Source organism: Bufo gargarizans, chromosome 4 (genome assembly GCF_014858855.1).
Source record: "Bufo gargarizans isolate SCDJY-AF-19 chromosome 4, ASM1485885v1, whole genome shotgun sequence".
In the NCBI taxonomy this organism is placed as follows: Eukaryota; Metazoa; Chordata; class Amphibia; order Anura; family Bufonidae; genus Bufo; species Bufo gargarizans.
Genome location: NC_058083.1, coordinates 6,833,747 through 6,942,924, shown reverse-complemented (window position 1 = coordinate 6,942,924; position 109,178 = coordinate 6,833,747). Strand labels below are relative to the sequence as shown.

The following is a 109,178-nucleotide window of genomic DNA, read 5'->3' as shown; positions in this document are numbered from 1 at the left end:
AGTAGCCACCTAGTTTGCCCCTATGGTATGTATGCCTTTCTTTAATGGGATAATTTATGCTTCAGAACAAAGGCCATTAAATACCTGTTTGGTGAAAATTTGAATTTGTTTTACATTAATACATTAATATAGTAAGGAGGGCCCTATATAGCAAAATTAGAACAGGGCCCCACACACAAAAACTGGCTAAGCATCTTCGTCTGGAGACTTATTTTAACATTAGTTACAGATGTCTTTGAGATGGAATTGTTCACTTTTATATCACTTGGTTTGTGATATATCTTAATAGAGGAAGGTGGCATCAACCTTTCCTCCCAGCAGCCCCTAGTTCCTTTTTCTGTCTTCAGACTCTCTATAACTTTTTCTAAGTCCATCTAAAAAAAAATATATATAGCAGACAGGGAAGAGGGAGATGCAGCTGCAGTTCCTCTCCCTCTGTGAGGGGGGAGAAAGAGCAGCTGGTACATACAACTGAAAGGGAAAGAAAAGACACCAAAACACAGTTTAGACAAAAAATTCCCCCTAAATGGTAACCGTTAATATTTATAAATAAATTTACATATTTAAAAATTACTCGTTTTTATTTTGTCATTTTTTGTTTAATGTATTACTATTTTATGTTAGATACAGGGGTAAGGGCATATTACAAAAGAGTATGGTTGCCTCAGTTAGTAAGTTTAATACAGCCCAGTGCTCTTTTTGGCAATATATGGCCCCCAAATGGTTTGGCAATAGTGATTGTGGCAATAATGGAAGGTGCTGTTGTGTCACGTGGTCAAGAACCAGCAACGATCAATGGAGGCAGTAGACAATGGCAGCAGTTCTTAGGGTCATGCACGATTGTCTTGCAGCAGTACTGTATCTAATCTATCTGGATATTCAATGGTCAACTGATGCAACCACAGCGCAGGACTGGACGCCACCACTTCAGAAGGTTGTAAATCATGGTGGTCCTGTTTGCGATGGGGACACCAAGGGAATATTGTTCTATATGTTTTCTATTTTTGTAATAAATGTTAACCCCTCGCAGTAATTATGCATGTATCTCTTAATGCACTCGCATACTAGTCAGTGCTCTCAGGGGGTTACGTTGCAGGAGACCTGTTTTTGTAATTTTATACTAAGTCTATCAGAGCATGAACCTATCTTTGGAGACTAAGGATATACATAGTTATGCAATATGAGTGGTGACGACGAGAAGACATTTCCGCCAAGCTGTATACTTTATGCAGCGGCTATATTTTGATACAATAAAGTTCCATGTGTCGGCTGCCATTCTTCACACTGGTCCAAGCTTTTGTGTTTCTAGAAAGGACAAATGTCACCACTATTCACGGGATCGAGACATATCATAAGCTGAAACACACCAAAGAAAAGCCTCGATGCATAAACTGGTTTCTTAATGGCGGTCGATATATACAGGATGTTACTGGCTTTACTTACTATGCTCAACTGATTGTCAAATCTCACTTGTCCTTTACTTGGCTATGTCCTTGGAAGATATGTATTAAAATATCTTTTTTACCTTTGTTTCCGTGCAGTGTCTTCTTTGGAAATATCCATTATTTATGTATAAAGCTTGTGTTATATAATTGTGGCACATGAAGTCCATAGAGCTGTAGCCATGTACCACCAATAATGTACCATATTACAGAAGTATTCTCCCCTATAGGCATATTCTTCTGGGGAGACTATTTCTGTAGGACGGCATCCTGATTAGTCTATGAGAAATATCCATATGAAATTCCATTAAAGGGGTTTTCCAAGTGTTTTTTTACTGGTGATGACCTATCCTCTAGATTGGTCATCTGTATCTTATCGGTGTGGAATCAACACTCAGGACCCCCGCCGTTCAACTGTTTGAGAAGACACCGGCACTTGTAGTAGCGCTGTGGCTTTTCTGCTTACCAAGCACAGCGCCATACACTGTATAGTGTCTGTGCTTGGTATCGCAATCAGGCCCATTCACTTTAATGGGGCCGAGCTGCTCCTAGGCCATGTGACCAATGAATGTGATGTCCTTGGCCTAGGAAAAGCTGGAGAAGGCCACGGTGCTACTGCAAGTGCCGCTGCCTCCTCAAACAGCTGATCAGTGGGGGTCTAGGGTGACCGAACCCCACCGATCAGATATTGATGACTTATCTAGAGGATAAAAAAAACACTTGGAAAATCCATTTAAGGTCCTATAAACTTGTATAGGCGCTATGGAACTTGTACAGAGCCATAATACAGATGTGTACATGCGGGCCAAAATTGTATGGGGTTGCCCCAGAATAACAACTTATCTCAGGATAGGTGATCAGTGATTGATTAGGGGCTGGGACCCCCACTGATAATGGGTTCTCCATTTGCAATGGTCATGCATTGCGGGCTGCCGCTCCAGCGCTGTACTCGGCTATCTCTGACAGTCCCATAGAGACTTAATGGAGCTGCTAAGCATGCCCAACCATCACTCTACCCAAACAGAGTCCCCTGTTTAAGAAGTATCTCTACTTCTTAACCCTTAAGATAAGGTCATGCAGTCTTCTCATACAAATCCATCCCTGGCCATAGACTTCTATTATGATGAAATGAAATACAGAATGCCTCTTATAGGCTTCCATGATGCATGTCATCATAGAATGCCTTTATGGTCCGTGGTAATGGAATCCAATGCGGAATTCTTAGATAACCTGAATGCCTCAAATCACAAGTTTGCTCAACAATATTTGTTACAAATTAATTTGTCATCAATCGCTATAAATCAGGTATACCCAGGCCACTCTGCCTTAGGGCACAGCCACGCGGAGTGGCCGTGCTGTGAGCAGGTTGCCAATTAGCCTGCAGCTGTCTTTCATTTAATAATGAAGACCTCAATGTATAGCCCTTCTTCATTGTTAAAGGCCCCACAGCACCATTAAACAGAGGCTGTTGCTGGTATGGGGTTTTGCTGGTTAGGGACAATATGCATATTATTCCTGTTCTGGCCTGCAATCTCCTGCAGGTTATACACAGAATATTAATCAGCTCTTGAATACCCACTTCTCTAACCCCAGCGCTCTCCTGCCCTACAGGTGAGAGCCATTCTTCTGCCACCTGCTTTTCCTCCCTATTCCACATCATCTAATATCGATGAGAATATGTCATTAGGAACATCCAGCAGCTCTTCCCTCCTGTATCTTGCTGACTTTTCTACAACAAGAAGATTTTGAAGGATGATTTGGAAGAAGTAAACCAGCAAAAGATGAGGTTGGTCATCAAGACCTGGCCCCCCTTGGTGGTGCAGACTGGATGGTATTGGTTGGCATGCTGGCAGTGGAATAATAGAGGCTTCCATTTCATTGATATTGAATTACATATCTTAGTTTACAACTGATGTAGGAATTAGTGATGAGCGGCAGGGGTCATATTCGAATTCGCAATATTTTGCAAATATTTTGTAGAATATTCATAGAATATTCGCAAATTCGAATATTCATTATATTCTACAATTTTTTTACTCGAAAAGTCAGCAAGGTAATGATTGTGTAATATGCTAATTTCCGTAATTCGAATTTTCATAATACAAATTTTTTATTGCAAATTTTTCAACTTACAACTATTAGACAAAGAAGATTATAGCACTATATTAGCTAAATTGCTCTATATTCTTTTTTTTTTATATTCGCTATATTGCTATATATTCTTGTTTTAGAATATAAGTTATAGCAATACAGCGAAAATTCAAAAAAAAATCTAATATAGAGCAATTTAGCTAATATAGTGCTTTAATCTTTGTCTAATAGTTGTAAGTTAAAAAATTTGCAATAAAAAATTCGTATTACGAAAATTCGCATTGCAAAAATTCGTAAACAACACTACTCCTAAAGTCAAATATACTGCAGCCTTCTCATTGGCCCACAAGCTAGAAGCAGGGAGGGATCATGTGTACTGATTTAAAAAAAAGAATTAATATTCAAAATTACGAATATATATCACTATATTCGAAATATTCGCGAATTTTCGAAGTACCTATATTCGCGATAAAAATTCGAAATTCGAATATTCATGATCAACACTAGTAGGAATAAGTAAATGTAGGAATAAAAACAACTGATGCAGAATAAGTCTCCCTGTACTCTTCCTCAACAATATTGTTCTATTATTCTTTTTCAGCAACACTGTCCCTAGCGCATGAGCCCTTTGCTCAGCTCATAGTGAAATGGCGGCGACCGTGAGGGTTTTATAGGGCTGTGACATCACAGGGGATGGCTATCTGCGGATTGGCTAGCTGCACGACATTATGGTTGATCTCACATTCCCTGGCTTTTTTCTTCCACTTTGTAACACGTGCAGTCGCCATTTTAAGAAAAACTGATTTCTTATGAAGAAGTGAAAGAAAATTGAGATTCATTGCGAATCAAAATTTTCCTAAACTTTGGACCAAATTCTGCTTCAAATGCTTTGCTTTGTTCAACACTAGTGGTGATCCACCTCAGTGATTGGCTGAGTCGTCATTTCCTATGTGTTGAGGGGGACCAAGAAGTAGAGACCAGTGAGGACCTTGGAAGCAGTGAGGACTGGCAAGATATCATTTTGTTATGCCTCTATTAAAAAATATTACTGGCCAGACAACCTCTTTAAACGATGCATTTTGGTTGAAGTTACAGTTTAAGGGAATGTGAATCAGAAAATGACCTACAAATTAAATCATGTTTTTATATTAAACATATTTTAAATAATTTTTTGGTGGTTATTTTTAATTTGCCATGCCAATATCTATTTTATTTATTTTTTTAAATCCTGCAATTTGTGCACTGGCCAGTTAGCCTATCAATAGGCGTTGCTTTTTGGTCTTTATAGATGACTTTACTGCAGTCATCTGTTTATAATTAAAGGCAAATTAGAAAAATCTGGTACCGTGTTAGCCAATAGAAAACTAGTTGAGTGCTCTCATTAAGAGAAACAAAATAAGAGTATTGCAGGTTTGATACCTTTTAATGGCTAACAAAAATAGCCCTTACTTCCGGGTCCGCTCCCTCCCCTTAGCAACAGCGGACGTCACAGGTACCTTTTTTCTTATTGGCTGCCGCATGATCTCTCTCCTATGCGCATGGGGGTTCGGCGCATGTGCGGTTGGATATGGAGTACGCCGGGCATTGGCGCGCACTGGGGGTACATTGTGTTTTGTGATTTCACTGCTTGAGAAAGACCAGAGATGGTCAAAACATCACTGCCTGTATGCTTCTGGTTCAAATAAAGTAACCGGATTCTGTTCATTCAACTGGCGAGTTCTATATATTTGTTCTTAGAACGGACCCCCAGCCAGGATCTCTACCCGCGAGCACCATCATCACTATTCTCATTACTAGTATGTTTTTCCCAAATTGGGGTCTGTAGTGCTGCTTACCCTACATTAATCTAACAATAATAGAAGTAATGATGTTACATAGCGAGCTTTCGAGGCATCACCAGTCCCTTCATCAGGCGTACTACAAGAATATATGAAAAAACAACAATATATATATATATATAATACGAACAGAGACATGGGGGAATGAATGGACATTTGAAAAATAACAGAACAACATATCAAAGATCTTGAGAATGAGACCTTTCAAACACATTACTCGATGTGACCCCCTTCAGAAAAAGACCCTGGCCTCTGGTCTGCATGGACCCTTTTCACCTGTAGTCGGTCACTTCCCTTCCTTCCTTGTCCTGGTAGCCAAAGAACTCATTCTCAATATCTTTGATATGTTGTTCTGTTATTTTTCAAATGTCCATTCATTCCCCCATGTCTCTGTTCTTATTATATATATATTGCTTCTTCATATATTCTTGTAGTATGCCTGATAAAGGGACTGGTGATGTCTCAAAAGCTCGCTATGTATGCGTAACATCATTACTTCTATTTTTGTTAGCCATTAAAAGGTATCAAACTCAAAAATACTCTTATTTTGTTTCCCTTAATGAGAGCAGTAAACTAGGCAAATTACAATGACAGATAACACCTATATATATATATATATAAATAACACAGGATCCACCATTCACAATAGGTGATATCACAGCTTATCTACTCCCTCCTGACCTCTGTACAGCTCACAGAGCATGTCTAGAAAACCAATAGAAGTCAATCAGGTGCCCACATGACCTATGTGTTTATGGCCCATAATGGCTGCTTTGAAGCATATGTCTAAATGCTGTTAACAACATCTCAGGCAAGACTGCTGCCTCCACTACTGTTTTTCCTGATGTTTTTGTTTGAAGCAAATAGTTAAGTAATAAATGCCCAATGCTCATCTATCCTTCTTTTAAAGGCCACTAAACCCAGAATCCATACACAAAAAAGAACAACCAACAAAACGTATCTTTGTTACTGTATTTGCTCTTGCCTTTTCATATATGATTACTACAGACCATAAAAATACAATAGAAAAGCGGTGCATGGTTCTCTCAGGCTGCAGCCATGTCTTCTCCACCTTCCCTGTCCCCATCTGATGCTAGTGCACTTGAGCCAGGAAGTTTAGGACGAGGAATCCGGTTTTAGTCTGGATAATTCTTATCTACACAGTGAGCCTGGCCATTTTGTTGGAAGGAATCTCTAAGTAATAGTACAAAATGGATTTGGTGATGGTACCGGCCATAGTACCAATAGTACATACTCATGGTTGCCCTGATATTATGTTTATGGATGTGTGGCCTCCATTACATCTCTGCAGAGGTTTGTATACAGATGTCCCAGACTGCTGAATTCCAAATTTGCCTACTTATGTAGTGATAAATCCTTTCATTTAGCTAGACCAACCTGCCATTCAGGGTTCTGGAAAAGCTGGGTGACAACACTGTAGAGATGCAATAGTGACAACAGATTATGTTGCCCTGGTATCATGTTATAGATTCACACAATATATCAAGGCAGCATTGTGTGTTTTTATTTCAGGACAGAGATTGTTACCCAGCTTTCCCATATGCCGATCGCCAAATCAGCCTATTTATAAATTGGTAAATCCCCAATATTGTAGAATATCCTAGCTGGATTTGCTAGCCATGAGCCTGCAAAATCTTAGTAAGAATCCAAGTGACAAATCGTCCATTCTGTAGCATAGCTAGAGAAATTTATCATTCAGGGTCCTGGGTAACACATCATGTGGAGCTGTAAAAGGGACAGCTAGATGCTAAGGCTACTTTCACACTCGCATTTTGGGAGGATTCGTCATAAATCTGCAAAAACTGATCCATTGCAATAATACAACCGCATGCATCTGTCATGAACGGATTTGTTTGTATTATCTGTAACATAGCCAAGACAGATCCGCCATGAACTCCATTGAAAGTCAATGGGAGATGGATCCGTTTTCTATTGTGCCAGATTGTGTCAGAGAAAACGGATCAGTTTGGCTCAGTTTCGCCAAGCGGATAGCAAAACGTTGCACACAGCATTTTAGTGTCCGCCTCCAGAGCGGAATGGAGACTGAACGGAGGCAAACTGATGTATTTTGAGCGGATCCTTTTCCATTCAGAATGCATTAGGGCAAAACTGATCCGGATATTCATTTTGTGTCTTCTAGTTTCCTGTACACCTTCCGTGACATTATAAACCGCCAAAACCATCTTAAGCATGAATCCGGTTTCAACCTTGATTGACCGCATGCAGGGTCATTCACTGGAGGTAGAAGATCTCCCGAAAACTGTCTCTCAGTTTGAGGTGACCGTTTCTGCTTACGTTCATGGAGTTTGTTCTGAGCCTAAAAGCTCGCTTCCGGATACGTTCTCCGGGGGTAGTGAGAATTTTGTTTGTTTTAGAGAGGCTTGCAAACTCCATTTTCGCCTACTTCCCCATTCCTCTGGTGATGAGGAGCGGAGGGTGGGGATCATCATATCGCTGCTCAGGGATAACGCTCAGTCCTGGGCCTTTTCGCTGCCGGTGGGGGCACGGCCCCTCCGTTCAGTGGATTAATTCTTTTTAGCCCTGGGTCAGATATATGATGATCCGGATCGTATTGCTTTGGCTAGTCCAGACTTTGGCTAGTCTAGACTACGTCTTTTATGCCAGGGTAAACAGTTCGCAGAGATATACTGTTCAGAATTTCGGAGATGGGCAGCTGATACTGGTTGGAATGATGCTGCACTCTGAAGTCAATTTTGCCATGGTCTTTCAGAAGGATTGAAAGATGCATTTGCCTTTCATGAGAGACCTACCTCCTTGGACTCTGCCATGTCTCGGGTCGTTTGTATTGGCGGGCGTCTTAGAGAGAGAGGAGAGATCACTCCTCCCTGTCATACTCAGTCCCTCTAGGAGATTCAGGCAGTTTTTTTAGAGTAATAAAGTAACAAAACGAAAAAAATCCTCTAAAAACGTTCCATCTGTTACTATTGGCAAGGTTGATGCGGAAATTGAAGGTTTTCCATTTGCTTGTAGTTCCCGTTTTGTCCTACCTGCCAGGGTGGCGCTAGAGAGCAAGAACATTTTTTGTGAGATTTTTGTAGATAGTGGAGCAGCTGTCAATCTCATTGATAGTCAATTTGCTATAACTCATGGTTTCCAGGTATGCACTTTGGGAAAGGTTATACCTGTTTTTGTTAGTAATGCTCATGTTGAGGATGTGTCATGTTTCGTCCTTAGCGGGTTGCCTACTCCTCTAGTGTTGGGGTTACCCTGGCTCACCAAACATAACCCCACCATTGATTGGCAAGAGAGGCAAATAAATGGTTGGCGTGACTTTTGCAGAGAGAATTGCCTCACGACATCTGTTTCTGAGGTTTCTACTAAGACTGTACCATCTTTTCTCTCTGAATTTTCGGATGTCTTCTCTGAGAGTGGTGTTCAGGACTTGCCCCCGCACAGGGAGTACGATTGTCCTATTAATCTCACCCCAGGCACCAAGCTGCCTAAATCTCGTTTATACAATCTCTCCCAACCTGAAAGGGTCGGTATGCGTGCTTATATCTCTGAGAGTCTGAGAAAAGGACACATACGACCCTCGAAGCCACCTGTTGCCGCTGTTTTTTTCTTTGTTAAGAAAAAGATGGTTCTTTAAGACCATGTCTGGATTTCAGGGAGCTGAACAGAATCACAATTCGTGACCCTTATCCGCTTCCTCTGATCCCGGACCTGTTTAACCAGATTGTTGGGGCTAAAGTTTTTTCCAAGTTGGATCTAAGAGGGGCATACAACCTGGTCAGGGTCAGAGAAGGAGACGAATGGAAGACGGCCTTCAATACCCCTGAGGGCCATTTTGAGACTTTGGTTATGCCGTTTGGTTTGATAAATGCTCCAGCCGTCTTTCAGCATTTTGTGTACAGCATTTTTTATCATTTAATGGGGAAATTTGTATAAGTGTATCTAGATGACATTTTGATTTTTTTCTCCTGATTTCAAAACTCATAAGGAACACGTCAGGTCTTGCTCATCCTGCGGGAGAATAAATTGTACGCTAAACTGGAAAAATGTGTGTTTGCGGTTCCAGAAATTCAATTTCTGGCGTTTCTTCTCTCCGCTTCTGGTTTTCGCATGGACCCCGAGAAGGTCCGCGCTGTGCTTGAGTGGGAGCTTCCTGAGAATCAGAAGGCGCTGATGCGTTTTTTGGGCTTTGCCAATTATTACAGGAAGTTTATTTTGAATTATTCCTCTGTTGTTAAACCACTCACTGATATGACTAGAAAGGGGGTAGATTTTTCCTCCTGGTCGGTAGAGGCGCGTAAGGCCTTTTCTAATATCAAGGAGAGTTTTGCTTCCGCTCCTATCTTGGTACAACCTGATATTTCTCTACCCGTCATAGTTGAGATTGATGCTTCTGAGGTGGATGTGGGTGCGGTCTTGTCTCAGGGTCCCTCTCCTGCCAAATGGCGACCGTGTGCCTTTTTCTCGAAGAAACTCTCCTCCGCAGAGAGAAATTACGATGTGGGAGATAGGGAGTTGTTGGCCATCAAGTTGGCTTTTGAGGAATGGCGCCATTGGCTAGAGGGAGCCAGACACCCTATTACCGTGCTTACTGACCATAAGAATCTGGCCTACTTGGAGTCAGCCAAGCGTCTGAACCCGAGACAGGCTAGATGGTCTTTGTTCTTTTCTAGGTTTAATTTTGTTGTCACGTTCGGCCCTGGGGTTAAGAATGTGAAGGCGGATGCCCTGCCACGTTGTTTTCCGGGAGGTGGGATTTTTGAAGACCCGGGTCCCATTTTGGCTGAAGGTGTGGTGTTCTCTGCTCTTTATCCTGAATTGGAGGCAGAGGTTCAGGTAGCCCAGTTAGAGGCTCCTGATCTTTGTCCTCCTGAGAGGTTGTTTGTGCCTCTCGTTTTAAGACACAAGATGTTTAAGGAACACCACGATACTGTCCTTGCTGGGCACCCGGGGGCAAGAGCCACAGTGGATCTCATCGCTCGGAGATTCTGGTGGCCGGCACTTCGTAAGTCGGTTGAGGGTTTTGTGGCAGCTTGCGAGACCTGCGCTTGTGCCAAAGTCCCTCATTCACGGCCACCAGGTCCTCTCCTTCCCTTACCCATTCCTTCCCGTCCTTGGACACATCTGTCCATGAACTTCATTACGGACCTGCCTTGTTCCTCGGGGAAGACTGTGATTCTGGTGGTGGTGGACCGTTTTAGCAAAATGGTGCATTTCATCCCTTTTCCTGGCTTGCCCAATGCTAAGACGCTGGCGCAGGCATTTATTGATCACATTGTCAAATTGCACGGTATTCCTTCAGACATAGTCTCTGATAGGGGCACGCAGTTTGTTTCCAGATTCTGGAAGGCTTTCTGTTCTCGCTTGGGGGTTTGGTTGTCATTCTCTTCTGCTTTCCACCCGCAGTCGAATGGTCAGACAGAGCACGTCAATCAGAATCTGGAGACATATCTGCGCTGTTTTGTGGCGGAAAATCAGGAGCATTGGTGTTCTTTTTTGTCCCTTGCTTAGGTTGCTTTAAATAACCGTCGTCAGGAGTCCTCTGATAAGTCACCATTTTTTGGTGCATATGGGTTTCATCCGCAGTTTTGGACATTCTCTGGAGAGGGGTCTTCTGGTTTACCTGATGAGGACAGATTCTCCTTGTCTTTGTCATCTATTTGGCAAAAGATTCAGGATAATCTAAAGAGCATGAGTGAGAGATATAAGTGTGTGGCGGATAAGAGACGTGTGCCTGGTCCAGACCTGAATGTTGGTGATCTGGTGTGGTGGTCTACTAAGAATATCAAATTGAAGGTTCCCTCCTGGAAGTTGAGTCCTAAGTTTATTGGGCCTTACAAAATCTTGTCCGTCATCAAACCTGTTGCCTACCGTCTTGATCTTCCTCAGACTTGGAAGATCCATAATGTTTTTCATAAGTCCTTATTAGAAACCTTATATCCAACCCATTGTACCCTCGTCTTTGCCTCCTCCTCCGATTGTGGTTGATGGTAATCTTGAATTCCAGGTCTCTAGGATTGTGGATTCTCGTGTTGTCCGTGGTTCTCTCCAGTACCTCGTTCATTGGGAGGGTTATTATCCTGAGGAGAGGATGTGGGTCCCAGTGATGGACATTAAGGCCACTCGTCTCATCAGGGCTTTCCATAGGTCCCATCCTGAGAAGGTGGGCTCTGAGTGTCTGGAGTCCACTCGTAGAAGGAGGGGTACTGTCACCACCAGACATCTGAGAAGCTCTGACAGATGTCTTTCAGAACCTCCTCCTTGAGCTTCCTTTTGTTTTGCTTTCATTTTCTCATCTCGTTAGCCTCTCTCAGCTGTCATGTAGTTGCACTGATTGCATCCCTTTAAATCCCTTCCCAGACTGCTTCACTTTGCGGTTTCTATTTCTTCCTGGAGTGTGTGCATGCTGATCCTACTTATGAGTCTTCTACAGATAAGTTTTGTTCATTCATTTGTGTTTTTCTGTTTGCTGGATCCCAGGTGACCCTGACTCCCTCCGTATTAAGTGTAGGGAGCCGGTGGTCGTGTCCCCTCACTATTATAGGGTGTTCAGGCGTTACACAGTCGAGGTACAAGGATATGCGATCATCTACCATTGGGATTTTCGCATAGGCTGAGCAGTCAGGGAGAGTGCCAGGTCTGATGCAGGGCTCTCCCTTTTGTTCCTTAGTTTTGGATCCAGTCAGTCGGATATTTATTTTGTGTCTTCTAGTTTCCTGTACACCTTCCGTGACACTAAGTCTACCTGAATGAATCATTCTCTTCACTCCCGAATAGTGCCATAACTAGGGAGATTTGCCATTCAATGTCCTGTGAAAGCTGGGTTAAAACCATGTAGAACTGTGATAGAGAATGCAGAATACTAAATCTAGATAGATAAATCCCCTCCCCACTAGGGTTGTCACGATACCAAAATTTTGATTCAGTTTCGATACCATAAAAAAGTATTGTAATACTCTATACAATTCAATACCACATAAAAAAAATAAAACACCAAAAAAGCTGTGTGTATTCCATATTTTATGGAACATCCGTCCCATAATAGAACAGTTCTATCCTATTTTTTGGAGGGACAAGGTGACTAAAAATGGCGAAATCGTGCAGTTGTGATTTTTACGGCGTTCATCGCATAGTAAATAATTTCAAATATTTTAATAGTTTACACTTTTTCAGGCATGGTGATATGTAATATGTTTATTTTTTATTGTTTGTAAATTTTATATGTAAAATTGGGAAAGGGAGCGATTACAATTTTTTTTTTTTTTTTTACTTTTTACTATTTACTATTACTATTACTTTTTACTATTTACTATTAGCCCCCTTAGGGGCTAGAAGGGAACCCTTGTCCTATTCACCCTAATATAGCTCGCTCCGAACAGTATTCAAAGTTTTATGCAAATCGACTTTGGATGTTTCATCCAAACTCGATTCGTTCATCCCTACTTAGATTATTTCAATTGTCCTCCTCTAATCGACAATGTTACGATTATTGTAATTTATTCTGTGCAATTTTTTTTTTGCAATTTTTAATGAAATTATAAATATATACTTCTGCATCTATATTCTTAAACACTTATACAATGGGAATACGATCTAAATGGGAAACATATCAGCGTTTTTTAGTCACAGTTAATTTTCTGATTAATAACTTTGGTGTCACGGTCCCTCCCGTGACAGATGTTAGAAGATCGAAGAGACTGATTAGCATTTACTGCGAATCTGCTGCAGGTTTGTGTCTACACTCTATAGCTGAAGGACCTTCAATGACATCATAGTCGTGTGATCTTTTCAGCAGTGGAAGTGTAGGTAGGACCTGTGATGAGGTCACCGTCATGTGACCAGTGCAGAAATAGGCAGCGCTCAGCAGTGGAGACCTGTGATGCCATGGAATGAATGTAAGTGTCAGAGAAATGCTGGGAGATGTGGTTCTCCCCATTATACCTACTCCCTGCTTAGTTGAAGGGAAATATGTTATTTAACTGGGACTGTATGTTAGAGGGCTGAAGGGAGTGGTGTCAGTTACATAGGACTGTATGTTATAGAATATTGGAGGGAGATGACTGGTGTTATTTACATGGGACTGGATATTTTAGAAGACTGGAGGGTAAGGAGTGATGTTATTTATGTGGGACTATGTGTTGGAGGGGGGTAAAGGAGGGGATTTAAGTTATTTACATGGGACTGTATGTTTTAGAGAACTATAAGGAAGATAAGTTATTTACATGGGACTGGAGGGAGAGGACTGGTGTTATTTACATAGGACTGCATGGTATAGAAGACTGAAGAGAGAGGAGTGAAGTTATTTACATGGGACTGCATGGAATAGAAGACTGTAAGGAAGACAGGTTATTTACATGGGACTGTATCATATAGAAGACTGGTGGGAGACGACTGGTGTTATTTACATGGGACTGCATGGTATAGAAGACTAGAGGGAGTAGACAGGCATTATAATTTATAGGGGCACTACAGAGATGATTATAACACCGGGGGCACTGCAGGGAACATTATAAATACTGTGGGCAGTGGTGGAGGGCATTACTACTACTGAGGGCTCTATAGAAGTGCTATATAGATTATAAGAGGTGCCCTATAGGGAAGGCTTATTAGTACTAAGGGCACTGTAGGGAGCCTTATTACCACTGGGGATACTATTTGGGGGTGGTTTCCGCCTGGTAGTGAGCCTGGGGATGTCACTGGCACTAATGGACATGCTTTAGCGTTACCTTAGCCTGTAAAATGGTGCCGATCTGTGTTGGGCCCATGTTCATATATGCCTGAATTATTGAGAAAAAAAAATGAATATTTGAATATATGCAAATGATCCTCCAGGAGCAACGGGGGCGTTACCATTGCACCTAGAGGCTCTACTGTCTCAGCAACTGCCGCTCCCTGTCTACTTTGACAGGGCCTGGCAGTGAAAATGTCATAATTACTATGTGGGGGCATTTAGGGGACTGGGTGTGTATAGTTATGCTTTGGGCAGAGTTAGAGGCGTGACCTAGTATGAAAAGAATATATATACATATTGTAAACATATTCACAAGATGTTTTTTATTTGCACATATATGTTTATATTTGTATGTGTGTTTTTTTTTGTTTGTTTTTTGGGAGGGGCAGGTACATCTTTTGCACTCTTTGCTGCCTGTGTCCGCCTCTGGCGGTGTGGCCAGACTATATTGGTTTTGGAAGTGCTGGTGTGTTGTCCTCTCTGTAGTTCGTGCTCGTCCATCTTAATACTGAAGTTAAGTGTCTCGTTCCTTTGTGTTTTGTTGTTCCTCCCCATGTCGGTAGTTACTAGGCCCCAGGGAGACGCTGCTCGTTCATCTGGGAAGGAACAGCTCTTTAGGGTCTCCAGGTCCTCCAGATTCCAGTGTATAGGCATTCCTACCTTCAAGGTGTGCCCAAATGGATAGGAGTCAGGGCAAGAAGTAGGGTTCTATAGGAGGTGACCCTTTCCCTAGCGTTGGGGCCTAGTGTCTTTTCCCTTCCCCCCTGTTGTCAGTGTGGTGTTCGCGCCCATACCTCACTTGTGACATTTGGGCTCTGTAGCTCAATGCATTAAGTGGCTGCAATACAGAAAGTCTTAGGTTCAAGACCCAGAAGTAATGGTTTTGTGATCATTGTAATTTATTTTGTGTCATTCATTTTTTTGCAATTACTAAAAAATAAATAAAAGTATACTTTTGTTTTTATTCTCTTAAAAACACCCATACAATGTACTAGTATATATAGAGAGATGTAGATGTATATATAGGAAAAAGCGCCAGCCTCTCTGGTGGCCAGGACCGTGGGAGCTGGTGTTTTTTCCATTAGCGTGCAAGCACGACCACCACTGCTGGATCACAGGGTGGTCGTAACCATGGAAATGAAACTGTTATAATGCAATGGAAAAATTAATCAAGCCAGCAATGGAGGCAATATGGACAAGCACAATACTTTAATAAGTCACTTTAATTAAAATGCCTCTTGCTGAAGTGAGACAACCCCTTTAACTGTGTTTTTATTATGGTTTTTCAGGGTTTACTGTCCTTTTAACACCCCTTTAAAATATAATTTTTATACAAAAATGTAATTAATTTATTTTTAGATTTGCTTTTGTGGAAACAGTGATCAGGGCATGATAAAACTGAATATTTTTAAGAAGCAAAGATGAAGAAAGTGCAATAACAGTCAAGCACTAGGATCAAGAAAGTGACAGTTCTGAACTATAGCTATGGGTCCTCCTTACGTTGATGGCACAGAGTGGTACCAAGGTACTGACTGCATCCAGTATAAAGCTGGCAGTACACATTAGAAAAACATTGGCCATACTCACAAGACCAGCTAACCATCTAATAAATATGGGGGTTTCATGACTCTCCCAATTGCAAATGTCAAGAAAAAGAAGGATCAGGCAGTTGGATTTCAACATACCTAATCGTATTGTTCTGAGGGGAGATGTGTCTCCACCACCACCAATGAGGCCAGGTGAGGCGATCGCTTCAGGCAGCACCAGCTAGAGGCAAGAGGGGGGCAGCAGAAGAGCCATGGGCAATGAGCGCTTTCACTGTGGCAAAGGGGATAGGTTGAGAAATTGGTATGGGGGGCGGCGTTTCAGTTTTCGCCTCAGGCAGCAGCTCCTGATGGTCCCTTTCCAAAAAACATTAAGACCTATCATACATGGTTGCTATTATATACCACCTCTACCCTTTTGTCTTTCATATCCACTTTATGTCCACCTAAAATGCCATGAGTATCATATGACCTTTTAGGAACATCTAAGAGATCTTCTAGATGAAACTTCTCCATAGGACCACATGTGGAGAATGTGTGCCCACTAATGATGTTGTCTACATCTGTTTCTGGTTATCAGGACAGAAAGGCAAGGCAAGGAAGCCACAATAGGCCAATAGGTCTTTGAAAATCATATCTCTCCCAGGATCCCTTTAAGATCTGAGTTCACAATAGCATCATGCCTTACTTTCAACATACAGTTTTCATTATATATTTTATTGACCATAAGGGGTTTTGAAATATAAATTATAACATCTGAATATAAAGCCATATTATACAAATGTTTTTTTTTTGTACTACATCATGTATCGTGTGATGTGCTTTGGTTCAATAAATATATTAGAGATGAGCGAATTTTTCGAAAAAATTCAGTTTGATCCGAATTTATTCGCGGTGAAAAGCGTTAAAAAATGGCTATTTCCTGGCTGCAGAGAGCCTCTATAGTGGTGTAGAACACTGTGCCTTGCAGTAACACGCATAGGGAGTCTGCTGTGGTAGTGAAATAATACTGCGAGTCAGTATTATATGCAGGTGACAGAATCACTGCACACTCCTTTTACACCTTCGTCAGCTGATTCCACATAGATGTCTACAGAACCTGTTCTATTGAACGCTTATACAAGTAGAGCCCCCCGACACAGTGGAGACGGTGTCAGCAGTAAGTTTGTGTTGATGTCACTGATTATTTTGCCCTTCCATTGATCAGTCAGAACAATAACCCCCAAAAAACTGATCTTGTCTGTTGAGCATCCGCCTTCACTCGGTCAGCATTTGGTCAGTAATCCATCAGTATTGCTAATGCCCAAAAAAAAAAAAAACAGGAGTGGATCCAAGACACAGATGACACTTTAATGGAATATTTGCATGTCTTCTGTGTTTTGTACCCACTCCTGCTTTTGGCTACCAAATCACAAGCCAATTCTGATGGGACCATACAGGCCTTACAGATGCTACACAGACAAGATGTGTTGTGCATATCATTTTTCCTTCCTTCTGACAGATCAGAAGAAGGGTCAAATAAATGATGATGTCAGCCGGGCCGAAAGGCAAAATAGTGGCCCAGTCATGTGGGGAGGGTGGTAACAGCATGAGGAGACAGCAAAGTGGCCCAATGACAGTGTGGAGGTGGCATCAGGAGACCACAGAGTAGCAAGGTGACATAGTGTGGAGGTGGCAGCAGCATCAGTAGACCACAGAGTGACCTGGTGAAAGACTGTGGAGGTGGAAGAAGCATCAGGAGACCACAGAGTGGCAAGGTAACATAGTGTGGAGGTGGCAGCAGAATCAGGAGACCACAGAGTGGAAAGGTGACATAGTGTTGAGGTGACAGCAGAATCAGGAGACCACAGAGTGGCAAGGTGACATAGTGTGGAGGTGACAGCAGCATCAGGAAACCACAGAGTGGCAAAGTGACTTAGTGTGGAGGTGGCAGCAGCATCAGGAGACCACAGAGTGACCCGGTGACAGAGTAGGGAGGTGGAGCATCAGGAGACCACAGAGTGGCAAGGTGACATAGTGAGGAGGTGGCAGCAGCATCAGGAGACCACAAAGTGACCGGTGACAAAGTGGGGAGGTGGGTGGCAATATGAGTACCAGCTGAAGATGGTGGCTGAAAGAAGGAGCACTTGGCATCAAATGTGTGGCATCATATGGGTGGCAGCATCAGAATGTTAGCTGAGGCAGGTAGCCAGAAGAAACCAGTCTCTTTTGTCAAAGTGTTGGTGTGGCACCATGGATGACCTAGTCTGATGCATCAGGCTTCAGGCATTGGTGGGTGGAATTCCTGGCGGATCCACACCTGATTAATCTTGACAAAGGTCGGTCTCTCCATATTTTGGGTGGACAGGAGAGTTCTTCTTGGGGTATCTATGGCCCCCGCTGCACTAAACACCCACTCTGATGCCACACTACTGGCCGGGCAGGACAGTTTTTCCATGGCAAATCTGCTTGTTGCAGACACAAATCCAGTTTGGCTGCCCATTTGTCCTGCGGACCTTCAATGTAGGGTGGCAGGGTACTGTCCAAGTATGCCACCACCTGCTGATTCAGGTCCTGCTCTAGGTCTAGCTGCTGCTGCTGGTGAGTAGTTTCTTCACTAGGCGAGTGAAGAAAGCTGCTCATCAGCGACTCTAGACTTAAGTTGCTGCTGATGGAGTCGGAACTGCTCCTACCCCAGACCTGCGAGAGGATGGACGATGGCAGAAATAGGCCGCGGCCAACTCACTACATAGGATGTCTCCATAGTAGTCCAGTTTGTCTTCCCTCTCAGAGGGTGTAAAAAAGGCCCCCATTTTGGACCGGTAGTGAGGGTTCAATAAGGTGGAGAGCCAGAAGTTATTTCTCTGCCGAATGGTGACAATTCGGCTGTCACTACGCAAGCAAGTCAACCATTCAAGAACCGCTATGTTGCTAGTCAAGACACGACCGCTAGATGACACCGGGAGCTCAAGCCTCTAGCTGCAACTTCTGCTGCCACGACCCCTTACACTGCTGTGTTCTATGCCTGCGCCAGAAACATTTAGGCCTCTGCCACTCCCCTGTGTAGGGCCTGGCACTTCTCTGTCTGACATACTGTTAGTTAAAATAAATAAATAAAAAGGAAATTAAAACACCCCAAAAAAGTCTGCAGTTTTCTCACTTTATCACACAACGGCAAATACTTTTTTTGTGCCACTAATACACGTAAAAAATGGCTTTAGAACACATTACTGCACCGCTGAACAGAAAATATATTTTTCTTTTGCCACTAATACACAACAAAAAGGCTTTAGAACATATAACTGCACCACTGAACGGCAAATAGCCCCTTATTGTTTTTTCCACAAAGGGATTTAAAACATATAACTGCACCGCTGAACTGCAAATATATTTTTCTTTTTTCCTCCTATACACTCTACAAAAAGCTTTAGAACATATAACTGCACTGCTGAACGGCAAATAGGCCCTTTTTCCCCCCACTTATACACAACACAAAAGGCTTTAGAACATATAACTGCACAGCTAAATTGCAAATATGTATTTTTTTTGCCACTAATACATGACAAACAGGGCTTAAAAACATATAACTGCACCGCTGAACTGCAAATAGGCCCTTATTTTTTTCCACTTTTACATGACACAAAAGGCTTTAGAACACATAACTGCACCGCTGAATGGCAAATATATTTTTCTTTTTTTCACTTATACATGACACAAAAGGCTTTAGAACATATAACTGCACAGCTAAATGGCAAATATATATATTTTTTTGCCACTAATACATGACAAACAGGGCTTAAAAACATATAACTGCACCGCTGAACTGCAAATAGGCCCTTATTTTTTTCCACTTATACATGACACAAAAGGCTTTTGAACACATAACTGCACCGCTGAATGGCAAATATATTTTTCTTTTTTCCACTTATACATGACACAAAAGGCTTTAGAACATATAACTGCACCGCTGAATGGCAAATATATTTTTCTTTTTTCCACTTATACATGACACAAAAGGCTTTAGAACATATAACTGCACCGCTGAAAGGCAAAAAATGTTTTTGTGTGCCAATAATACACTACAAAAAGGGCTGTAATTTTCACACTTTACCACACAATGGCTAATAAGCCCTTTTTTTCCTACTAATACAAGCCAAAAAATGCTTTAGAACATATAACTGCACCGCACAAGGGCAAATAAGACATATATATATTTCCTTGTAAAAAAAACCCTGTTAATGGCTGTATCAAACAACACTTGCACCCCAACAAGAATGGTTTGCTGGAATTACAGAGCTGTATGATGGCAATTTGGGTTCCCAGTCAGTGCAGCAAGGTGTAATAGTATTGTTCCTATTACCCAGGCTATAACCTCCCCTACTGAACCCTGTTCAGCATAAATGCTGTGGAATGATTCCTCCCCATCCTTTTTTCTACACCTTGAATAATCTTTCCCTGCACTTGTAAATCGTTTTTTTAGCACAATTGCTTTTTTTCTATCACTGTCTCTAGCGCCTGCTGACGTCTCTCCCAGCACTAAGTACACTGGAAAATGGCAGAATCCAAGCCGGCTGAGGCTATTTATAGGGCTGTGACATCACAGGGCTCGCTGGCTGCTGATTGGCTGCATGAATTTCATTATGGGTGATCCTGCACTCCCAGAGTTCCTTGCTCCATGTCCTCACACGTGCAGCAGCCATTTTGGTAAAAAATGCAATTCTCTACCACAAAGCGTGAGGAAATTCGGATTCGGTGCAAATCAAATTTTTCCTGAAATATGGATCGAATTCCACTTCGTCAACTTCGATTCGCTCATCTCTAATATACATATTCTGTAGAACCCCTCTCAATAATTTATTTTATACAAAAACATCCTCCATAAAACATACAATCTTTACAACTATGGGACCAGTGTTTTGTGGCAGTGTTTCTTAATTTACAGAGTAAACATATGGCAGTAATACAGATAAAAAACGAACAATAATGGGTCTCACATGAGCCAAAAATGAAGGAGATGCTCCATACAACCATTTAATCCTCAGTTTTCATAGTCTAGCAATCTAACAAGAGGCAGTGTGATGGTTACTATGAAGATAGGTCTTATTATGATGGCGGTTCAGCTTGTGCCATTGTACCGTGCGTGACTGCAGCTTGTGGGTTGAATATGGGCCATTGTGTTCAATGGGGGTTTGTGTCGCCACTGTTCCATGTATCTTGGTGTTGGTTAGCTGTGGTGTGAACTGTGCCAATGTGCTTGTATTCCATCTCATGTTCTGTATTGCAAGGGTTAATCTTTCCCTTGCTGTGTGTGTGTCTGCCTCTGCTCAACTAATCAGTTCATTAAGGGCTCATGCACGCGACCGTATGTATTTTGCGGTCTGCAAAAAATACGGATGACATCCGTGTGCATTATGTATTTTGCAGAACAGCTGGCCCCTAATAGAGCAGTACCATCCTTGTCCGTTATGCGGAAAATAATAGGACATGTTCTATTGTTTTGCGGAACGGACACACAGAAACGGAATGCACGCGGAGTACCTTCCATTTTTTTTGCAGACCCATTGAAATGAATGGTTCCGCATATGGTCCACAAAAAAAAAGCTGAAACAAAATACATTTGTGTGCATGAGCCCTAAGTATGGTATTTATCCCTGTGTCAATCTGTAGATGTCTCTGTGCTGTGACCTGCCCTGGTTGTGCAACTTTTATGTCATGTTATTTCTTGCTTTGTTCTGTTTGGAGTTTGTCTGTGTCCTGTGTTAGAGTTTATATCTCTAGTTTGTGTCTGGCTTGTTCTGGTTGTCCATTTCTGAATTCTGACCTAGTGTCGAATGGCATTACCCTGTGTCTGTTCTATACATTCTATGTACTTTGTTAGCTTGACCTTGCCTTCAATTGCAAGTGCTCTGCTATTGTCAATATGAAACCTACCATCTCTCATGTATGCCCACTTCCGTATATATTCCTGTAACCACTGTGTCTCTACTGAGTCTTTGTTCCGGAAGTCCACTCCAGTAGTCCATGTGTCCACGTTCCCGAAGCCTGTATGTCTGCCTCTTGTAATCTGTCTGCATGGGTTCCTGTTCTGTTCTTCTGCCAGTGCTCCATGTTTTCTGCCATGCCTGTGTTTCTGGCGACTTCACCAGTGTCTCTGACCTCAGCAGGTCAGCTGCCAAGTACACTGGGACCATCCTAGGAAGTAGCAGTCTGGTCGCTAACCCGCAATGAAGTCCACATGCCTGTAGAAGGGGTTAAAGGCTAAATAACACCCTTAGGGGTTGGCCCAACCTCAAACCGTTTACTTGCCACAGTGGTTCCACAACCATTGCCTGTATGCATGTCTGTTACCTCCTGTGAAGGTTCTCCTTCAACCATGTAATAGTTTATCAGCAGCAATAAGTCAGAACAACTGGACTTGTTTTATTTTCTCTTGAAGAACTTTTGCTATTTGCTATTGTCATCTCACTACCTCTCTAATTTAGAATGACTTGTACAAGAAATCTACAGCATTAAATACTGGTGACTCATGCTGTGGTCAGCATTACCTGTTTATCAACATGTAATGACCCAGAGTGCTATTAGCACTTCTGCACCCCGTTACTATCTCTTATGGTTAACCTAATGTAATTCAGTGTATTTATTGCAGGACAGTCACACTGTGCCGTTTACCAGAAGGTGGCAGCAAACATGGCAGAGCTGCAGTTAGGTATAATGGAGCTTTCTACTCCATTCTCACCCACCCCCCTCTGTGGAGGAGTGGGCGAGTCCCACTTCTTGCAGAAGGGGAGGGGACTAGTTAGTGAGGAGTCAGTTCAGCTTACTCCCTTCTAGTGTTAGGTCTAGCTTACCCCCTGCTAGGGGTAGAAAGCAGGTGCACGTACCTGCTGGACGTGCCTTGCCCAGACCAGCTAGAGCACCTGCAGCTCAGCTGGATGTGGAGGCCACAGCTTGGAGCCTCTAAAGCCAGGAGGAGTTTACCCTGGACAAATATAGAGTCAGACTACAGAGAGAAGTTCCCACAGACAGCTAAAGCAAAGATTCTATTTAAGCCTGTCAGTACAGCAGATCCAGAGAGCAACAGATGTAGTAGAGCTGAGTTTGTTTGCCTGCCAGAGTTTACATGCTACCGCCTGCTCGGAACCAAAACAAAGCCTGAAACTGTTGGAGAAATGTTTATTCAAGTAAAGCTGTTATTGAACTTCATCACAAAGTCTGGACTCTCAACAAATAAAGCTTAAATAGAGGTGGAGCCACTTACAGAGCTGTTCTAACACCACAAGGCAATTTATTCACACCTTACAGAGGTTATCCAACATCATACAACAGCCCCCCATCTGCTGGGCCCCTCAGAGGGAATATACTTACCCCACTTCTGCTTCTCCCTGTACACAGATGAAAACATCCGGTGTCATGGGGGAGCAGCCAATGGCAGGCGGGGATGGAGCCGAGCCTCCCTAGCATCGCGGGTGATGCTAGGGAGGCTCGTCCCTGTCCCAGTCTTCCACTGGAAGCCCCCTCGACACCGGTTGTTTTCATCCGTGTACAGGCAAATGCAGCGATGGCAGTGTGGGGACCAGGAGCGGCGCGGGGAGTGAGGTAAGTATATTCCCTCTCAGGGGCCCGGCACATGGTGGGCTATTTTATGATGTTGGATAACCCCTTTATGTCATGCAAATTGCAGTAAACATCTTATCTTGTGTTGATTATGATAAACAAATTATGTTGGTTGGAGCATAATGCACGTCCATGTCTTGGTCAGTAATATCCATTAGTGATTTTTGAGCCAAAACCAGGTGTGGCTCTAAACACGGAACAGGAGCAAAGCTTTCCCTTATATCTTATGTCTGTGGAGGCTCCAATTCTGGTTTTGGCTCACAAACACTGACGTGTGAATGAGGCTTTGTGATGACTGAAGCATGAGTCACCGGTATTTACTGCCAGAGATTTCTTGTACAAGTCATTCTAAATGAGAAAGCAAGGTGGATGACTAGCAAAATGTCTTTTGGAGAAAATACAATCCAGTTGATCTGAATTATGACTACTGAGTTTATATGAAGAAAACCTCCAATTTTTGCCTGTGCTAATCTCCATGCACGGTGCCTACTGTGATAGTTCACTATTATTAGTCACCATCTTCACTGACACAATGTAGACACTTAGGAAAATAAAGATTTTTGAAAAATAATATGGGGGGGGAGGGGCAACCAGTGATCTGATAAGTGGTTTTGTCACTTAGGACCAAAAGATAGACTCAATAATGGTGGTGAGGTCTTCAGATGACTCCAAGATTCCAGCTTGATGATCTTGAAATTGTCTTAACAAGCCATGAATTAGTAGGAATCCACCTTGTGATGGATGTCAGGTCCAGTATTGAGACTGTGGAGGCAATTTTGGAGAAAAATATATATCAGTACTAGGCATTACCCCAAATGTAGTGGCTCTCAATGGTAACCTCGTTAAGTTGAGTCTTTCACTTGGTCCAGCACAGTTTATTACTCATTGCTCTTTCCTCCGATTTCTTCTGTTGATGGAACTGATCTTCTGCATGGGTTGATAGTATAGATCCTGGAAACATAAAAACATACTGTAGATAAACGATTCTGAAGAGCTGTGGTCCCCAACCTGTGGCTCACTGCCAGCAGGGCCACAGCTTAACACAGACATATGTTATTGGGGGATTTCAGTCAGTTTGTGCGTAAAAGGTCAAAAGTAGATTGGAGGGTTCAAGCTGGTCATGACCTAATCTCACTCACACACAGTTACAATGTATCTGGGCAAGAATGAGTTATCAGGCTAGACAGTACATGGCAAGATTTGTGCTGATGCTCAGTTTCCAGTCTCTGAATGTAAACATTCACTGGCAGCAAAGTGAGATTTTAGAAAAGAGCATCTGCCAGCAGGATCGACTCTATTAAACCAAGCATACTGCATGTAAGAGTTGATCCTGCTGATTAAAATTATATCGGTCTTGTGAAAATCAATTGCGGCTTTCCCTAGGAAAATAAAAAACTTTGGTGCACCCAGGGGCGTGACCTAGCCCCTCAGGTTACCTCAGCTTTCCATTGCTGGCAACACCCCTGGGAACATCATAACCCATTTTCTCCAGGCAATATGCCGGGTGTTACAGGGTTGGTACTACTGGTATAGGGTGGAATTTACGAGGCCCCAAAAACCGGTTTCCCGGCATAAAAAACTGAACGTTTGGCACACATCAAATTTGCACAAACATTTGTGACTTTAGGCATGGTTAGCTCGGAGAGTAGTTATACCCCAGATTTATCAAATGCCACTTTTCAAAAAGACACAATAAAAGCCCCAATATTACTCCAGACAAAAGGGTTATTTTAAAGCTGTGCCAAATTTATCAAACTACTGAGGAACTTTGGTTAAACTTGACTAAATTGACTTGACTACATTTTATTCAGGGCTCATGTCCCCGAATGTAAGGGCTCTGTGCCCGTGCTGCGGACCGCAAATAGCACTCCATGCTGCGGATGCAGAACTATTGACTTGAATGGGTCCACGATCTGCAAGATATGGTAAAAGATAGGACATGTCCTATCTTTTGCGGTGCAGAGGCATGAACCCAAAAGTCCACTGAAAAGCTTTGTAGTGTTTACGTGGGCTTCCGATCTATGTCTCCATGTCCTATCTTTGGCCATATCTTGCGGATCACGGAGCCCTTACATTTGTGGGCATGAGCCTTTGTGTTGAGAATCCCTTTAACAGCATCTGAAATCCTCTCTTGAGGATTAGCCAAGGAAGCATAAGTTAATTGTTTGCTAAGATATTGAAAAAAGACAACTGTTACCATAAACAAGCTTTTCCTATATTAATAATGGAACTATCATAGAGAATCTATGACAAGGCACCAGCCAATGCAACCGCCTGCGCCACTCTTTGCTTCAGGACAGCCATGCTGCTGGTGCATGGCTTCTTAGGGAGGGTTCACATCAGCTGTTAAGTGCTGCTCTACAGGTCCATTGAGCTGAACAAGTCCAGTTTTACAAAATCTGTGTATAAGACTAAACAAAAAACATAAAATACACTGTACCTGGATTTAGAATTCTGCAGCGTGTTTCTGGGCCGGCAGCACGAGAACTTGTAATCGATGACTTGATAAATAATTGGATTGTACATAGCAGCGGATTTTGCAAGCAAAGTTGGTACCACTGAAAACTCAATTGGAACCGAGTCAGGTCTCCCGAAAGCTGACCACACAGACACAACTGCATAAGGAATCCAGGCAATAAGGAACCCTGCACAGATCAACATTGCCACCTGGTGGTGAAAACAAGGAGCACACTTGAAGAAACGTAAAAGTTACGAGAAAGTTACACATTTAGCACTGTCCAGATATAGCAGAGTTAGGCTAGTTTCACACCAGTGGTTAATGAATCCGGCAGAGAAACAGCCTGTCAGAGTTCATCATATCTGGACTAGGCAGATAGTGGCATGTGCAGCGAGCTCTATAAGTGATGTTGTAGAGGATGGGAGTGGAAGTGGCCCTGGTGTACTGTAGTTGTGTCACAGTGCCCTACCTCAGGCTATCGCTCCCTGGTGTCTGTAGAAGTGATGTCACATTTTACTCTGCTGCCTGGGATCTCAAGGCTTTATTTTAATACTTTATTTAGTTCTGGAGAGTAGGTACTCTACAAGCTACTTCCCAACTCTATGTTAGGAGAGGGATAATTTAGGTTCTGAATTTCCCTTACAGGGGGAAAGATATAGTTCTTGGGAATGAGTGCTCTATGAGCTGCTTCCTCACTCCCCCACTATCTGGACAGGAGCTCTCTTGTCCCCTCTCTGCCTAAGGGCTCATGAACATGACAGTATGTATTTTGCGGTCCACATAAAATACAGGTGACGCCCATGTGAATTCCGTATTTTGCGGAACGTAACAGTCCTATCCTTGTCCGTAACGGGGACAACAATAGGACATGTTCTTTTTATTTTGGCGGAACAGACATATGGAAACTGAATGCAGAGGAGTAACTTCCGTTTTTTTTGCGGACCAATTGAAATGAATGGCTGAGCCCTAACTCTGACTAAAGATTACTGAACTACTCTAGACTTCCCCCTACTGGCAGGAAGTCAGACCAGCCCACTCTACCAGGAGGGGTGGAACAGGTTGGTTAAACCCTGTTATAGCCAGCCATTGCCAGACAGATGTGGAAATAGTCTTACAAGGGCATACCATATGTGCAACATGTGCAGGCCATGGGGTCCACTGCTACCTTTAAAAACAATAACTGCACTTCCTACCAAGTAAAGTCTGAAAATTACTGATGGATTGGTCACCAGTGAGGGATTTTCTGGAGAGCCATGTTTGGAGTGGTCTATGGCTAGCACCCCACTGTCATCAAATTAGCAGTTGGAAACCAATTTCTCTATATACAGTTATTCCTTATGGGTCATCTGTTATTCTTGTTCATCTTTCAGTAAGCTCCTGTGACATCACAAGCGCTTCAATCAAGTAAGCAGCTGTGACATCACAGGTGAGTGTCAGGAAAGTTGACAGCACAAGTGAATTTTTAGCATGTGAGCTTACTGTGATATAACTGGTGGGTTTCCATCAAGTTAGTTGCAAGTACATTTCCATTAAGAAAGCTGCCATGGCATCACAACTAATTTAAGTCAGTTAGGCTAGTGTGACATCACACCTAGCCTCATTGAGTTGTGTTTCTGTGAGTAAGCTCTGATGATTATGACATCACACCTAGTTTCAGTAACTTAAGCTGCTGTTGCAGTATCCCACTTCTATAGGCTGCAGTCCCATAGGCTGTCTCTGGGGAAGGAGGTGGTTCCCTAACAACAGTCATTAGGCATGGGTTGGCACCACCCCTTCCTCTAGGAGGAAGTAGTTCAGTCTAGTATAATCTGTGGGTCAGTAAGCAGCAGAAGGCAGTACAGAGCAGAAGTAACCAGGGAATATTCCATGCCCTGAGGGTTAAATAAATGCAGCAAGGTGACAGCATATGTGCTATCCATGGAGGGAAAGAGCCACTAGATTCAGCAGAACATCCAGCAGCCACATAAAGGAACGTGAAGAGCATCTGTCAGAGAAGGTAACACATATACATTTAGGGTACAGACTTCCTGCATAAACAATAAAAAACAAGATATTGTCCTTTTTCTGTGCAAAAAAAAAAAACACTGCTGGATCTAACAAAGGATAAGTCTGTATTTTCACTGTCAAGATAATAAACGTTACCGGATAGCTCCAGAGGAACAGGTAAAAGTTTTGCGAGAGGTAAGTATTCTTTTCTCTTTAACATGAAGAAGCCATAGACATTATTCCTGGGGATATCTCAATCTTCACCTTTCCCTCCACTGCTCCTCTGGATTACAATCCACTGATGGTGGTAGTTTTCCTGTGTAGTAGCTTTTAATCAGAAAGGTAACCACATAGGGACAGTCTGCTTACACAGATACAAGATGAAAGCTTTCAATTCAGCGTGTAAAAATACAATCCAAGCTTGCCCACCTGGGTTTCACTCTGCTTCATCAGGGGCAGAAACATCATTCTGCCCCTGATGAAGCAGACCAAAACCCAGGTCAGGCAAGCTTGGGTTGTAATTTTATACTCTGATTTGAATGCTTTTATTATGTAAGTGATTGTTATCCAGAGGAACAGTGGAGGGAAAGGTGAAGATTGAGGGATCACCAGGGATGATGTCTATGTTTCTTATTGAAGAGAAAAGAATACTTACCTCTTGTGAGATTTTTACCTGTTCCTGTGGCACGGAGCCGGTAACTTTTATTATCTAGACTTCCTTGGATATTGGTAAGAACTTAAATAAACTTCAGGTTCTCCATCATAAAAAATTACAGACTGGTCATCTGTTCAGAGACTGTATTCTGCTAAGGATACTGCAGTGATACCATATAGTGAGAGTGAGAGAGACAAATTGTATCCCTTGGTCGATTTAAGAACATTATGCAGATTATAAGTAAAAGATTTAGAGGGAACTCATACTCTGCCCCCTGCCTCCCAGACACAACTTTGGGAACTGCATATGCCAACTGTAAAGTTACTGCACTTAACGTGATCAGTGCCTGTGTGAAACTTGTAGGAAACCTGGCCTCATCACCGTACTGCACTGCCATCTGCATCACCATAATGCTGCCTTGCTGGCCTGTCCGCAGGACACCTGCCTCACACCTAAAAGCTCATTTCCACCCAGGGTACCCCACCTAAAACCAGGCAGGAGTCCCGAAGCCAGAGTGTGCCCTGAATGGAAGAAAAGGTGCACTATTCCAATGACTGCACAGCCCAGGAGACTCCAGAGTGAGGACCGCCACCATGAATAACTACTTCCGCCATAATAGAGGTATCCCAAGAAGGAGAACCATCTTGCTAGTGCCACCTTGCTATATCGCCTTGTCAAATCCCAAGGCTTGTTGGGATCCACTCATTGTTTTAACTAGCCTGATATCAGCACTTTTATATGATGCGATACTACAGTATATTATGTTATCTCATGTTGCATTATGTTTACTGCTGAGAGAATCGAAGTCAAACGAATTGACTTCGATCTGAATTTCAGGAAAAATAAATTTCCTCGCTCTTCGTGGTAACAAATCAATTTTCCCTGAAATGGCAGTAAAAACATAAAAAAACATACTCACCTCATCAGTTTACGTGCAAAGAGGCTGTCGTGATTACCTTGATTGAAGATACAGGGCTAAATCTTGCGGGGAGTGACATATGACGTCACCACGCTGGTGCGCTAGCCAGGCGCGATGACATCATCAGTGATGACATCACTGCGCCCGGCCAGTGTGATGATGTTATCATGTCACTGTGCGAGATTTTGCATAATTTCTTCAATCAAAATGGCCGCAACAGCCTGTACACAAGCAAATGGATAAGGTGAGTATTTTATTTTTTACCCTGATTAACCCTTGAAAGGCCTAAATGGTGGCATCAGATGCCACGATCAGCGATAAATGCGGCATCTGAGAGGTTTAATGCAGAGGGGGAGGCGCAATTGCCATTCCCCGTCATTGTGGCCACTACATGCAAAAAATGCGTTTCATGCCGAAGTGAATTTTTAATAAATTTGCTCATCTCTATTTATGTTATACCATACTATATTACATAATGTCTTATTATATTATACCATACTATATTACATAATGTCTTATTATATTATACCATACTATATTACATTAGGTCTTATTTTCCCACATTAAATTACATTGTTACATCATATTATGTATACTACATTACGTTAGACTATATCATATTGTATTACAGTATATTACACCATATACACTACTCACAAAAAGTTAGGGATATTTGGCTTGTGGGTGAAACTTAAAGAAGTTTTCCAGGAATGAATGGCTCGTGTTGTCTGGGGAGCAATCATCAGGGGAAACAAAATGGCCACTGTCCCATTAGTTCACACAAAACCTATCCTGATCAGGGATTATGATTATGAATAGAGATTGCCCAGCGGTCGTTTAGCAGCACACTTTGCTCGTTCGCGATTCGCTGAACATGCGAACATATGGCGATGTCCGCCGGTGCCATATTCTTTTGCATTGCACCGAACTTTGACCCATGACACATCCATCAGGTGGGACAGGACAGCCAATTGAGATGTTTCAGCACATGGACATACCCCCACCCTATAAAAGAACCCAATCTGGCGGCTATTTTACATTCTGTGTTTTGCCAGTGTAGGTAGAGGTTGTTTTGTGGAGCAGGGACAGGCTGTTAGGGACACAAAACGCTAGCTAATAGGGCCACAAAAGTCCTTTTAAACTCTTCAGGACACAGGGCGTACAGGTACGCACTTATGTCCTGGTACTTAAGGACACAGGGCGTAACTGTACGCCCTGTGTATTTCTGATCACCGCCGCAAATCATTGAGTAGGCACCTCGGCTAAATGCCCGGGGGAGTCCCGTGACCGCCCCATGTCGGCGATCGCCGCAAACCGCAGGTCAATTCAGACCTGCGGTTTGCGGCTTTTACCTATTGCGGCGGCGGGCGGTGCAATCGGGTCCCCATGCGGCTGTAGGGGGGACCCGATGGTGTGGAAGGCAGTGCGATGTCAAAGAAAGGCTGTGATGTGCCTGTGAGATCCAGCCCCCTGGATCTAACAGGCCCCGGAATCTGTATGAGTAATACACACAGTATTACTCATACAGCCAATGCATTCCAATACAGAAGTATTGGAATGCATTGTAAAGGAGTAGACCCCCAAAAGTTCAAGTCCCAAAGTGGGACAAAAAAATTCAGTGAAAAAAAAAGTTGAAAAAATAAAGTTTTCCCCAAAAAGATTTAAAGTTTCAAATACAAATAAACAAAAACGTCATTTTCCCCAAATAAAGTAAAAAAAAAATTGATATACATATTAGGTATCGCCGCGTCCGTATTGACCGGCTCTATAAACAAATCACATGACCTAACCCCTCAGATGAACACCGTAAAAAATACAAAATAAAAACTGTGCTAAATAAACATTTTTTTTGTCACCTTACATCACAAAAAGTACAACAGCAAGCGATCAAAAAGGCATTTGCCCACCAAAATAGTACCAATCTAACCGTCACCTCATCCTGCAAAAAATGAGCCCCTACCTGAGACAAATCGCCCAAAAAAAATAATAATATATAGCTCAGAATATGGACACACTAAAACATCTTTTTTTTGTTTAAAAAAAGCTGTTATTGTGTAAAACTTACATAAATAAATAAAAAGTATACATATTTGGTATCGCCACATCCGTATCGACCGGCTCTATAAAAATATCACATGACCTAACCCCTCAGATGAACACTGTAAACAATTTAAAATAAAAAGTATGCTAAATAAACCATTTTTTGTCACCTTACATCACAAAAAGTGTAATAGCAAGCGATCAAAAAGTCACACGTACCCCAAAATAGTTCCAATAAAACAGTCATCTCATCCCACAAAAATCATACCCTATTCAAGGTAATCGCCCAAAAACTGAAAAAATTATGGCTCTCAGACTATGGAAACAATAAAACATGATTTTTTTTTGCTTAAAAATGAAATCATTGTGTAAAACTTACATTAAAAAAAAAAAGTATACATATTGGGTATGGCCGCATCCGTGACAACCTGGTCTATAAAAATACCACATGACCTAACCTGTCAGATGAATGTTGTAAATAAAACAAAAAATAAAAACGGTGCCAAAACAGCAAATTTTTGTTATCTTGCCTCACAAAAAGTGTAATATAGAGCAACCAAAAATTATATGTACCCTAAACTAGTACCAACAAAACTTCCACCCTATCCCATAGTTTTCTAAAATGGGGTCATTTTTTTGAGTTTCTTCTCTAGGGGTGCATCAAGGGGGCTTCAAATGGGACATGGTGTAAAAAAAAACAGTCCAGCAAAATCTGCCTTCCAAAAATCGTATGGCATTCCTTTCCTTCTGCGCCCTGCCGTGTGCCCATACAGCAGTTTACGACCACATCCTTGCTTTGTTACTGGAAAAAAATGGATTAAAATAGGAAATTTGCCCAAAAATGTAAATTCTGAAATTTCATCTCCATTTGCCAATAACTCTTGTGGAACACCTAAAGGGTTAACAACGTTTGTAAAATCTGTTTTGAATACCTTTAGGGGTGTAGTTTCTTAGATGGGGTCACTTTTATGGAGTTTCTACTCTAGGGTTGCATCAGGGGGGCTTAAAAAAAGGGACATGGTGTCAAAAAAACCAATCCAGCAAAATCTGCCTTCCAAAAACCGTATGGCATTCCTTTTCTTCTGCGCCCTGCTGTGTGCCCGTACAGTAGTTTACGACCACATATGGGGTGTTTCTGTAAACTACAGAATGAGGGCCATAAATATAGAGTTTTGTTTGGCTGTTAACCCTTGCTTTGTAAAAGTAAAAGTGAAATTTTGAAATTGTATCTCTATTTTCCATTAATTCTTGTGGAACAGCTAAAGGGTTAACAAAGTTTGTAAAATCAGTTTTGAATACCTTGTGTTTTCTATTATGTGAGCCTTGCAAAGTGACTTCAGACCTGAACTGGTCCCTAAAAATTGGGTTTTTGAAAATTTCTGAAAAATTTAAAGATTTGCTTCTAAACTTCTAAGCCTCGTAACATCCAAAAAATAAAATATAATTCCCAAAATGATCCAAACATGAAGTAGATATATGGGGACTGTAAAGTAATAACTATTCTTTTAGGTATCACTATGTATTATAGAAGTAGAGAATTGAAACTTGGAAATTGGCAATTTTTTAATTTTTTAAAAAATTTGGTATTTTTTTATAAATAAAAGTGAAATGTTTTACTTAATTTTACCAGTGTCATGAAGTACAATATGTGACGAAAAAATAATCTCAGAATGGCCTGGATAAGTCAAAGCGTTTTAAAGTTATCACAACTTAAAGTGACACTGGTCAGATTTGCAAAAAATGGCCTGGTCCTTAAGGTGAAATAAGGCTGTGTCCTTAAGGAGTTAAGGACTGGTATAGGTGTGCTATAAACAGGTGTGATATACTGAAGGGTGTGATATACCTATAATATGCTTTCTAACAGAAAGTATATTATAGTGTATTTGTATTGTGCAGCAGTTGCGTGCTGTTCTGCTGCAATACCGCAGCTATATAGAGGGACAGACACTATTGGAACAACTAATTTCAACGGGTGTAATATACCTGTTGCCCTTAAAAATACTGATTAAGGGATGTGATATACCTTCTTCAACAAAATACTGATTGAGGGCTGTGATATACCTTTGCCCCAAATAAACAGGGTGGTGTGAGATAACTGTTGTGGCAAAAAAATTATTCAGGGGTGTGATATACCTGCTTCCACAAAATACTGATTAAGGGGTTTGATATACCTGCTTCCACCAAATATTAATTGAGGGGTGCGATATACCTGCTTCTATAAAATACTGATTAAGAGGTTTGATATACCTGCTTCTACCAAATATTGATTGGGGTCTGCGATATACCTGCTTTCACAAAATACTATTTAAGGGGGTCGATATACCTGCCTCCACAAAATACGGATTGAGGGCTGCGTTATACCTGCTCTCACAAAATACTGATTAAGAGGTTTGATATACCTGCTTCCACCAAATATTGATTGAGGGCTGCGATATATCTGCTTCCACAAAATACTGATTAAGCAGTTTGATATACCCGCCTCCACAAAATACGGATTGAGGACTGCGATATACCTGCTCTCACAAAATACTGATTAAGGGGTTTGATATACCTTCTTACACCAAATATTGATTGAGGCCTGCGATATACCTGCTTCCAAAAAATACTGATTAAGGGGTTTGATATACCTGCTTAGACCAAATATTGATTGAGGCCTGCGATATACCTGCTTCCACCAAATATTAATTAAGGGGTTCGATATACCTGTTTCTACCAAATATTGATTGAGGCCTGCGATATTCCTGCATCCACAAAATGCTGATTAGGGGTTTGATATACCTGCTTCCACCAAAAATTGATTGAGGGCTGCAATATATCTGCTTCCAAAAAATACTGATTAAGGGGTTTGATATACCTGCTTAGACCAAATATTGATTGAGGCCTGCGATATACCTGCTTCCACCAAATATTAATTAAGGGGTTCGATATACCTGTTTCTACCAAATATTGATTGAGGCCTGCGATATTCCTGCATCCACAAAATACTGATTAAGCGGTTTGATATACCTGCCTCCACAAAATACAGATTGATGGCTGCTATATACCTGCTTCCACAAAATACTGATTAAGGGTTTTGATATACCTGCTTTCTTTAAATATCGATTGAGGCCTGCGATATACCTGCTTCCACAAAATACCCATTAAGGGGTTCGATATACGTGTTTCTACCAAATATTGATGGAGGCTTGCAATATACCTGCTTCCACAAAATGATGATTAAGCGGTTTGATATACCTGAATCCACAAAATACTGATTGAGGGCTGCGATATACATGCTTCCACAAAATACTGATTAAGGGGTTCAATATACCTATTTCCACCAAATACTGATTGAGGTGTGCGATATACCTGCTTCCACAAAATACTGATTAAGGGGGTTTGATGTATTGGTTTCCACCAAATATTAATTGAGGGCTGCAATATACCTGCTTCCACAAAATACTCATTAAGGGGTTCAATATACCTGTTTCCACCAAATATTGATTGAGGGGTGCGATATACCTGCTTCCAACAAATATTGATTGAGGCCTGCAATATACCTGCTTCTACAAAATACTGATTAAGGGGTTCGATATATCTGTTTCCACCAAATATTGATTGAGGCCTGAGATATATCTGCATCCACAAAATACTGATTAAGGGGCTTGATATACCTGCTTCCACAAAATACTGATTGAGAGCTGCGATATACCTGCTTCCATAAAATACTGATTAAGTGGTTCGATATACCTGTTTCTACCAAATATTGATGGTGGCCTGCGATACACCTGCTTCCATAAAATACCGATTAAGGGGTTCGATATACCTGTTTTCACCAAATATTGAATGAGGGGTGCGATATACCTGCTTCCACAAATTACTGATTAAGGGGTTTGATATACCTGCTTTCACAAAATATTTATTGAGGGCTGCAATATACCTGATTCCACAAAAAACTGATTGAGGGCTGCGATATACCTGCTTCCACAAAATACTGATTATGGTGTTCGATATACCTGCTTCCACAAAATACTGATTAAGGGGTTTGATATACCTGTTTCCACCAAATATCAATTGAGGGGTGCGATATACCTGTTTCCACAAATACTGCTCTTCTCTAGGGACTTAAGCACAGGGTCATTTTGAAAATGACAGGCAGTGGAAGAGGCAGGCCCTTTCCGCAGGGGTGGTAGCGGTCGGGCAGGTGCACCAGGCCAGAGCCTAAGGGGGAAGTTTGATAAGGTGCGTGCGATTAATTCAAAGGGCGCACCAGAGTTAGTTGAGTGGCTCACTCAGCCTTCCGCTTCTGCACCCTCCTCATTCTCTGTATCTGCACCCTTCTCACTCTCTGCTGTGTGCACCGCCAAAATACACCACCACCACTACCATAGCCCCTCCATTCGAGTCAGAGGAATTATTTTTCCATCCATTCGTAGACCTTAACGTGGCCGTGCGCAGCCATTCTTGGCATCGGATGAGGAAGAGGAGGTAGCAACTGCCGCCAGCCAGCGGTCTGACAACAGTACCCAGATCAGCCCAAGGAGAGAGCTCCCCGCTGTTGCTGCCTACTCTGAGATGTCAGTGGTGGGGAAGGTGACGATGATGACGTGTCGATGGATGTCACGTGGGTGCCCACAAGAGAGGAAGAGGAGGGGAGTTCAGAGGGAGAGACGGATCAGCAGAGAGGGAGGAGAAGGAGGAGAAGCAGGCAGAGCTTGCAGGGCATAGTAGGCAAAAAGCAGACTGCAAATGTATCTGGAGCGAGCCATCCACCATGCATGGTCACTTCTGGTGCTCCCAGGACGCCGGCATATGGCTCCGCAGTGTGGGCTTTTTTTAACGTGTCAGCTCAGCTGCTGACAATACTGTGGCCATTTGCAGCCTCTGCTGTCAACGCATAAGTTGCAGTAAGCCAAACACTCACCTGGCCTCCCATCAACCAGCCCAGTAGGAGCAACGGCGTCAGAACCAACAAAGCCACTCTCCCGGCGCTCCACGTCCTGCCTCTTCTTCTTCTCCTCTCTCCTCCCATTTGTCCTCCACTCCACCTTCCACCGTGCCGTCGTCGCGTTCATCTTGCATAAGGCAGGCTTCCGTGGCCCAAATGTTCGAGCATGACGACGCCGGATAATCTTCTTGCCCAACAGCTGACTGCTGGCTTGTCGGAACTGCTAGCCCTTCAACTACTGCTATATAATCTGGTGGACTCGGAGGCAAAGATGCATCTGACCACAGACACGTGCCGGGAAGGTACATTACTTTTACTGCCCACTGTGTGAACTTTTGTAACCCGTGGCTCCGGTGTAGATTTGGTGTTACTCGGCTGACTCTTTTTTTTCCACTGCTACCGCCTCTTCCACTGCGCCCCCCAAGCTCTCCAGAACCTATTCGACGTCCCAGGTGAGACGTTGCCATACTTTGCTGCGGTTGTTGTGCCTGAAAGCCAAGAGCCACACCAATCCTGCACTGCTTTCAGCTCTGCAGTCACAGGCCGATCAGTGGCTAACTCCGCTCAATTTGACAGTTGGTAAAGTGATGTGCGACAATGGTGCCAATCTGCTAAGAGCGCTGAAACAGGGCATAATGCCACATGTGCTGTGCATGGCACACGTCCTGAACTTAGTCGTGCAGCGATTCATTGCCAAATACCCTGGGGTCCAGGATGTCTTGCAGCAGGCCAGGAAAATCTCTGTCCATTTTAGAAGATTTTACACAGCCATGGCTCGCCTTGCTGACGTTCAGTGGCAACACCACCTGCCCGTCAGACATCTGATTTGTAACAGCCCGACACGCTGCTACTCCCCCTTGTATATGCTTTATAGGCTGCTCCAGCAGAAATATGCAGTTAACGACTACCTGTATGAACTCTTCAGCAGGATAGGTTCTGGGGAGCTTGGTTTCTTTTCACCGCGCCAGTGGCTGCTCATGCACGACGCATGCAGACTTCTGCGGACATTTGATGAGATTTAAGACAAGTCAGCAGGAGTCTGAAGAGGAGTCAGAGGAGGATGATTGCTGGGGGGAGAAGGATCAATAAGAGCAGTGTTTGAGGGGGGACTTTTCGGAGATCCTTGGTGTTGTCTGTGGCTGGGGGAGGAGACCGAGGACGACATTCTCCTGGGTGATGAGCAGAAGCCAGGGCGCCCCACCGCTTCCAATTTAGTGCAAATGGAGGCCTTCATGCTCCAGTGTTTGAAGAGGGACCCTCATATAAAAAGCATAAATGGCAAGGATCTGTACTGGGTGAAAACATACTTTGACCCCCGATGCAAACACAAAATGGCCGACATGTTACCAGTTTTTGTTGCGGACACTGGCAGAGTAATTTCCACCCATAGTGAAAGTAGGTGCCAATCCTACTGAGCCAGCAAAAAGAGGGCTGTTTGAAGATGTGTTGGTCACTTCGGATATAAGATCAGTCTTGAAGCCAACCCATCGACAGCCGCCCCCCCGGATCCAGCCTCAGGGAACGCCTATGCTGACAGGTGTCCGACTACATCTGGTTAACGGCCGATGTGGACGCTCTGAGAAGCGAGCAACCCCTGTAATACTGGGTGTGCAGGCTTGACCTGTGGCCAGGGCTGGCACAATTTGCCATGGAACTGTTGACTTGCCCCTCATCCTGGACGTTCAACGCAGCAGGGGGGATCGTGACAGACAAGTGCACTCGCCTAGCTCATGACAGTGTGGACTACCTCACATTTCAAAAAATTAATGAGGCATGGATCTGGCAGGAGTTCAACACCTGCGACGACCACGTGTAATTGAATTTCCTCATGCCATCCCACACATATTGGCCACAACCCAGAACAAAGAATGGTCCTTGTCTTATGTATATACAGCAGCATAAAAGGCCTTTTCTGTCAGATGAATGCCTAATTTTTGGGGGCTGTAATCCAGTGGCCTATAGTAAAAAAAATATTTCGGTGACCGCCTAATGTATCTCCAGCCACATAATCACAAGTTCTTTTCTGTCAGGTGAATGCCTAATTTTTGGGGCCTGTACTCCAGTGATCTACAGTAAAAATTGTATCCAGTGACCGCCTAATGTACCTCCAGCCACATAATAACAAATTATTTTCTGTCAGGTTAATGCCTAATTTTGGGGGCCTGTACTGGCCTACAGTAAAATTTTTAGCTAGTGACCGCCTAATGTACCTCCAGCCACATAATCAGAGGTTATTTTCTGTCAGGTGAATGCCTAATTTTTTGGGTCTGTACTGGTCTACAGTAAACTTTTTATTCAGTGACCGCCTAATGTACCTCGAGCCACATCATCACAAGTTATTTTCTGTCAGGTTAATGCTAGTGTTGAGCGAGCACCAAAGTGCTTGTGTGCTTGAGTAGAACACTTTGCAATGCTAGTAAGTATTCCTATACAGTCGAAGTCTCATATATATATATATATATATATATATATATATATATATTTAGCCATAATATATTTACACATATTATTATATATTTAGAATATATAATATATTATAATATATGTAAATATATTATGGCTAAAACATCAGTAGTAGTTTCCCACATATTATGCATTCATATATATATATCAGAAGTATGATTATTTATATATCTATATATATATAATTTATTATTTTTTTTCTTTCTAGTAATTACACAATTATTTTGTGCTATACATTTTTTACAATTACAAATAAAATTGATAGATAAATCTATTTTTGAAAAAGATTGTGATTGGATTTGAACTCACAGCTTCTGAATCATAGCCCAGAACTTTAACCACTACAGTATATAACTTCATATCCAGTCACTTAAAAAAAAAAAATGTATATGAAACTTTTACTGTATAGGTCTCAGTAGAAGTAAGGTATAGTAGAAGTCTAATATTTTTATTTTTTTGTAACTGGCTATGCAGCTATTATAGCTGAGTGGTTAAGTGCCTTGCCTCTAATGCAAAAGGTTGAGTTGGAATCCTGTCAGAAAATTTTCTGAAATGCAGGCTAAATTAGATTTAAATACACTGGGGTGTCCCCAAGCACTGACTCCATATATGGACATAGCTATATAAGGGACTCCTAAGCCATGGTCTCACAGTGAGGGATTTCCTCACTGTACAGCAATCTTCTGCATAGAAATAGAGGCTAAATTAGATTTAAATACACTGACTCGAGCATCGCGCTGGAGCACACGTGGTGTTCGGCCGAGCATAGCGATGCTTGAGCCGAACTGATGTTCGGCCGAGGATGCTCACTCAACAATAGTGAATGCCTAATTTTTGGTGCCTTACTCCCGTGGCCTAAAATAAAAAATTTCTAGGCTCCAGCAGGGCATATTTTTGAGAGTTTCCCTTTAAGATGCATAAAAATGGCCCCTGAAGAAAATACATATTTTTTGTGGGAATTTTTGCCAATGATTCCCCTCTGGTATGCCAGTGTCCATGTTGTGGGACTATTTGTGCACTTCTAGCAAGTATTTGGTGGCTGAAAATATGACCTGAAGGTTTTTCAGGTTCGCCTGCCATTAACTCCTTTTGCTAATCTGACCAGTGTCACTTTATGTGGTGATAACTTTAAAACGCTTTGACTTATCCAGGCCATTCTGAGACAATTTTTTCGTCACATATTGTACTTCATGACACTGGTAAAATGGAGTAAAAAAAATATAATTTTTATTTATAAAAAAATACCAAATTTGCCCAAAATTTGGAAAATTTAGCAAATTTCCAAGTTTCAATTTCTCTACTTCTATAATACATAGTAATACCTACAAAAATAGTTATTACTTTACATTCCCCATATGTCTACTTCATTTTTGAATCATTTTGGGAATGACATTTTATTTTTTGGGGATGTTACAAGGCTTAGAAGTTTAGAAGCAAATCTTGAAATTTCTCAAGATCTGAAGTCACTTTGTGAGGCTTACATAATAGAAACCACCCAAAAATGACCCTATTCTAGAAACTACAAGCCTCAAGGTATTCAAAACTGATGTTACAAACTGTGTTAACCCTTTAGTAGAGTTGAGCGAACACCTGGAAGTTCGGGTTCGAGAAGTTCGGCCGAACTTCCCGGAAATGTTCGGGTTCGGGATCCGAACCCGATCCGAACTTCGTCCCGAACCCAAACCCCATTGAAGTCAATGGGGACCCGAACTTTTCGGCACTAAAAAGGCTGTAAAACAGCCCAGGAAAGAGCTAGAGGGCTGCAAAAGGCAGCAACATGTAGGTAAATCCCCTGCAAACAAATGTGGATAGGGAAATGAATAAAAATAAAAATAAAATAAATAAAAATTAACCAATATCAATTGGAGGGAGATCCCATAGCAGAGAATCTGGCTTCACGTCACCCACCACTGTAACAGTCCATTGTCAGATATTTAGCCCCAGGCACCCAGGCAGAGGAGAGAGGTCCCGTAACAGAGAATCTGGCTTCGTGTCAGCAGAGAATCAGTCTGCATGTCATAGCAGAGAATCAGGCTTCACGTCAGCCACCACTGCAACAGTCCATTGTCATATATTTAGGCCCATGCACCCAGGCAGAGGAGAGAGGTCCCGTAACAGAGAATCTGGCTTCATGTCAGCAGAGAATCAGTCTGCATGTCATAGCAGAGAATCAGGCTTCACGTCACCCAACATTGGAACAGTCCATTGGCATATATTTAGGCCCCGGCACCCAGACAGAGGAGAGGTTCATTCAACTTTGGGTAGCCTCGCAATATAATGGTAAAATGAAAATAAAAATAGGATTGAATGAGGAAGTGCCCTGGAGTCCAATAATATATGGTTATGGGGAGGTAGTTAATGTCTAATCTGCACAAGGGATGGACAGGTCCTGTGGGATCCATGCCTGGTTCATTTTTATGAACGTCAGCTTGTCCACATTGGCTGTAGACAGGCGGCTGCGTTTGTCTGTAATGACGCCCCCTGCCGTGCTGAATACACGTTCAGACAAAACGCTGGCCGCCGGGCAGGCCAGCAGCTCCAAGGCATAAAAGGCTAGCTCTGGCCACGTGGACAATTTAAGGACCCAGAAGTTGAATGGGGCCGAACCATCAGTCAGTACGTGGAGGGGTGTGCACACGTACGGTTCCACCATGTTAGTGAAATGTTGCCTCCTGCTAACACGTTGCGTATCAGGTGGTGGTGCAGTTAGCTGTGGCGTGTTGACAAAAGTTTTCCACATCTCTGCCATGCTAACCCTGCCCTCAGAGGAGCTGGCCGTGACACAGCTGCCTTGGCGACCTCTTGCTCCTCCTCTGCCTTGGCCTTGGGCTTCCACTTGTTCCCCTGTGACATTTGGGAATGCTCTAAGTAGCGCGTATACCAACGTGCGCTTGTACTTGCGCATCTTCCTATCACGCTCCAGTGCAGGAAGTAAGGTGGGCACAGTTGTCTTTGTACCGTGGATCCAGCGGGGTGGCAACCCAGTAGTCCGCACACGTTAAAATGTGGGCAACTCTGCTGTCGTTGCGCAGGCACTGCAGCATGTAGTCGCTCATGTGTGCCAGGCTGCCCAGGGGTAAGGACAAGCTGTTCTCTGTGGGAGGCGTATCGTCATCGTCCTGCATTTCCCCCCAGCCACGCACCAGGAATGGGCCCGAGCTGCGTTGGGTGCCACACCGCTGTGACCATGCTTCATCCTCATCCTCCTCCACCTCCTCCTCATCCTCGTCCTCCTCGTCCTCCAGTAGTGGCTGGCCACATTTGTACCTGGCCTCTGCTGTTGCAAAAAACCTCCCTCTGAGTCACTTTGAAGAGACTGGCCTGAAAGTGCTAAAAATGACCCCTCTTCCTCCTCCTCCTGGGCCACCTCCTCTTCCATCATCGCCCTAAGTGTTTTCTCAAGGAGACATAGAAGTGATATTGTAACGCTGATAACGGCGTCATCGCCACTGGCCATGTTGGTGGAGTACTCGAAACAGCGCAACAGGGCACACAGGTCTCGCATGGAGGCCCACTCATTGGTGGTGAAGTGGTGCTGTTCCGCAGTGCGACTGACCCGTGCGTGCTGCAGTTGAAACTCCACTATGGCCTGCTGCTGCTCGCACAGTCTGTCCAGCATGTGCAAGGTGGAGTTCCACCTGGTGGGCACGTCACATATGAGGCGGTGAGCGGGAAGGCCAAAGTTACGCTGAGGCGCAGACAGGCGAGCAGCGGCAGGATGTGAACGCCGGAAGCGCGAACAGACGGCCTGCACTTTATGCAGCAGCTCTGAGTAGGAGGAGGTGGCAACAGGAGGCAAAGAATGTTGCCCTGCGATCCTTGGCGGCGGAAGGACGTGCGCCAAACAGCTCTCCGCCTGGGGCCCAGCTGCCACTACATTTACCCAGTGTGCAGTTAGGGAGATATAGCGTCCCTGGCCGTGCTTACTGGTCCACGTATCTGTGGTTAGGTGGACCTTGCCACAGATGGCGTTGCGCAGTGCACACTTGATTTTATCGGATACTTGGTTGTGCAGGGAAGGCATGGCTCTCTTGGAGAAGTAGTGCCGGCTGGGAACAACATACTGTGGGACAGCAAGCGACATGAGCTGTTTAAAGCTGTCTGTGTCCACCAGCCTGAATGACAGCATTTCATAGGCCAGTAGTTTAGAAATGCTGGCATTCAGGGCCAGGGATCGAGGGTGGCTAGGTGGGAATTTACGCTTTCTCTCAAATGTTTGTGAGATGGAGAGCTGAACGCTGCCGTGTGACATGGTTGAGATGCTTGGTGATGGAGGTGGTGGTGTTGGTGGTACATCCCCTGTTTGCTGGGCGGCAGGTGCCAACATTCCTCCAGAGGCGGAGGAAGAGGCCGAGGCGGCAGCAGCAGAAGAGGTAGCAGGGGGAGCCTGAGTGACTTCCTTGTTTTTAAGGTGTTTACTCCACTGCAGTTCATGCTTTGCACGCAGGTGCCTGGTCATGCAAGTTGTGCTAAGGTTCAGAACGTTAATGCCTCGCTTCAGGCTCTGATGGCACAGCGTGCAAACCACTCGGGTCTTGTCGTCAGCACATTGTTTGAAGAAGTGCCATGCCAGGGAACTCCTTGAAGCTGCCTTTGGGGTGCTCGGTCCCAGATGGCGGCGGTCAGTAGCAGGCGGAGTCTCTTGGCGGCGGGTGTTCTGCTTTTGCCCACCGCTCCCTCTTTTGCTACGCTGTTGGCTCGGTCTCACCACTGCCTCCTCCTCCGAACTGTGAAAGTCAGTGGCACGACCTTCATTCCATGTGGGGTCTAGGACCTCATCGTCCCCTGCATCGTCTTCCACCCAGTCTTGATCCCTGACCTCCTGTTCAGTCTGCACATTGCAGAAAGACGCAGCAGTTGGAACCTGTGTTTCGTCATCATCAGAGACGTGCTGAGGTGGTATTCCCATGTCCTCATCATCAGTAAACATAAGTGGTTGTGCGTCAGTGCATTCTATGTCTTCCACCGCTGGGGAAGGGCTGGGTGGATGCCCTTGGGAAACCCTGCCAGCGGAGTCTTCAAACAGCATAAGAGACTACTGCATAACTTGAGGCTCAGACGGTTTCCCTGGTATGCATGGGGGTGATGTGACAGACTGATGGGCTTGGTTTTCAGGCGCCATCTGTGCGCTTTCTGCAGAAGACTGGGTGGGAGATAATGTGAACATGCTGGATCCACTGTCGGCCACCCAATTGACTAATGCCTGTACCTGCTCAGGCCTTACCATCCTTAGAACGGCATTGGGCCCCCACCAAATATCGCTGTAATTTATGGCGGCTACTGGGACCTGAGGTAGTTGGTACACTAGGACGTGTGGCTGTGGCAGAACGGCCACGTCCTCTCCCAGCACCAGAGGGTCCACTAACACCACCACGACCATGTCCGCGTCCGCGTCCCTTTCTAGATGTTTTCCTCATTGTTACCGTTCACCACAATAAGAAAAATATTATTTGGCCCAATGTATTGAATTCAAATTCAGGCCTTTTTTTACAGACACCTAACACTATCTGGCTATCTATTTAGGTACCGTATTACACTAATATAGGCACAGCAGTAACGACAGATTTAGCTGAATATAAATTTGAGGCCTAGTATTTAGGCGCTGGGTGACAGGTATAGGTTTACTGACAGAATTAGACTTGGAAATGCACAGTAGCGTGTGTGTGAAGTTATTCTGAATGACCCTATGTGCACCTTAAATCTTATATACCCTTTTAGGTATAGATTTAAAGTAGCTCTGATACAGCAGAAACCACTAAATTAGGAAATTGCTAAATTGGGAATTGTATTTCAACCCAGAACAAAAACTGTGCTTTGACGGACACTAAATAACTTGACCAGCCACAGCAATAACTGCAGATTTAGATGGATGTAAATTTGAGGCCTAGTATTTAGGCGCTGGGTGACAGGTATAGGTTTACTGACAGAATTAGACTTGGAAATGCACAGTAGCGTGTGTGTGAAGTTATTCAGAATGACCCTATGTGCACCTTTAATCTTATATACCCCTTTAGGGATAGATTTAAAGTAGCTCTGATACAGCAGAAACCACTAAATTAGGAAATTGCTAAATTGGGAATTGTATTTCAACCCAGAACAAAAACTGTGCTTTGACGGACACTAAATAACTTGACCAGCCACAGCAATAACCGCAGATTTAGATGGATGTAAATTTGAGGCCTAGTATTTAGGCACTGGGTGACAGGTATAGGTTTACTGACAGAATTAGACTTGGAAATGCACAGTAGTGTGTGTGTGTGAAGTTATTCAGAATGACCCTATGTGCACCTTTAATCTTATATATCCTTTTAGGGATAGATTTAAAGTAGCTCTGATACAGCAGAAACCACAAAATTAGGAAATTGCTAAATTGGGAATTGTATTTCAACCCAGAACAAAAACTGTGCTTTGACGGACACTAAATAACTTGCCCAGCCACAGCAATAACCACAGATTTAGCTGACTATAAATTTGAGGCCTATTATTTAGGCGCTGGGTGACAGGTATACGTTTACAGACAGAATTAGACTGGGATATGGCCAAAAAATAACCACACTATTGATGGTTAAATGCACTTGGTGTGACAGCTTGACCCTGATGTAGGATTTAGCCAAAAAGCAACCACACCATTGAGGGTTAAATGCACTTGGTGACAGCTTGCCCCTGATGTAGTATATGGCCAAAAAATAACCAGACTATTGATGGTTAAATGCACTTGGTGTGACAGCTTGACCCTGATGTAGGATTTAGCCAAAAAACAACCACACCATTGAGGGTTAAATGCACTTGGTGACAGCTTGCCCCTGATGTAGTATATGGCCAAAAAAAAACCAGACTATTGATGGTTAAATTCACTTGGTGTGACAGCTTGACCCTGATGTAGGATTTAGCCAAAAAACAACCACACTATTGAGGGTTAAATGCACTTGGTGGCAGCTTGTGCTGGCGCACCACAAGACGGCCGCCGATCACCCCAGAAAAAAGTGACTGAAAAACGCTCTGGGCAGCCTAAAAACAGTGAGCAATTCAATAGCAGCAGTTCAATCATCCACAGCTGCAGATCGATCTCTGAATGAAGTCTTTTGGAGGAGTTAATCACTGCCTAATCTCGCCCTAACGTCGCAGTTGCAACCTCTCCCTATACTGATCAGAGCAGAGTGACGGGCGGCGCTATGTGACTCCAGCTTAAATAGAGGCTGGGTCACATGCTGCACTGGCCAATCACAGCCATGCCAATAGTAGGCATGGCTGTGACGGCCTCTTGGGGCAAGTAGTATGACGCTTGTTGATTGGCTGCTTTGCAGCCTTTCAAAAAGCGCCAAGAAAGCGACGAACACCGTACCCGAACCCAGACTTTTACGAAAATGTACTATACAGTTCGGGTTCGCTCATCCCTACCCTTTAGGTGTTCCACAAGAATTAATGGAAAATAGAGATACAATTTAAAAATTTAACTTTTTGGGAAGATTTTCAATTTTATTAATTTATTCCAGTTACAAAGCAAGGGTTACCAGCCACACCAAACTCAATATTTATGGCTCTAATTCTGTAGTTTACAGAAACACCCCATATGTGGTCGTAAACCGCTCTACGGGCACACGTCAGGGCGCAGAAGGAAAGGAATGCCATACGGTTTATGCCATAAATGCCATACAAACTATGGGATAGGGTTGCAGTTTTGTTGGTACTATTTTAGGGTACATATAATTTTTGTTTGCTCTATATTACACTTTTTCTAAGGGAAGGTAACAAGAAATAGCTGTTTTGGCACAGTTTTTTTTTGTTCTTTACAACATTCATCTGACAGGTTAGATCATGTGATATTTTTATAGACCATGTTGTCACGGACGCGGCGATACCTAATATGTATAATTTTGTTTTATTTATGTAAGATTTACACAATGATTTCATTTTTGAAGCAAAAAAATCATGTTTTAGTGTTTCCATAGTCTAAGAGCCATAGTTTTTTCAGTTTTTGTTCAATTATCTTGGGTAGGGTATGATTTTTGCAGGATGAGATGACAGTTTGATTGGCACTATTTTGGGGTGCATATGACTTTTTGATCGCTTGCTATTATACTTTTTGTGATGTAAGGCGACCAAAAATTGTTTATTTAGCACAGTTTTTTTTTTTTTTTTTTTACGGTGTTCATCTGAGGGGTTAGGTCATGTGATATTTTTATAGAGCTGGTCGATACAGACGCGGCGATACCCAATATGAATACTATTTTTTTTATTTATGTAAGTTTTACACAATAATATGATTTTTGAAACAAAAAAATGATGTTTTAGTGTCTCCATATTCTGAGCCATAGTTTTTTTTGGGGGGGTTATTGTCTCAGGTAGGGGCAAGTTTTTTGCGGGATGAGGTGACGGTTAGATTGGTACTATTTTGGTGGGCATACGCCTTTTTTATCGCTTGCTGTTGTACTTTTTGTGATGTAAGGTAACCAAAAAATTGTTTATTTAGCACAGTTTTTATTTTTAACTTTTTATTTTTTACGGTGTTCATCTGAGGGGTTAAGTCATGTGATACGGACATGGCGATACCTAATATGTCTACTTTTTTTCCCCCCTATTTTTTTTTTTTACTTTATTTGGGGAAAATTATGTTTTTGTTTATTTTTACTTGAAACTTTTAATTTTTGGGGGCAAATTAAATTTTTTCAACTTTTTTCACTTTATTTTTTGTCCCACTTTGAGACTTCAACTTTTGGGGTCTAATCCTTTGCAATGCATTCAAATACTTCTGTATTGGAATGCATTGGCTGTATGAGTAATACAATGAGTGTTACTCATACATAGAGTTGAGCGAACACCTGGATGTTCGGGTTCGAGAAGTTCGGCCGAACATCCCGGAAATGTTCGGGTTCGGGATCCGAACCCGATCCGAACTTCGTCCCGAACCCGAACCCCATTGAAGTCAATGGGGACCCGAACTTTTCGGCACTAAAAAGGCTGTAAAACAGCCCAGGAAAGAGCTAGAGGGCTGCAAAAGGCAGCAACATGTAGGTAAATCCCCTGCAAACAAATGTGGATAGGGAAATGAATTAAAATAAAAATTAAATAAATAAATATTAACCAAAATCAATTGGAGAGAGGTCCCATAGCAGAGAATCTGGCTTCACGTCACCCACCACTGGAACAGTCCATTCTCAGATATTTAGGCCCCGGCACCCAGGCAGAGGAGAGAGGTCCCGTAACAGAGAATCTGTCTTCATGTCAGCAGAGAATTAGTCTGCATGTCATAGCAGAGAATGAGGCTTCACGTCAGCCACCACTGCAACAGTCCATTGGCATATATTTAGGCCCAGCACCCAGGCAGAGGAGGGAGGTCCCGTAACAGAGAATCTGTCTTCATGTCAGCAGAGAATCAGTCTGCATGTCATAGCAGATAATCAGGCTGCACGTCAGCCACCACTGCAACAGTCCATTGTCAGATATTTAGGCCCAGCACACAGGCAGAGGAGGGAGGTCCCGTAACAGAGAATCTGGCTTCATGTCAGCAGAGAATCAGTCTGCATGTCATAGTGTAGTGTACGGGAGAGTAATACCCCGTCACTACAGAAGGGTCACTTGGGTACTGTCGTTCCCCCTGTATTTATGGGGAGGTTGGTATAAAATATCTTGTTAATGTAATGCTCTGTACTTCCTGTTACTGTGAAATGTGCATGTGTAGGCCGGCTAGGGTGTCATTCCAGCTCTGAGTCACTAGAGGGAGCTAGGGAACCCTAGTTTATATAAGGCCCAGTCAGGAAGTAGTAGTAGGTCAGACAGTGGGAAAAGGAGTCAGAGATGATCCTGTGTCTGAGTTAAGGCCAGGCTATGGGCCTGTGAGAGTAGCGCAGGCCTGAAGCCTGCCGACTAGGAGAGGGTGGTAAAGGCCCTGTAACCGGGTTCCGGATCCAAGGAAAAGGTTCCCCTCCTGAGTCATCATCCGTTTATCTGAAACATCATAAGCAAGCAACCAGCCGGGACACAGAATACCACAGAGGCCGATCAGATAAAGCAAGAGGTACTCAAGATAACAGAGGAGGTACTAGATAAAGACAGCTTCAAGGGTACGCCAGCTATAGGGCATTGGACCTTGGAGGATAAGTCACATGTTTCAGGACCAGTCAGGAATAGTGTGCAAGCCACCTGTACTGCATCTCCTGTAATTAACACTCTGTAAAGAACATTGCTAAAACCGGCCATTCTGTACTTCTAAGAACCAGCTGTATTCAAATAGAAACCAACTGTCTTCCTTGGAACTGCGCTTCCAACTGCGTCCATGTATGATTATCACTGATATTCAGTAAAGTTCCAGTTTTTGGTTGGCTATCCTGTGGTTGCTTCATTCTTCTACAATACCATACACGGCGTGTCACCGTTTAATTGACACTGGAGTCACAAACTTTTAATCACCTGCCTGTTCCAGTATCTGACCAGAATTGAAGACGACAGTGGATCCCAGGTTAGTGGGTACATCTGCACTACAAAGCCCAGCATACACTACTGACCCCCCTGGGACAATGCAATAGCAGAGAATGAGGCTTCACGTCAGCCACCACTGCAACAGTCCATTGGCATATATTTAGGCCCAGCACCCAGGCAGAGGAGGGAGGTCCCGTAACAGAGAATCTGTCTTCATGTCAGCAGAGAATCAGTCTGCATGTCATAGCAGAGAATCAGGCTTCACGTCAGCCACCACTGCAACAGTCCATTGTCAGATATTTAGGCCCAGCACACAGGCAGAGGAGGGAGGTCCCGTAACAGAGAATCTGGCTTCATGTCAGCAGAGAATCAGTCTGCATGTCATAGCAGAGAATGAGGCTTCACGTCAGCCACCACTGCAACAGTCCATTGGCATATATTTAGGCCCAGCACACACACAGGCAGAGGAGAGAGGTCCCGTAACAGAGAATCTGTCTTCATGTCAGCAGAGAATTAGTCTGCATGTCATAGCAGAGAATGAGGCTTCACGTCAGCCACCACTGCAACAGTCCATTGGCATATATTTAGGCCCAGCACCCAGGCAGAGGAGGGAGGTCCCGTAACAGAGAATCTGTCTTCATGTCAGCAGAGAATCAGTCTGCATGTCATAGCAGAGAATGAGGCTTCACGTCAGCCACCACTGCAACAGTCCATTGTCAGATATTTAGGCCCAGCACACAGGCAGAGGAGGGAGGTCCCGTAACAGAGAATCTGGCTTCATGTCAGCAGAGAATCAGTCTGCATGTCATAGCAGAGAATGAGGCTTCACGTCAGCCACCACTGCAACAGTCCATTGGCATATATTTAGGCCCAGCACACACACAGGCAGAGGAGAGAGGTCCCGTAACAGAGAATCTGTCTTCATGTCAGCAGAGAATCAGTCTGCATGTCATAGCAGAGAATCAGGCTGCACGTCAGCCACCACTGCAACAGTCCATTGTCAGATATTTAGGCCCAGCACACAGGCAGAGGAGAGAGGTCCCGTAACAGAGAATCTGGCTTCATGTCAGCAGAGAATCAGTCTGCATGTCATAGCAGAGAATGAGGCTTCACGTCAGCCACCACTGCAACAGTCCATTGGCATATATTTAGGCCCAGCACCCAGGCAGAGGAGGGAGGTCCCGTAACAGACAATCTGTCTTCATGTCAGCAGAGAATCAGTCTGCATGTCATAGCAGAGAATCAGGCTTCACGTCAGCCACCACTGCAACAGTCCATTGTCAGATATTTAGGCCCAGCACACAGGCAGAGGAGGGAGGTCCCGTAACAGAGAATCTGGCTTCATGTCAGCAGAGAATCAGTCTGCATGTCATAGCAGAGAATGAGGCTTCACGTCAGCCACCACTGCAACAGTCCATTGGCATATATTTAGGCCCAGCACACACACAGGCAGAGGAGAGAGGTCCCGTAACAGAGAATCTGTCTTCATGTCAGCAGAGAATTAGTCTGCATGTCATAGCAGAGAATGAGGCTTCACGTCAGCCACCACTGCAACAGTCCATTGGCATATATTTAGGCCCAGCACCCAGGCAGAGGAGAGAGGTCCCGTAACAGACAATCTGGCTTCATGTCAGCAGAGAATCATTCTGCATGTCATAGCAGAGAATCAGGCTTCACGTCACCCAACATTGGAACAGTCCATTGGCATATATTTAGGCCCCGGCACCCAGACAGAGGAGAGGTTCATTCAACTTTGGGTAGCCTCGCAATATAATGGTAAAATGAAAATAAAAATAGGATTGAATGAGGAAGTGCCCTGGAGTCCAATAATATATGGTTAAGGGGAGGTAGTTAATGTCTAATCTGGACAAGGGACGGACAGATCCTGTGGGATCCATGCCTGGTTCATTTTTATGAACGTCAGCTTGTCCACATTGGCTGTAGACAGGCGGCTGCGTTCGTCTGTAAGGACGCCCCCTGCCGTGCTGAATACACGTTCAGACAAAACGCTGGCCGCCGGGCAGGCCAGCACCTCCAAGGCATAAAAGAATAGCTCTGGCCACGTGGACAATTTAGAGACCCAGAAGTTGAATGGGGCCGAACCATCAGTCAGTACGTGGAGGGGTGTGCACATGTACTGTTCCACCATGTTAGTGAAATGTTGCCTCCTGCTAACACGTTGCGTATCAGGTGGTGGTGCAGTTAGCTGTGGCGTGTTGACAAAAGTTTTCCACATCTCTGCCATGCTAACCCTGCCCTCAAAGGAGCTGGCATTGACACAGCTGCCTTGGCGAGCTCTTGCTCCTCCTCTGCCTTGGCCTTGGGCTTCCACTTGTTCCCCTGTGACATTTGGGAATGCTCTCAGTAGCGCGTCTACCAACGTGCGCTTGTACTCGCGCATCTTCCTATCACGCTCCAGTGCAGGAAGTAAGGTGGGCACATTGTCTTTGTAGCGTGGATCCAGCAGGGTGGCAACCCAGTAGTCCGCACAGGTTAAAATGTGGGCAACTCTGCTGTCGTTGCGCAGGCACTGCAGCATGTAGTCGCTCATGTGTGCCAGGCTGCCCAGGGGTAAGGACAAGCTGTCCTCTGTGGGAGGCGTATCGTCATCGTCCTGCCTTTCCCCCCAGCCACGCACCAGTGATGGACCCGAGCTGCGTTGGGTGCCACCCCGCTGTGACCATGCTTCATCCTCATCCTCCTCCACCTCCTCCTCATCCTCGTCCTCCTCGTCCTCCAGTAGTGGGCCCTGTCTGGCCACATTTGTACCTGGCCTCTGCTGTTACCAAAAACCTCCCTCTGAGTCACTTCGAAGAGACTGGCCTGAAAGTGCTAAAAATGACCCCTCTTCCTCCTCCTCCTCCTCCTCCTGGGCCACCTCCTCTTGCATCATCGCCCTAAGTGTTTTCTCAAGGAGACATAGAAGTGGTATTGTAACGCTGATAACGGCGTCATCGCCACTGGCCATGTTGGTGGAGTACTCGAAACAGCGCAACAGGGCACACAGGTCTCGCATGGAGGCCCAGTCATTGGTGGTGAAGTGGTGCTGTTCTGTAGTGCGACTGACCCGTGCGTGCTGCAGCTGAAACTCCACTATGGCCTGCTGCTGCTCGCACAGTCTGTCCAGCATGTGCAAGGTGGAGTTCCACCTGGTGGGCACGTCGCATATGAGGCGGTGAGCGGGAAGGCCGAAGTTACGCTGTAGCGCAGACAGGCGAGCAGCAGCAGGATGTGAACGCCGGAAGCGCGAACAGACGGCCCGCACTTTATGCAGCAGCTCTGACATGTCGGGGTAGTTGTGAATGAACTTCTGCACCACCAAATTCAGCACATGCGCCAAGCAAGGGATGTGCGTCAAATTGGCTAGTCCCAGAGCTGCAACGAGATTTCGCCCATTATCACACACCACCAGGCCGGGCTTGAGGATCACCGGCAGCAACCACTCGTCGGTCTGTTGTTCTATACCCCGCCACAACTCCTGTGCGGTGTGGGGCCTGTCCCCCAAACATATGAGTTTCAGAATGGCCTGCTGACGTTTACCCCGGGCTGTGCTGAAGTTGGTGGTGAAGGTGTGTGGCTGACTGGATGAGCAGGTGGAAGAAGAGGAGGAGGAAGCCGAGAAGGAGGAGGTGGCAACAGGAGGCAAAGAATGTTGCCCTGCGATCCTTGGCGGCGGAAGGACGTGCGCCAAACAGCTCTCCGCCTGGGGCCCAGCTGCCACTACATTTACCCAGTGTGCAGTTAGGGAGATATAGCGTCCCTGGCCGTGCTTACTGGTCCACGTATCTGTGGTTAGGTGGACCTTGCTACAGATGGCGTTGCGCAGTGCACACTTGATTTTATCGGATACTTGGTTGTGCAGGGAAGGCACGGCTCTCTTGGAGAAGTAGTGGCGGCTGGGAACAACATACTGTGGGACAGCAAGCGACATGAGCTGTTTGAAGCTGTCTGTGTCCACCAGCCTAAATGACAGCATTTCATAGGCCAGTAGTTTAGAAATGCTGGCATTCAGGGCCAGGGATCGAGGGTGGCTAGGTGGGAATTTACGCTTTCTCTCAAATGTTTGTGAGATGGAGAGCTGAACGCTGCCGTGTGACATGGTTGAGACGCTTGGTGACTGGAGGTGGTGGTGGTGGTGTTGGTGGTACATCCCCTGTTTGCTGGGCGGCAGGTGCCAACGTTCCTCCAGAGGCGGAGGAAGAGGCCGAGGTGGCAGCAGCAGAAGAGGCCGAGGCGGCAGCAGCAGAAGAGGTAGCAGGGGGAGCCTGAGTGACTTCCTTGGTTTTAAGGTGTTTACTCCACTGCAGTTCATGCTTTGCATGCAGGTGCCTGGTCATGCAGGTTGTGCTCAGGTTCAGAACGTTAATGCCTCGCTTCAGGCTCTGATGGCACAGCGTGCAAACCACTCGGTCTTGTCGTCAGCACATTGTTTGAAGAAGTGCCATGCCAGGGAACTCCTTGAAGCTGCCTTTGGGGTGCTCGGTCCCAGATGGCGGCGGTCAGTAGCAGGCGGAGTCTCTTGGCGGCGGGTGTTCTGCTTTTGCCCACTGCTCCCTCTTTTGCTACGCTGTTGGCTCGGTCTCACCACTGCCTCCTCCTCCGAACTGTGAAAGTCAGTGGCACGACCTTCATTCCATGTGGGGTCTAGGACCTCATCGTCCCCTGCATCGTCTTCCACCCAGTCTTGATCCCTGACCTCCTGTTCGGTCTGCACACTGCAGAAAGACGCAGCAGTTGGCACCTGTGTTTCGTCATCATCAGAGACATGCTGAGGTGGTATTCCCATGTCCTCATCATCAGGAAACATAAGTGGTTGTGCGTCAGTGCAGTCTATGTCTTCCACCGCTGGGAAGGGCTAGGTGGATGCCCTTGGGAAACCCTGCCAGCGGAGTCTTCAAACAGCATAAGAGACTGCTGCATAACTTGAGGCTGAGACAGTTTCCCTGTTATGCATGGGGGTGATGTGACAGACTGATGGGGTTGGTTTTCAGGCGCCATCTGTGCGCTTTTCTGCAGAAGACTGGGTGGGAGATAATGTGAACGTGCTGGATCCACTGTCGGCCACCCAATTGACTAATGCCTGTACCTGCTCAGGCCTTACCATCCTTAGAACGGCATTGGGCCCCACCATATATCGCTGTAAATTCTGGCGGCTACTGGGACCTGAGGTAGTTGGTACACTAGGACGTGTGGATGTGGCAGAACGGCCACGTCCTCTCCCAGCACCAGAGGGTCCACTAACACCACCACGACCATGTCCGCGTCCCTTACTAGATGTTTTCCTCATTGTTATCGTTCACCACAACAACAAAAATATTATTTGGCCCAATGTATTGTATTCAAATTCAGCTGGATATAAATTCGAGGCCTAGTATTTAGGCGCTGGGTGACAGGTATGGGTTTAGTGACAGAATTAGACTTGGAAATGCACAGTAGCGGGTGTGTGAAGTTATTCTGAATGACCCTATGTGCACCTTGAATATTATATACCCTTTTAGGGATAGATTTCAAATAGCTCTGATACAGCAGAAACCACTACATTTTAAATTGCTAAATTGGGAATTGTATTTCAACCCAGAACAAAAAATGTGCTTTGACGGACACTAAATAACTTTCCCAGCCACAACAGGACAGCGGTAACGAGAGATTTAGCGGGATATAAATTTGAGGCCTAGTATTTAGGCGCTGGGTGACCGGTATGGATTTAGTGACAGAATTAGACTGGGATATGGCCAAAAAATAACCACACTATTGCTGGTTAAATGCACTTGGTGACGGGCGCAGCTTGCCCCTGATGTAGTATATGGCCAAAAAATGAACAGACTATTGCTGGTTAAATGCACTTGGTGTCACAGCTTGACCAACCACACTACTGAGGGTTAAATGCACTTGGTGACGGGCGCAGCTTGCCCCTGATTTAGTATATGGCCAAAAAATGAACAGACTATTGCTGGTTAAATGCACTTGGTGTCACAGCTTGACCAACCACACTACTGAGGATTAAATGCACTTGGTGACGGGCGCAGCTTGCCCCTGATGTAGTATATGGCCAAAAAATGAACAGACTATTGCTGGTTAAATGCACTTGGTGTCACAGCTTGACCAACCACACTACTGAGGTTTAAATGCACTTGGTGACGGGCGCAGCTTGCCCCTGATGTAGTATATGGCCAAAAAATGAACAGACTATTGCTGGTTAAATGCACTTGGTGACGGGCGCAGCTTGCCCCTGATTTAGTATATGGCCAAAAAATGAACAGACTATTGCTGGTTAAATGCACTTGGTGTGATAGCTTGACGAACCACACTACTGAGGGTTAAATGCACTTGGTGACGGGCGCAGCTTGCCCCTGATGTAGTATATGGCCAAAAAATGAACAGACTATTGCTGGTTAAATGCACTTGGTGTCACAGCTTGACCAACCACACTACTGAGGGTTAAATGCACTTGGTGACGGGCGCAGCTTGCCCCTGATGTAGTATATGGCCAAAAAATGAACAGACTATTGCTGGTTAAATGCACTTGGTGACGGGCGCAGCTTGCCCCTGATTTAGTATATGGCCAAAAAATTAACAGACTATTGCTGGTTAAATGCACTTGGTGTGATAGCTTGACCAACCACACTACTGAGGGTTAAATGCACTTGGTGACGGGCGCAGCTTGCCCCTGATGTAGTATATGGCCAAAAAATAAACAGACTATTGCTGGTTAAATGCACTTGGTGTGACAGCTTCACCCTGATGTAGGCTTTAGCCAAAAAACAAACGCACCATTGAGAGTTAAATGCACTTGGTGACAGACGCAGCTTGCCCCTGATGTAGTATATGGCCAAAAAATAAACAGACTATTGCTGGTTAAATGCACTTGGTGTGACAGCTTCACCCTGATGTAGGCTTTAGCCAAAAAACAACCACACCATTGAGGGTTAAATGCACTTGGTCGCAGCTTGTGCTGGCGCACCACAAAATGGCCGCCGATCACCCCAGAAAAATGTGACTGACAAACGGTCTGGGCAGCCTAAAAACATTGAGCAATTGAGGATCAGCAGCTCAATGATCCACAGCTGCAGATCGATCAGTTAATCAAGTCCTTTGGAGGAGTTAATCTGCCTAATCTCGCCCTACTGTCGCAGCCGCAACCTCTCCCTACGCTAATCAGAGCAGAGTGACGGGCGGCGCTATGTGACTCCAGCTTAAATAGAGGCTGGGTCACATGGTGCTCTGGCCAATCACAGCCATGCCAATAGTAGGCATGGCTGTGATGGCCTCTTGGGGCAAGTAGTATGACGCTTGTTGATTGGCTGCTTTGCAGCCTTTCAAAAAGCGCCAAGAAAGCGTCACAAAAGCGCCAAGAAAGCGACGAACACCGAACCCGAACCCGGACTTTTACGAAAATGTCCGGGTTCGGGTCCATGTCACGGACACCCCAAAATTCGGTACGAACCCGAACTATACAGTTCGAGTTCGCTCATCCCTACTCATACAGCTTCCTGCCTGTGAGATCCAGGGGGCAACTTAGAAGAGACGCAAACCGCAAGTCTGAATTCACCTGCGGTTTGCAGCAATTGCCAAGGTGCCTGCTCAATGATTTCAGCAGGCACCTTGTTCCGATCATGGCCCACCACGCGGCGTTGATCGGAAATACACCGGACGTACAGGTACGCCCTATATCCTTAAATACAAGGACATCAGGGCTTACCTATATGCCCTGTGTCCTTAAAAGGTTAAAGTCAATGGGGCCCGCTGCGAACATCCCGGTAAATGTTTGTCCATCACTAATCCTGAATACAGATGATAAGTACTTTAGCTGAATCTCTGTAGAAATGGAGTTCATGAGAAGACAAGAAGTACAGAGAGGACGGAAAGGCTGTTGTAATGTGTTGCTGTGGTAATGGAGACTGTAAACAAGTGCTGCTGCTCATTATCCACACCTCACCTTCCTCTCCTGTCTCCTCATCATCTCCATTCCCACAGAGATTCACCTGTATTCAGGATCATGATTCCTGTCAAGCAGAGCAGAGAGGAGGATGAGGCAGCACTATGGCTCATTGTCCTCCTGTGTGATTAGGACAGGTTTTGTATGTAATGATAGGACGGCAGCCATTTTATTTCTCCTAATGATTGCTCCCTAGAAAAACAAGCCATTCTAAGTAATGAAATGTATTTGGGAATATATTTATTATAAAATACTATTTAAGTATTTTCATGTTTTTAATTCCTGTAGAACCCCTTTAAGGATGAGCCTAAAATGCACTCTAACCTTTACAGGTGACCTTCATGAGACCTTCTCTAAACTTTTGAATGCACATGTCCACCCGTTCAATGTTTCAGTACTTTTTGTACAACTTGCTGTTTTCTAACAAGCAGCTTAACAGCAACTTTTACAACAAGTGTTTGATCCAGGAATCGCCCAACAAATTTCCTAGTTGAATTAGAATAGATATTTAAACAGTCCTCCTCATCATGCGGATCATATTTTGACATCATGAGACCAAGATGACACCTAACAATTGATCAACAGTACCTCGCCATTGAGAGGCTTCAAGCAGAATTTTCTCAGACGGAAGTGGCCACTGAGCTTAGAGTATCACAGAGTATCATAAGCAGGTTGCAACAGAGATACAGAGAGACAGGAAGAGTCACAGAAAGACATAGAAGTGGACATCCTTTGGCCACATCCCACACTGATGACCGATGCGAACAATGCCCTGCACAACCGGATGATGAATTCTACACAACTCCAGACACAGTTAAGGGAGGTGAGAGGCATCCAAGTGTCACGGCAGACCATTCGAAACTGTTTACATCAGCGTGGTCTGCGTGCTAGACCACCTGCAAGGGTACCTGACCACAGGGGTCATTGTTTTGCATGGGCCATGGAGCATCTATGCTGTACAAGGGACCAGTGAGCCTCAGTGCTGTTCACTGATGAAAGTCTAATCACGCTGAGTAGAAATTATGGCTGCCAGCAATGTTGGAGATGTCAAGGAGAGCATTATGCATCAGCCACTGTTGTAACCAGATGAGCCTTTGGTGGTGGTATTACAGTGTGGGCAGGTGTGTCTAGTCAATACAGAACTGCCCTACACTTTGTGAATGGTACAGTGACAAGCCCATTCTACTTGAAGAACATTATTAATCCAGTCATTGTACCTCTGCATGAACACAGGCCTAATTTCATCTTCATGGACGACAATGCGCCAGCTCATCGAGGTCGCATTTAGGGAACGGCTGCTGGAGACTGGGATACCTCAAATGGAGTGGCCTGTCCTTTCTCCAGACCTGAATGCCATTGAAAACCTATAGGATCAGCTGAGTCGCCATGTAGAGCCTTGTAGCTCTGTACCCCAGAACCTCAATGATCTGAGGGCCGCCCTTCAAGAAAAGTGGCATGCCATGCCTCAGCAGACAATAAGCTGACTTCTGAACAACGTGAGATGTTGTTGTTAAGCTGTTATTGATGCTCAGGGCCACATGACAAGTTTTTGACATTTTTTGTGGAGGTATACCCAGCACTGTCATTGGGTTTTGTTTCAATAAATTGTTTGAGATGAGGAAATCACCATTGCTGCTTCTACCTAAATGCCCTACTTTCATGATATAATATTACTGAGCGTGAACTTTTTACATTTTCCATAAATTTCACCCAAAAGCCAAATATCCCTAACTTTTCTATTGTATTATACCATACAATATTACTTTGTCAAATTAAATTATACTAAATTGTGTCACATTATATTATAACATACTATATTATATCATACTATACTTCAATCAGATTATATTATACCAAATATTATTAGTATCATATTACACAAAACTATTTTACATTGTGTCATATTATACTATACCATACTAGATTACATTGTCATATTATGAATTGCTATATTACATCATGTGATATTATATGGTGCCATACCTGAGAATTCCAGGATTGGAGTATTCTACATGCTTCCCAAAATACACAAAGCAGGGAATCCAGGGAGGCCGATCATTTCAGGTGTGGGAACCCTCACTGAAAAAATCTCAGGTTGGATAGAGGGCATCCTCAAACCATTAGTGAGGAACACAAAAAGTTATCTACAGGACACCACTGACTTATTGAACAAACTGTCAGCCATTGGTCCCCTCCCTAAAGGCACAATCTTGGCAACCATGGATGTGGAATCCTTGTATTCGAATATCCCGCACAATGATGGATTAACTGCTTGCCGAGTATACTTGGAGGCGAATGGGATCGTCTCAGAGTCTGTACTACAACTGACCAAATTCATCCTCACCCATAACTATTTCTCTTTTAACAAGGAGATATATTTACAGTGCACTGGGACCGCCATGGGCAGTAGAATGGCACCGCAATATGCAAATCTGTTCATGGCAAAACTGGAAAATGACTTTTTGGTATCCTGTCTCAAAAAACCCTTGGCCTACTTCCGTTTCATTGATGACATCCTAATAATCTGGACCGACTCTGAACATGAACTGATAAAATTTCATGAACAATTCAACAAATTCCATCCCACCATAAACCTGACCCTCAACTATTCCCACACAGAAGTCAGCTTCCTGGACACCACCATAAAACTTCAAGACAGCTCAATACAGACATCCCTGTATCGGAAACCTATTGATCGGCCTACATACCTCAAAAGGGATAGCTTCCACCCCAAACATATTAAAAAGTCCATCATCTATAGTCAAGCAGTCAGATATAACCGAATCTGCTCCAGCCCATTAGACAGGGATGAACATTTACAATATCTGAAAAGGACATTTTTACACCAGGGCTACCATCCTGCTTCAATTGAAGATCAGATCACAAGAGCCACCAAGATCCCCAGAAGTCAACTTCTCCAATACAATGAAAAGAAACAGAACCAGCGCATACCTCTGGTTGTGACCTACAACCCACAACTAGAGGTACTGAGGAAAACTGCCAAAAAATTACATCATGTCCTACGTAAGGATGAACGACTAAAAACAATCTTCCCAGACCCCCCCTTACTAGCTTACCGACAACCTCCAAATCTGAGGAACATTTTGATCAGATCAAGTTCAAGGCCAGGTACCACAGAAAAAGGAACCCATCCCTGTAATATAAGCAGATGCAAAACCTGTTCCCATATAATGACAACAGATAAGATCCGGATCCCCAACACACAGCAGGAATATAGGATCCCTGGGACATTCACATGTTCTACATCTAATGTTGTTTATCTGATTCTCTGCACTAAATGTCCTGTTAGAGGCCTCTACGTTGGAGAAACAGGACAGAGACTCAATGCAAGGATGAGGTCCCACCGCCACACAATTAAAGAGAAGAAGCTACACTTTCCTGTGGCTCAGCATTTCTGTAGCCCTGGACACAATGTAGAACATATGAAAGTTCTCATATTAAAAGGTAACTTCAAATCCCAAAAAGCTAGAAGAATTTGGGAATACAAATTTATAACACTGCTTGACACTTTGAATACTGGACTGAATTTGTCCCCGGGATTTATGACACACTACAAGATCTAAAGAGTCTTCTGAAGACATAGTCGGGGCACCAGGTCTCTGAGATAACATCAATTTAGAGACCATAAAACTTTCACACCCCTTATCTGTAAGATAATTAAGGACTCATTCTCAAGATCTTTAATATGTTGTTCTGTTTTTTTTTTTGTTTTTTTTTTTCAAATGTCCATTCATTACCCCCATGCCTCTGTTCTTATTGTATATATATTGCTGTTTCTTCATATATTCTTGTAGTACGCCTGATGAAGAGACTGGTGATGTCTCGAAAGCTCGCTATGTAACATCATTACTTCTATTTTTGTCAGCCATTAAAAGGTATCAAACCGGCAATACTCTTATTTTGTTTCTCTTAATGAGAGCACTAAACCATTTTTCTATTGGCTAACACGGTACCAGACTTTTTCCTTTTTCTTTCAACCATTTTATAATAGGTAATGTATTATATTATGCCATATATACAGTGGATATAAAAAGTCTACACACCCCTGTTAAAATGTCATGTTTCTGTGATGTAAAAAAATAATTTCAGAACTTTTTCGACCTTTAATGTGACCTATAAACTGTACAACTCAATTAAAAAACAAACTAAAATCTTTTAGGTAGAGGGAAGAAAAAATATTGAAAAAAAAATATATGGTTGCATAAGTGTGCAAACCCTTAAACTAATACTTACTTAATTTTATTACAGCACTCAGTCTTTTTGGGTATGAGTCTAACAGCATGGCACATTTTGACTTGGCAAGATTTGCCCACTTTTCTTGGGAAAAACACTCCAAATCTGTCAGATTGCGAGGGCATCTCCTATGCACAGCCCTCTTCAGGTCACCCCACAGATTTTTCAATCGAATTCAGGTCTGGTCTCTGGCTGGGCCATTCCAAAACTTTAATCTTCTTTTGGTGAAGCCATTCCTTTGTTGATTTGGATGTATGCTTTGGGTCGTTGTCATGCTGAAAGATGAAGTTCCTCTTCATGTTGAGCTTTCTAGCAGAAGCCTGAAGGTTTTGTGACAATATTGACTGGTATTTGGAACTGTTCATAATTCCCTCTAGCTTAACTAAGGCCCCAGTTCCAGCTGAAGAAAAACAGCCCCTTGGCATGATGTTGCCACCACCATGCTTCACTGTGGGTATGGTGTTCTTTTGGTGATGTGCAGTGTTGTTTTTGCGCCAAACATATCTTTTGGAATTATGGCCAAAAAGTTCAACTTTGGTTTCATCAGACCATAACACCTTTTCCCACATGCTTTTGGGAGACTTCAGGTGTGATTTTGCAAAATGTAGCCTAGGTTGGATGTTTTTCTTCGTAAGAAAAGGCTTTCGTCTTGCCACTCTACCCCACAGCCCAGACCTATGAAGAATACGGGAGATTGTTGTCACATGTACCACACAGACAGTACTTCCCAGATATTCCTGCAGCTCCTTTAATGTTGCTGTAGGCCTCTTGGTAGCCTCCCAGACCAGTTTTCTTCTCGTCTTTTCATACATTTTGGAGGGACGTCCAGTTCTTGGTAATGTCAATATTTTCTCCACTTGATGATGACTGTCTTCACTGTGTTATATGGTTTCTCTAATGCCTTGGAAATTCTTTTGTACCCTTCTCCAGACTGAAACCTTTTAGCAATGAGATCCTTCTGATGCTTTGGAAGCTCTCTGTGGACCATGGCTTTTGCTGTGGGATGCGACTAAGAAAATTTCAGGAAAGATCAACTAGAGCAGCTGAACTTTATTTGGGGTTAATCAGAGCACTTTAAATGATGGCAGGTGTATGCTGACTATTTAACATGATTTTAAATGTGATTGCTTAATTCTGAACACAGCTACAAGAGGGTGTGCACACTTATGCAACCACATTATTTCAGTTTTTTCTTCCCTCCACCTAAAATATTTCAGTTTGTTTTTTAATTGAGTTGTACATTTTATAGGTCACATTAAAAGTGGAAAAAATTCTGAAATGATTTATCTTTGTCTCATATTTTTAGATCACAGAAACCTGAAATTTTAACAGGGGTGTGTAGACTTTTTATATCCACTGTATAATATGTTATACGTTATACTTTATGACATAATATATATTATATTATAATTTAACATATATTATGATTATTATTACATTCAAGCTACTGTGAACTCACTTTAATCCGGAATCTAATAAAGTCTGATCTTTTAGAACTGCAATATAATCTGAATTTTCACCCCAAAAGCAGAGGAGAGGATTGAGGAGAGATAATAATCAATTAACAAAATCCTTTGATCATAAAGTTATTTTATCCATTTTATATTGCTATTTTATTTTGGCTTTTTTTCTCAGGTACATTCCACAATTTTACCATATATAATAATATGTTATAAGCAGTTTCAATGAATTTCTATAGTGCCTTGAAAAATTGTTCATACCCCTTGAACTTTTCCACAGTTTTTTCACGCCACCCACAAACTTAATGTATTTTATTTGGATTTTATGTGGTAGACCAACACAAAGTGGCATGTATGTGTCAAGTAAAAAGAAAATGATACATGGTTTTCAAAATTTTTAATAAATAAAATTATGGAAAGTGTGACATGCATTGGTATTCATCCCCTGACTCAACACTTTGTAGGACTATCTTTTGCTGCAATTACAGTTGCAGGTCTTTAGGGATATGTCTCTGCCAGCTTTGCACATCTAGAGGCTAACAATTTAGCCTATTCTTCTTTGTAAAATAGCTCAAGCTCAGTCAGATTGGATGGAGAGCGTCTGTGAACAACACTTTTCACATCTTGCCACAGATGGTCAATGGGATTTAGGTCTGGACTGTGAATGGGCCATTCTAACACATGAATATGCTTTGATGTAAACCATTCCATTGTAGCTGTGGCTGGATGCTTAGGGTCTTTGTTCTGCTGGAAGGTGAACCTCCGCCCCAATCTCAAGTCTTTTACAGGTTTTCCTCCTGGATTATCTTGCATTTAGCTCCATCCATCTTCCTATTAACACAGACCAGACTTCTTGTACCTGCTGAAAAAAAGCATCCCCACATCATGATGCTGCCACCGCATTTTGCGGTGGGGATGGAGTGTTCAGGGTGATGTGCAGTGTTAGTTTTACTCCACACATAGCATAGCATTTTGTATTTAGACTAATAAATTCAACTTTGGTCTCATCTGACCAGAGCACTTTCTTCCACATGTTTGCTGTGTTCCCTACATGGCTTGTGGCAAACTGCATATGGACTTCTTTTGGCTTGCTTTCAAAAATGGCTTTCATCTTGCCACTCTTCCATATAGGCCAGATTTGTGGAGTACATGACTAATAGTTGTCTTGTGGACAGATTCTCCCACCTGAACTGTGGCTGTCTGCAGCTCCTCCACAGTTACCAAGGTCCGCGTCACTGCTTCTCTAATTAGTGCTCTCCTTGTCTGGGCTGTCAGTTTAGGTGGACGGCCATGTCTTGGTAGGTTTGCAGTTGTGCCATACGCCTTCCATTTTTGGACGATGGATTGAGCAGTGCTTCCTGAGATGTTCAGAGCTTGGGATATTTTATTTTATAACTTAAAAGGGCTTTTAATACTCAGCAGTGAGCAGCGGTGCACGCACTTTACCTTCAACCAGCTGATCGGCAGGGGTGCCAGGTGTCGGACCCCCACCGATCTGATATTGATGACCTATCCTGAGCATAGGTCATCAATATTAAAAGCCTGGAGAACCCCTTTAACCCTGCTTTACACTTCTCCATAACTTTATCGCTGACCTTTCTGGTGTGTTCCTTAATTTCCATGATGCTGTTTGATCACTAATGTTCAGTAACAAATCTCTGAGGCCTTCACAGAACAGCTGTAGCTATACTGAGATTACATGACACACAGGTGGACTCTATTTACTAATTAGGTGACTTTTGAAGGCAATAGGTTACAATGGATATTATTTAGGGGTACAGGGGCTAAATACAAATGCATGCCACAGTGTTCAGATTTTTATTTATTAAAAAAATTGAAAGCCTGGTGTAATTTTCTTTTCACTTCACACATACTTGCTACTTTGTGTTGGTCTATCACAGAAAATCACAATAAACTACATTTAAGTTTGTGGGTTTAATGTGAAAAAATGAGGACAAGTCCAAGAGGTATGACTACTTTTTCACGACACTGTATATAGACTTTATATGGAGCATCTAGTCCATGTATGGCATGTACAAATGATTGGCACATTAGGTATTCACCAATCTCTTGGTTCATCACATTCACTTGTTTCTGAGTAAACCTAATAACAGATATAAGACCTCAGCAGATCACCTTGGTCAGCTTCATTTCCAATGTGTGGTTCTTCTGGTTCCTGGTATCAAACTGTGCGACCTCCTGGGCAGAAGATTTGACTTGGGCAATGATCTTTGCATATGAAAAAACGATGATAGCTGTGGGCAGTAAGAGGCAGAAGAAGAGAATGCTGACTACAAAGACCTTTCCCTTCACAGACACTTGTGCCAGCCACCAGTCCAGTGTACAAGACGTCCCAAATGGCTCTGGGGCATAGTTACCCACACCAATCAATGGAAGAGTTGCCCAAAATGCTGCATAGAGCCACACTAAGAATAGGCTGATAAAGGCATGACTTCTTTTCAGCCAGGTACCTGCAAAAATGTGATACACAGAGGATAAAGACTCCATTCTCAGCTCCCAAAGCAACATACAGATGTCGAAGTAGCAGGGCTGAGTTTGTCATGTAGCAACTCAGATTTTAGCATTTGGAGATTTGGTTAAATATGCTGCATTATGCTCAGAAAGACGCTGAGTAGAGAATATAAAAAATCTATCCATTCCTAGTGCTAAATTGTAAATGTGTGAATATCTAAGATTGCTTTCGGACATATTCCATATATTCCATCCATATTTTGTTGCACAAATTATGGCTGCAACATCTGAACCGCCCTCAGTTCTACTGATTCAGATTTAGATTCCCTAACCTGTGGTGATCTTCGTCTGCTTTAGTAGATCATGTGATTACCAGTGCCCTAGATCTGGAAAATGCTGTACATCTGACATTGCATTCATCAGTCATACATTAAACAGTCATGACTGTTGCCAGGTCTAGCATAGAGATGGTTACTGTCTGCATCCCTGGTGGTGAAGTGAAGGGGTTAAAGGGGTATTCCCATCTGAGCCAATGGGGGCATATCGTTAGGGCGCGGGTCCCACCTCTGGGACCCGCACCAACACTGAGAACGGAGAGTGGAAGGGGCTGGCCAGAGGAACCAGGGGTTCCCTGGGTCCGGCCACCACAAAGCGCTCTCTCCATTGCAGTGAATGGGAGCGCACCGCACTTACGAGGCCACCGCTCCCTTTCATTTCTATGGGGCAGACAGAAATAGCCGAAAATGGCTCGGCTATTTTCGGCAGCCCCATAGAAATTAATGGAGGGCGGCTGCGCATGTGTAGTGTGCACTCCACAACTTTGGGGGCTCCATTTCCTGTGTAGGTGCGGGTCCCAGAGGTGGCGCACCTATCGGACAAGGTTTGTATCCCTGGTTCTCTCTGGCAGTAAAGATATTAGTGTCAGAATCTCTGGTAATTTAGCATTAAAAGGGTTATTGTCAATATTTCTGGTGCTCTAGGGCAGTGAAGGGGTTAATGTCAGTGTCCCTGGTGGTATAGGGCAGTGAAGGGGTTAATGTCAGTGTCCCTGGTGGTATAGGGCAGTGAAGGGGTTAATGTCAGGGTCCCTGGTGGTATAGGGCAGTGAATGAGTTTTTACACAGGGATATAGGGCAGTCAAGCGTTACTTTCAGTATCGCTGTTGGTCTTGAGAAGTGAGAAGTTTAACGTAGAGAACCCTAGTGGTCTTGGGTAGTGAAGGGGTTAATGTCTGTAGTTCTGGTAGTCTGTGAAAGTGAGGAGTAAATGGCATAATCCCTTGTCTTCTAGGGCAGTAAAGGGGTTAATACCAGTATATCTGGTACCTTAGGGCAGTGATCTGGTTGATAACAGTACCCATGCAGATCTAGGACAGGGAAAGGTAAATGTAACAATTCCCTGGTGGTCTAGGGCAGGGAAAACTTAAATATAAGAATCCAGGTGGTCTAGAGCAGTTGATCATAAGATTCCTTGTAGAAGGCAGTGGAAGGATTAATACTAGATACCTGGGGTCCAGTGGTTACTCTCTAGGCCCAAAGCTGCCCAAGCAGAAACTTCCTGTTTCCTTCCTGCACTAATCATAGAGATGAGAGCAGGGAGGGGGTAGACAGGATGGCTGTACAGTTCTCTATGATTGGGCAGGGTAATTCAGCATCACTCTGCCTGATCATTAAGGGGAAGCTTAGAGTATCTGCATTGGAGCAACTTATAAATAACAGTGTTGGACAATCCTCCTGGAGATAAAAACTACCAGACAGTGGGACATGCGATCTGACAAACCCAGCACTGCTACATCCAGTCCCCATGTATCTGAGCACTTACCGTATCTCATATGGCAGATCTTCAAGTATCTGTCAAAACTAACAACCGTCATGGTGATGAGGCTTCCAACACCAAAGAAGAAACCAACCCATCCATACCACTGGCAGATGCTCCAACCAAACACCCAGCGGTGAGCGAAGAAGGACACTACGGTGAATGGCTTTCCCGTCACTGCAAAGAGAAACAAGATGTCAATGCCGATTTCGTCCCTGAAATAAGCAGGTTAATGCATAGTGCTGTAACACTACGGCAATGTGATGACATGGTATCAGAGGTTGAGCCTGCGCAACCACTTGAGGGTGCCAGCTGTATTATCTTGCTCTCACTGATGGGATCAGAGATAACTCGAATCCCGGCAGTTTAACCCCTAAAATGCTGTGGTAAATAGTGACTCCGGCATCTGTGTGGTTAGACAGTGGGAGCTGCTGGCACCCAGTGAACACAATTTCTGGGTGCCATATAGTAGTCATGACAACCAGGGCCTTCTGAACTTTCAGATGCCTGGCATGTCATGATACCTATTACACCCTACCGCTGGCAGGATGTGATAGAATGAAAAGAGTGTTGCAGTGTATAGTACAAGAGGTCAAATGATCGCAGGCTCAAGTTAAGTAAAAAATATTTAAATGAAGTTTTTTTAAAATATAATCTATATTATAAAAATATGTCTGTCCTCCATAGATATCCAAACACCTGAACCGTTGGACACCAAATCTGGAAAATATGTACATTGGGTATCTGGGAAGGTTTTCATAAAGGTCTCAGCTCTCTAGGATGTACTGTTCTTGATATATTCCCAAAAACTGTATTAGCCAATAGATGCTTGTGTCGCACATATCCTGACATACATGTATAACACCCCAGAGTTGTGTTACGACACTCTTCTACCCCGCTGCAATCTGTTAAGAGCCTTTACCTTGTCATTTGATATAATTTTACATTATGGCATTCACAAATATGCATAAACCATGTTAAATACCATTATTGTTGTCATTTTCCATGTTCACCAGCAGGTGGCAGCAATGCGGTAGTAAGGAGTTAGTTTCAGTTTAGTATTTCTAAGTTGGAATAGTTCATTCCAGCTTAGCTCCCCCTCTGTGGAGGTGTGGACTATTCCCACAGCCTACACCCTGGGTGAAGAAGGAAGTTAGTGAGGAGTAGGGGTAGGGTGTGTGTGTTAGGAGCTCCCAGATTTATTGAACAAAGCCAGGACCAAGTCTTGTGCTGAGACATTGATCACAATCCCCAGCCTGAGCCCTGCAGCGTCAGCTGGATGACAAGACAGCAGCCAACCTCCAGTTCCAGGAAGAAAGCTTTACCTGAGAATATAAGGGTCCATTCACACGTCCGTTGTTTCTTTCCTGATCTGTTCTGTTTTTTGCGGAACAGATCTGGACCAGATCTGGACCCATTCATTTTCAATGGGTCCTGAAAAAAAATCAGACATTGTGCTGTCCGATTTTTTTCAGGACCCTTTGAAAATGAATGGGTCCAGATCTGGTCCAGATCTGTTCCGCAAAAAACAGAACAGATCAGGAAAGAAACAACGGACGTGTGAATGGACCCTAACTGTGAGTAAAGTCCAGAGACCCAGGAGAAGCCATATTCCTCCTCAGCTAGTCAGTCCCCATACAGCAGGAGATAGAAAGCGCAGAAGCCAAATTCCTGCCACAGTATAGAGCTACAAAGCAGACGTCCTTTCCTGCAAGCTCCAGGTTGATAGAGCAGAATATAAATTCGTGCCAACCATTGTTGAAAGCCTGCCGGGACCTAAGACAAAAAGCTGTACCTTGCTTGGATGAAAGTTACCCTCAGTAAAGACGAGTTTGAACATTACCAAAAGTCTGGATATCAGTTTCTGCTACAAAATCCCTCTATTACTCCTCCTATCACTACACTCCATTTTATTGCAAGTAAGCCAGGAGTCCAGCCGTATCCAGGTAGGAGACACCGTTGACACCACTATCATCACCATACAGAGACATTATAGGCAACCACACCACTCTAGCATTCCTAACCTGGGACTTGAGTTATAACACCTTTGAAGGTTCCCTGCACATGCTGAAATTGGCGTCATGACAAATACTGAACATTTTAACAACCCGTTCCTGACCACTGCACATGTAGTAACCCAGAGAAGGCACTACCATTCCTACACCCTGGTACTGTCTCTAATGGCTAACTAATAATGTCATCTGTACATTTATTCCAGGTTCTTTGAAAGGGTGCCTTAATAATTGCTATGTAACTTATGTATTGTATTACATGCACTGTGCCTGGTTATCCAGCAGGTGGCAGTGTATCTGGCAGAGGGAGATCTTTAGTTAGAATGGAACTTACCACTCCATTCTTCTCCCCTTTGGGCAGAAGTAGGCTTGTCCTGCTTACTACCAAGGAAGCTGTATAGAGGAGTTCAGAGTTGGAAGGAGACAGGACAGCATGGTGCAGTGAGGGGAGTCCCCCCCCCCCCCCCTTGCAGCAGGAACCCTGGGAAGCAGCTTGACTCCTTGCAGTTCATGGACTGAGTATTGCGAGGGGGTCAACAGCAGAATGCACCTGACTCAAAGGTACCAGAACTGTCATAAAGTCCAGTAACCGGACCGAAGCCAGAGTCTCGCACAACAGAGAAGGATAAAGCAAAAGTATCCAAGTCTGCTTGCCAGTTTACCCCAAAACCTGCTGGAGCCAGAGAAAGATCAAATATTGTCTGGATGCAAGTTTGTTCAAGTAAAGCGGTCAGGGCCGGCTCTATCATAAGGCACAGAGAAGGGGGGGTGGCGCCGGGGCGGAAAACAATTAACTTGCTAACAACTTACATTTAGAAGCCAACATTAGGAATCCTGATGAGGCCCGGAACATCAGCATATGTTTAGCTGACAGGGGTGAAACCTGGTGACAGAATCCTATGAGAGCTGTATAGCTAGTTACTTTAAAAAAAAAAAAGAAGAAGATTTATACTGTAGATAACTTTGATACCTAGTGTACACACACATGACAGCTGCCCCAGCACACTGTGTATGGATGTAGCAGAGCTGGGTGTGTTGGGGCTACTGTCATGTGTATGGTTGTACACTAGGTATCAAAGTTATCTACAGTTGTGTTCAAAATAATTCAACCCCCAATGCTGTAAAGGGTTTTAGGGAATTTAGTGTACATTTGTAATTGTGTTCAGAATGAAATCTTACAAGGACTTTTTAAAGAACCAAATGCAACTAAAATGACATCAATTGTTTTTGTAATACAGTATTAAATGGTTTTTTTGTGATTTCTTCATTGACACAATTATTCAACCCCTTAAAGACTACCACTCTTAAGAACAGAGGTTCATTCAAGTGTTTTCGATCAGGTATTGAAAACACCTGTGGATGTCAAGGAGCAGCAATCAAGCATAATAAGCACCAATTAGGCAGATTTAAAAGGACTGTGATACTCAGCTCCTTCTAGACATTTACTGGCGTGTTTACAAACATGGTGAAGTCAAGAGAATGGTCTAGGAAGACAAGAGAAGAGGCGATTTCTCTTCACAGGAAGGGCAATGGCTATAAGAAAATTGCAAAGATGTTAAACATACCAAGAGACACCATAGGAAGCATCATTCGCAAATTCAAGGCAAAGGGCACTGTTGAAACGCTACCTGGTCGTGGCAGAAAGAAGATGCTGACTTCGACTGCTGTGCGCTACCTGAAGCGCAAAGTGGAGAAAAGTCCCCGTGTGACTGCTGAGGCGCACACTGCGTAATGAAGGCCTCCATGCCAGAACTCCCAGGTGCACCCCCTTGCTGTCTCCAAAGAATAAGAAGAGTCGACTGCAGTATGCCAAAAGACATGTGGACAAACCACAAAAGTTTTGGGATAGTGTTCTGTGGACTGATGAAACAAAATTAGAACTGTTTGGGCCCATGGATCAACGCTATGTTTGGAGGAGGAAGAACAAGGCCTATGAAGAAAAGAACACCTTGCCTACTGTGAAGCATGGCGGGGGGTCAATCATGCTTTGGGGCTGTTTTGCTTCTACAGGGAAGCTTCAGCGTGTGCAAGGTACCATGAATTCTCTTCAGTACCAGGAGATATTGGATGAAAATGTGATGCAGTCCGTCACAAACCTGAGGCTCGGGAGACGTTGGACCTTTTAACAGGACAATGATCCCAAGCATACCTCCAAGTCCACTAGAGCATGGTTGCAGATTAAAGGCTGGACCATTTTGAAGTGGCCATCGCAGTCACCAGACTTAAATCCGATTGAGAACCTCTGGTGGGACTTACAGAAAGCAGTTGCAGCGCGCAAGCCTAAGAATGTGACTGAACTGGAGGCTTTTGCCCATAAGGAATGGGCGAAGATACCCGTAGATCGCTGCAAGACACTTGTGTCAAGCTATGCTTCACGTTTAAAAGCTGTTATAACTGGAAAAGGATGTTGTACTAAGTACTAAGAGTTAACGTCACTTGGGGGTTGAATAAAACTGATAATGATGTGAGCACAGAAAAGACATTTGTGGTTATGTCATTATAAATGTTTTGTTATATTTGTCTGACTTACAAGTGCCTCTGATTTAATTGTAAACAAGATGACTGAAATGATCAAAATCAATGTCAAACTGGCGAAAACACTACATTTCAGTGGGGGTTGAATAATTTTGAACACAACTGTACAGTGGAGGTAAGTATAAAAGTGTTTTTGTTTTTTTCTAAATACCAGACTGTTACTTTACTGCCATGGGGTTGGGGGGGGGGGGGGGGGGCTATTGGCGCCATGATACTGGCACATGGAGGGGGGAGGAGAGAGGCACTTGATACTGGCACATTAGGGGGCAGGGGGAGAGGATGGCACTATGATATTGGCACATGAGGGGCAGAAATGTGAAATGATGGTGGGGCAAGAAATGGATATGAATCATGAGGGGCAGAAATGTGAAATAATGGGGGGGCAAGAAATGGGCATGAATCACGAGGGGCAGAAATGTGAATTGATGGGGGGTGGCAAGAAATGGACATGAATCATGAGGGGCAGAAATGTGAAATGATGGGTGGGGCAAGAAATGGGCATGAATCATGAGGGGCAGAAATGTGAAATGATGGGGGGGCAAGAAATGGACATGAATCATGAGGGGCAGAAATGTGAAATGATGGGGGGGCAAGAAATGGACATGAATTATGAGGGGCAGAAATGTGAAATGATGGGGAGGCAAGAAATGGACATGAATCATGAGGGGCAGAAATGTGAAATGATGGGGGGGGCAAGAAATGGACATGAATCATGAGGGGCAGAAATGTGAAATGATGGGGGGGGGCAAGAAATGGACATGAATCATGAGGGGCAGAAATGTGAAATGATGGGGGGGGGGGGCAAGAAATGGACATGAATCATGAGGGGCAGAAATGTTAAATGATGGGGGGGGGGGGCCCAAAATGTAGATTTGCTTGTGTTGACAAAAATCCTTGCACCAACTAACACGATCGGCCCTGGGAGGCAGCACGCTACATACACACAGTCACATAACCAAAAGAAGCTCGCAGGTCCTTTAGTCCTCAACTCACTGACATACACACAGCTTTTCTATAACAACTCATTTTTCTTCACTGTTAGGCTGGGTTCACACCTGAGCAATTTACAGCGCGTTCCTACGCGCTGTAAAACGCTCAACAAGGAGAAACCAATGATTCCCTATGGGAATGGTTCTCACCTGGGCGTTTTACAGCACGTACAATCGCGCTGTAAAACGCCCGACGCCCCAAGAAGCACATGAGCTTCTTTGGGGCGTCTTGTCGCGCGTTCCCATACATAGACTTTCGGGAACGGGCGACAATGGGTGTTCGCTTGTCTCTGTATGCGCGATTGTAAACGCCGGTACAATCGCACATACAGAGCGCTCCTTTCAGAACGCTCAGGTCTGAACCCAGCGTTATAGGTCACTGTTAAGGGGGCAGGGTGCTATTGAGGTAACAGTTAAGGGGGTGTGGCACTGTGGAGGTCACTATTAAGGAGGTGTGGCACTATGGAGGTCATAGTTAAGGGGGACAGTTAAAAATAAAATAGTGTGTAACTGATGGAGTATAAAGGGCTACTAGCGATTTCAGTGAGCACCATGGCTTTCTCTCAGCTCACCAAGCACAGCGCCGCCCGTAGTATAGTGGCCGTACTTGGTATTGCAGCTCAGCCCCATTGACTTAAATGGGGCTGAGCTGTGCCTATGCTATGTCGCCAATAAACATGATGTCACATAGCTTAGGAAAAGATCAAAGCGCTCACGGAGCACCGCAGCCTCTTCAAACAGCCATACCCCCTCCAATCAGATATTGATGACCTATCCGTAGGATAGGCCATCAATATGTTAATCTTCCCCTGTGTCCCCTGTGTGAATGGAGCAGTAGTGTACATGTGTAACCAATGCTCCATTCACTTCTATGGGATGGCCATAGATAACTGCGACTTTTAAGCAGTCCTATAGACAGTGAAGGGAGAGATTGCTACGTATGCACATTAATACTCCATTCTCACAGGGGACTCAAGGACCCCAGTTCTTGTGATCAGTAGTCATCCCGGCGCTCAAACTTGTGGAAAGGTTATAAATGTTTCTAGTGGGCCAACCCCTTTAATATAGAGTTTATGGTAGTACTCCTTTAAGCAGTGATTGCCAGTAAGCAACCGTCCAGGATAACATGTCAACATAAAACTATAGGGGATATTTACGAAAACTGGTGTAAAGTAGAACTGGCTTTGTTGTCCCTAGCAACCAATCAGATTCCACATTTTATTTTCCAAAGGAGCTCTGAAAAATGAAAGGTGGAATCTGATTGGTTGCTATGGGAAACTAAGCCAGTTCTACTTTACACCCATTTTGATAAATCTCCCCCTATATTTTCTGATTAAGAGGATTTTCGTCAAGATGATCTGCATGAAAAATTGTTTTGCAGCTCTTTGTTTTACACATCTAGGGACAATTTCTGGACTATGAGATGGTTGACTGAAATAATATTTCTGCATTTGTGGTGGTCTAGTATGGTTAGGAGGCTAGTGGTCACATCCCTGGTGGTCTTGGGTTGAGGAGCGGTTAATAGACTAATCCTCCATGGTCTAGGGTGGATATAGGGATTTTTTGTGAATTCAAAATTGATGGTTTTCGATCGGGAGAAGTCATCAATAATCTGATTGGTAGGGGTCCAACTCCCGCCAATCAGCTTCTTGAGGAGGCCGTGGCGCTTTGGTGAGCACTGTGCTCTTCTCATACCATACCAAGCACAGCGCCAAATATTGTATAGTGGCTGTGCTTGGTATTCCAGCCCAGTCTCAATCACTTGAATGGGACTGAGCTGCAAATAGGCCACGCGGTCAATGAACTACTGGCCTTGGTTAAAAAGTTAATGGCCACATCCCTTGTGGTCCAGACTAATAAATGTGATATCACTTAAGCCTAGGGTGGTAAGGAAGAAAATAGGTATAGTCCTAGTTGTCTAGACTGTTGAAAGGGTTAAAATGTAGAGGTCTTTTTAGTGGTGAATGTAAAAAAAAAATGTGCATCACTAGTGGTCTAGGGTGGTGAAGAAATTTACAGGTACAGTACATCCGTGGTGGTCTATAGTGATGAAGCGGGAAATATGTACATCCTTAGTGGTCTAGGCTGATGAATAGTGTTGAGCGCGAATATTCGAATTGCAAATTTTTTTCTCGAATATCGCGATTTCGAGATTTCGCGAATATTTAGAATATAGTGCTATATATTCTCGAAATCGAATATTCTTTTTTTTTTTTTTTTTTTTTTTTTATGCTCCAGTCAGTGCCCGTTGCTTCCGTGCTCATGGAGCGTCCCCATCACCATGGGAACGTCTCCATATACTAGAATGTACTGTCGGATTTGAGAATTACGTTGAAATCACAATTCGATTAATTCAAGTTATAATAATCGAATTGCGATTTCAACTTAAGCACTGCTATATTCCATATTCGTTAATTCTAGCCTACTATGGAATATAGCAGTGCTAAGTTGAAATCGCCATGCGATTACTTCGAGTTATATTAATCGCATCGCGATTTCAACTTGGACCTGGTTTACTATGATTGGCTTCAATGGCTTGGTAGAATTTGCAAATATACGAATGTATTCGTCATATTCCACAAAACGAATATACGAATGTATTCGTCATATTCCACAAAACGAAGATATTCTCCATCTTCGTTTTAGCTACCTATTCATCAACTTTGGAAATTCTGGCAAACATATAGGAAAGTTGACTATAGAGACAGCTAAGTTTAATTCGCTATGCGATTATATTACTTAGCTTTTTTTTTAAAATAAATAGAATAATTATAATACCTGATAATTATTATAATTATTCTATTTATTAAAAAAAAGCTAAGTAATATAATCGCATAGCGAATTAAACTTAGCTGTCTCTATAGTCAACTTTCCTATATGATTGCTAGAATTCGCGAAGTTGATGAATAGGTAGCTAAAACGAAGATGGAGAATATCTTCGTTTTGTGGAATATGACGAATACATTCGTATATTCGCTAATTCTACCAAGCCATTGAAGCCAACCATAGTAAACCAGGTCCAAGTTAAAATCGCAATGCGATTAATATAACTCCTAGTAATCGCATGGCGATTTCAACTTAGCACTGCTATATTCCATAGTAGGGTAGAATTAACGAATATGGAATATAGCAGTGCTGAAGTTGAAATCGCAATTTGATTATTATAACTTGAATTAATCGAATTGTGATTTCAACTTAGTACTGTTATATTCCATATTCGTTAATTCTAGCCTATGGAATATAGCAGTGCTAAGTTGAAATCGCAATTCGATTAATTCAAGTTATAATAATCGAATTGCGATTTCAACTTTTTACGTATATTCTTAATATTGCTCTAACTTCGTCTTTTAGAATATTCGTATTATTCTAAAAGACGAAGTTATAGCAATATAACTAATATTCTAAAAGACGAAGTTAGAGCAATATTACGAAATTTCGTAAAATACATATATAGATTGTAAATTAGCTAATATACTGCTATAGTAATTTTTTTAATAGTGTACATCTTTAACAAAACTTAAGTTCTGAAGAGGCAAAAAAAATAGAGAACAAAAAAAAGGATTATAGCACCATATTAGCTAAATTACAATCTATATGTGTATTTTACGAAATTTCGTAATATTGCTCTAATTTCGTCTTTTAGAATATTACGAATATTCTAAAAGACGAAGTTAGAGCAATATTAAGAATATTCGTAAAATACACATATAGCCTAGCCATAGTCAATTAGTCATAGGAACGTTGCCTAAGAAAAAAATCGCAATACGCGATTAATTAAATCGCATATTAATCGCGATAATTGGAATAATTACGAATATTCGATTTCGACGAATATAACACGAATATTCAATCGAATATTCGCGAAATATCGCGAAATCGAATATGGCACCTCCCGCTCATCACTACTGATGAAGAGGTCTTTAGATACATTTCTGATGGTCTATAAGGTCTAAGGTGGTGGATAAGTTTATAGGTACAGTACATCCCTGGTGGTCTATAGTGATGAAGCGGGAAAAATGTTCATCCTTAGTGGTCTAGGCTGACAAAGAGGTCTTTAGATACATTGCTGATGGTCTATAAGTAGAGTTGAGCGAACACCTGGATGTTCGGGTTCGAGAAGTTCGGCCGAACATCCCGGAAATGTTCGGGTTCGGGATCCGAACCCGATCCGAACTTCGTCCCGAACCCGAACCCCATTGAAGTCAATGGGGACCCGAACTTTTCGGCACTAAAAAGGCTGTAAAACAGCCCAGGAAAGAGCTAGAGGGCTGCAAAAGGCAGCAACATGTAGGTAAATCCCCTGCAAACAAATGTGGATAGGGAAATGAATTAAATTAAAAATTAAATAAATAAAAATTAACCAAAATCAATTGGAGAGAGGTTCCATAGCAGAGAATCTGGCTTCCCGTCACCCACCACTGGAACAGTCCATTCTCAGATATTTAGGCCCCGGCACCCAGGCAGAGGAGAGAGGTCCCGTAACAGAGAATCTGTCTTCATGTCAGCAGAGAATTAGTCTGCATGTCATAGCAGAGAATGAGGCTTCACGTCAGCCACCACTGCAACAGTCCATTGGCATATATTTAGGCCCAGCACCCAGGCAGAGGAGGGAGGTCCCGTAACAGAGAATCTGTCTTCATGTCAGCAGAGAATTAGTCTGCATGTCATAGCAGAGAATGAGGCTTCACGTCAGCCACCACTGCAACAGTCCATTGGCATATATTTAGGCCCAGCACACACACAGGCAGAGGAGAGAGGTCCCGTAACAGAGAATCTGGCTTCATGTCAGCAGAGAATCAGTCTGCATGTCATAGCAGAGAATGAGGCTTCACGTCAGCCACCACTGCAACAGTCCATTGGCATATATTTAGGCCCAGCACACACACAGGCAGAGGAGAGAGGTCCCGTAACAGAGGATCTGGCTTCATGTCAGCAGAGAATCAGTCTGCATGTCATAGCAGAGAATCAGGCTTCACGTCAGCCACCACTGCAACAGTCCATTGTCATAAATTTAGGCCCAGCACCCAGGCAGAGGAGAGAGGTCCCGTAACAGACAATCTGGCTTCATGTCAGCAGAGAATTAGTCTGCATGTCATAGCAGAGAATGAGGCTTCACGTCAGCCACCACTGCAACAGTCCATTGGCATATATTTAGGCCTAGCACACAGGCAGAGGAGAGAGGTCCCGTAACAGACAATCTGGCTTCATGTCAGCAGAGAATCAGTCTGCATGTCATAGCAGAGAATGAGGCTTCACGTCACCCACCACTGCAACAGTCCATTGGCATATATTTAGGCCTAGCACACAGGCAGAGCAGAGAGGTCCCGTAACAGACAATCTGGCTTCATGACAGCAGAGAATCAGTCTGCATGTCATAGCAGAGAATGAGGCTTCACGTCACCCACCACTGCAACAGTCCATTGGCATATATTTAGGCCTAGCACACAGGCAGAGCAGAGAGGTCCCGTAACAGACGATCTGGCTTCATGTCAGCAGAGAATCAGTCTGCATGTCATAGCAGAGAATGAGGCTTCACGTCAGCCACCACTGCAACAGTCCATTGGCATATATTTAGGCCCAGCACCCAGGCAGAGGAGGGAGGTCCCGTAACAGAGAATCTGTCTTCATGTCAGCAGAGAATTAGTCTGCATGTCATAGCAGAGAATGAGGCTTCACGTCAGCCACCACTGCAACAGTCCATTGGCATATATTTAGGCCCAGCACACACACAGGCAGAGGAGAGAGGTCCCGTAACAGAGAATCTGTCTTCATGTCAGCAGAGAATTAGTCTGCATGTCATAGCAGAGAATCAGGCTTCACGTCACCCACCACTGCAACAGTCCATTGGCATATATTTAGGCCCAGCACCCAGGCAGAGGAGGGAGGTCCCGTAACAGAGAATCTGTCTTCATGTCAGCAGAGAATTAGTCTGCATGTCATAGCAGAGAATGAGGCTTCACGTCAGCCACCACTGCAACAGTCCATTGGCATATATTTAGGCCCAGCACACACACAGGCAGAGGAGAGAGGTCCCGTAACAGAGAATCTGTCTTCATGTCAGCAGAGAATTAGTCTGCATGTCATAGCAGAGAATGAGGCTTCACGTCAGCCACCACTGCAACAGTCCATTGGCATATATTTAGGCCCAGCACACACACAGGCAGAGGAGAGAGGTCCCGTAACAGACAATCTGGCTTCATGTCAGCAGAGAATTAGTCTGCATGTCATAGCAGAGAATGAGGCTTCACGTCACCCACCACTGCAACAGTCCATTGGCATATATTTAGGCCTAGCACACAGGCAGAGGAGAGAGGTCCCGTAACAGAGAATCTGTCTTCATGTCAGCAGAGAATTAGTCTGCATGTCATAGCAGAGAATGAGGCTTCACGTCACCCACCACTGCAACAGTCCATTGGCATATATTTAGGCCTAGCACACAGGCAGAGCAGAGAGGTCCCGTAACAGACAATCTGGCTTCATGACAGCAGAGAATCAGTCTGCATGTCATAGCAGAGAATGAGGCTTCACGTCACCCACCACTGCAACAGTCCATTGGCATATATTTAGGCCTAGCACACAGGCAGAGCAGAGAGGTCCCGTAACAGACGATCTGGCTTCATGTCAGCAGAGAATCAGTCTGCATGTCATAGCAGAGAATGAGGCTTCACGTCAGCCACCACTGCAACAGTCCATTGGCATATATTTAGGCCCAGCACCCAGGCAGAGGAGGGAGGTCCCGTAACAGAGAATCTGTCTTCATGTCAGCAGAGAATTAGTCTGCATGTCATAGCAGAGAATGAGGCTTCACGTCAGCCACTACTGCAACAGTCCATTGGCATATATTTAGGCCCAGCACACACACAGGCAGAGGAGAGAGGTCCCGTAACAGAGAATCTGTCTTCATGTCAGCAGAGAATTAGTCTGCATGTCATAGCAGAGAATCAGGCTTCACGTCACCCACCACTGCAACAGTCCATTGGCATATATTTAGGCCCAGCACCCAGGCAGAGGAGGGAGGTCCCGTAACAGAGAATCTGTCTTCATGTCAGCAGAGAATTAGTCTGCATGTCATAGCAGAGAATGAGGCTTCACGTCAGCCACCACTGCAACAGTCCATTGGCATATATTTAGGCCTAGCACACAGGCAGAGGAGAGAGGTCCCGTAACAGAGAATCTGGCTTCATGTCAGCAGAGAATTAGTCTGCATGTCATAGCAGAGAATGAGGCTTCACGTCACCCACCACTGCAACAGTCCATTGGCATATATTTAGGCCCAGCACACACACAGGCAGAGGAGAGAGGTCCCGTAACAGAGAATCTGTCTTCATGTCAGCAGAGAATTAGTCTGCATGTCATAGCAGAGAATGAGGCTTCACGTCAGCCACCACTGCAACAGTCCATTGGCATATATTTAGGCCCAGCACACACACAGGCAGAGCAGAGAGGTCCCGTAACAGACAATCTGGCTTCATGTCAGCAGAGAATTAGTCTGCATGTCATAGCAGAGAATGAGGCTTCACGTCACCCACCACTGCAACAGTCCATTGGCATATATTTAGGCCCAGCACCCAGGCAGAGGAGGGAGGTCCCGTAACAGAGAATCTGTCTTCATGTCAGCAGAGAATTAGTCTGCATGTCATAGCAGAGAATGAGGCTTCACGTCAGCCACCGCTGCAACAGTCCATTGGCATATATTTAGGCCCAGCACACACACAGGCAGAGGAGAGAGGTCCCGTAACAGAGGATCTGGCTTCATGTCAGCAGAGAATCAGTCTGCATGTCATAGCAGAGAATCAGGCTTCACGTCAGCCACCACTGCAACAGTCCATTGGCATATATTTAGGCCTAGCACACAGGCAGAGGAGAGAGGTCCCGTAACAGACAATCTGGCTTCATGTCAGCAGAGAATCAGTCTGCATGTCATAGCAGAGAATGAGGCTTCACGTCAGCCACCACTGCAACAGTCCATTGTCATAAATTTAGGCCCAGCACCCAGGCAGAGGAGAGAGGTCCCGTAACAGACAATCTGGCTTCATGTCAGCAGAGAATTAGTCTGCATGTCATAGCAGAGAATCAGGCTTCATGTCAGCCACCACTGCAACAGTCCATTGGCATATATTTAGGCCTAGCACACAGGCAGAGGAGAGGTTCATTCAACTTTGGGTAGCATCGCAATATAATGGTAAAATGAAAATAAAAATAGGATTGAATGAGGAAGTGCCCTGGAGTCCAATAATATATGGTTATGGGGAGGTAGTTAATGTCTAATCTGGACAAGGGACGGACAGGTCCTGTGGGATCCATGCCTGGTTCATTTTTATGAACGTCAGCTTGTCCACATTGGCTGTAGACAGGCGGCTGCGTTTGTCTGTAATGACGCCCCCTGCCGTGCTGAATACACGTTCAGACAAAACGCTGGCTGCCGGGCAGGCCAGCACCTCCAAGGCATAAAAGGCTAGCTCTGGCCACGTGGACAATTTAGAGACCCAGAAGTTGAATGGGGCCGAACCATCAGTCAGTACGTGGAGGGGTGTGCACACGTACTGTTCCACCATGTTAGTGAAATGTTGCCTCCTGCTAACACGTTGCGTATCAGGTGGTGGTGCAGTTAGCTGTGGCGTGTTGACAAAAGTTTTCCACATCTCTGCCATGCTAACCCTGCCCTCAGAGGAGCTGGCCGTGACACAGCTGCCTTGGCGACCTCTTGCTCCTCCTCTGCCTTGGCCTTGGGCTTCCACTTGTTCCCCTGTGACATTTGGGAATGCTCTCAGTAGCGCGTCTACCAACGTGCGCTTGTACTCGCGCATCTTCCTATCACGCTCCAGTGCAGGAAGTAAGGTGGGCACATTGTCTTTGTAGCGTGGATCCAGCAGGGTGGCAACCCAGTAGTCCGCACAGGTTAAAATGTGGGCAACTCTGCTGTCGTTGCGCAGGCACTGCAGCATGTAGTCGCTCATGTGTGCCAGGCTGCCCAGGGATAAGGACAAGCTGTCCTCTGTGGGAGGCGTATCGTCATCGTCCTGCCTTTCCCCCCAGCCACGCACCAGTGATGGACCCGAGCTGCGTTGGGTGCCACCCCGCTGTGACCATGCTTCATCCTCATCCTCCTCCACCTCCTCCTCATCCTCGTCCTCCTCGTCCTCCAGTAGTGGGCCCTGGCTGGCCACATTTGTACCTGGCCTCTGCTGTTGCCAAAAACCTCCCTCTGAGTCACTTCGAAGAGACTGGCCTGAAAGTGCTAAAAATGACCCCTCTTCCTCCTCCTCCTCCTCCTCCTCCTGGGCCACCTCCTCTTCCATCATCGCCCTAAGTGTTTTCTCAAGGAGACATAGAAGTGGTATTGTAACGCTGATAACGGTGTCATCGCCACTGGCCATGTTGGTGGAGTACTCGAAACAGCGCAACAGGGCACACAGGTCTCGCATGGAGGCCCAGTCATTGGTGGTGAAGTGGTGCTGTTCTGTAGTGCGACTGACCCGTGCGTGCTGCAGCTGAAACTCCACTATGGCCTGCTGCTGCTCGCACAGTCTGTCCAGCATGTGCAAGGTGGAGTTCCACCTGGTGGGCACGTCGCATATGAGGCGGTGAGCGGGAAGGCCGAAGTTACGCTGTAGCGCAGACAGGCGAGCAGCAGCAGGATGTGAACGCCGGAAGCGCGAACAGACGGCCCGCACTTTATGCAGCAGCTCTGACATGTCGGGGTAGTTGTGAATGAACTTCTGCACCACCAAATTCAGCACATGCGCCAAGCAAGGGATGTGCGTCAAATTGGCTAGTCCCAGAGCTGCAACGAGATTTCGCCCATTATCACACACCACCAGGCCGGGCTTGAGGCTCACCGGCAGCAACCACTCGTCGGTCTGTTGTTCTATACCCCGCCACAACTCCTGTGCGGTGTGGGGCCTGTCCCCCAAACATATGAGTTTCAGAATGGCCTGCTGACGTTTACCCCGGGCTGTGCTGAAGTTGGTGGTGAAGGTGTGTGGCTGACTGGATGAGCAGGTGGAAGAAGAGGAGGAGGAAGCCGAGAAGGAGGAGGTGGCAACAGGAGGCAAAGAATGTTGCCCTGCGATCCTTGGCGGCGGAAGGACGTGCGCCAAACAGCTCTCCGCCTGGGGCCCAGCTGCCACTACATTTACCCAGTGTGCAGTTAGGGAGATATAGCGTCCCTGGCCGTGCTTACTGGTCCACGTATCTGTGGTTAGGTGGACCTTGCCACAGATGGCGTTGCGCAGTGCACACTTGATTTTATCGGATACTTGGTTGTGCAGGGAAGGCACGGCTCTCTTGGAGAAGTAGTGCCGGCTGGGAACAACATACTGTGGGACAGCAAGCGACATGAGCTGTTTGAAGCTGTCTGTGTCCACCAGCCTAAATGACAGCATTTCATAGGCCAGTAGTTTAGAAATGCTGGCATTCAGGGCCAGGGATCGAGGGTGGCTAGGTGGGAATTTACGCTTTCTATCAAATGTTTGTGAGATGGAGAGCTGAACGCTGGCGTGTGACATGGTTGAGACGCTTGGTGACGGAGGTGGTGGTGGTGGTGTTGGTGGTACATCCCCTGTTTGCTGGGCGGCAGGTGCCAACGTTCCTCCAGAGGCGGAGGAAGAGGCCGAGGCGGCAGCAGCAGAATAGGCCGAGGCGGCAGCAGCAGAAGAGGTAGCAGGGGGAGCCTGAGTGACTTCCTTGGTTTTAAGGTGTTTACTCCACTGCAGTTCATGCTTTGCATGCAGGTGCCTGGTCATGCAGGTTGTGCTCAGGTTCAGAACGTTAATGCCTCGCTTCAGGCTCTGATGGCACAGCGTGCAAACCACTCGGGTCTTGTCGTCAGCACATTGTTTGAAGAAGTGCCATGCCAGGGAACTCCTTGAAGCTGCCTTTGGGGTGCTCGGTCCCAGATGGCGGCGGTCAGTAGCAGGCGGAGTCTCTTGGCGGCGGGTGTTCTGCTTTTGCCCACTGCTCCCTCTTTTGCTACGCTGTTGGCTCGGTCTCACCACTGCCTCTTCCTCCGAACTGTGAAAGTCAGTGGCACGACCTTCATTCCATGTGGGGTCTAGGACCTCATCGTCCCCTGCATCGTCTTCCACCCAGTCTTGATCCCTGACCTCCTGTTCAGTCTGCACACTGCAGAAAGACGCAGCAGTTGGCACCTGTGTTTCGTCATCATCAGAGACATGCTGAGGTGGTATTCCCATGTCCTCATCATCAGGAAACATAAGTGGTTGTGCGTCAGTGCATTCTATGTCTTTCACCGCTGGGGAAGGGCTAGGTGGATGCCCTTGGGAAACCCTGCCAGCGGAGTCTTCAAACAGCATAAGAGACTGCTGCATAACTTGAGGCTGAGACAGTTTCCCTGGTATGCATGGGGGTGATGTGACAGACTGATGGGGTTGGTTTTCAGGCGCCATCTGTGCGCTTTCTGCAGAAGACTGGGTGGGAGATAATGTGAACGTGCTGGATCCACTGTCGGCCACCCAATTGACTAATGCCTGTACCTGCTCAGGCCTTACCATCCTTAGAACGGCATTGGGCCCCACCATATATCGCTGTAAATTCTGGCGGCTACTGGGACCTGAGGTAGTTGGTACACTAGGACGTGTGGATGTGGCAGAACGGCCACGTCCTCTCCCAGCACCAGAGGGTCCACTAACACCACCACGACCATGTCCACGTCCGCGTCCCTTACTAGATGTTTTTCTCATTGTTATGGTTCACCACAACAACAAATATATTATTTGGCCCAATGTATTGTATTCAAATTCAGCGGGATATAAATTTGAGGCCTAGTATTTAGGCGCTGGGTGACCGGTATGGATTTAGTGACAGAATTAGACTTGGAAATGCACAGAAGCGTGTGTGTGAAGTTATTCTGAATGACCCTATGTGCACCTTCAATATGATCTACCCTTTTAGGGATAGATTTCAAATAGCTCTGATATAGCAGAAACGACTAAATTATGAAATTGCTAAATTGGGAATTGTATTTCAACCCAGAACAAGAAATGTGCTTGAACGGACACTAAATAACTCGCCCAGCTACAGCACTAGGGACAGATTTAGCTGGATATAAATTTGAGGCCTAGTATTTAGGCGCTGGGTGACCGGTATGGATTTAGTGACAGAATTAGACTTGGAAATGCACAGAAGCGTGTGTGTGAAGTTATTCTGAATGACCCTATGTGCACCTTGAATATTATATACCCTTTTAGGGATAGATTTCAAATAGCTCTGATATAGCAGAAACCACTAAATTATGAAATTGCTAAATTGGGAATTGTATTTCAACCCAGAACAAGAAATGTGCTTGAACGGACACTAAATAACTCGCCCAGCTACAGCACTAAGGACAGATTTAGCGGGATATAAATTTGAGGCCTAGTATTTAGGCGCTGGGTGACAGGTATGGGTTTAGTGCCAGAATTAGACTTGGAAATACACAGTAGCGGGTGTGTGTGAAGTTATTCTGAATGACCCAATGTGCACCTTGAATATTATATACCCTTTTAGGGATAGATTTCAAATAGCTCTGATATAGCAGAAACCACTAAATTATGAAATTGCTAAATTGGGAATTGTATTTCAACCCAGAACAAGAAATGTGCTTGAACGGACACTAAATAACTCGCCCAGCTACAGCACTAAGGACAGATTTAGCGGGATATAAATTTGAGACCTAGTATTTAGGCGCTGGGTGACAGGTATGGGTTTAGTGCCAGAATTAGACTTGGAAATACACAGTAGCGGGTGTGTGTGAAGTTATTCTGAATGACCCAATGTGCACCTTGAATATTATATACCCTTTTAGGGATAGATTTCAAATAGCTCTGATATAGCAGAAACCACTAAATTATGAAATTGCTAAATTGGGAATTGTATTTCAACCCAGAACAAGAAATGTGCTTGAACGGACACTAAATAACTCGCCCAGCTACAGCACTAAGGACAGATTTAGCGGGATATAAATTTGAGGCCTAGTATTTAGGCGCTGGGTGACAGGTATGGGTTTAGTGCCAGAATTAGACTTGGAAATACACAGTAGCGGGTGTGTGTGAAGTTATTCTGAATGACCCAATGTGCACCTTGAATATTATATACCCTTTTAGGGATAGATTTCAAATAGCTCTGATATAGCAGAAACCACTAAATTATGAAATTGCTAAATTGGGAATTGTATTTCAACCCAGAACAAGAAATGTGCTTGAACGGACACTAAATAACTCGCCCAGCTACAGCACTAGGGACAGATTTAGCTGGATATAAATTTGAGGCCTAGTATTTAGGCGCTGGGTGACCGGTATGGATTTAGTGACAGAATTAGACTTGGAAATGCACAGAAGCGTGTGTGTGAAGTTATTCTGAATGACCCTATGTGCACCTTGAATATTATATACCCTTTTAGGGATAGATTTCAAATAGCTCTGATATAGCAGAAACCACTAAATTATGAAATTGCTAAATTGGGAATTGTATTTCAACCCAGAACAAGAAATGTGCTTGAACGGACACTAAATAACTCGCCCAGCTACAGCACTAAGGACAGATTTAGCGGGATATAAATTTGAGGCCTAGTATTTAGGCGCTGGGTGACAGGTATGGGTTTAGTGCCAGAATTAGACTTGGAAATACACAGTAGCGGGTGTGTGTGAAGTTATTCTGAATGACCCAATGTGCACCTTGAATATTATATACCCTTTTAGGGATAGATTTCAAATAGCTCTGATATAGCAGAAACCACTAAATTATGAAATTGCTAAATTGGGAATTGTATTTCAACCCAGAACAAGAAATGTGCTTGAACGGACACTAAATAACTCGCCCAGCTACAGCACTAAGGACAGATTTAGCGGGATATAAATTTGAGACCTAGTATTTAGGCGCTGGGTGACAGGTATGGGTTTAGTGCCAGAATTAGACTTGGAAATACACAGTAGCGGGTGTGTGTGAAGTTATTCTGAATGACCCAATGTGCACCTTGAATATTATATACCCTTTTAGGGATAGATTTCAAATAGCTCTGATATAGCAGAAACCACTAAATTATGAAATTGCTAAATTGGGAATTGTATTTCAACCCAGAACAAGAAATGTGCTTGAACGGACACTAAATAACTCGCCCAGCTACAGCACTAAGGACAGATTTAGCGGGATATAAATTTGAGGCCTAGTATTTAGGCGCTGGGTGACAGGTATGGGTTTAGTGCCAGAATTAGACTTGGAAATACACAGTAGCGGGTGTGTGTGAAGTTATTCTGAATGACCCAATGTGCACCTTGAATATTATATACCCTTTTAGGGATAGATTTCAAATAGCTCTGATATAGCAGAAACCACTAAATTATGAAATTGCTAAATTGGGAATTGTATTTCAACCCAGAACAAGAAATGTGCTTGAACGGACACTAAATAACTCGCCCAGCTACAGCACTAAGGACAGATTTAGCGGGATATAAATTTGAGGCCTAGTATTTAGGCGCTGGGTGACAGGTATGGGTTTAGTGCCAGAATTAGACTTGGAAATACACAGTAGCGGGTGTGTGTGAAGTTATTCTGAATGACCCAATGTGCACCTTGAATATTATATACCCTTTTAGGGATAGATTTCAAATAGCTCTGATATAGCAGAAACCACTAAATTATGAAATTGCTAAATTGGGAATTGTATTTCAACCCAGAACAAGAAATGTGCTTGAACGGACACTAAATAACTCGCCCAGCTACAGCACTAAGGACAGATTTAGCGGGATATAAATTTGAGGCCTAGTATTTAGGCGCTGGGTGACAGGTATGGGTTTAGTGCCAGAATTAGACTTGGAAATACACAGTAGCGGGTGTGTGTGAAGTTATTCTGAATGACCCAATGTGCACCTTGAATATTATATACCCTTTTAGGGATAGATTTCAAATAGCTCTGATATAGCAGAAACCACTAAATTATGAAATTGCTAAATTGGGAATTGTATTTCAACCCAGAACAAGAAATGTGCTTGAACGGACACTAAATAACTCGCCCAGCTACAGCACTAAGGACAGATTTAGCGGGATATAAATTTGAGGCCTAGTATTTAGGCGCTGGGTGACAGGTATGGGTTTAGTGCCAGAATTAGACTTGGAAATACACAGTAGCGGGTGTGTGTGAAGTTATTCTGAATGACCCAATGTGCACCTTGAATATTATATACCCTTTTAGGGATAGATTTCAAATAGCTCTGATATAGCAGAAACCACTAAATTATGAAATTGCTAAATTGGGAATTGTATTTCAACCCAGAACAAGAAATGTGCTTGAACGGACACTAAATAACTCGCCCAGCTACAGCACTAAGGACAGATTTAGCGGGATATAAATTTGAGGCCTAGTATTTAGGCGCTGGGTGACAGGTATGGGTTTAGTGCCAGAATTAGACTTGGAAATACACAGTAGCGGGTGTGTGTGAAGTTATTCTGAATGACCCAATGTGCACCTTGAATATTATATACCCTTTTAGGGATAGATTTCAAATAGCTCTGATATAGCAGAAACCACTAAATTATGAAATTGCTAAATTGGGAATTGTATTTCAACCCAGAACAAGAAATGTGCTTGAACGGACACTAAATAACTCGCCCAGCTACAGCACTAAGGACAGATTTAGCGGGATATAAATTTGAGGCCTAGTATTTAGGCGCTGGGTGACAGGTATGGGTTTAGTGCCAGAATTAGACTTGGAAATACACAGTAGCGGGTGTGTGTGAAGTTATTCTGAATGACCCAATGTGCACCTTGAATATTATATACCCTTTTAGGGATAGATTTCAAATAGCTCTGATATAGCAGAAACCACTAAATTATGAAATTGCTAAATTGGGAATTGTATTTCAACCCAGAACAAGAAATGTGCTTGAACGGACACTAAATAACTCGCCCAGCTACAGCACTAGGGACAGATTTAGCTGGATATAAATTTGAGGCCTAGTATTTAGGCGCTGCGTGACAGGTATGGGTTTAGTGACAGAATTAGACTTGGAAATACACAGTAGCGGGTGTGTGTGAAGTTATTCTGAATGACCCAATGTGCACCTTGAATATTATATACCCTTTTAGGGATAGATTTCAAATAGCTCTGATATAGCAGAAACCACTAAATTATGAAATTGCTAAATTGGGAATTGTATTTCAACCCAGAACAAGAAATGTGCTTGAACGGACACTAAATAACTCGCCCAGCTACAGCACTAGGGACAGATTTAGCTGGATATAAATTTGAGGCCTAGTATTTAGGCGCTGGGTGACCGGTATGGATTTAGTGACAGAATTAGACTGGGATATGGCCAAAAAATAAACAGACTATTGCTGGTTAAATGCACTTGGTGTGACAGCTTCACCCTGATGTAGGCTTTAGCCAAAAAACAACCACACCATTGAGGGTTAAATGCACTTGGTGACAGGCGCAGCTTGCCCCTGATTTAGTATATGGCCAAAAAATGAACAGACTATTGCTGGTTAAATGCACTTGGTGTGACAGCTTCACCCTGATGTAGGCTTTAGCCAAAAAACAACCACACCATTGAGGGTTAAATGCACTTGGTGACAGGCGCAGCTTGCCCCTGATTTTGTATATGGCCAAAAAATGAACAGACTATTGCTGGTTAAATGCACTTGGTGTGACAGCTTCACCCTGATGTAGGCTTTAGCCAAAAAACAACCACACCATTGAGGGTTAAATGCACTTGGTCGCAGCTTGTGCTGGCGCACCACAAGACACAAAATGGCCGCCGATCACCCCAGAAAAATGTGACTGACAAACGGTCTGTGCAGCCTAAAAACAGTGAGCAATTGAGGATCAGCAGCTCAATGATCCACAGCTGCAGATCGATCAGTTAATCAAGTCCTTTGGAGGAGTTAATCTGCCTAATCTCGCCCTACTGTCGCAGCCGCAACCTCTCCCTACGCTAATCAGAGCAGAGTGACGGGCGGCGCTATGTGACTCCAGCTTAAATAGAGGCTGGGTCACATGGTGCTCTGGCCAATCACAGCCATGCCAATAGTAGGCATGGCTGTGATGGCCTCTTGGGGCAAGTAGTATGACGCTTGTTGATTGGCTGCTTTGCAGCCTTTCAAAAAGCGCCAAGAAAGCGTCACAAAAGCGCGAAGAAAGCGACGAACACCGAACCCGAACCCGGACTTTTACGAAAATGTCCGGGTTCGGGTCCGTGTCACGGACACCCCAAAATTCGGTACGAACCCGAACTATACAGTTCGAGTTCGCTCATCCCTATCTATAAGGTCTAAGGTGGTCGAGAAGTTTATAGGTACAGTACATCCCTGATTGTCTATAGTGGTAAAGAGGAAGATATGTACATCCTTGGCGATCTATAGTTGTGAAATGGAAAATATGCACACTCCTCATGGTCTAGAGTGGTGAAGAAGTTAATAGGTAGAGTACCTCCCCGGTGGTCTATAGGGGGTGAAGAGAAAAATACTGCATGTAAATTCCTAGTGTTCTACTGTGGTGAAGACATCCCTAGTATGATTAATTCCATTTCTAGATGTCTGGTTTGGCAAAGTGATTAATTGGTACATGCCTAGTGGTCTATGGCAGTAAAATGGAAAATACTGTGTGTGTGTGTGTGTATATATATCTCTAGAGGTGTAGATTGGTGAAGGGATTATTTGGTACATAAAATATGGTCTATGGTGATAAAGGGGTTGTTAGGAACACTCATGGTGGTGGTTATGGATTTAACTCCACCTGCTGGTCTAGGGAGGTGAAGGGATTAAATAACTAGGGTCCAGTGGTGTCCATGCCCATCCCATCTTCCTGACTTGAACTAATTTTAAATATTAGGGCACTAGGTAGATAGGACCATGTGATTGTGTGGGTGTCTCATTTATATACGTAGATGCACTGCAGAGTTCCCGGCTGCAAATGTTGGCAAATGTGTCACTAGTGTAATATAAGTGACTCCGTATCAATGTCACAATTAAAATGTATAGAAAGCTCAGCTCAGCAATTCCCTCATCTACACACATCCATTCTTCATTAGCTACAGTGAGAACAAAAATGAGGTTATAGGTATGTAATTCCTCTATTCTTCACTAGATGGCAATATTGTACTGGTTAGTTATTCACTATAGCACTCTAATATAATCCTTTGTAATAATTACTAGAACTGACCAATATATTATATATTTTTTTTTTAAATATATTTTATTAGTTTATAATACAAAAATTCATATCCATATTACAATTATAATATTATAAAATCCTACAGTCCGTGAAATTTGTAATTTGCAACATGATTAAGAACAATTTCATACAAGTATCCATGCTTATGGAGACATCAAGAATACAAATGGAGATCTCACTTGCTGGGGGAAATGCGGGATACGTCCGTCATCCACAGCCTAATACGGCAAAACAAACACACAAAACATCCCACTTGACATGTTGTTGTCTATACAGGGGAAAAAAAAGGTAAGGGGCCCGCAGCCCGGGCGGCCTCCGGGGAGCGAGCATGTGCCCCGCGCTCTCTCCCCCGATCATGGGCAAGAAATTGACAGGATTGACAGCCATATCACCATTCATCCGATACTCACATTAACCGTACGTAGCGGGCCTACTGCAATCTTTGATCGCAAGCATTTCATGAAACAAGTTTGGGGGTCCAGCAGTCTTCTTTCGCAGTGGAAAAGAAAACTCTTACATATTTTGCTGCCTCATCCCCATATAGTTAGTTTAGGAGTTTAATGCCCGCCTTAACCGTACCACACATATATCCACCTTAGTGTCTCACATATAAAGGGACTCACCTTGAGTATCACTCGGTGATCACCGGCATTTAGGGAAGATGTAAACATGAGCACTACCTAAAACCGGCTCTGTCCCGCTGAGAAAACACCTCTTGGTGCCCATACAACGTGTGTCATATCCCTGCCTGAAGTCGAGCCGCATGTCTGACAGAGAGAGCCGCGTCCCAGGGCACACCCAGTCGCCGGGCTGACCAATATATTAAGTTCACAAGGAGATCTAAAGTCACTGGAGAGGCCTCAAAAATATCTGTGGTTGCAATAAACCATTCTGATTGACTTCTTGCTGTATTTAATATGTAAAATCCAGATGGAAGGATTGCAATGTTATTATAAATGACTGGAGGAGAGGATTAAACTATCTCTGGCCATAATAAATTGAGTAAGACACGTTAGACTATTTAAGGAATAGACTGCATAGGCCAATGCCTGTGTAAGAGATCATGCATCCATATGTGGTATCGGTTGGTAATGCAGTGTTACTTCGATACCTCCACGTAATGCTGAAATAGCACAGTGAGTGTTTTTTTAATATTCTTTGCTGTTGCTGCCTTAAACAAATCAGCTAGGCTCCATCAGAAGCCAGAATGACACTAATTTTACCACCCATGGAAGTAAATTTAGACTGCGCTGGGTCTCAGGTGGTCACAATGATGTCATCACGCCAGGACACAGAAGTCACAACTACTTCATAGCGACCGCTGGTACCAGGAGGCAGGCAACTCAGGTGAGTATATTTTCCTATGTCACTTTGAGGCAATACACAGAAGCTAGGGTGGCCACTCAGGCCACCACGAAAAGACGGACTGTAAAACCCCCGCCCCTGGCTCTGCTAAGCCACGCCCAATCCGGTTAGGCCATGCCCTCTCCCACTCCGCAGCCGACGGGGATTTGAAAAATTGAGGTAAAATCAACTTCATGTCAGCTGCAGGGATGGGAGGGAGGGTGACTTTCTCCCTGCAGCTCACGTTCAGACAGCACAGGGCTGCTGTCTAAGAGTGAGCTGTTCAAAAGAACATCCCTGTGTCCGTCCAGGCCCTGCGCCTGATGGAGGACAGGGAGTCTGAAAACCGGACTGTTCTGCCTAAAACCTCTGGCCACCCTAACACAGGCAGTATAACTACTGGGGACACTACAAGAGGACATAAGTACTGGGTGAATACAGGGGGAATTATAACCAGTGTTCCCTCTAAGCTGCGCGGGTGCGCGACCGCGCAGCAACTATTGTGCCTCCGCTCATGTCCGCTCAGCACCCGCTCACCCTGCCGCCGGCAAAATGCCTACACTAATGCCCACACTAATGCCCACACTCAAGATGACGTTTTCAATACGACCTGTGACTGAGGCTCAGCGTGGCGCCGCCTACACATATTACCGCTCTACTGCTGCGGCTCCTCCTTTTTCTGACCGGAAGAGGAGAGAGGAGGACTGGACTGAGCACGCAGCAGCCAGGCGAGGTAACGTCAGCGGCGTCATCTTAGAGGCTAGAGTGGTTTTACTGTCAGGGTAACCCATTGGTAAAAGCTCAGCAAAGACATTATTTGAACTCATGGGTTTTCACAAGGGCATAATAGACTGCGCAGAAATGTATCCATCTGAGGCTCGGGGTCCAGGGGCCCCCTGGGAGTCTGGGACCCCACATACTGCAGCAATATAATACCATGGGATACCCCAGATCACACAGGGTTGTCAGACATTAACCCCTCACACTTCTTAGCTTTTCTTCTTACAGACTCTTGTTATTTGGTTTAGCTGATACACTCGAACATGTCCACAGCTGTGGCTGCGTTACATTTACAGCAGGTTACACTTGTTTCATCCTTTTGGTTCCTGGTGCTGCCCTCCGCTATGATGCCCTCACCTAAAGGACCCTCATCTACAGTGCCATCGCCTATAGCACCCCATATACAGTGCCATCACCTGTAGCATTCCCATCTACCATGTAATTTAATCTTGCCAAGAACAACAGCGTGATGGAGCTATACATTACCGTGCTAAAATGAATAGCACTATAGATGACTACAGTATACATTATAAGCCCTGTACCATGCTGTACAATATACAGTATAATCCATACACCATAGTGTACAGTATAATCCCTGCCCCATGCCGTATGATATACAGTATAGTTCATATACCACTGGGCTTATGCCTTTTGATCAAAACGTACCCTAATGCCTCTTGTACAGCATGTAGTATGGGGGGCTGTACACTTTAATATTGCACTGAGAAGCGAGTTTAATTAGCTCTAAGCATAGCATTGTGGATGTGCGATCCAGTTCTGTTTCTCCCCTTGGTATGCACCATGCTGTACAATATACAGTATAATCCATACACTATGCCGTACAATATACACAATAACCCCACAGTGTAGGTGTTATACCGTATATTATACAGCATGGTGTATGGATTATAATGCATATTGTACAGCATGGTGCATACCAAGGGGAGAAACAGAACTGGATCGCACATACACAATGCTATGCTTAGAGCTAATTAAACTCGCTTCTCAGTGCAATATTAAAGTGTACAGCCCCCCATACTACATGCTGTACAAGAGGCATTAGGGTACGTTTTGATCAAAAGGCATAAGCCCACTGGTATATGAACTATACTGTATATCATACGGCATGGGGAAGGGATTATACTGTATACTGTACACTATGGTGTATGGATTATAATATATATTACACAGCATGGTGTATTAACTATACTATATATTGTACGGCATGGTGCAGGGATTATAATGTATTCTGTATAGCATGGTGCAGGAATTATACTGTATATTACATAGCATGGTGCAGGGGTTACACCGTATTGTACGGGATGGCACAGGGGTTACACTGTATGCTCTTTGATGTGACAATTATCCTAGGTTTTCCTATCGCCCACCTTCGATGGCGCTGTGCCCAGCTCTGAGCTGACCCCGCTCAGCAGCTGCCAAGGCTTAGAGGGAACACTGATTATAACTACTGGGGCCACTAGTTGGGGACACTATAACTACTGGGGAGCTATAGAGTGGCATTATTACTACTGGGGGCACTACAGGGGGACATTGTAAGTACTGGGGCATTCTAACTACTGGGCCACTACAAGGGGACATTATAAGTACTAAGGCACTATAGAGGGGCCATATTACTACTGGGGGCACCATAGGAGGACATTATAAGTACTGGGGCATTATAACTACTGGGGGCACTAAAGGGGGATACTATAACTACTGGGGCACTATAGAGGGCCATATTACTACTGGGGACACTACCTGAGGATGTTATAACTATTGGGGAATTACAAAGGGATGTTATAACTACTAGGGAATTACAACTACAGGGGGCACTATAAGGGGGCATTATCAGTACTGGGGCACTATAGGGGGCATTTTCAGTACTGGGGCACTATAGGGGGCATTATTACTACTGATAGCACTTTGGATGGCCTTATTACTACTGGGGGCTCTTTGGGGCATTATTACTACTGGTGTTACTATGAGAGGCATTACTATTATTATTAGGCACAATATGGAGGGCATTACTAATAATTAGGGCACTCTCAGGGAGCATTATCACTCTAGGGGGCACTATTAGTTATGAGGGCACTAGAGAGAATTATAATTGCTGGGACTTTTGGTAGCACTATAAGTATGTGGGGGACTATCTATATGGTACTGTTATTTATGCACTAAAGTATTTGGAGGCATAGGGCAGCACAAGGGCACATTATTGGGGTAGCTACAGGAAAACACTGTTGAGGCACCAGCAGAGGGGCAGATCATGTAGCTGAAAGGTCATGTGGCTGAAAGAGGTCATCATGGTGGTCTGCTCCCAAAGGAGAAGATAAGGAAAGAGAACATCTACATCAGAGGACACATCACTGCATATAATAGGTATGTAGTGCTGTATATTCCTGTATGTTTGGTAGCACTGAATCTAATTCCCATCCAAATATGCCATTATCACCAAGCCAGGGGATGCACAAACATATTTCACATTCACCACACAACTAATGGGCCTGTCTGTTTTAAAATGACAATTTACAATGGACCTCAAGAAAATGTTATCTCCTGGCTTGGAGGACCTGACATGTCCATTCTTTACGCACACACCTCATTGATTTCAATGAAAATGATGTAATATTTCATTTCCCTTGTGGTGGCACTGCAGGGGAATTGAACACTCGCTGGCAGGTTCCCCTGCCTTTTATAGATGACATGACAGCTAGCAGTCTCAACAGCAGGAAAATCCGTGATTGTCATATTATCAGGGGATCTTGCTTACCAATAGGAATTCTCTAAAGCGGCATCCCCTTAAACGGGGCTGACAGAGGCAGATAATTGCTCTGAGATTAGATATGTTCTCCGTTCCTCTCAGAGCTTTGACTATCTCATTCCATTCTCTTAATTACTAGACAAATTGCTTAATAAACTGACAAATTAGCTTGTGTTCCTCGGAGACAACACGCTGGTCGCATGAGCCGCTGTGCTCGGGTGATGGGAGGTGAATATTGGATCAATAGAAGTCACAGACCTTCTGACAATGCTGTGATCTCCGGCTTCATACTGACTTACTGCACGTGACCAGCGCTGAAATAATGAATTCAAGTTAGGAGGACAATGTCATTTAGCTGGGTGGTGGCTCTCAAGATCATCCTGTTAAATGGCTTGGATTTTCTATAAAAATGTACAATATAGTAACTATGTAGGAGTCACGTGAACATCTTGGTTATTTAAATCCAAAAGAGTGAATTAGCTCTCTTCCCCCCTCTCCCAGCAGGAAATCCCAGCACTAATTGGCACTTGAATTGCATCTCCCTAGCAAAGAAAAATCGTGTCTCTGCAAAGGCTTGTGCGTATACCATATTATGGCACAGTGCAGCCTTTAAGTTGTACGAAGCTATAATACGGGACCAAAAGAAGTCTACAGGCCATAGACTCAAAGCCAGGGTCAGACATTCTCACTGTCCTCTTCCCTGGCCGTGTAATCCCGCGCATGTGCCGTTAATCTTCAACTGACGTATGACAGTCAGAATCTCAGCATCAGGGAAAGCCGAGAGATGTGCTGCGCATGCGCTGATTGAAGATTCACGGTGCATGCGTGGCATCACAGGGCCAGGCACGATAACAGTGAGCTGACAGGGATGTACTGCGCATGCACTGACTGGCGATTTAACAGGACATGTGTGCAATTACAGGGGCAAGCAAGAGAACAGCAATAATGCCGGGCCCCGTCAATGAAGGAGAAGGGGGAAAGGCAAAGGTGAAAAGCAGAGCAGCTGAGGTGCTCCAAGCTATTACAACCTGATCCTTGGTATCATCTGAATCAGCAGGACCAACCATACCAGGCAGTTTGCTTGATTCAATAGGGTTGCTCCTGCTGGCCGATGCTTTTCAACCAATCGTTAAACAGTGATTACCTGAAATTCCCAGGTCAGAGATGGCTAAGTTTATGGTCATGATTTCCGCTGGTCTGAGCTTCTTCTTTCTCCTACAAGCCATAAATAATACATATCCGTTCCCAAGCGTAGATAGGACGCCTGAAAGAGGAAAAAAAAACATCTGGTTCCTGAAATAATTACTGAAGACATATATAGACTAGACCCGTGTCATAACCACATAAGTACAGCAGTAGGGAAAGACCATATCCAAAGTTAATTTTTTTGTTCAGTGGTTTCCGGATAAATTCGATTCGCTGCGACGCCAAATTTCTTCACTTTTCGTGGTAGCAAATCAATTTAACCTGAAATAGTGTCAAAAACAAAAAGAATCATACTTACCAGATCCATTTGCCCACAACGGGCCGACCGCTGCTATCTTGCTTGAAAATATTGCATGAAATCCCACATGCGGTGATGTTTCCGTGCCAGATCTTCAAGCAAGATGTCAGCGGCCGGCCCGTTGCGAACAAATGGATCGGGTAAGTTGGATTTTCATTTTACACTGTTATTTACAACAGATGCCGCGATCATGTATGAACAAGGTATCTGAGGGGTATAATGACGGGGAGAGGAGCAATCACCGCTCCCTGTCATTGTACCCACTGCTTACAAAGAAATGCACTTCAGGGCAAAGCAAATTTTTTTTGTAAAATTTGGCGAAGCAGCCGAATTGAATTTTCAAATACTTTGCTTCATCTCTAGATATTTCCTTCAGGGGGGCAACAAGTGACCTTGGAACTCTATACTGAAATCTAGAGAAGGGCTCCAGTTAGACAAAGCATAAGCATGTACCTAAATACACATGAGAATAATTATCACTGACGAAGGCTTTGGTAACGAGACATCAAGACTCCTCAACCAAAAATTCTGCATAATTTGCACAGCTTTAGTGTGACTACTTTAGAGTTGCGAAAAAACTGCTAAATCAAAACACAGCCACACATGACTTAGGCTACATTCACACGACCGTTGTGCGTTGTGCGGTCCGTGTATGTTCTGCAATTTGCGGAATGGCACGGACAGCCTTTAATATAACTGCCTATTCTTGTCCGAAAAGGGCGGACAAGAATAAGACATGTTATTTTTTTTTTTCCGGGAGCCACGGAACGGAGCAACGGATGCGGATAGCATACAGAGTGCTGTTCGCATCTTTTGCGGCCCAATTGAAGTGACTGGGTCAGCACCCGAGCCGCCAAAACTGCGGCTCGGATGCGGACCAAAACAACGGCCTTGTGCATGAGGCCTTACACTGCGTTTTTTGACTGCAAAGTCATGCACAACTTTGGATTTTGGGTGACTGCCGTATCCCGGTTGTGTCATATGCCACAGTCAATAGATGTCCATGTAGTAAGGAGACCAAAGTGGCTGTGTAGCTTTCACCTAAATACATGCAATTGTAAAGTAGTACAAATTAGTACAAAGTCAGAGCACTCATAGCTTTGCCCACAAAGAGCCGAATTGTGCCTTTTGAATCTGGGTTACATTATCTCCTAGGCTGACCTAGTTAATTTTGGGTGGAGTTGTTGATTGCTTAGCCTTTTTATTTGCAGGCTTTTTTCTTGTGGTTGCTGGGGATAGTGTATGCTCTGTGCATTTCTTCCCAGATTCACTACCTAGGTCTTGTCACAACCTAGGTTGGGATTTATCAGTGTATCTTGGCATTTGTTGTCCCTTTTGTTGTTGTTGTCTGCAGCGAAGTTTGAGGTTGGTTTCTGATTTGCTTTGACTGCGTTGCTGGGTTGTTTGCAGAGCAAGATCATTTCATGACATCTTTATTTCCGTCCACTGTCTTTCATCTGTTTGCAAACTGAATGTCATTACATCCCGCTTCTACCGCCTGTGGCCCTTGGGTTGGAGTTCATTTCAGTATATTGTTGTCTGCCAGTATTGATACCTTACTTCATATTTGTTGTTCGTCTGACTGTTGTGTAGTTCAGCCGTACTGTAAGTCCTGGGGGTATCTGAGTGCGGGGAGACACTGTTAGTACTTGGGAAAGGTGGCTACTAGTATTGAGCGAAGGAAAGATTTGATTCGCCAGAAATCCAAATTTCTTGGCGCTTCATGGCAACGAATCCATTTTTCCTGAAATGACAATGTCACTGTTGACGGAGCCGCGCCCGCCTAGTGTGATGAGGCAATGACGTCACAAGTCAGCGCACAATAGAATTGGCACTTTTTCTTCAATCAAGATGGCTGTGACAGCCTCTCCGCGATCAAGTGGATGAGGTGAATATGTATTTTTTTTAACCCCCTGATAGGCTGAATGTGACTCTCAGATACCACGATCAGCATTAAAAGTGGCATCTGAGGGGTTAAATGGGGGGCGACCCTTCCCTGTCATTGCGCCCGCTCCATACAATGAAATTCGATTCTTTGCGAAGTAATTTGTAACAAGTCGAATTTCTTGCAAAGCAGAAAAAAAATCTATTTTTTTAAAACTTTGCTCATCGCTAATGACTGCTGTCGGTGAAGTCCAGTTCTAAGGTCTTGCGAACATCCAGCGTTGTTAGAGTTGGAAATTGGGGCAGAATTGGGGGGGGTTTAGAAGAAAATATGGTGTGTTAATCATAGCAATTACCTGTCACTTACCTTCCTATTATGAAGCTAAAAAGGACATCAGCAGAAAGTAATAATGCTACAAGCTAGAGGCAATTCCATATGGCTAATGTTTCTATTGCGAGAACATAATACTCTGTGAATAGACTATACAAATAAAAGTTTACTTAACGACAAAACTAAAGAGAGCACATCCTCAACATGTAATTATTCTAGTGGAAACCCTTTCCTCACCCATGGCAATAAGCAGTGGACCTAGGCTACATTCACATCTCTGTTAAGGCAGAAGAACTGACTACTGGAATTACTGTATCCGGCTTAGCCGGACATCGCCAGGCACCACCGTATCTCCGTTGACTATAATAGGATCCAATGGGGATCCGGAGGGTTTCCAGCATAAATGTCGTCTTTTTGCAAACAAATACTGCTGCATTTAGTGCATCATATTTGACATTGAGCCTCATTTGCCAAGTGGATGCCCAAAAACTCAAGAGTGTCCAAGTCAGCTTGAAGTTTATGGACAGTCGCCATAGATTTATGCTTGTGAAGTAAATCCCAGCAAAAGCTCCATTAACTGTATGTCTGGTCTTAGGCATCTGATCAGCTTTATATATACCATGCCCTAACCATCGGGCAACCTTTCCGACTTCTAGACAATACCTTACTGCTTGTGAGGAACAATCGCCGCCTTTGGGGTGATGGTTGAAGTGCATTGTCGGCTCCAGTGGTTTGCTCTTCTGGGGCTGTGGAATTAGCCCAGTAAGGGAAAAAGTGTTGTGAATATAATGAGCGGGTCCAACAGCCACTCCTATAAAATTTTCCTACGTGACAAGAAGACTAGATATGAGAATTGTGATTAGTCATTACTGATTATAAAGAGTGTTTCTCATTCTAGGTGGCTGTGTATTATGGACAGACCATTGATTTCAATAGAAAAAAAATTGCAGTACCCCTTTTCCCCTGTAGTGGCAATGCAGGGAAGCTGGAAACTTGCTGCCAGATCGCCCTACAGATTACATCTCATGGACCAGGAGCAGCTAATTTTCAGGAGATCCATCTAACAAAAAGGCAATGTCCAATGCGGGAAGTGTAAGAGGTCTCAGCTGTACTGGAGAAGTTGCTTGGAAGAATGGTAAAGCATGTATGTGATTTCTAAACCAATCTTTTAGATTTTCAATATCCATAATGGCCTACAAGAATGAAATTCTTCATGGACTTCCTATACTTGTAATACACCAACATGAAAGCCCATCGCAAAAAGAGCATTGCGCATGGACATGCTTCTGCTCAACAGCACACAGTGTGGCTAGGCTTGGAATTGCACATAAATGCTTGGTGATACTTTAGCTTAACTTGATGCAATGAAATGCAATAAAAAGTTAACTCCAAGCAAGTGTGTCTGTAGTACAAACATTAACTTCCAAATTCCTGAATCTATGTTGTACTGAAGAGTTTGCATAGTGAATAAAGCAAGAACATGGCACAATAGCATACTTGACTTACCAATGATCAGCAGGTATAACCCAGCAATAATATCAGCTTCTTTTGAAAGCTTAGATTCAAACAGGTCTTCTTCCCTGTTGTATACCGGGATTAAGCCCTCATGGGTGAAGAACGTTTTATTGTTTGCCATCCTGCTTTACATGTCAGTCATGCCTGCAGAGAAAAAAAATGGCAAGAAATTAGGGAACAGAAGCAGGATCAGACTACAGAGGGTTTGTTTGTAGTCTGTAACCAGGGAGACACATTGTCTGCGTAATGAAATAGTATTAAGGTTATCTGAAAGTTGAGTCATTTTCTACTCTAATCTAGATGTATGGAACAACAAAATACATAAAAATATAAAATTAAAAAAATCACTCCCTTCATGTTTTATTACCTCTGCTGTTATCGTTGCAAACACAGGTCATATCTTTAGTAAGGAAATAACTTAAAGTGACCACAGCAAAAAGTTATCCACTGTACTATTTCCTCTAGTCCAGTCTTTTATTCGCCTTCAAGAGCCCTATTTTTACAGGACCATATTATCAATTTTGACCTGGTGTCCACCGAAATAGATTCATAATACTTCAGAGCTGCACTCAGATTTACGCCACTTTCTTTTGCAGCCAGTTGGAAGGTTTGTTGGCATACACACAGTTAATAATCTATCTTAACTCCTATAATTTAGAAGTTTACCCTACAACACATGATTGCACACTGGTTAGTGTAAAAACTACTGTTTCCTGGAAGCAAAGCTCAGATCAAGCCCTATTCAGATATTAACCAATACTTGCACAGACAGCAGTATCTTAAAGGGACTTGGATAATCCATCTCAAGGGACCATTGATGATCAGGTGTAAACTGTTGCAGAACTCAAGTTTCAAATTTCACTTCAGCGCCTCCACAGGATACATGAAGTGTTACATAGTTGTTATTAAATTAAATACTTGCCCAGGAATAGAAAACCTGCTCTTGCACAATTAGAGATGGTCTTTTAAAATTAGAAGCCCCAATTTACTCAAAATTCACTTATGGAGTATTTGGTATTTCAGAATGGATTTTCTAAATGGAACCAACCCTTTAATACAAAGCAGTGTTTTTTTTTAAAGATCCTGTGTGGTTTTAATACTTGGCAGTCAGTCACGTTTTTGTTGGTTCCATTCATCAGGGTATGGCAACTAACAACAGATAATCTTGATTTGGCAATCTATGGATTTATAGGATAAATTAATATTATAATATTGTAGTAGCATCCTCCAGGAATAATGGTACATATACATAAGTCCTCCGTGTCTGACTGCTGGAAGGCCACTAAACCTTGAAACTCTTTGTTCTTGACATCAGATGCTGGAACCCGTAGCAAATCTCTTTATATCTATTTTAGATGTTCTTTCATACATTGTAGGACATGTTTATAGAGGGATTTAGAAAAACCAAGCAAGAGCGCTGGAGATATTGACAATCTATAACCAGAGTAACACACTTCTCGTTTCCTGTAATTGTGTTATGTTCTTCAGATTGTGTCATCAGAATTAAAGAAAACTGGCCTCACCAAAGAACATCCCAAGGCTATTAATTAAAATGTCAAAGAAAAAAAAGAATCCTATAATATTTGAAGAACAGTAAGACACAGATGTCCTATTGACTTTTGGATGTTCTCCCTCAGGTTATCAGATGGTCTTCAAAATTGCTTTAATTTCACCTGCGAAAAAATTAAGTTCCTTTAATTTATCATTTTAATTTCATTTTTATAATGTATTTTTGGATTAATTTGCAGGTCATGTCTCATGTGTGCACTGGTTCCCTGCTTACACCTTATAATTATGCCCGCTAGGAGACAAAGCTCTGGTCATCAGAACTAGCCATACAATCATTGATAATAGGATCTTCTTAAAGATTTAAATTTTTACTATTTTTTCATGGTGGTTGTTAAGTGGTGGACCTTCCATATAGCAAGGTCATGCCATGTAGGTGACGGATGGGGTGGCTTGGTATTAAGTTTACCACTGAGTGACTATGAAGACTTTAAATCTCTAGTAGTAATTGGAGGTCTCTAGACAGAAAGCCACGACCAATGTTGTCCACCATGTTGGTGCAGCGTACATCATGATTGGGTGCAGACACCTGAAGCGGCAGCAAGGAAATTAAGGACTTCTGTGCTGTTGTACTTACTGATACATCGATAATTTAAAGACAATGTGATACCAGCAATGGATACTTGTTTGGCCAACAGGTACTTCCTGCAACCTTCCATGAGCATGCATGTTTATTTCAATGGGAAGAAGTAGACAAGCTATTTGCCAGACATTTTTCCAGCATGCTTGATCAACCTCAACCCTTAACCCTAAATCTGAAGTCAAAGAACACTGTCTACAGGCCAGTAATGGCTAACCTCCGGGACTCCAGCTGTGGTCAAACTACGACTCCCAGTCTGCTCCATTCATTTCTGGAGTTCTGAAATAAGCCAAGCAAGTGTGCATCTTGGGAGTTGTAGTTTTACCACAGCTGGAGTGCCAGAGGATAGCCATCACAACTATAGGCTAATGTGTACTGGCAGCTTTATTTGCCCAGGAGCTGACTTGCCAATGTGATAAAAGGCACGATCCACCATGTTACCTGCTCAGCTCATGGACATGGATTTAAAGATAACCTCCTCGAACATGTCTGTTTTAGTAACTACTTGCATTTCACATGAAATAACAATTTTGGAGTATTCATTCTTATGACGCTCTGTTGTGCCATTCCTCTATTATTCCTTCAATATAAATTTGTGAATAAAGTGCAGTTTGCAGTAGAGGTCAAGCTAGCTCTTAACAGTTGGGGGGGGGGGGGGTCATGCACAGTCTGGCACTGGCAGCACTGATTGGTTAGTGTCAGACTGTGCAGGGACAATCCCCTAAAGTGGTAACACCCATCTGGACCTTCTTTGCAAACTGCTGGCAATTCATATTCAATAAAGGAATAGCACATTATAGAGTCATAAGAATAGATGCTCTGGAATTGTTAATACGTGGGAAATTTAAGTAGTTACAAAAACAGCTATGTCAGGAGAGGTGACAGGTCGTCTTTAAGGTGGAATTGCCAATAGGGATAAGACAGAGACAGATCGTAATCTAATGTCACTGGTTCACATGATACATTGCAGTAGTTAAACAGAGGAGGTGACTGACGGCAATAGGAAGAGACAACATCTATCTTATGTAGATTTGGTCCCATAGAGGTAATAGCTCCTAAATCTAAAGAATGCAACTGCAACATATAAAGCTACGTAATCCAGAGACGGATGTGTACATAGTGGGGAAAACTGGACTTTTTTGCTGGTTACATATATTGTATGGAGAGTATCACTGACATTACAATTATCTTCTCGGCCAAAAGTCCAAACCAACAGTATCACTGACTGCTATATAGGAAACTGGCCTATTAAAATGTAGCTTTTATTATTCTCTTGATAAAATATATATATATATATATATATATATATATATATATATAAAAAGAAAAATGATGGCGGCACCAGAGAAAACACAGAAAGGGTGCTAAGTCCAGGGATGTAGCAGCTTACCCCGTCGAAATAAGGATGAAACACGGACAGCACTCCAGGTAAAAAATGGTGGTGTTTTATTCACCCATGTGGATGGATAAAACACCACCATTTTTTACCTGGAGTGCTGTCCATGTTTCATCCATATATATATATATATATATATAGTGATGGATGAACATCGGCCAGGACGATACGCGAACGCCTGTGCGCGATCAAATGTACGCGAACTGCGCGTTCGCATCGCGCCCATTGACTTTAATAGCAGGCGAACCTTAAAAACTATCAGGTCATATTTTTGCAGCCAACAAATACAAACTATGAGTGCGCAAATAGCCCCACAACACGGGCAGTGACATACCAGAGGGGGATCATTGGCAAAAATTCCCACAAAAAATATGTATTTTAACTAGGGGCCATTTTTATGCGTCTTAAAGGGAAACTCTCAAAAATGTGCCCTGCTGGTGCCTAGAAATGTTTTATTTCCTATCGGTTTGATGTATACAAATGTGCAGCACTCCACGTTTTTGTATCCTGCAGAGTCCATGAAAAAAATGCAAACATTAACCATTTTTTTTTTCTACCATGGAACTGTATGGTGAACGGACGCCACTGTACGGCATTAGTCTGAGGCATCTGTTAACGCATACATTTTTGGTATACATTAAATGGATGGCAAAAATAGGATGTGAACCCAGCCCTAGTGTCAGAATAAGCGCCAGTACACAGCGGAGCAGCGTGGCAGACAGGGGAGGCCGCCATGTACTGACAGAGCGCTACCTGGTCCTGGTGGTCAGGGATGAGGACAGTGTTTCCCAAGGATCATTTTCTACTGGGAAATACAGGGCACAGTATAATACACTAGAATCTATGTAATATAAAGATATTAGCCCTACCCCCGAATAATAATACAATTAGGGGGTCATTGATTATATAGAAATACGTCTATGTTAGGTGTATTTCTGACACAGAATGTGGCGCAAAGGTCCTTAGCACCGCAATCTGCATATTTTCCCGCTCATGCCAGGTTTAAAAAAGGATAGCATGGGCAGGGAAAGGGATACAGTTATGGCCATCCAGTTATTAGATACCACCGCCTTACCGTGACCGGATAAAAGGGTATAAGAGGGCACAGTACAGGGAATGACTAGGGGCACTGCACAGGGTGTGGTAAGAGGGCACAATGCAGTATATAAGGGGGCACAGTACGGGGTGGGGGCACAGTCACATGACCCTGTGACATTAGAAGGTCCTTATAGTGAATGCGGTTCATACTCCACCATAATGAGGGGCAGAGGAGTGAGACAGGGGTGTGATTATGTGACTATAGATAAAAAATGTAACTGTCGGCCAGTATAGGCCCCAAAAATTAGGCATTTACCTGACATAAAAGGCCTTTTATGCCGCTTTATATACATAAGGCAAGGACCATTCTTTGTTCTGGGTGGTGGCGGATATGTGTGGGCTGGCATGAGGAAGATCAATTAAACGTGGTCGTCACAGGTGTTGAATTCCTCTGAGATCCATGGCTCATTCGTTTTTAAAAATGTGAGGTAGTCCACACTGTCGTGAGCTAGGCGAGTGCGCTTATCGGTCACGATCCCCCCTGCTGCGCTGAACGTCCTTTCGGACAGGACACTCGACGAAGGGCAAGCCAAGAGTTCCATGGCAAATTGTGCCAGCTCTGGCCACAGGTCAAGCCTGCACACCCAGTAGTCCAGGGGTTCCTCGCTTCTCAGAGCGTCCACATCGGCCGTTAACCCGATGTAGTCCGACACCTGCCGGTCTAGGCGTTCCCTGAGACTGGATCTGGAGGGCGGCTGTCGATGTGTTGGCTGCAAGAATGATCTCACATCCGAAGTGACCAACACATCTTCAAACCGCCCTCTTTTTGCAGGCGCAGTAGGATTGGTACCCGCACCTGTTCACTGTGGGTGGAAATTCCTTTGCTAGTGCCTGCAACAGCAGAATGCAGCATCTCTCGCAGCAAGGCCTGGAAATGCTGCATTCTGACAGTCCTCTGTGATGCTGGTAACATGTCGGCCATTTTGTGATTATACCGGAGGTCTAAGTACGTTGCCACCCAGTACAGGTCCTTAACCTTTGTGCTTTTTATATGGGGGTGCCTCTTCAAACACTGGAGCATGAAGGCCCCCATTTGCACTAAACTAGAAGTGGTAGAGCACCCTGGCTCCTGCTCATCGCTAAGGAGAATGTCGTCCTCGGTCTCCTCCCCCCAGCCACGGACAACACAAGGGATCCCTGAAAAGTTTAAAGCCCCCCCTCAAACCCTGCTCTTGCTGCTCCTCCTCCCCCCAGCCACCATCCTCACCTGACTCCTGTTCAGACTCCTGATGACTTGTTTCAGATGGAGTAGCCTCCCCTGGGAACTAATTCAGCATTGCGACTTCCACATCTTCCTGCTCCTCGACGGCTTCATCAATGATACGACACAATGCACGCTCCAGAAAGAAGGTGTAAGGTACAATGTCACTGATGGATCCCTGGCTGCGACTAACCAGTTTGGTGATCTCATTAAATGGCCGTAGAAGTCTGCATGCGTCGCGCATGAGCAGCCACTGGCACGGTGAAAAGAAACCAAGCTCCCCAGAATCTGTCCTGCTGCAGAGTTCGTACAGGTAGTCGTTAATGGCACGTTGCTGCAGGAGCAGCCTACCAAGCATATACAAGGTGGAGTTCCGGCGCATCGGGCAGTCACAAATCAGACATCTGACGGCCAGATGGTGTCACCGCTGAACGTCAGCAAGGCGAGCCATGGCCGTGTAAGATCTTCTAAAATGAGATTTTCCTAACCTACCGCAAAACATCCTGGACCCCAGGGTATTTGGCAAAGAATCGCTGCACGACTAAGCGACTAAGTTCAGGACGTGTGGCATGCATGGCACATGTGTAATTTTGCCCTGTTTCAGCGAGCTCAGCAGATTGGCACCGTTGTCGCACACCACTTTACCAACTGTCAAATTGAGCGGGGTTAGCCACTGATTGGCCTGTGACCGCAGAGCTGAAAGCAGTGCAGGACTGGTGTGGCTCTTGGCTTCCAGGCACAACAGCCGCAGCACAGCATGGCAATGTCTCACCTAGCACGTCAAATAGGTTTTGGGGGGCTTGGGGGTGCAGCGGAAGAGGCGGTAGAAGTGGAAAAGGAGGAGTCAGCCGTGGAGGAGAGAGAGGATGGAGTAGGAGGAGGAGGAGAGTCAGGCCTGCATGCAATCCGTGGCGGTAACACCAAATACACACGGGTGCCAAGGGTAACATGCTTGATGGCCGTCAGAAGGTTCACCCAGTGGGCAGAAAAAGTTATGTACCTTCCCTGCCTGTGTTTGCTAGACCACATGTCTGTGGTCTGATGCATCTTGGCACCGACACTGTGTGCCAGAGATAAATTAACTTGCCGCTGAATGTGGCCATATAGTTAAGGAATGCCCTTCTGGGAGAAATATTTCCTTCTGGGGACCTTCCATTGCGGTGTGCCAATTTCCACAAATTTTCTAAAGGACTCCGAGTGCACCAATTTATATGGCAGTAGTTAGCGGGCTAGGAGTTCCGACAAGCAAGTGGTTAGCCGTTGGGCAAGAGGATTATCTGATAAACGCGACGACTGCACAGTGGAAGGTGGAGTGGAGAACAAATAGAAGGAGAAAGGAGAACGAGAAGTAGAAGGAGAAGAGACAGGACGTGGAGCGCCGGGAGTGTGACTTTGTGGGTTCTGACGGCATTGTTCCCATTGGGCTCGGTGATGGGAGGCCAGGTGCCTTCTTAAGACAGTCGTCCCTAGGTGAGTGTTGGGCTTACTGCGACTTATGCGTTGACAGCACAGGCTACAGATGGCAGCACTATTGTCAGCAGCTGACACGTTCAAAAAAGCCTACACTGCGGAGCCATGTGCCGGCGTTCTGGGAGAGCAAGATGTGACTGTGCATGTTGGATGGCTCGCTCCAGATACATTTGCAGTCTGCTTTTTGCCTCCTGTGCACTGCGAGTTCTGCCTGCTTCTCCTCCTCCCTATCTGCTGCTCCATCTCTCCCTCTGAACTACCCTCTTCCTCTCTTGTGGGCACCCATGTGACGTTCATTGACACATCATCATCGTCACCTTCACCACTGCTGACATTAGCGATCTTGGAGTAGACAGCAACAGCGGGGACCACCCTCATTGGGTTGATCTGGGTACTGTCCTTAGACCGTTGGGTGGCGGCCATTGCTACCTCCTCTTCCTCATCCGATGCAAAGAATGGCTGCGCATCAGTAAGGTAATGGATGGGAAAATAATTCCTCTGACTCGAGTAGAGGGGTTATGGTGGTGGTGGTGGTGGTGTCTTTGGGGGTGCACACAGCAGAGAGTGAGGATGGTGCAGATTAAAAGGATGAGGAGGGTGCAGAAGCAGAAGGCCGAGTGAGCCACTCAACCAACTGTGGTGCGTCCTTTGACATAATCGCACGCACCTTCTCCAACTTCCCACTTAGGCTCCGGCCTGGTGCACCTTCCTGACCCCTACCACCCCTGCGGAACGGCCTGCCTCTTCCTCTGCCTGTCATTTTCAAAATGATCCTGTGCCAAAGTCCCTAGAGAAGAGCAGTATTTGTGGAAACTGATATATGGAAGGCCTCAATCAGTTGTTGAAGCAGGTATATCAAAACCAGCAATCTGTATTTTGTGGACGCAGGTATATGGAAAACCTCTACCACTATTTTGCGGAAGCTTATATATGGCAGGACTCAATCAGTTGTTAATTTAAGCTGGTATATCACCCTCAAGCAGTAATTTTGTGGACACAGGTATATGGAAA

General features: G+C 44.1%; 1 protein-coding gene across 1 annotated transcript; it reads right to left on the bottom strand.

Moving 5' to 3' along the window:
• Window positions 1-23,989: 23,989 nt before the first annotated feature.
• OPN5 (opsin 5) lies at window positions 23,990-100,977 on the bottom strand. The gene is made up of 6 exons (XM_044292016.1): window positions 100,848-100,977; window positions 96,767-96,886; window positions 67,041-67,211; window positions 64,884-65,218; window positions 25,674-25,900; window positions 23,990-24,184 (listed from the first exon to the last, which is right to left on the bottom strand). Exons 1-6 carry the CDS (start codon window positions 100,975-100,977, stop codon window positions 24,112-24,114), a joined length of 1,056 nt encoding a protein of 351 aa, XP_044147951.1. The 3' UTR covers window positions 23,990-24,111.
• Window positions 100,978-109,178: the final 8,201 nt, after the last annotated feature.

Bases quoted from the DNA above. Each gene is read 5' to 3' on its own strand.
- OPN5 (XM_044292016.1), bottom strand. From the start codon at position 100,977: ATGGCAAACAATAAAACGTTCTTCACCCATGAGGGCTTAATCCCGGTA. The intron at 67,212-96,766 runs GTAATCACTGTT...TTCTCTTTGCAG, and splicing joins CTCTGACCTGGGAATTTCAG to TGACGGGAAAGCCATTCACC. The intron at 25,901-64,883 runs GTGATCTGCTGA...TTTCACCACCAG, and splicing joins TGGAAATGAAGCTGACCAAG to GTGGCAATGTTGATCTGTGC.